The 144,179-nt window shown below is 33.5% G+C and overlaps 2 protein-coding genes across 3 annotated transcripts; one reads left to right on the top strand and one right to left on the bottom strand.

The window, feature by feature from the left end:
* Nucleotides 1-14,647: 14,647 nt before the first annotated feature.
* LOC118201697 (RNA-binding protein squid-like) lies at nt 14,648-31,497 on the bottom strand. The gene is made up of 7 exons (XM_035373840.2): nt 31,154-31,497; nt 25,737-25,777; nt 21,905-22,032; nt 21,652-21,804; nt 18,581-18,848; nt 14,955-15,179; nt 14,648-14,830 (listed from the first exon to the last, which is right to left on the bottom strand). Exons 1-7 carry the CDS (start codon nt 31,336-31,338, stop codon nt 14,742-14,744), a joined length of 1,089 nt encoding a protein of 362 aa, XP_035229731.1. The 5' UTR covers nt 31,339-31,497; the 3' UTR covers nt 14,648-14,741.
* Nucleotides 31,498-46,285: 14,788 nt separating this feature from the next.
* Nucleotides 46,286-126,256, top strand: mts (protein phosphatase 2 catalytic subunit mts). Of its 2 annotated transcripts, XM_035361164.2 has the most exons (8): nt 46,493-46,560; nt 48,012-48,098; nt 77,194-77,403; nt 84,314-84,487; nt 92,250-92,339; nt 95,268-95,429; nt 98,829-98,947; nt 125,542-126,256. In XM_035361164.2, the coding sequence occupies exons 2-8, from the start codon at nt 48,072-48,074 to the stop codon at nt 125,612-125,614; spliced, it is 855 nt and encodes a 284-aa protein (XP_035217055.1). In that variant the 5' UTR covers nt 46,493-46,560; nt 48,012-48,071; the 3' UTR covers nt 125,615-126,256. The 2 variants fall into 2 exon arrangements, with proteins under 2 accessions (XP_035217054.1, XP_035217055.1); XM_035361163.2 differs by lacking the exon at nt 48,012-48,098 and having other exon boundaries at nt 46,286-46,560.
* Nucleotides 126,257-144,179: the final 17,923 nt, after the last annotated feature.

The raw sequence follows: 144,179 nt of genomic DNA, 5'->3' as shown, positions 1-144,179 counted from the left end.
CAAAGTTTCTTATACAACATATTAAACCCGTGTAACAAAAGGTTAAGTTAGAATCCAACACATATTTTGTTTAACAATATTGCATACAGCGCCATTTCCTCCCTGGTGGTAAGGTTTCGAACTTTCTTTTTTTCGCGGAAAATAAATTCCCATGACCTCGTTTACTCGGTTACCAAGTTTGATAACATTCGATCCAGTAGTTTTCCTTTTATGACGATTTCAATGTGGAACTTTAATTACAACTACACTGTATATTATTAAATTTTAATTTGAAGCTATGCGTTATATGTATACCATGCGTAAGATTTTCGTTTTTATGGAAAAAATAAAGAATCGAAGCAAATATAACAAAACTGAAAAAATTTCCCCTCCCTCCAAAAATAAAATATTGAAACTTCGACCTTGAATTTATTGGATTATCGAAATAATCAATTTGACTTATCTTCGAAGTCCTAGTTCCGACAAAAATTCCGAATCACTGAAGTAAAAGGTTTAGTATATATTCATTGTATGTTAATAAAGTAATCAGAGTGTAATAAATATAGATTATAGAATTTACGCTGATGCAACTTTTTGTCTGAATGCACAACATGTAATGGAAGAGAAGGCTTGTAGAGATCTCTTTTTGACATGCCTCTAAAAGTAGATGGCCTACCAGCGGCCAAGCGGTAAAGACGCTGGACACTGGTACTTCAGTCCGAGGTTCAAATCCCGCAAACGAGCCAGTTTTCCTTAGAAAGTCCTCCACGAAAGCATTCCTCCCTTTAGGCAGATAGCCCTCGTGTGCTGTATTTTAATAATCCAATCCTAAAAGTACTCCTCGTCTCTTCTTTGTCAAAAAACTTCCTTTGAGAGGCAACTTTAGTTTTTGGGAAAGAAAAAAAAATCCTAAGACAAATTTGTAGAATATGCAGGATGATTGAGTACACATAATTATTTTCGGAACACAAGCGGTTCTCCGATTGGTTATTGAATAATGAAAAGATGCATTGTCATGCAATACAAAACATTTGGAATGTGTTTTTTGACTGAATAACGTAAGATTAAAAGTCATCTGCTTAATTCACAGCCATTTACAAGCCAACTACTCGGGAAATTGCAGAATCGTTTTGATCATGAACTTGTAAGACAAACCTAATATAACTGGATTTAAACACTTCTTTAATATTCCGAGAACATTCCTTCTTTAGCTCACATTCCAAGAATATTAAGTGAATACAATTGTTGCAAAAGAAATTGAATATTCATTTGCACTACGGCTTGGTAGTTTACTAAAAAGAGTTAATACAACAATATTTTATTTTAAATTTTTACAAATAAAATATTTAATTGGAGCCTCACCAGTTGCCTAGCATTTGAAGATTGTTAATTACAAGTTATTTGTTGCAAAGTCTAACTCAGGCTGCATGGTTGGTTTTCGTAGTTTTCTAGGTTCTTTTTACAAAGAACATTAACTTTGTAAAAAGAAGTTGGTTTCTATGAAAGCATTTTAACTAAATAGCTCCCATGTTCTTTCTACGTTCCAATAACCAAACTAACCTAGTTTAAGCGCGATTTCCAAGTGAAGTTACTTGCAAAACCCGAATACTACATTAAAAATCATATAGCTTGCCAATCGGGAGTAACGTGAAAGATACGGCGCCAATAATTGAATTACTGTTACGATACGCTGTTTCTAATCTTAGATGGTCATTCCTTAATTAAATACAATTGATTTGTAACTTCTACTAGAGCTGACGGTAAGAATTGAAGTGCAAATAAATAACATCATGTGCAATCTTGATTAATATAAAATTAGAAATATTTGCATTCAGAGAGAAAGTTTTTTTGAAATATTTGCAATTACTTTATAAGAAGGATTTATTAATAACTGTAATAATTACTTATTATATTACTGATAATTAGAATTCAGTTCTTGACAATTACATTCTAAATTAGAATTTTAAGGATATAATGAAAATACGCTACGCATAAAAATACATTTTAGAATAAAAAATGAGTTGATTTTTTATCTTTAAAAACTTCTTAAATTAATTTAATAAACATCGTACCCTCGTTAATTGAATCCAGAATGTTGCGTGTCGTTTATATATAATTATTCTTACTTGTCCACAGAACCTGCTGACTTTTCCAGCCATTAAGTAGCTGCAGATCATTTCTACATAACCATTGAACTTCCATTAATTCAGTCTCTAGAAGGTTATATGTTTATATCATAATTTCACTTTTATAAAAATGATTATTCTAAATCTTATGATTCTATAAAAACATACTGTGTTTTAAAAATATGGAAGATAGTATCAGCCGCTCTTTCAGCCACTTCATAAGCAACAGCTTTTTAACTGATCAACTATAAGGGCGAGTCAAATGAAAGTGAGCCAACCCCTCCTCAGCAAGAATGGTTCGGTCCATCATCCGTCATCTGCGGCGCATGCGCGTAGCACAGAGACAGCCTTCATTTACGAAAGTGGCGCGAAAATGTGAGGTTAAAGTTCTTTAAGGCGCTCTTACACTGGGTTGAAGACGGTAGCGTGACATAATGGACGCTCTAAAAGAGGAACAGCGTGGTGTGGTCAGGTTTTTGACAGCTGAAGGTGTTTCCCAACATGAAATTAGTCGCCGTATGACTGCTGTGTACGGTGAACATTGCATCGCATTGGCCACTGTGAAGCGTTGGAGCAAACGGTTCAGAGAAGGACGTGAAAGTTGCAAAGACGATCCAAGACCGGGCCAAAGCCACCTTGCAATCACCCCCGACACAATTGCACAGGTTGATGAGCTGATTAGACAAGAACGGAGGATAAGCATCGATGAACTGGCAGAGCGTGTGAACATCAGTCACGGTTCGGTTCACACCATAATTCATGATCATCTCGGTTATCGGCTTTTATGTGCTCAATGGATGCCCAAGATTTTGAACGACCGCCAAAAGACGGAGAGGTTCGGCGCTGCTTTGACTCATCTCATCCGGTATCACAATGAGGGTGACGACTTCTTGTCTGCAATTGTGACCGGAGACGAATCATGATGCCACCACTACGAACCTGAAACACGCCGGCAAAGCTTACAGTGGAAACATTTGAATTCACCACCCCCGAAGAAAGCAAAGGCTGTCATTTCCTCGGGAAAGGTGCTATTGACCTTTTTTTTTTTTTTTTTTTTCGATCGTCAGGGGCCATTACTGATTGAATTCGCTAAACGTGGACAGACTATCAATAGTTCGCGATATTGTGCAACGCTGGATCGGCTGCGTGCCACAATCAAGAACAAAGGACCTGGAAGATTGACGAATGTTGTGATCTTGCTACACGACAATGCTCGTCCCCACGTCGCTGATGTTGTTAAGACACAACTGGCAAAGTTCAAGTGGGACACGCTGCAACATCCTCCATACAGCCCAGATTTGTCGCCATGCGACTTTCACATTTTCGGGAAACTGAAAAAACATCTTATGGGTACCAGATTCGTGTCGGACGACACCGTGAAGGAGTCGGTTACACTTTTTGAATCGACAGCCCAAGGAGTTTTATGAGACGGGGATCACGCGGCTCATTTGTCAATGGGATAAATGTCTCAATGTTCATGGAGACTACCTTTAAATAAAGTACTCTGTTTGTCATATATTCGCATTGGCTCACTTTCATTTGACCCGCCCTTATATTTATGGTAGGGAGTTAAGTAGCTGAGCCAATCAAGAGATGTAAGTTTGCTTTGCAAATATCATAAAAAGAGTACTAATTGAAGTAAAGTAGAGTTAAGTGGTTATTGTGAATTAATAAATATAAACTGTTTGTAATGTGAAATGTGTGTTCTGTTGCAAAATAGTGTAAATAAATAAATCTAATATATACCCTAAGTCGCGCTTTCGAGATATGAAAAACGCAGTTTGAATTTTGTCAACTGGCCCAGTAGAACGGGAGATATCGCACTGTCCCCCTTTTTTTAGCAGTGTACATGCGCAAAACATGCAATGTTGGGTAGTGCTTTTTTAAAGGTGGTGTCACTTTGAAAAGTACCACAATAGAAAAATACACGAAAGTGTAAATATGAAATCTAAGTATCATATACCCAAGTCACATTTTTTCCCCCATTTATATGCATGTAATCATCATATAACCAAGAAGAGCTTTTTTGAGGGGGTACAGTGTAGCAGGCCTGCCCGTGGCATACTCTGGGTAATGCTAAATCTGCTACGGTATTCAGAATCTAGTGTTTTTTAATCATAGGCAAAAGCTTGCTTTCACATAGTGAATCTGATACGGATCCTGGTAAGTGTGCAAAACATGCAATATTGGGTTGTGCTTAGGTGGTGTACCACCATGTAAAAATAAACGAAAGTGTAAATATCATATACTTAAATTACATTTTTTCATTCATAAGCATATAATCATATAACCAAGAAGAGCATTTTTAGAAAGTGTATTGTAACAGGCCTCCCCATGGCACACCCTGGGTAATGCTAAATCTGCTATGGTATTCAGAATTTAGTGTTTTTTAATCATAGGCAAAATCTTTTTACAATTTTACACGCTTCCCAGCAATGCTCGTTTCAGCGCTCTTTTCAAATCTCTGTTCATTCGCACATCCACAGGATTAAAACGATAAGTGCTTCATAAAAGTTTACCAGTGTACTCTTCCAGGCTTGATTAGACTACCTTTTTTTTTATCGAAATTCCAACTTTAAAAGATAGCGTGCCGGAAAGGGTTAACAGGACCCCCCCCCCCCCGAAAAAAAAATGAAAGGTTTCAGATTTTACAATATGCCCAAAGGGGTTTTTTTCAACACTTTGTGCATTACCTTTATTTATTAAATATCCTGTTCTTTGCACGTAAACCATAAAATTCAATTCAACAGCAATGTCGTAAAGTTGTTTTAAAACGAGCACATCTTCAGATTTTCCAATATAAAGTCTCGCGCATTGGAGATAAAAATGTTTTTCTCCAGTACAGTGTTGCCATTGCTCACTTTGAAATCATTGACTTTGTTAATCAAAAATTCGTTAAAGTGTTGCAAAATATGAAATCTAATAAACAAATTCCTAATTCGGGCTTAGAAATATCAATATTTGGTGGAGGATTATGTTATTCAAAACTGAATGTGTCTAGGTACCCTTTATCACTATGCAAAAACTACATCAAAGTTGTTTTTGTTGTATGAAGTTTTCTTTTTTGCCATTTTAGAAAGCTTTCGGTAGTACAGATGGGCCTGACTACACACTTCACCATATAAAATCCTGTTGTATTCCTAATAGTTCCAGGACTTTGTATACCATCATTACAACATATTAACACATCTAACACACCTAATCTTGCGATGACAACCATGAAAACAGTTTAAAACATTCAGATTTCAAGTTCTTCCATGAATGGACCTTCACAGTTTTTTTGTGAGAGACCTCTAAATACACTTTTAACAGGTTCTGTTTATGGATTTTATCAGGTTCTGTAAAGACTGTTTATGAACTTTATTTTTTACCTGATGGATTGTCGCCCTATTGTAGCCACACCAGACTAGAGATGAACGATCCACTTTGGAACCGACTCATTACTGAACGAATGATCAGCGTTCCGGCAAACATGGAAGTTCTTTCAGTTCACAGAGTGCTGTTGGGAAGAAAACTCCAAATCCGATTCCTTTTAATGTAAACACTAGCAGTCTTTCCTTTATTATGTACCAGAAACATCTCTGACCTATTTTTTATGTGCGTCATGTATGTACACTGCGAAAAAAAAATAAAAATAAAAAATAAAAAAAGGGGGGGCACTTCTATATTACCCGTTCTACTGGGCAATTGACGAAATTCAAATTGTGTTTTTCATGTCTCAAAAGCGTGATTTAAGATATTTATTAGATTTATATACAGCTTTTTTTTAACATAGGTATTTGGACATAAAATTGGACTTTTTCTGTTACGAATCAATGTTCAACATACGAAGTTTTTTCCATATTTCGATTCAAATTATTACTAGATATAAAATTTTTGGTAGGAAAGCTATGGAGAAATTAAAAAATATATCTTCTCGAAATTTTTCGGTTTGCGCCAAGAATATTTCACTTGTCGAACTTCTTAATTTATAGCATTCCCTTTCCTTCTTCATTGTCCACGAGTGGAAGAAAAGTCATAGTTTATACTTTCAAATAATTTTAACAGCCAAGATGGGGGAAAAGCAAAAAGAATTAAACAAGAAGTAGGAGTGCTGGAATCAACTCAAGCAAACTACTCACTGCCTGGATCGATTTCTTAAAAAACTTTACTAACTGAACAACAGTAAAAAATTCTGGAGCAAACGAAAGACAATGAAAACAAAGCTCATTTGATTAAGGTTTTTTTTTTTTTTTTTTTTACTATAAATGGTACTTTGTTGCTGCTACAAAGCACACTGTACAAGTAAATTTTTAGACGAGACATCTCAAAGATTACAAGATGTTAAAACAAATGAAATTTAACTTAACATTTTACATTAATACAGCAATATTGTATTAAAGTAATACTTTATATATATAGTTATGCCACGAGATTAAAGTACAGAATTTTACTGTTGTTCAATTAGTAAAGTTTTTTAAGAAATCGATCCAGGCAGTGAGTAGTTTGGTTGAGTTGATTCCAGCACTCCTACTTCTTGTTTAATTCTTTTTGCTTTTCCCCCATCTTAGCACTCTTAATCCATGCAGATACGACCCCTTATCCCTTTGTTGCATATGTCCACTCTAGTAGACAAAATTACATTTTTTTTTTTACTCTTCTTTAAATGCCTTAACAGATTCCATTCCTGTGTTTATTCATTCTATATAATTAGAAGGGTGACCAGACAAAAGCCCACAAAAAAGACCCCACTGGGATAATTGCCCATGCGACTAATACCCACACCGATGAAGGCGCACAATAATAAAAGCCCACATAGATATAAGCGCATGCTGATAAAAGCCCACTCTGACAGAAACCCACACCGATATATATGCTACGTTAAATTAATATATTTTCCCTTTTTTCTTCAGCTTCACAAAGCAGATTCATGAATAAAGATAAAATAAAAAAAAAAAAAATTACATTAATAACAAGTAATTGAAGAATAAATTTAAGTAGCGGAACATATTTCATTTTGGGCTCCGGCTGAATTAAAATACTATATGTATATAGAACAGAGAGTCAATCAAAATAAAAAACATATACATGTATGTGTAACTGTTTTTATATTTACGCGACAAATGGAAGTGCCTTCGTATAAGTCCGACAAAGGGAGGTCAAAGGGAATACTGGCCACACTGCTTCTTTTAATTCTACGAAATTATAAGGAGTATGAAATGTATGTAAATTTTCATCATATACGGAGAATAATTTATGAATAATTTAACACTGCAGAAAATTTTGCATATTGTTGCGTGCGTACGGGTTCATTTGAATTGAATGCACAAGTCCGATGAAAAATGAGCAAAATTTATTATTATCACAACAAAAATGCTTAAATTTCCTCAGATATTCTTTCAGTATTACAAATAGCTCACAGTAGTTTTCTTTTAACTACTCAAACATTCAACAAAAGTTAATTCAAAACAGTTAAAGAAAGCTAATCCGGGAATTCGTTACAATCAACAAGAGCAGTTTTCTAAACAAACTCTTAAAACAACAACAAACTAACAACTAACTGACTACAATTGACAGGTTTTCCTCCTTTTTATAAGATTTTAAATCGCGCGCGAGAACTTTCTCGAAATCAAAAAAAGATATTTATTTATTAAATGCAGGTGCTCTTGCGTTTTTAATTTTACGGCTTAGCTTTCCTTTAATATTCATCAAGCGCTGCATTGCACGGGGAATAAAACAATTTAATTTAAACTAATATTATCTATTTAAATACCAAATCCGTAACAATATAATGAATTTAATATGGAGAATTAAAGCCGAACTTTCATTTCAACGATAAAAGTAAAAGTATCGTATTTTGTTATGATTAAAAAAACATTTGTGTACGCTATCACAAACACTGTTTTAATGGTGAATTAAAAACATGGTTTCAAATAATCTAGTTAAATTTTGACAAGTTGGATTTTACATAAATTAATTTCATTCCCACTTAAAATTTCATTTTTAATCATAATAATTATTACTCGTAAAAATTTTCATGAAGTCATAGCTATTTTAGATTTTCTGAAAATGTGTGCTGTTTTGAAGTGGGTACTCGTCTTGCGGGCTTTTGTCATGCAGTTTTCTAACTGGCAGGGAAACCATTGCGTTCCTTTTCTTTTGCCCCCAGCTGTGTGAAAAGCAGTTAAAGAGAGGATAGCCTTGCTTAATTGTTTTATCCTCTATCGAACCTGGGGCGCCAAAGAACGGCCTCAGAAGGGAGGGGGTGGCAGGAGAGCAATTAAAGAGGATTTTAAATGCTTTTTGCTAGTTACTAGAAAATAACAATATCTGAAATTCCACTTGTACCTGAAGAAGTTAACCCCTTTCTTGCATTTCTTTAGTCTAACTCTTGAATAACACTTTAAGGATTTAGTTAGAATTTCAGTTATTTTAAAAATTTCAATACCTGGAAAACAAAAGGAATTAAATATTTCTTAACTATTTTAAAGGGATAATTCTCTGTTTTTGCAGTAAAACTGCAGAGTGGAAAAATATGCTAGTTCCTGATTCGATAGTGTCTCTAACAACTTTTTGATGAACTAATTGAACATGTCTGTTATATTGAAACAAAGCCATTGTTTAAAAGTAAAACTATTGAACTATTTCTAAAAAAATTAAATTATTACATATATTAAAATTCACGTAAAAGTAATATTTTTCATTTTAACATTCATATGGTTGAAAACGCAACCATATGAAAGTTAAAATGAAAAATATGAAACCATATAAAAGTTAAAACTATTCGGATAATTTTAATAACGAAGGTTTCTGAACTCAAGAACAAGAGGATTTAAGAACCGTAAGCCCAGCGTTGTAAGAAAAGTCTTGCACATTAAAAATAATTTTTATTTCAATAAAGAATATTATGTTACTTGATTAACTGTAAACGCTTAAAAAACAGTTTATTTTAATTTACCATAATTATTTATATACAAAAACTTTCAATGAAGCAAATTTAAACAGCATTTAGAAACTGAATTTCACTGGAACACTTCTTTTGTGGGTTTTATGCTGTTATTTACATGTTGAATATTATTTCGCACAGATTAAGAAAAAGAAACACATAATAATTGAACCTCTCGAATACGCGCCAAGTGTGCTAGCGTTACCACACAAAAGCATGCTGGAAGGAGGGAGAAAATACTGTCCTGTTATGTACTATTTCAACCTGTACTGTCAATTCTACTTTCCACTTCCTCACCCGAATGTAAATAAGTTAGTAAGTAATCATGTTAGGATGCAAATGAGTTAAGAGTCTTTAAGGCGAAGCTTTTGCGATTGAAAGGGAATGCGAAAATTGGCTACGTCGACTTCTGCTGTCAGGGTTTAGCCATTTGCAGCCATTGCATTAAGTGCCCAGTAAGTTAATTTTCTGAGAAAGCTTGTTAGACTAATCTTGAATTCCTCTTTTTAATTTATTACCTTCAAATGTTAAGTTTATTAGTTGTGCTGATACTTTAGCAACTCAATATTTTGTCGATTGAGTTGTTAAAATACTAGCACAGCAATTTAAGTATTGTAGTACTTCTACTTTAGCAACTCATTCGTCAATACTGAGTAGCTGAAGTATCAGCACATCTATACAATATAGTAGGCATAAATATGCAGAATGAAGTAAGCTTTATAAACAATTTTATAGTGCTAACTGAATTTTGATAGTAAACAGATCATATTTGCAAACATGCCTTAAAAGAACATCATCTACATCACACCTTTAATGTCCTGAAACATGATGCCTGTACCCATTACAATAAATAATGCCATAAAACATGTACCTGTACAACTATGTAGCACTATATATATTATGTAGTGTATTTTACTTGATCTAATTTAACGCACGGTGGTGGCAGAACTTGCAAGGCTGGAGTCGCAATTTCATCATAACACGAAGACGCCGGAAGGTTCTTGTTTTTCTATTCAGTGTGTAGAGTTAATATCTACTTACTTCAGGTGAATATTAGGTGACTCCTTCATTTCTACATAATACCAGAAGCAATGGTCTATATGTTAAACACAAAGTGTACTCTTGTAAATAGTTCTCTTGGATTAAAGGTTTCAACCTTTATCCTTATTGTGTTGCTACTAAACATCAAGTTTATTAGTGAGCTTGGTTTGGTGTATATGAGCACGGCAAAGCCTCGAGGACTATCTGCCTGAGGAGAGGGATGCCTTCATGGAAGACTTTCCTGGCTCACATACAAATTACACATGGGGAAAACTACGAAAACGCTCATGCAGCCAGCCAGCAGGATTCAAAACTCTGACTGAAATACCAGTGTTCCGTGACTTTACAGCTAGGCGGACTCCGCTAACTCGTGAGAAGTCACCAGCAATCTTACAGAAGGTCATTGACAATTTACATACTCCCGTGAACGATTAGACCTTATAACTTGTTTGTTAGCTCCATTTTTGAAGCTAACATTCAAGCATAAAATTAAATAAAATTCTATGTTTTACTGGGGTTAGTTTCATAAAAAATTTCTATTGATTTCAAGAGAAAAAAATTTCAGCATTTGTTGAGATTAACAGTATGCATAACAACTTACGTATATATTACACTCTAAATGTGAAAACATTTTTTGATTGGTAGAAGGTATCTCATCTAACATTTAATCATTTATTTTTGATTCGCAAAACTTTCTAGACATTGTTCCTTTGAAAATAAATCGGAGAAAAAGTTCAAATATCAGAAAAATAAATCCAATTCTTAAGCTTTTCATGTAAGCACGAGGCTCAACAGCGGCCAAGCTGTAAAAACACTGAACACTGGTAGCTCAGTCCGGGGTTCAAATCGCAATAGAAAGGCTGACTGCATGGGCACTTTTGTGGTTTTCCCCTTGCGTAACATGTATACGAGTGAGGTTCCTCTAAAACATCCTCCACGAAGGCATGCGTTCCCTTGGCTTAGTGCCATTTCTTCCGTTCTCTTTTCATGCTGAGTTCGAAAGTGTCGTTTGTCTGCTGCTGTTTGCACTTATTCTGTCTTTCCCATTTCATTCGCTATTCAAAAAGTCACTTTATGATTAAGAAAAGATATATTCAGACGAAATGACCCTTATTACTTTGACCTGACTTGGCCTTCGAGTTCTAATATTTATTAAACATTTTCTTCAGATAAATTTATTCCGAGCAGAATAATGAATTTCAGACATGTTCAAGGTGTGTTTCTGAATCTAATTCCATTTTTTTTAATTAGTTGCTTTCTGTGTATTTTTCATACTATATAACTGATATCCATACATCTTGAACAAATATACAGCAAATGCAAGACAAATTATTAAAAAATTACAATTTGAAACATTAATACTAATTTTCTTTTACTATACATAATACTATTGATGAATGATGAATTTATATAGGATGTGTACTTAGAATCTAAAAACAATGAACTTTGAATCTGATGACTCTATAAATATATATTTATGTAGTTACAAAATTTTATTAGATGTCATTATATGCATAGTGCTTTAGAATCTTCACGACCTCTAATAAAATGCTACATATTTATTACTCTAGTTTGAGGTGACTGTACTTAAATTTGACTTCTAAGAGTTGTTCCATCCCCCCAAAAAAATAAATAAAATGAAAATTAAAAACACTATTCCAAATTGCTGTAGTTGAAAGATTAAGAGGTTACATTTGGAATTTATTTTCTGACAGGGTGTCAGCTGACAGTTTTAATTTATTCAGAAATCTAAAAGAAAATATCTCTAGAAAATCGCCAAATTATAATTGTTACATTCAAAAAAGCTTTCAATGAGAAATACGTTTAATAAGCTGTCTAAAGTAAAGAATAAAATCTCTCTTAGCCAAGTTTTCATTGTGCTTAACAGTTTTAATATTTCTAAACTAAAGGGAAAACTAAAAAGAAATAAAATTAGTTTTTTTAATTAAAAAGTTAATAGTTTTAATAATGAAACATAATTACATTTAATCTCAGCCATATTACCTAAAAAACAGCAAGTGAGACACTCCACAATATTTTTCATTTTCACATACACATACCAAAGTTAAATAAGTAAATAAATAAAATGCTATTGCAGATTTATCATCGAAACGTAATAGCTAATCACTTAATCAGAGAGCAGGTTTGCTTTCAAGTAGTGATAAAATAAATAATAAAATGCAATTGCAGATTCATAGATGGCAGTATGGCATCACTAAGTAAAGCACTGTTATTTGGAAAATGGTTGCTACTCATGTTTCCAGACTAGTAAGATTTCTCATAGTAAACATTATATAATATTACTTAAAGTTTTTATACTGCCATTTTTTATTCATAATTCGTAATTTTAGACATATTATTTTAAAAGCGAGTTTGAAAAATTGTTGAGAAGCTAATTTTATTGAAAAAACGGCATTTTTCTTTTGTCCACTACAGTAGACATCATGCATATAGAATTAGTTTACTTTGCCTACTGTAATAGACATCATGAACAAAATCCAACGCTTTACTTTGCCTACTGTAATGGACATCATGAATGCTTTTTTATGACAGGAGGAATTTTGAAAAATGTAATGGACATCATGAACAAATTCTAACGCTTTTTTATGACAGGAGGAATTTTGAAAAAATTGTAAGATTCAAAACAGGGGGGTGGGGGGGGGTCTTGGCTGCAACAATCTATTTTAAATACATTTATATATGCTGCTAATTAATTAGATAATAAAACAAAGTTATATCTAATTTCAGTTCACATTTTATTAGAAATCTAAAACAGAAAATGTTTTTGATGCAAGATGAAATTGAGATCATAAGTGAGGATTTTCCTTATAGCAGTAATGATGACAATTTGGAAGAGAAATGCACACAGACATTCCTCCATGATGAGCCAGAGAATGAAGAAACAGAAAATTCACTTACAAAATCACCCACGCAAAATAAGAAATCTTGTTTGCAGGAAAAAAGGAAAGTTCCTTGACAATGGGTAGATAAAGATTTTCCTCAAATCAGCAACTAAAAAGATCTCGGCACCAGAAAAAGAGGGAGTGCTAAACCAAAGAAAGTCTACGTAAAGAAGGAAAGGCTCCATAGACGTAATGTAAACCAATTTGTCTTCTACACCGCTAGAAAGAAAAGGGACAATTTGCCAAGGGATTTGGCGACGGAACCTGTTCGTGAGAATTTCCACCACCAGCACAGGAAATTGAGGAACGTGTTAAGATGAATCATTCGACTTTTCGCGATAATTTAAATTCTAATTCTCGTGCTTTTTTGCTTTACTAGTTGAACTTGTACTACCCATATCGCAGTTTGATTTCTGATTTTATATCTGTCAATATGTAGGGGGGAAATGGAATCACACAGCTTTAAACTCTTGATAAACGTGACCGTCGAACCTGTTCGAACTTCGACATCAGCTTCGAGCTTTGGCGCATTTTGGCAACAGATATTTCAGGCATGCACAGTTGTGTCCCTTTTCAATTCGGAGGGAGCCACTCCTGCTGCTGCAAAGCTTTCCTTCTTAACAATATATATTCTTTGCCTAAACTTAGGTGTATCGACTGTTTGGAAACAGACTTAAGAATTTTAAAAATAACCAATTGGATGTCCATGACCAGGGATAAAAGAGCTTGGAATTCGATTCTGAGGAAGGCAAGGGCCCATCCTGGGCCGTCTGGCCATTGAAGAAGAAAGATCTTCCTCAAAACTCTACCGAAAAGAGTGAATTGAATCCAAAGGTACTGCTTGTCAAGCCAAAAAACACAACTGCAAATGTTTAAAATTGTGTTTGGCAAGGAATTCGTAGAACATTTGAATCTAACTTCAGATCTGTATGTATATGTCATTTGTATATTTACTTTTAGAAGATATTGGTCATTGCAAACAAGGCAGGAATGATTTTAAATGCAATGACCATAAATTGTTGGGAAGAGATTGTATGTATATTAATGCTGTCCACTGTAGTGGATAAGCTGTATTTAAGATGAAATTTGTATAAATTAAATCTTTATTATTACTAAGGTTATTTTAAGTGTAAAAAATACAGTTTCATTTAACTTCTCTAGATTATTTGTATGCAACAAAGGGTTATAAGGAATAGTTTTGCCCATCTCTATGCCAGATATCTAACCCTTTTAAATTGGCAGATGCTAGTGCTAGTTTACAGTTTTAATGTACGATTTTGGTCTTGCAATTTTTAGAATCATTAGTCTACTTAATTTTTTCAGTTTAAAACAAAATTTGTCAATCAGTTCATTAAAAGCAATTTAAAACATATTCATAAATATTTAATTCAAATACACAAGGCTTTTACTTGAATCAAATACAGTATATTGTAGTTTCTCAGCTGGTTTGTAAAACAAATCCTCCATTAAATAAACCAATTTTATCTGATACTTCTACATAACTAATACATTATAAAAATAAGACCAGCTTTAAGCAGAAATGCATCTCAAAGAATTTAAATTTTTCCTAAAATTACATTTTAACCTGTAAAAATTTTTAAAAAAGGAAGGAACACAAATTTTGATGCATTTAATGGTAATTAATCTGAAATACAAAGTAATTATACACAGTCTCCTAGTAATAAAAGTTTATTCAATGAAGAAAGCCAAATCTATGTACAAAACATGAAGAGACATGATGAAAGATGATTAAATAAAAAATGCTCCTTAACGACTATAAGGATGGTAAGCACTAGTAGCAGTTCCAGTAGCAGCACCACGTCTTGGAGTTTTGCCGTAACTACTTGGCTGCTGACCTAAAATAATTTTAAATAGATTAAAGCATAAATCTTGCATTAAAGATTTATAAATTTTCACATTCTGTACCTTTTGCATTTATGTATTACATTAATTTAAAACACAAACTTGAACTGTACCTACCATAACCAGCTCCACCATATCCACCACTCTGGTTATAGTTCCAGCCACTATAATCATAGTTGCCATATCCACTACCATAACCACCACTGTATCCATAATCGTAGTTTCCGTAATTTCCATAACCACTGCCATAGCCTTGTCCACCATAACCATAACCTTGTCCACCATATCCTCCTGCATAACCACCAGGAGCACTCCATCCTTGAGGTTGAGAAAATCCAGGCCCTAAAAGTATATTTTGAATTAGCCAACAATATTTAGTCTCTGAAGATGTATCAACATGGCTTGGATAGAAACAAATATAAACCTTTACATGATACAAGTATATAAATAATGCATTAAAATCCCAATGGTACCACTGTACTAAATACAAAAACCATAACACATTTAAAAAAGAGTAGCCATCAGTTTTTACCTTTAAAATTAATGTTACCATATCATAGAAAATTAAAATACTTCAGTTAGTGCATAATGATATTACTTATGCATTGTGTTGGTTTAGAATTTAGAACTGCAAAAGATCAGTTAACTGATAGCATTACTGGGTGAGAACACTAAAGGAACTTAAAAATTACTGCTTGTTTATCATTTAAAACTCTAAACATTAAAATCATTTAAAACTTAAACATTATCATTTAAAACTTTAAAGAGAATTTTAAAATCATCTTTACCAGTAATTTGAGAATGTAATAATCTTAAATCATTATAAAAATTTGACAGTTGGTTTACCCAACTTTTTCATCTATTTATTACAGCTGAGAACTTAAAAACTAGAACTGAAAGTTTTATATTTTATCAATAATGTACCAAGCAGTCCAACTTATCAGCGGGTTTTCAGAAGCAGTTTTCTTGCTGTCAAACATAACTTCATTAATTCAACCAGCAGATCAAGGCAATAATTTCAAATTTTACAGTTTATTATCTACAGCAGAGATTTACACAACTGACATATAAACAAATGGAGAAAAGGAAAAAAAAAAAAAAAAAAAACAATCATAACAAATATTTTTTTAATTCAATATCATAGGACACTTTGAATGATATCATTTATGCTTGGAATGAGGTGACTGAAAAATGCTTGAAAGAAGTATGGAATATATGGCCAGAGCTAAGGAAACATGCTGACACAATTAGAATTCATTGATGTCAACGAAGTTATCAAGCTGGCTTATGACAGAAGACTACATAATATAAATGTGCAGGATATTGAATTATTGAAGGCTACAACTTGTGAAAATATTTCCAATGATGACCTTACATTAGTTGAACAAGCACAAAGATAATGAAATTTGTGTCTGAAAATGAGGAGCAAAAGTAAAGTTTGTCCTAACTAAAAATGTTTAGCCACTATAACAAAAATTACGGATCAGTTTATACTAAATGATTTACCATATTTGACGGCCACACACTAGCGTGGTTTCTTTACATTCTCACGTTTCGTAAAAGCCAAATAAACAATTATTGAAGACCAAATTTAGGAAAAAAGTGCATCTTATATGCAGTCAAATATGGTAACTTTTGATACAAGCTCAAAGGTAAAATGAAGTGTCATTGATGCAATATTTTGCTATTGATAACCACCTACTGAACAACACAGGAAAAGGTAAACTAGACCAAAATACCTTCATACACACACGATCCAAATGAAATTTTCTCATCAAAAACATAACTTCTTAATGGAAACTTTTTAAAATTTTCATAAATGTTTTATAAATGAAATCTATATTAGAAATACACTCTATAATAAAAATAATCAGACTATTTAATAATAAATGTTAGGAAGACAAAAAAAGAACGAGAGAAATTTTTCTTATACTTTATTTCATTTATCCATATTATTCATATGTAAAATTACCTGTTTAAGCACTGGTATGTATCCAGTTTTAAAAGCAGTCTTACTGTATTTGCTCGGGAAATCTCTCTGCAGCAATGCAGTATTTTGCTAAAAATCACTAATGGGTACAATAACATAAGTCTGGTAGAAAGGTGGTGATTGTGCAATTTTTGGTTTTTTAAAGAGAAAATTTATTCCTGTGTACATAGAAAGTGCAATGCTAAAAATCACACAAAATTTGTTTTATATTTGCATCACATAATGGTTACTTAATAATGAAAATTTGAGTTAATTTTTTATTTCACTATGTTGAATATGTTTGTTGATTTATGGTAAATATCGATAATATGACAACTAAAAAAGTGAAAATCACCAATCTGTACCTGATAAGTAATTTTTATCTTTTCACTTGTAGAAGACTATGGCAATTTGCAATAATACAAAGTACCAACATCACCATCAAATGATTTACACCCATTAAATTAAAATGTAGGTAAAGCATAATAAACACCCAATAAAACTGGAAACAGGATGGAACAGACTATCAGGGCATTCCAGCTAAGACATAACTAGCAAACAGTGTTCATAATAATGGCCTTTTATATTTGGAATCCGATTTCTAATATTTTCTAAGCATTATATGCCACCTTTAGGCAAATAACATTTTTGACGTAGTAACAAATTTTATATTTCTCAAGTCTAACAAGGTTGAAAAAGGATGGCAAGTTTTTCTTAACAGCTGAAAAAATTGGAAGTAATGGAAAACTTCTTAAACTCATTAGACTGACCTTTATTACAATGTGTATATTATAGTCAAATGTTGTCTCACTAATAAATTCAAATACCACTAAATCTAAATATGTTTTTTCTACATAATTCACAATTATTCTATTTAAATATTAGCAATAAACTTTTCTGAGAATATACTGTTTTAACTTGCTTTGGTATCTATTTTAGGTAGATTCTGAAACAGAATTTTAGTTTCAGATAAACAGAAATAAAGAAAATTGAATTAAAAACGAAATTAAGTTATGAAACTGATTTATACAGTAAAAACAGTATATGAAAACTGTGCAGCATAAGCTAGTATTTATATAGTGTCCGTTTAACTTTGTAATTTTGAAGAGGAAAATTCAAAAGGACAAACTGTATGCTGTTCAGGAGAATCTCAAAAACAACAATTTCACAATATCACGCGGAATTTAATGTTGGGTAGTGTTTAATAGCACCAGGGTAATTTAAGATTTCAAAAATTGTGCATCCTTAGGAGGGTTGTGGCACTTTTTCTACTAAATATTTCTTCCAATACTACGTATTTCTACTACATATATTTTATACTTTAGCAGCTTCAAATAACTGTTCACTTCCCCCCCCCACAGGAAGAAATCAAAATTTGCTTTTTACTAGGAATGCAGCAGATACCAAATTATATCTAACATTTTACCGAATTTTGCAATGGTTGTTCACCTATCTGCTTACACAATACAAAACTGCAATATATTTATACAATATGATTGGTTATGTATACCTAAACTAACTCTTCAGTTATCAGAACTGGATTCTGAAAAAGCACAAGTTTATGTATGCATGTGTGCACATATATAAAGAATATACACATGCAATATATATATATTTGTGAATCTGGTGCCCCCTTAACAGAAGAGTACTCAAAACTTTATTACTGAATAAGGCAGATCTATGATAAATTATTTTAAGTAAATCTTAAAAAAATTTTAATTACATAACAGCAATATTTTATCAGAAAAATCATGAGATATTTAAATAGTTTTACCTCCTCTGCCTCTTGCACCTCTACCACGAGCAGCAGCACCACGTGCTGGGAAGGCAGCACCCCATGCAGCAGCAGGACCTCCCCGTCCACCACCCATTCTTGGGTCAGGTTTGTTAGTAGCCTTCTTGACATCGCATTCTTTATTACCAATTTTCTGCTTAGCTTGCTTGCATGAATTTTCACAAGCTTCTTCCGTTTCAAAGGTGACAAAACAGAACTGCCTTCTCTGGTTTTTCACCTTGTCAAATGGCAATTCAACAGTTTCAACCTATCAAACACCAGATTTAAAAATTGACCACGCTGTTAATAAATGCATACCATTTAATTATTTAAAGTTAATATTTAAAACAAGAATAGAGTGTAGCCCTCCTTATCCATGACAATATTTTTTTACTTTTTAAAAAATTAACAAATGCAAACGCTTTTTTAAGTCTATATGGTTAAAATTCAGGTGTTCTCCAAAAATGTTCCGCAAACGATTTATTTTTGATTTTATAGTTAAACATTATTGCTAGTTTACCTTGCAGTGCTCCTTGCTAATGCAGTAATCTCTTCTGTACTATAATAGATCTATTGAGCAAAATATTAGTGGGAATTATCATGACTCTTATCACAGAACTGCTCTGCCTTTATAATAATAATAAGACTAGGTCTTACTATTCACGCATAATTAAGTACATATATATTTTACTTGGCTACTTTATATATATTTTACTTTAAAATACACTGGTGGACAACTGCTAAGGATGGATCACAAGCAGCTATACAGCATATTAAAAAGTGTGTTTGGGATACCAAGTTAAATAATGTGAAAATACTACAACATAACAATAAAAATTTATTGTACTCTGAAATCTAGAAAGATCTGAGAAGTACTCAAGAACAAAATGGTCATATTTTGCTAAATATGTAATAGTGGAAATAATGCAATTACTTCTGCAAGCATTCTGGTTTAAGATGGCAATTCAGATTATGGTTACATGCAAGACTGTATAAGATCCCACATGTCGTATCATACTTTGCACTACACTACCAAACAGCTATTGGAGAAATTTATACCATTCCTCTGGCAATGCACTGATAAGTATCCTATTGTATTGGAGGGCATTTTAGACCAGCACAACTTCTCCCCAAAGCATCAAACAGCATACAACTAAAATATTACTTCCTTAAATTAATAATCACAATAAAAATTATACTATGTAATTTAAATAATTGTTTTAGTTTAAAATCGCCGAAACTGGTAGTTCGGTCCAACTTTCGAATATAGGCACAATTGAACATGAGAACACACGAACAATTAAAAGTGGGCTTCCGCCCGCTAGTGATATACATATTTATTGACACAATTTACGACGTTTTAATTGTTTGGGCCAATCATAATACTTGTCACATGGCAAAGAATACACCAAAGTTGAAGCAGCTAAAATGCTTGCTAAACGAATTCAAATTTATTGCAGACTGCCAGCGAGTTCTAATTTAATATCTTAAACGGAATGTACTTCAATCTTATATAATCTTGAAAATTTGGAATTTCAAGAAATCTCTACGGGGGAAAAGAAAATGCTCTGATCTGTGTAACAGATCACAGAGGACAGCACAATTGATAATGAAATCCTAAAAGCATGGAATTCTCTTCCAAATAAGTTCAAATAAATTAAAACACTTGGGAGTGCTACTTTGTTTCGAACATCTTATGCATCTGAGCAGTTGTTTTCAGCTTTGAATTATATCAAATGTCACACAAGAAACAGACTGACAGATAGCCTGAGTGGTGCATGTGTTGTCTCAAATTAACAAAGTATGAGCCAAGGTTTGATGAATTATCAATATGTATACAACTAAAATCCCATTCAATTATGCAAAACCAATACAACTAAAATCCCATTCAATTATGCAAAACCAATCTATTTTCTGTACTAAAAAGTTTTTTTGTATCGTTGAAAACTCTTTTCTTGTTTTTTAAATCATGTGCATGTTGTTTTGCTAAACCAAACCCCCATTTTCAGGTTTAATTGGTGATGGCACTTTGCTATAAATAAGTTGGTTTTGGTTGAATTTTCGGCATACAGCCCCAATATGTTCGCCATCACTGTTCTAGACGCTCTTTGACAGCGACTGTTTGATGACATGTAATGTTGTCATCTATGAAATTTATCACTGACAGCACCACAGAATATACAAACATGAGGCAGCAGAACATCATTAATGCATCGTTGGCCAAGCACAGTCCTTAGCTGGAAACACACAGAACAGCAGCATACAGCTACTGATCACAGTGCCAGCTCAAACCGTGAAATTGCACCTCAGATACCGGTCCTTTCCCAGATATTTTCTGGACGATAAGCAGTACTACTCTCATGCCAGATCAGTTATCTATAATTTAGTAACAGACTGAAACCTTAAGAATAGTACACAAGACCAGTTCTATCTAGTCCAATTAGACGTTTGCTAGTTATTTGAAATGATCTCCACAGCCCTGAAACAACACTGGCTGACGTCGAACTCCCTAGCAGCATTGTTCTTCTTGGCCTTCTTCAATGCTATCAATAATATGGTCACATGTAAAATCATCCAAGTGATACCGATCCAAGTGATCCAAAATATACCGAAAATTTGTCATCGATTCTTTTCCATTAAATTTTGCTTCTCAACAAAGGTTAACAAGAGTCATATCCTTAAAATTTTATTAACGCATCACATGATGTAATCCAAAATTTACCTATGCATGACAAGTCTTATTGTTATTCAGAAACTAATGCATTATTTCAAACTGAATGTACAATGTAAATAATCAAAAAATGACATTTTAAAACATGTTATTTATGAAAGTATAAATATGAAGCTCTGATTTGGAAAAAACTACATACTGTATTTGAGCTCATTAAAACACCATTTCTTGATGGGATTTTGCCAGCATAAATTTCACACTTGTTCTTGGAAAAAGTAGACCTTGATCAACTCTTAATTAACGAACCACAGTTCAACAGATCACCAGACTATAAAACTCTGTTTACATATACAGAATTATTTATAATGTAAATTTTAACAATAAATTTTTATATAAATACCTTTCCATATTTTTCAAAATATGCTTTTATATCAGCTTCTGGGTAGTCAATATCTAACCCACCAACAAAGATCTTTTTAATTCCTGGCCTGGCCTTAGCCCTTTTAGGATCAATCTGTTTTCCTTTTATTGTATGTGGCACATTTCTCAATACCTAAAACATTTGAAAAAAAATTAATGAAAATACAAAAAAAGTATATGAATTCCTATGAAGGCCTTTTGATTTCAAAATTAACACTGTGTACAAGACCTACATTGTCTACTGTCTCTTCAACTGCGAATGTAATGAATCCAAAGCCTCTAGATTTTCCAGTTGTAGGGTCAGTTTTAATAGTGACATCAGTAACTTCACCAAATTTTGAAAAATACTCTTTCAGATCCTCTGTAGAAAATAAAAAAGCATAACATTTTAAGAAATTAAATTTAAAATATGAATTATGTAGCATTCACGTACTTGTTTACAATTACTATATGTTTTAAAAACTTCTCAAACTATTAAGAATTAAAGGATCAAGCTTAACATGGATACAGCCAAATCCCATTACAGTTTTAGAAGCCTTCTAATTTATTTTCAATTCGAAAAACACAAATAATACCAATCGCAGAATTTTGTCAATCAGAATATTTCAAAAGGGATAGTCAAAGCTTGCTACAGTGAATATAGTTTTATAAGCTTTCTGACCAATTTTTCAGCTTGAAAGAATACAAACAGAAATAAACATCAGTGTTCTGCAAATACAAAATTTCATAAAACAAAGTGCTAAAAATGTGAAAATCCTTCCTGTTTCCTATAAAACTAATCTTATGACCTAAATCAATTGGAATTGTCTCAAGCACTATACAATTGCAGTGAAAGACTTTTTGGCAAAAAAAGCAAGGTTCTCTCTTGACTAACACCTGTACTGGACAGAGAATATCACAACTTGATCAAAGAATTGAGAAATGCAATGATAATCTGCGTCTAATGGCATTCAAACCAAACATTGCAAAAATCTGTAGCGAGTTTGAAAGGTGGATAAAAATGCTAAAAATCTGACCTGATGGTATACAGTAAAGTTCCAGAAATCCGCAAAGCTTGGGACCACAGGTTGTGCAGATTTTAGGATTTTGCGGATTTCAGGACAGAAAAGATAAAGACTAAAAATGCAAAATGAATAAGGCGTATTAGATACATTAAATTATTATTACATACATGAATTGATTATATTATCCATTGTATTATATGTACACAGCATTGAGGTTTGCCGATTTCGCCTCATGCAAAGATTTCTGGTTTCGGATTCCAGTGTTAGAATCACTGTTGCTTTTTTTATTTTTCCGTACATCATACACAATAGTGTCGCAATTCCATACCATTCTGCTATAAATCGAGGAGTAGCACCTGCTTCATCTTTTACAGAATTTGCACTTTTTGCGTTACCGTCAATGCAACGTGTTTACGTTTTGCAAAGTTGCAGCAGTAAAATCACGAATGCATTTCTTATCTGCCATTGTATTAAAAAGGGCTGAAATTAAAAATATTCTTAATTTATCCACAAATTATTCAGATAAAAAAAGGCAGCACTAAACAATCTGGTGAAATGAAATAAAGCTCAGTGAATCCTGAACTTAACAAAGAGTTGAGTTAATAGTCTGCTTTTTTACCTCGATGCAGATTAGAGGGAAAAAAAATTAATCTTATTTTTTAAACTTTTTTATATCAATAATTTGGTATTTCCGTTTTGACTCATTATTATTCGGTAAGTATTTTTTTCTTCGATATTCCGTACTCAATGTTGCGCTTTCCAGAACCTATAAACTGAATGTTTATATTCTGAGAAGCAGCGCGGATTTCAGGTCGGCGGATTTTCGGTATTTGGCTGTATAATGAAGGGTCAACATTCTGACTGGGGTTCCAAAATTATTTTTATGGGACTGCACTGCTATAAAGTTTGAATAACACTGATCCAGCCTACAGACAAAAGCATGAACAGGAGCTTAAATCATTACAGAAAGCAACTAACTTTAAGCATTTTATAATTTAAAGTGCCTGCCATCTTTTTCTAACATTTCTCTTCAAGATGCAATGCTAGTTTAGATAATTTGTTACGGAATTAAGCATTCAAATTGTTTTCATCTTGTCAGTATACGTAAGGTTTCGAAGAGGAAGGCGATTACCGCCAAGAAAATGAGGACTATATGCCTAGAAAAGGGATGCTTTTGTAAAATAACCATTTGTTGTAAATCATCAGGAACATTAAAGAAAATGTGGATTTTAATGCACATATCATAATCAGAAATTAAAAGCCAAATTACAAGAATACTGAATGTAGGATTAGTAGTACTTCCTTGTTAAAGTATCCACCATGCTTGGTTGCCAAAACTGCGGAAATTCTTATCATAAATTTCATGTTTCAAGACTTTAACAGGGAACTGTAATGACTTACCTAAAACACAGTACAGTCAAGTCATTAATTCGGACACCCATAATCCGAAATGATCTATAATCCGGACCTCCAAGCTACAAACCTTTTGCGCAGACGTCGCGTTGACGCACGCGCAAGACCTTTACGGCTGCGAATGAGTGTGCGCATGCACATAATACGTTTACACAAGCTCATTTAATATATAACGGACAGTATAAGCTAAGCTAAAATTATGTAATTCAGTTCATGTTGCAGATCGCGTTGTTGATTAATCTTCGAACTGGATCCGGCTTATTATTTTTTGCAGACTGTTAGAGCAATTTTATAAAAGTAAGCTTGAACTTTCGATTATGTCAAATAGAATTTCTGATATATATTTACTAATATGTAAAGTATCTACAAAGCGAAAGTATGTTTCAAAGTCCATTAAACAGAAAGCGGAATTGCTGCAAAAAAATGGATAAAGGCTTGATTACCTAATCATTCTGAAATCTGTTTATCAATTTCACGCTGCTCTGCGGGGGGAGGGAAACGACAGGGCGCACAATGAATTGGAATACCACCACTAATAGTGAAGAAAGTTACACAGAGATTATCGAAAACGAAAATTTCGATTAAAAAATTAGTATTCTCGACACAGCAATTATAGGACTTGAACAGCGGAACTGAACAAGAAATTATGTTTGTTTATAGAATTAAAGAGAAAGTATTATCGAAAAAACAAAGCAACTTAAACAACTTACATTGAAAGAAATGTTTAACAAAGTAAACAAGTAATTATTAAGCTTTTTTTATAAATTTTGATACCCTTTAGATCATAATTGTTCTTTATTTCATAAATTACGGTTTCATATTTTTAATTTCATAATTTCTGCATGCCATCTTACCAAATTTAAACTGATGATCTATAATCCGGAATCGCCAAAGTCCCGATGAGTCCGGATTAACGACTTTTGACTGTATTAAAATATGGCATAATTTGAATTTCTAATAGATCTTAATGTCTAGATAAGCAAGATTCTTATTATACTGGCACATGATTCAAATAAATTTAGAATTCAATAATTTTCAATTGATAGTCTCAAAGGAGTACCACATGAAATGGTTAGCATGAGTTTTTTACAATGTAAAATCGCTATATTGACACAATACAGTTATTCATTTCTCATACATGTGCAAACCAGTAATTATTTGTTTTTCACCAATGCAAAAAACTCACTTTATCGCCTAAGTCGTAAGACAAGTACCCAGCTTTCCCCCTTCAGTTACCATTCTGAACTACTAAAAACTGAGATACCTCCACAGCACTTAAGATTTGACAAAATCTTACACTTAAAGAAAAGCATCATGCTTAAAAATATGCATATGTCCATTAGAAACTGAATTATATTCTGATGTGTCACTACATATACTCAGGAGATCAATGTCATTGAAATCTGAGTAATCAAAAACAATATGCAAACCCTTGGGCTTCAGAAGTTAACATCAACATTAAATAAACAAATAAAGTTTAGTTTTCATTATGAATTGACTAGTTAGCATCAATATTAACACTTCCAAAAAATTACTCGGAACACGGACAGGACACATGTACGTTGACAGTCATTTAAATTTAAAGCATTATTCAATTCATTAGGGAACCGAGGATATGTAATGGATGTAAAGTAAAAAAAATACATACTCTGATCAGTATCCCAACTTATACCACCAATAAAAAGCTTCCTGAAATTTAAAAAAGAAAAATATTATTATTTAAAATATTACTTCATATACATCACCTCGAATTACAAAATCAGTTACCTTTAAAGTGTTTTTAAACTGAAAAAAAGACCAAATCTGCATTGACTGAAAACGTTTATGATAAGGCCTCTGAAAAATTTTTATCATCCAAATTAAAATTAAATCTTGAGTGCAAATATTCATACTATTAATATATATTTATGCAATGAGGCTTTTATTATATATTTTTTTAACTTTACAATATGAAAATATAATGTACTGCAAAAGTGTAGTACACTATCATCACAAAAAACCTAACATGTACCATTGAGGTCTGGTGTAGACATCTTGCTCATGTCACAAGGGGAAAACCTATTGAAGACAAAGGCAGTTGTTAACAATGAGAATGCTCTTTCACAAATACTAGAACAGTGTTTCACAACCCTTTCTTTCATAAACTTGTGTCGATCAATTTATTTACTCTCAGGTTATATCCATTCCAGTAATTAATGCACAAAATCAGCATGGGTTGCCAGCCTTATTTTGCAATAATGATTACTGAACATGCATTCATACTACATAACAAAAATTACATTAATACTAGTACAGAAGTGAAATGGCACGCTTTTACAATTTTCAATATAGATTTTACATGCCTTAAAACACATTACAGTTTTTAAGTGCATTAAAATAAGTCACAGAAATTAATTACACTAAAGGGTTCACAAAAATTTCGTTATAAAAGCATACACCAAGGATGTGTAACCGTTAATTAACCCTTCAGAAATTGAGATCAAGCAATCTATCTTTCAAAAGGCTCTGTCAATCAAATTCATAATGAGAGTTATGTTCATTTTTACTCAGTGCAGCAGAGCTGGTACAAAAGCCGAGCTCGTTGTTGATCAAAGGTAATTCTCTACAAGTACTATTTTTTTTGTTATGTCTACAGTATACATAACTGCATTTTGAAACATGACCAAGAAATTACAGTATATTATTAAAAGAGAATCTAGAAAATTATCAGAGGTATTTTGTTATAATCAAAAATATACCTTTCTTCGTGGAAATTTTGGATTTTGGAACCAAACATTTGGTCTCTTAGGAGAAAAGCTTTAAAAACAGATTAAAAAAAATATTTCATACATGGAACTTCATTTAAACCCAATATTTAGTCTAATTTCCTCCCCTTTTTTAACACCATAGCAAAAACACAACTTTACAATGCCAGATACAGAAAGAATTTTATATAACAATTAGAAGATGCTTAAACAATCAAAATTATCCAAAACTTTGTTTTTTTAAGATAAATACAATACATAAAAATGCAACAGACTGGTAGTAATAAGTCCTTAATAAGAAATAAAAGCATAAACCAATTACTCTTTATTCCTAATACACAGGTCTGCATTAAATTAAGAGACTTAGATGCAACACATCTGTGTGAATGGCAGTGCTGTGTTTCTGGTGCTTCCAAAAACAAGGTCAAAAGAAATGTATATAAAAGGCTCTTCATTTTCTAACTAATGTTTACTTGCAAGTTTGACCCTTCAACTAACATATTTACAAGATCAGAAATAAGTTCAATAAGATTAAGCAAGACGCGATTAATTACACTGTAGTAGCTTGGAAGATGTTCTACCTTAATATATATGTGGAGATGTGCTTGAAGGACTGGGAAAAATCAATGAAAATATAGAAAAGCACATAAATGATTCATGGGTTGCATTGAAAGATTATCAAGCAAATGTCTTTTTCATATAAAAAGGGAAAAAAAACCCAAAGAATGTGTATTAAAAAATTATAAAAGAAACTACTTTACCATGATCTGCTGTTATTTTAGACTGTTGAAAATAATACAAATATCTCAACAATAGTGAATTTGTATGCTTTTGCATAAATGAGTCTTCTTTCCAGGATCCCAGGACGGTTATCACACAAATTCATATAGACTTATTAAATAAGTCTGAAGAGTACTTAGCAGGATGAAAGATGAGTTTGACTGTAATTTACATATATACAACATAGATATGCAATATCAACCATGAACTCAAATTTATTAAGATGTACTTACACACATGTTGAAATGCTTGCTATTTTTAAATTCCTTTTCACTTACTTTATTAATGTTTTGGCTGTGCAGAAAATAGTTTTCTATTACTTATTCTCCATTTTGAGCTCTTAATCTTATAAATGCAAACAGATAAACTTGCTTTAAAAGTCTTTTTGTTTTTCTTTAAATAGTTTTTTAGATCAGTATTGCTTAAATGTTTACATGCTTTATTTAAAATCACAATCATCAAAATAAAACTGACAATTCTTTTAAGTTGCCAAACTGGCCCATAACCTGCAAACTTACCACATTATTAAATACTTCATTAAACTCAAGACACTTTAAACAAATAACTGTATTACAACTTTCACTAGAATCATTAATTAAGACATATTGGGTCATCCCTGATGTATACCCAAAAACAAATTCGAAAAATAATTAGTTTTCAAACACAAACATTATTTTACAGTTATACACCCCATATGAGAAACTTAAACACCAATGTCATACAATACAATGAATTTTTCTTTTACATAAAATTTTTGGTATTTTAAAATTAAGCAACTGGCAACCCTGCCTGAAATGCAGGCACAAAATTAAGAATATTTTCTAAAAAATAAATCAGTATTGCAACAAATGTATGCTTTTAGATCCAATTAGCTATATTATATTTAAAACAGAAAACACTATGATATAATTTAACTCCCAACTGGCTACCATTAATAATTCCTTTTTAAATTACTAAAATTTAATATAGTTAGTTTATCCCCTTTTTTCTTGAAAGCCAGAAATTACTAAGTGACCACAGTAAGAGATTAACTGCTTTCACATGTATTAAAATTTTAGTAAGACCAAAAATTAACCTACATGTTTTAATTACTATATTTAAGAAATCTTTACACATTTGATGCAATACTTTTATTTTAGAGATTAACAATATTTATAGAGACAAATGTATTTATTAATTGTAATACTAATTTGTACTGCTGTACAATAAAAATACCTGTGTTTCATGATGGTTAAGAAACACTGTACTAGAAAATATGACCCAAAACAGATTACACATATAACACTGATGATGCATATTAAATATCTGAAGCACTCTATTCAGACAGTTTCTTAAAAGCTTTAATTTCATTTAACTTAATTTACAAGCAATCTGATAACTACATTTTAAAAGTTACAAATTAATATCTTTACAAAAGTAAAATACAAAAATATTTTAACATTATGTTTTTCCTGGAGATATTATCAAAGCAGGAATAATCACAAATTAAAATTCGTTGAATTTAATCTTTTTCCAAATTTACAAAATTGCAGTTTATTAAATTACTTTTAATGAATATCCACATTGCTTCTCAGATGAATTATCACATTTCAAAATCACTTTATCACTTGAAGTATTACTTTCTTGAAACTTATCTTCATTAAAACACTTAATAATTATTTTATGCCACACATTAAATTTATTCTTCTTCTCTTAAAGCCATTATCAGTTAAATTAAGTCTCACTTTTCCAGTATGTTCAAATTAGTCACCATTGTTCCATTTTTTTTTTTTTTTTTTTTTTTAGCTTAAGACAGAAGCTAAAGACATACCTTCTCACAAGCTTGCTCCAAGCGATGAATCGATCACTTTATAAAATTCATCTCATCACCTTGATTTTGCAGGCCATACAATTGCAGATTCTGAAAAAAGGGTGAAGTAGCCAAATATCTTTTTTTTTTGGCTTCATACTGCACTAAACATGGAACGGAAAACACGAACTTCCTTTTTAAGTCTTAACATTTATTGCTATGAGTAACATTTAGTGAATTTATCCAAGAAATTAAGATTTCAACAGTGAGAATAAGGCATTTCTCTTAAAATTGCAATGAATGTTGATGTCTCTTAAAATCTGCAGTGAAAGTTCTCTTAAATTTGCAGCCAAAAACATTAGCAGTGAAAACAACTTTCTTTAAATTGCAGTAAAAACTCTAACATTTTTTCTTAAAAAATTATCTTCGTAGAGATGAATGAATTTGGCAAAGTAAGAAATATATAATGTAGCTGATGATTGAGGAATCCAAATTTTTAATCAAAGCTTAGTGGGAATCACTGGTACTGGGCACAAACATTACATTTACATGTAGATGATCTACATACTATGTGTAGAAAAAGGAAGTTTTATATTTAAGTTTACATGACAATGTTAATATCTAATATAATTTATATATGAAAAGGCAAAAGAAATGCAAGATGCTTGTAGGCTCTGAAAAATACATAAAATATAGAAAAAGTTATAATACAGTTTGCTAAAGGCAATTCAACATCATTTTTTTTTTTCTGATAACAATCACGACTTGATGCAAAACTCAAGGAATGCTTTTTCTAAACACAGATTTTATACTTTTATAGTAATTTCTATTTTAATCTGCGAAAAGTTTTTAAAATTCTTAAACTTTTAATTTTCAAACTACTTAAAGCGCACATTCGCTGGACTTTTGCACCAAATCGCATTCACATATTTTTCACGAGACTCGACATTTTATGTAACATTACAGAACTACTTTAAGCAAACTTAACCAAGCATTTAACTTTTATCCCTTTAGCTGTTAAAAACAGCTCGTTAAATTTAATGAAAAAAATTATAAATACATATTGGTTTCATTTAACTGTGCATGGAAGAAATATAGAAGTTACTTTTATAAAAAAATATAATCTTCAGTCAAAATTGTTAAATTTACATATTAAACGAAAATTATGAAATTTATACAAAACAATATTATAAATACGATCTTAATACAAATATATTTTTCAGAAATTAACACAAAAATCATTCGTATTACACAAATATTACTACGGAAATGGCACATTTAACTTTTAAACAAAAAATCGATCATAGTTAGGTATTAAGAAAACGGTTGAGATCAAATTCATAAAGATAAGAAAAAAAATTACCGAAAAACACCTTACGATTAGTAACAATTTGAGAGCTTTGATTATTTCATAAATGCATTCTGAAATATTTATATACCATTCTTTAATTCATGCATTTTTCTTACAGCTCACTTATAACGACACGTCAATATGTTTAGGATAGCTAACAAAACCCGCATAAATAAAGAATATTCTTAATTTTAATATACGCTTGTAAAGGAGTAACAATTTTTTTTAAAACAAATTACGTTAAATTATATTTTCTTATGGATGTAAACGGATAACGTTGCTCAGAAAAAATGGCGCCGTTAAGACAATGGCCAATATTAACAGCAAAATGGCCACTGTGCCTTTTCAAAAGATTTATTTCATATTTTTGGTTTGCAAGTAAAAATTATAGTAACTTATACCTGTCTTCATCAGATGGTGATTTGGGCGGCACTGGATCATTAGCTGTACCATTAACTTCTTGATTTTGTTCACCGGATTCACCTCCTTGCTCCATTTGCTCGCTGTAATTCTGCTCATTGTACTCTGAATACTGCTGGTCTTCGGCAAAATTTTGTTCGTTATACTGTTGCCCGTCACTTGCCATTTCAAAATTATGATATTACGAGAAATACCGAGTCAAATTCTACCAAAAAAAATTGTCTTCAAATACAGCACTCTATTACCGCTTTTCAATGCAGGACTTTGGCGTTATTACCAGTCGTTGCCAGAGGTACTCTATCAAGAACTAACAATGTCGTGTCACGTATCCGGCTCAAATGTTGAAGTCCTGCGCATGACGTTTATAGAGAAAGAGTAATGGGAAAATGAGACAGACTGACAAACACACAGGCGGATAACACAAGCGCCTGGCCCCAGCCGCCATCCTAAGCTCTTATTCGACACGACTTCTGATGTCATACAGTGACGAAAAGAATTCTCTGCAGCATTTTTGTGCGCCAAAAGCTTGAGCTCGAGATCATTTTAGCGCTGAAACAGGCGAAGCAATGGAATAATTTGACATATTTGCGAAAAAATAACCGTTTAGCAGTAGATAACCGTTTAGCAGTATTTTGGTCGTTAGACGAATATCGAAGTCATTTGACAATAAACACTTTTTATAAGATATAAAAGTTAAGAAACAAAACAATAATACATAAAAAAACAGAATGATAACTCCAATTGATAAAGTCAAATAAACGATATTATAAGTATTTTTCGATTTAAAAGTATCTTATCACTTTATCTTATTTTTAACCATAAATGAGGAGAAATTAATGCCTAGGATTAGAAAGTAAAAAATTAATCTGACTAACGAACAATTTTGATACCAAACAATCTCCATATAACAAGCAATAAATGAAAGGAAGGTTATTTAATTATCAAGCAGTTCATTTTTATAAAGAAAGAACTAAATTTTACAGTTATATCACTTTTAAAAGCACTTTTCTGTAAAATAAACCGCTAATTCATGAAAACTGCGGCAGACATTATTTACACAGTAAGAGTTAAGTGCTATTTCTTGACATTGCTGACGAAGCAAATCTTGTTAATGGTCTCCTTTTCTATGAAATTATAAAATACATTTCTTAAATATCAGTATAGCGCTATGAATTGCATTGAATACAGATTGCTTAGCCAAACACTATTTACGCATTATAAAGTTTTATCTTGTGGTGATGGCGATAAGGAGCGCGCCTTGCGCCCTCCGATAAGTGTGGCAACCCTAGAGGAGAAGTTTCTTACGAGTAGCGAGCAGAGCGAAACAGGCAGGCTGTCGGGCAGTGTGCGCGAAGTTCCGAAATAAAGCTTAATTTTTATTGTGCACTATGTCTTGTTAATATTTATATTAATGCAGTAAGAACATATTCTGTGATATGGAATTCGAGGATTGGTGGTAAAACATAACCGGAAATCACCATAATGGTAACCCTGACTGTGTTAAATCGTATGAACAGTTCTCAAGCACTTTCGGTTTTGACTACAAGCCATCACTCAAGATCTCCAAACCAGAAGTAATGGATTACATCGGTTTTCGTCCTCCGGATCACGGATGAGTAGTAATTATAGATCATTTTATAATTCTGTTTTCTACTTATCATTTAATTTAATTTTCTATAGTTAAATTTTTGCTTTTATTTTGGCTTAAAAACCTTGCACAATGTCTGATGTTTATGCCGTCCAAATTCCGGTTTATAACCGATCAGACCCATCTTTATGGTTTATTATGTGTGAAAGTACCTTTGCTCTTGCCACCCCCAAACCTATCACAGAATCCATTACTAAATATAATTATGTAGTTTCTCAACTTCCTCCAGATATCGCATCACTAGTACGGGATTTACTTATGAAACCAGACCCTATTGATCCATATGCAAAGCTTAAAACTGAGTTAATAAATCGTTCAGGAGAATCTTCTCAGCAAGAAATTCGCCAATTATTATCTGGAGAAGAATTAGGTTCTCGAAAACCTTCCGATTTGCTTAGAAATATGAAACGTCGAGCAGAATCTTTAAATGTTCCTGATAACTTAATGTTAGAATTATTCCTTCAATGTTTGCCTTCGACTGTTCAGTCTATTTTGGCAGCGGTTTCCAATTTAACTGTAGATAAAGCTGCAGAAATTGCCGACAGAATTTTAGAAGTAAATCCAACCCCAGGGACTGGTGCCGTTTCTCGCACAGTCGATCAGTCTCTTGAGGATAAATTATTTAAACAAATAGAAAAATTAAACAAACGTATTGATCGCATTTCTCTTTCTCGTGGTCGCTCGCCAAATCGCGGAGATCGCAATAAGGAAAGAAGCAATTCCAAAAGGAGAGATTATTCTGTTTGCTGGTATCATAGACGTTTTGGGAAAAAGTGTAGAGATGACAAATGTACAAAACCTTGTTCATGGCAGGGAAACGAAACCAGCAAAGAATAGAGGCGACTTATTCTTTGCCTCAAGTTTCACGTCGCCTGTTCGTTCGTGACCGTAGAACAAACCTTTCATTCTTGGTCGATACCGGCTCTGACGTGTCCTTACTTCCAGCAAATAATTCTCAAAAACGGAATTCGTCCCAACAAACACTTTTCGCTGCTAATTCTTCTACTATTCATGTTTATGGTCAAAAAACACTTTCTTTGGATTTCAAATTAAGACGACAGTTTACATGGACTTTTCTTATAGCAAATGTTAGTACACCCATTCTTGGAGCAGATTTTCTCCATTTCTTTGAATTGGTGCCTGATCTCAGAAACAAATGTCTCAAAGATTTAAAAACGCATTTTAAAACCGTCGGTTGCGTGAAAAATGCAAGCATTTATTCAGTAAAAACTGTATTTAGTGATACACCATATCACAAAATTTTAAAAGAATTTCCTTCAGTTACTAGATTACCAGATCCTAACCAACCTGTTAAACACAACACCGTTCATTATATCATAACTAAAGGTCCACCTGTGGTTGCAAAACCTCGTCGGTTAGCTCCAGATCGCTTAAAAATAGCAAAACAAGAATTTCAAACTATGATGCAATTGGGGCATTTGAGACCTTCGAGCAGCAATTATGCATCCCCACTTCACATGGTTCCAAAAAAGGGAAGTCTGGAATGGAGACCTGTAGGAGATTATCGAGCATTGAACGCTCAAACAATAAAAGACAAATACCCTATTCCATGTTTAGCCGATTTTACTGCTGCATTGCACGGTACTAAAATTTTTAGTCATGTCGACCTGATTAAGGCATACCATCAAATACCAATTAACCCAGCCGACATCTACAAAACCGCCATATGCACACCATTCGATTTATTCGAAAGTATCCGTATGCAATTCGGCTTATGCAATGCATCTGCGACTTTTCAACGTTTTATAGATGAAGTTACGCGGGATTTAGAAGGCGTTTACGCTTTTGTCGATGACTTGCTCATAGCCTCTAAAGATTCTGAGGAACATTACAGGCATTTGAAAGCTTTATTTTTCAAACTTCAGGAATATGGACTTTGCATAAATGTTTCAAAATGCACCTTTGGTCAAACATCTATTGATTTCTTAGGTTTTCACTTTAGTGAAAGCGGAATTGAACCTCTTCCTGACAAAGTCAAATGTATTTTAGATTTTCCTCAACCTACCACTCTCACTCAGCTTCGCCGATTTTGAGGCATGTTTAACTTTTATAGATGTTTCATACCTAAAGCAGCACATATTCTTTCTCCTTTAATAAAATTGTTAGAAGGCTATATTAATAAAAAGAAATCTCGTTCTCGTGTTCAGGATTCATCCCCACAATTAAATTGGAACGAGAATGCTGAACAAGCCTTTATTGCTGCCAAAAATGCCATTGCTCAGGCTACCCTTTTGAGACACCCTATTCCCGGAACCCAGCTAAGCATCTGGGTAGATGCCTCAGACGTCGCAATCGGCGGCACACTTATGCAGTTGTCTCAACAAACATGAGAACCTATAGCATTTTTCTCTATGAAACTCAATAAAAGTCAACAGAAATGGTCCGCGTACGATAGGGAATTATTTTCTATTTATTCTGCAATTAAGAAATTCCGACACATGTTAGAGGGCAGAAATTTTATAATTTATACGGATCAAAAACCGTTAATATACGCTTTTAAACAGAACCCTCATAAATGTTCACCTCGACAATTGCGACATTTAGATTTTATTTCTCAGTACTCTACTGATATTAGGCATGTGCAAGGTTCAAAAAACGTCGTTGCTGACGCTCTTTCAAGAATCGAAATTGATTCCATAACAAAATCTCCATTTTTGGATTTTAAAAAATTTTCGGAAGCTCAAAGGCATGATCCGGAGGTACAAAACCTTCTCAAAAACAACACATCATCTTTGAAACTGGAATTTAAACCGTGCCAATATTCTGATGGTAATATTCTGTGTGACATATCAACAGACATTCCTCGTCCATTTGTTCCGAATTCCTTTCGCAGACTCATCTTTAATCATCTGCATAATCTGTCACATCCAGGAATTGCAGCTACTACGAAGCTTATTTGTTCTCGTTATGTATGGCCCGATATGAAACGTCATATCAAAAATTGGGTGAAATCCTGTGAATCTTGCCAAAAATCGAAAATTACTAGGCATACTAAAGCACCACTGGGCACATTCTCTCTTCCTGATGCACGTTTTTCAGAAATCCATATGGATATCGTAGGACCGTTACCTCCATCAGAAGGCAATGTGTACCTTTTGACTCTCATAGATAGATTTTCCAGATGGCCTGAAGCCATTCCCATCCCGGATATGAAAACGGAAACCATTTGCAGAGCCATCTTCAACTGTTGGATATCTCGTTTTGGCTGCCCATCGATCATAACAACAGACCAAGGTTCTCAAATGAGATCCGCACTTTTTGCAGAATTTACGCGCATTTTAGGTACGAACAGAATCACAACAACAGCCTATCATCCAATGTCCAACGGCATTGTTGAACGATTTCATCGACATTTAAAATCTTCTCTCAAGGCTCACGAGACCAATAACTGGACTGAAACACTACCAGTTGTTATGCTTGGTATTCGGACAGCCGTAAAGGAGGATCTACAGTCATCTTGTGCTGAACTGGTGTATGGCACAACTCTCAAGCTGCCTAGTGATATGATAACGTCATCTAAGATATCTCCGTATGACACACAATTTATCACGAATCTTCGGCATAGAATGCAACAATTGAATCCAATAGCAACATCTGCACATTGCCAAGAAAAGTGTTACGTAAGTGCTACCTTAAAGTCGTGTACGCATGTATACTTACGTGTCGATCGAGTAAAGCCACCTCTGTGCCAACCATATACAGGTCCGCATAAAGTCCTTTCTAGAACGGACAAAACTTTCACAATTGATATTAACGGTCTGAAATCTACTGTGTCTATAGACCGTGTGAAACCAGCCTATTTGCTTTCGGACTCTAATTTGCCTGAACTGAAAACAAATAAAGACTTAAAGACAGTTCAGCAGAATAAATCTGCAAACGAACTCTCTAATACACAAACTGTCACCAGATCGGGAAGACATGTTCACTTCCCTAAGAAACTTGCTTCTTACATAACAATTTAAAACACTTTTTAAAAATTCATATCTTAACATATTTCTTGTTATTTCATGTTTATTATATGTGTCAATACCTTGTTATATATTGAATTGCATTCTGATCTTTTCTAATTTTATATTCTAATTTTGTAATCATAAAAAAATACCCGACAGCACGGATACTCTGAGATAATTTCATAACCTATGTCGTTCCTTTGAATAGCCATTAAAGGAACTGGGGGGAAACTCTGTGGTGATGACGATAAGGAGCGCGCCTTGCGCCCTCCGATAAGTGTGGCAACCCTAGAGGAGAAGTTTCTTACGAGTAGCGAGCAGAGCGAAACAGGCAGGCTGTCGGGCAGTGTGCGTGAAGTTCCGAAATAAAGCTTAATTTTTATTGTGCACTATGTCTTGTTAATATTTATATTAATGCAGTAAGAACATAATCTGTGATATGGAATTCGAGGATTGGTGGTAAAACATAACCGGAAATCACCATAATCTATTCCATTAACATGATTAAACAATTTATATAAAAAGTGCCGATATATTTTCTTATACTGTTAGGTTCGTTTTAATTGAAAATATTCTGTTACATTGCACAAATTCACATTAACACAGGAAAGAACCAAATCCAAAGTAGTTATAAGTTCCCCTTGACATAACTCAAACGAAACAGATAATGGAATCTTTTCAGCCTTATCAGGTTCAATGTTTCTTCTAACCTTCTTCGGAAACATACAATGACCTGACTAGAACAGAGAGCTTACTAAAGCTATGTTCACTAATTGTAGTAAGTAGACAGGATACAGACGAAGGGTATACAAAACCCTTTATTTTTTTTCTTTATATACAATGACTTCCGTACTTCGGAATACAATGACCCTCCACTCGGGGTCTAACTTAAAAGATATCAAAATAAAACTAAACTCTAATTTAACTTTAGAATAAGATTGGCCTTATAATAACAGAAAGCGTATGTAGCACAGAGACTGTGAACACTACAATACGTTTAATTTATCAAGAGGATTAAAACCTCTGGCCTGGAAGGCAAAGTAGCAACTGCGTAACTTCTAAGGTAAGCGGCCTGCTTCGAACTCACGGCTTCCTCTCCTCTGCTTGGCAAAAAGGCCACACTTAAATACTTGGCGTTCGCCAGACAACTTTGCATAAACTCCTTCACGCTTATAATTCTGGCCGGAAGTAGAAAATAAGAAGTGATAGTAAAGATTTAAAATAAAATAAACGTTAGTAAAACTTAAGATCCTTACATACTTCCCGCCAGAGTTAATTAGTTTGAAACTGAGGTCTAAAACGACCTTGTTGAAAACTTTTAGCTCTAGAAACTAACGCGAGGCCAAACTTTTACAAACATAACTTAGCTAGAAACTAGAAAATTTTAAAAGAAAGAAATTTGTTACAATAGCAGCTCCCGGAATATACAACAATCTTTTTTCTTTTTCATCTGTACTGCATCAAAACAGGAGCTTTATTCAATTCTGGTTCCTTCCAGAGATCTGGAAGGAAAACTAGTTTAATGAAATGTTACAGAATGACATTGCAAATAACATATAGAATATACTTTTCTTAACATTCTTATTTCATTCATGACTATTTTAATTATCTCTCCCCGTGCTCTCTGACATGTGTTGTAAAAACACCAAACACGAATGTGTTTCTGTCTATGTGTTCAACACTTCCTCCTACAATCAAAACACTAATGTGTTAAAATTCAACATACGAGACCTCTTAACACACCCTAATTTCAACTCTAGACCCTGAGGTACTATTCTGAAAGTGGCTAACTCTAAAGTGTAGCGTCAGAGAGCCTAACTACATCATTCAACCTTTAACACATATTCACCATGATTTAATCTTTACAGTCACACGAATAACAAATTTTTTAACATTACTTTCACTTTTACCATATCACGGTATTTCTAAACATTCAAAATAACAGTTCACATGTATACAAGAACATATCAAGATGCCGTTAATTTTACACATTTGAAAACATACATTAGTAGTACATTGTTAACTTCTATTCTTTTCAAAGCAAGTGCCAATTCTTTCTACATTGAAATAATACTACATTTCAAAAAGTCTTTCAAACTAAAACTTCTTTCTTGTTAGAATGTTTTAAATAAAATTTATACAATAACTTTTTACAATATTTAAGTCTTTATACAACGCTATTATACATCAACTTTAGTTTTACGCGCGAGTAATTGAAAAACATAATAAGAAAATCGGTCACAACTCATTTCTCGCCCTTTTGGCGATAAAGGTAGACCTCGCATGAGGTAAAACTTCTTGATATCTGCCACTTGCAGTAAGAATGAAAGATTAACTTAAGTTTGTAAAGTAACATAAAATTTTACTTATCTTTGTAATATTCAGACATCCTTTTCTGGGCCCAGTCTTTAAAGGTGCTGCAGACCGTAGCTTGATTGATCCTCCTTCTTGTACGGGCTCGCCCTTCAGTGCTTTCCTCTGGAAGCTTCCGTTTTTCACCACTACGGCCACCCTTGAACATCTTCCTTCTGTCCTCTGCTTGTGGTCTTGGCCGTTTGAAGGCAGCTGGTCTTGGTGGAACCGAGAAACTTCTGTCGTGATCCTGCTTGGACCTCGTTGTTGGCCGTTCAAATTTTTCTTGTACTTTTTCCTCCGCCGCTGATGGCCCTTCCGCAGTTCGGCGACTTTTGCTGCGGAGAGTTCTGTCGGATGAGTCAATCTTCCGTTTCACAGCCGGGTTATAGTTGCCGTCCTTTCTCCCGGTCTTTTCCACATACGTCGCCCTTCTCCCTTCTTCATTCTGGGGGTGTTCGTGAACTCTGTTTTTTGGACGGTGGAACGGCTTCTTTTTCTTTGTACCTTCAATTTTTCCGCGGGGCAATTTTCTTTTCACTTGCTTCTGTCTCTCATTGGCTTGCCCTTGTACTTGTCGTTTTCCCACCTCTGGAACTTGTACCTGCGGTGTCTGCCGTCCCGGATCCTGCAAAAGATCTGAAAAGATTTGCATTTTATTACGGTCATAGAATGGTTTTATCTGGTCAATGTTTGCGGAACAGGTTTCACCATTTCTTGCCTTTAATACTACAACAGCGTGAGTTATTTTTTCTATAACATATGGTCCTTCAAAGCGTGGGAAAAATTTGGCAGTTTTATCTTCTGGTGCTGAAGAAAGTGAATGCTTAATTTTTAGTACTTCATCCCCTACTTTATAAGTTACTCCCCGTCGTTTCAAGTCATAATACAATTTTTGTTTTCTTTGTGCTACTTCTGTATTCTTTTTTGCTTCTTTTATTAGTTTTTCTATATCACCCATTTTAAATTCTGGGGCTCTTTGTTGCACATAAAATAGTTTATCTAACGGTGTTATAATCTTTCTGCCTAGAAATAACTCAGCAGGAGTTTTTCCCGTTGTATCATGTTTTGCGGTCCTAAGGGCGAAAGCAAATTCATTGACATAGTTATCCCAGCTTTTATGAAAATTTTTAACATAACTACGGATAATTTTCACTATATTTCTGTTGACCCGTTCCGCTATATTTGATTGCGGCCGATACGGGACCATTTTTAAATGACGTATGCCCAGTTTTTGGCACATGTCTTCAAATATATTACTTACAAATTGAGGACCATTATCCGATATAACTTTTAGGGGCGCCCCGTATTTTAAAATATATTTATTTAAAATAGAATCGGTAACTAATTTCGAGGAGGCTCGTTTTAAGGGAACAATTTCGGTCCATTTACTAAAATGATCAACTATAACAAGGAGATAGCGACTTTTGTTTAACTGACTTTTTGGGAAAGGGCCCAATAAATCGATGCCGATTATTTCATTTGGAAATTCGGATTTAATACTATTTAGAAACCCGGCCGGGCGGAAATTAATATAATTAACGGCTTGACATGTTGGGCAGGACTGGACATACGCCCTTGTTAACTTTTGCAGTTCAGGAAAGTAGACTGCCTCGCGTACGCGTTGAGTAGTTTTTCGAATACCAGCATGAGAAGCTAAAGGGCTGTCATGGAGCTCTTGCAGGATATTTAATCTAAGACTAGCTGGGATAACAGGTCGAAATTCGTTGTTGGAATTCGTAGTTTTTGTATAAAATAATAGACCATCTATTAGTTCGTAATGGGCCGCCCTATTTCTTATCGCCACAATATCTTGGTGGCTAAAATTTTCAGGATCCTTCAAATACTCATAAATACTTCCAAACTCAGGATCCTTACCCAGTTCGGTTATTACAGTTTCTCGGGAATTTATTGTACACGCTGTCAGCATTGCAACTTTTACGGTATTACCCTGTTCGTCTAATTTAATTCGTGACAGGGCATCTGCTACGATATTTTCCTTTCCGGGGGTATGCTTGATTACCAGATTATATTCTTGCAGCTTGAGTGCCCATCTTATTAACCTTGGGGATAAATTTTTTCCAGAGTACAATCTAGTTACCGCCGCATGATCAGAATATACTGTTATCGGCGCCTTTCCAAAATAGACTCGGAACTTTTGCACTGCTAACAGAACTGCAAGTGCCTCTCTCTCGGTCGCGGAATAGTTTCTTTGTGTTTGATTTAAAGTTCGGCTAAAAAATGCTACTGGTTGCTGATTTTGCGAAAGTACCGCTCCTACCGCATAATCCGAAGCATCCGCTGAAATTTCTAAATTTTCATCCTTTTCAGGAAATTTCAACACAGGGGCTTGCGTTAATGCTTGTTTTAATTTTTCGAAAGCACTATTGGCTTCGGCCGTCCACGAGAATCTTGCCTTTTTCCTTTTTAATTTTAACAATGGCTCAGCGATAGCCGCAAAATCTTTTATAAAGGACCTATAATATGAACAAAGTCCTAGAAAAGAAGAGAGCTTCTTTGCCGTGTTTGGAGTCGGATACTTTTGTACAGCGATTATTTTTGATTCATCTGTCTCGATCCCTTTTTGCGATATTTTGTAACCTAAATATTTTAATTCAGGGGCTGCAAATTTGCATTTTTCGACATTAACTTTTAGACCGGCCTCATTTAATAAAGAAAACACCTGTCTTAAATCCTGTACATGTTGGTCTAGATTATCACTAGTAATAATGATATCGTCTAAATAGATAAATGTGGACTTTCCGAGAACAGGTCTTAACACAATGTCCATGCATCGCTGAAATGTTGCTGGGGCGCCTGAAAGGCCAAACGGCATTCGCAAAAATGCATAAGTGCCAGACTTGGTTATAAAAGCAGTCTTAGGCACGTCCTCAGGCCTGATCCCTATTTGAAAATAACCATTCGTTAAGTCTAAAGTTGTCATAAATTTGGTTGATTTTATGTTCCTTAAAATTTCTTCTATAATCGGTAACGGATATACCGGATATTTCGTTATGGAATTTAATTTACGGTAATCAATAGCGAATCTCCACCTTTTTGGATGCTCCAAAGGATAATCATTATTTTTCTTACATAAAACCACCGGACTAGCATAACTACTTGAGATAGGCGTTACGATCTTTTTACGTAGCATATCGGTAATATGCCATTCTATAATTTTTTCCTTATTCTTATCATACCGGTATGGTTTTTGACGAACCGGCAATGCATCTCCGGTGTCAATACTATGGTTAGTAACCTGGGTAAATCCTGGAATATCACTAAATAAGGAAGCAAATTCACTTACCACTTGTCGGATTCTATCTTGCTCGTCATTAGGCAGGTGGTCGAGATTTACCCTTGGCGGTTCAACCTTTTCTACACGCACTGGTTTCATCGTCAGCTTAAGAGACGCTTCATTAAAATCCAGTGTAGCTTGTGCGTCTGAAAGAAAGTCTATTCCTAGTATTAAGTGTGCTTGCAAATTCTTTACTATAAAAAACATCACCTTTACTTGTTCGTCCTTGATACGGATGTACAAAGGTTCTTTACCTACGCACTTACATTGTTCTCCTTGCGCCGCTAATACTGTTGTATTATCCGCATTATATATGCGGTATTTGCGAAAATACTTTCTAAAAAAGACTTCTGCCACACAGGAACACTGCGCGCCGGTATCCAGGAGTGCGGTGGCCGGGATATTGTTTACCAAGACTTCAATCTTCGGAAGAGTTAAATTTTTCACCATTACTGTATTTAACTTGTAGGAAGAGGGGTTTTCGTGGCCTTCGGATTTCCGCACCCTCTCGTCAGCAGAAATCCGTTTTAGTTTAAATTATTTTTTCTTTCGGTGCTTTCCTTCTTTCTCCACTGGCCTTGAGACTTTTTTCCTGGGTTGCTATTGAACTGTCGACGTTCGCCGGCTGTTTTTGAATGCTCGGGTTTCCTTGCCCACTGATTCGCTTTTTCTCCGTAGCCATGTGCTTGAGTTTGCTGTAGTCTTGGCGTACCAAATTGGTTTCGCTGTTGATATTGGCGTCTTCTTTCGACGTCCGCCGTTCTTCTACTTTCAAACTGGATTGCTAGCTCAAATAATTTTTCCAGTGTAGTCGGATTTCTCAATTCAATAAAGTCTTGCACTTGGGGTAGTAACCTCGGCAAAATCACTTGAATTATTTCAGGATCCGGACGGTTTCCATACAAGAGCTTGAAAACGTGAATTTTTCTTAAAATAAACCTGGAGAGGTTTTCCATTCTTTGTTGATATATACTGAAAAGTTCTGTTTCTAATTTCGCACGATCCCTTACAACAGGGAAGGCTTTTAGTAGGGCAGTCTTGAAATTTTCGTAGGTATAGGTGGGACTTCCTGCTTGACCCAAGAGACTTCTGCCGATACATTTGAACCAGTTAAGCGCTTGGCCCCTCAAAGCGCTGGTAGCTAAGGTAACTTTTTGAAACTCATGCACGGGGTAGAGCATGAAGTGGTCATCCAATTTTTCCAAAAAACTGGTTACCTGTGAGTTTCCATTAAACGTTGCTTCTGGTTTCATCGAAGCGCGCATGGTCTGGACAATATACCCAAATCCTTCCAGGGCGGCAGCTGGCATTTCTGGATTCTGAGCTGTTTCTGCAGGCAGCACAGGTTCTTCTTGAAACTCGGCCATGGTTATTCTTCGTCGGGCGCCACTATCAGGTTCAATGTTTCTTCTAACCTTCTTCGGAAACATACAATGACCTGACTAGAACAGAGAGCTTACTAAAGCTATGTTCACTAATTGTAGTAAGTAGACAGGATACAGACGAAGGGTATACAAAACCCTTTATTTTTTTTCTTTATATACAATGACTTCCGTACTTCGGAATACAATGACCCTCCACTCGGGGTCTAACTTAAAAGATATCAAAATAAAACTAAACTCTAATTTAACTTTAGAATAAGATTGGCCTTATAATAACAGAAAGCGTATGTAGCACAGAGACTGTGAACACTACAATACGTTTAATTTATCAAGAGGATTAAAACCTCTGGCCTGGAAGGCAAAGTAGCAACTGCGTAACTTCTAAGGTAAGCGGCCTGCTTCGAACTCACGGCTTCCTCTCCTCTGCTTGGCAAAAAGGCCACACTTAAATACTTGGCGTTCGCCAGACAACTTTGCATAAACTCCTTCACGCTTATAATTCTGGCCGGAAGTAGAAAATAAGAAGTGATAGTAAAGATTTAAAATAAAATAAACGTTAGTAAAACTTAAGATCCTTACAGCCTGACGTCATAAACGGCAACCAATAAGAACAGGGGTGGTGGCTGGGGCCAGGCGCTTGTGCGGATAACTAGACCGCGTATTTCCAAACCCTACCCCACTTTTCGAATTTTTGACGTCATGAACAAATCGACTAGTTTCGCCTGGATGGTAATTCTTGAGCATGTGCTGAAGGGCGAGAAGTAACATAAACAGAACTTTGGCTTGCATTTGTAAACAGTATTAAGTATATTGTCTGAAAGTGCATTCGTTTATGTAATTGCATAATTTTATTGTTTCTGGAATAAGAAAACTTGGGTTTTCATCCGCAGAGAACCCGCTGGCGCCGTTCCATTTTTACTCGCCAAGCTCGTGTTTCATCGACGCTGAGGCGAGCCGTAAACGTGATTTTTAGTGCATGTAAATTCTTGTTAGCAGACTAAACAATATATTAAGCATATGGTAGTAAAAATTCACAGATAATAAGCATGTAGATGTAAAACTAACAGGTTAAACGTGATATACGGAAGTAAACTGGTATTAAATTTAAACAGAAATTAATTATTATGAATTATGCTGATTATGGTACTTCTCATTTTAACCTATGCCATTTGACATAAAATCAACCTGCTTCTTACTAAACCGCTAGCCTGACCAAGTATGTGACATTATGAGACATAAAAAAAAAAAAGTTACATAAAGTTAGTAAAATGTAAATGTCACTTATTTCAAATATGCCCAACTATTATAAGTGTAAAATATTTAATGCTACTTGATCAATTTCTTAAAGTTTATTTCATTTTCAAACTTATTAATAATTATGTCAATTCATGTTTAGTAATAATACATACTACTTATGGATCTATTTTATTTTTAGGATGGTATTACAAATGTGAAATGCAGGCATCGCTAATATTTTTAATTGAATTTATTCAGTTCGCGTTTACTCATAGGTCCTGAATTTTTTTTCATTAATGGTCCTTAATTTCTGTGTGCAGAAATGTGTATGAACTCTGATTAACAGTTTTCAGGTAATTGCGCACTCCTCAACATTTGTTTCTCATCAGAGGAAGAAGGGGAAGGGATTAAAAAAAAAAAAAAAAAAAAAAAAAAGCTTCTGATCAGAAGTGTTTTGCTTTGAAAACTATGAGTGCTCTTAAGCTAGCTGAGAGCGTCTGCAAAACAAATGAATAGAAAAAAGAAAAAGATGGGGGGCTCAGTTACATGGAGAGAAATGTTTGGTGTAGCGCTCAAGGAGGTTAGAATTCTACGCTAGGGTGCCTGGTTCCAAGACCCTACACCCTACCCAAGGTACTAGATACCTACACCAACTAGATATCTAGTTGGCCTTGCCCTACCCCACATCCAAGAATAGTGTTCTTTAGGAATAAAAATTTAAAGTCTAGTTAAGAAGCTAACTTACACTAAGACAGAAAAGTAAAAAAAATAAATAAATAAATAAATAAATAAAATTTTATGAAACATGCTTTTTCCTTGAACTATGACTTAATCTAATTGTTCATGTCTATTGCACTATCTAAGATTCAATGGACAAATACCTATTTATGTAATATATTGATGCATGCAGATAGCCCTCCTGGGCTTATCATACTCCAGATAAAGCCAAATAATCTATAGTGTTAAATAAATACCTTTCATTACTTAATAAAAAATTTAATCACTTAATCTTCGTTAATTTATTTAAATGAATTGAATGATTGAAGATATTGATTAGTTATAATATTGTATTCCTACACGCATTTTGTAATCATATGGCTTTCAGTTTACTGCAAAATAAATTTTGGTTAGGTGTTATATTTTTTAAACAATCTTTCCCCCTCCTCTCTTTTCTTTTTTGTTTTACCATTTGATCAATTTAAATAATCGTAATCGTGTATGATGTCATTCTCTTCCATGATGAATGGCGGCCATATTAGCGGTTGAGTTATTTGAGCATATATAAAGTAGTAATCAATGAATTTATTTTGGAAGTTTTATTGTTAATTAAACATAAAAAATCATTGCATGCACAATCTCCGTAACTCATAGGTCTTTAGAGATTAATAAATTTTCTAATATGGAAGAAAAAAGTGCGTTGAAGGAATTAGACTCTTGGATAGAGCAACTGAACGAATGCAAGCAGTTGACAGAAAACCAAGTGAAAACTTTATGTGAAAAGGTATTTATGCTGCTGTTCAAGAGTAAAATTTGCGGCACAACTATAGTATTAGTCCTTTTTGTACTCTTTATCGGCTATTGGATTATTACTATTATTAATATCTAATCAATTGCTTTTTTAATTTTAGATATATTTAGGAAAAAGTATGTTTTCCTTTATAGCCTTCCTAAAATAGCGTTGCCTGACCAAAGCTTAGAAAGAATGAATAAAAAATATCAATGCAAGAAAATCGTACTTTTTATGTATTGTGAATAGAAACACTCAGGTATCACATGTTGGTGAATGTATTATAGCTATTTAAACGGTTTTTTGTAAGTTTATTTTTTTAATGGCTGTTGAGTGTGTAAATGAATTATAGGACGTATAGTTTTGGTTTTGTTGTGTATTTAGGTAAACAATTTGGATTCATCTGACAGGTTTGATAATCTGAAATTAGTATTTTTATTCTACATTGCATTTGCGCGAAATATGCTTGTTAATCCTTAAGGTTTCTGCAGTTCTCGCTTTTTCTTATTGAGTTCCGTGGAGTTTTTTTAAATAAAATTTCCATTGGAAATGGTTTTATTCTCCAACGTTTTAAAAATATTCTTTGTGTTCAGTTGAAATTGGTTTCACCAGTATAAGCAAAATAATTGCTTAAGTATTAATTTGTAAAGTTTTACTTCTTGAGAGACAAAATAAGTTGTTTCCATCTAAGCTAAAGAACAGTGTAACAAATGAAGAAGCTTAAAAACAGTGTTTTAAACTAGAAATTCTTTGTAACTCGTCTGTTCGTCTGGAGTTTCTTTAAGCACTGGTTCTAGAATGTTATTCATTGTAGTATAATTATTATAAGTACTTGCAATGCAATTAGTGATACCGGTTAAACTGAAGCAGCAGGGGGCATGAGCAAGTTTGTTGTAGTGAAGCAAGAAAAACAGTGTGACATGTCCAAGAGGAAAGTTTGACAAAAACTGAATTTTATTTTGTTTTGATTGGTTGCTTGAGTTATAACTTGTAAAATTTAAAATTATAGTTGGCTGAAGTGTTATTTAAGAATTGTACAACATTCGTTAATTTTGAAGTTGCGCAGTTTTGAGAGAATCACTGTAAATAGTTGCTACTTTTAGGTCAGAAAAGACTAGCAGTCTAATTAAAATGCAGATTCAAGCGACTGTTGCAAATTTAAATTAATGTTGGTTTATATATTTTTTATCTTGGATTTCTAGGAGAAAAAGATTTAGTGAAAAGCCTTTTGTAGTTAGAAAAGTAGTTTTGTAGTTTGTAGAGATTAGTTAGAAAAGCCTTTTGTAGAAAATAAACTTTAATCATTTTCAAGAGACACTTGTAAGCATGGCTATTACAATAAATCTTTTATGTCTTGATAAAACATTTTGTTAACATTCTTGATGCATCGCTGATAAATTGGGACAGGAAATGAGTTTGTTTTTGAATAACTTTTACATTTTTAGATGTGTAAAAGATTCAACAGCTGCAGTCTAGCTAACCAGAAAAGAGAGTGAGTAAGGAAGATGAAAGGCCCAATTCAGAGTGATTTGGTTTGATTTAGCTTTATTTTGATTTGAAGTTTTTAAAATTACTATTGTCTGAAATGTTATGTATCTTACTCATTAGTATTATGAAAGAATCATATGATGGATTGATTTTAAAATCATGCAATTCCAAGAAATTATTATAAGCACTCATTTTTAGGACAGAAAAGAGAATTTTCCACAAAGGATCCATTGGCGGCGGTGCGTATTTATTCGCCAATGGCTAATCGGCTATGATTTTAGCGGTGTATAGTTAAGTTGCAAGTTATTTAGACCATGGAAGCCATTATTTTAGTAGTGTCCAGTCAGCTTATAAGATATTTAGCATATAGAAGTGAAATAAATAGGTTAAGCATGACATTTTAGCGGTGTATAGGTAAGTTGCAAGATATTTAGCATATGGAAGCAGGAAAAGTTATAAAATCAACTGGTTACACATGATAAAGCAAGTGCATATAGTAATACTTAGGCTTATCATACTTCACATCTCTTTTAGTATGATCCTGTAACTTTTTTTTCCCAAAAAACTATGCTGGTAAAGAAATTGCTGGAGACCTGTTATACTACAGGAAAACAATTCTTGTGTTTTATGTGCAGAAAATTCAGTTTGATGCTAACACAATGAAAAATGTTGGCTCACATCAATAATAATTTACAATAAGGACTTACAACAATGGAAGTAAAGTCTTTTCTTAAGTCTGTATTGATCATATTATTATTCCCTTATATTTGGTCTTCCGGAAAGTTCTGTCCTTTTCTATGACAAAAATTTTGGATACGTAAGCGCATGTTTATTTGGTGCAAGTTCAGCACTCTATTTTTATCGCTTCATGTATATATACTGACGTAGCAAATTAACTTTAAAAAAATGATTCAAGTCAGTCTTCGTAAGTGTGAAGCGATAGTGTACCCATGGTTACTGATAAAGTTCATTTATGTCACTGTATTTTATATGAATTTCAACAAGAAAGAAATACAGTCAAAAGTCGTTAATTCGGACACCCATAATTCGGAATGATCTATAATCCGGACATCAAAACTAAAAACTTTCTGCGCATGCGCCACGTTGACACATGCGCAGAGGCGTTCACGCGTGCGCGTAAGACCTTTTACGACTGCGTATATGAGTGTGCGTAAGTGCAGAATACGTTTTCGCGTGCGCATTTTATGTATAATGGACGTATAAGCTAAAATTATCTAATTATCTATTTCAGTTAATGTTGATGATTGCGTTGTTCCTTAATTTTCGAATTGCATCCGGCTTATTATTTTTTGCAGACTGTAAGAGCAATTTTATAAAAGTAAGCTTAAACTTTCGATTATATCAAATAGAATTTCCGATATATATTTGTTAATATGTAAAGGATCTAAAGCGAAAGTATGTTTTGAAATCCGAAATCTGTTTATCAATTTCACGCTGCTCGGCGGCAGGCGCCTAATGAATTGGAAGTTGATTTGTCAGCACTATCCTTATCTTCAGCGCAGATGTTTTTATTTTATTTGGCTTATAATTCCTTACCAAATGTAGTATTTCATCTCGATATGCTCCGTCTTTGATATGATTTAAAACAAGTTCCTCATCATTATAATTCGCTTCCGATAGCGAAGAAAAGTGACAGAGGTTATTGAAAACAAAAAAAATTTCAATTGACAAATTAGTCGGTGTTCTTGACACAGCAATTATAGGACTTAAACGGCGGAACTTTGTAACTGAACAAGAAATTATGTCTGTTTAATAGAATTAAAGAGAAAGTATTATCACATGAAACGAAGCAAAAGTTAAACAACTTACATTGAAAGAAATGTTTAATAAAGTAAACAAATAAATATTAAGCTTTTTCTTTTTGCAAATTTTGATACCCTTTAGATCATAATTGTTCTTTATTTCATAAATTACGGTTTCATATTTTTAATTTTAGAATTTCTGCATGCCATCTTACGAGATTTAAACTGATGGTCTATAATCCGGAAAAATCGATAAGCCGGAATCGCCGAAGTCCCGACGAGTCCGGATTAACGACTTTTGACTGTACTACAGAAGCAGGTAGAAATTTATTGAAAGTGTTTGGTGAAGGTGCAGTTTCTGATAGGATGTGCAGAAGATGGTTTGAAAAATTTGAAAGAGGTGATTTCGACCTCTGATAAGCCATGTTCTGGGTGAGCATCTTTGATTGACGATGATGTTGTTGAGACCATATTGGAGCAAGATCCTTTTCTGACAACATCGGAGATGGCAGAAAGGCTTTATTTAGCTCAGCAAACCATTTCAGGCGATATTCAGAAGATAGGACTAGTGTGGAAATATTCAAGATGGGTGCCAGATGAATCAAGTCGGAAGAATTTGGATGATCGAGTAGTCATATGCACATCTCTGCTCAATCGGAACAAAATTGAGCCCTTCTTGAACTGGATAACTGGGGATGAAAAGTGGATTACCTACGAAAACATCGTAAGGAAAAAGGCATATTGAGAGCCCGGAAAACCTAGCCCTTCCACTTCTAAACCAAATTTGACTCTGAATAAAAGAAGGCTGTGTATATGATGGGACATTCGAGGACCAATACATTATGAGCTTTAAAACCGAATGAAAAGCTCATTTCATTGAAGTATTGTCAGTAACTGGATAATTTAAAGACAGCAGTCCAAGAAAAGAAACTACCAGTGTTCAATAGGAAGGATACCGTACTGCATCATTATAATGCCAGGCCACATGCTGCTTTGGGGACTTGTCAAAAAACTGCAGAACTAGGTTAGGAAGTTCTATCGTATCCACCATTTTTCCCGGACTTAGCACCTCCGACAATCACTTTTTGTCCTTATAAAATTTTTTGAAAGACAAAACATTCAAAAATGAAGGATATCAAAAAAAGCACTGGTTTGGTTTTTCGCATCAAAAGATACAACATTTTTCAAAAATGAACTATACAAATTGCCCTCATGCTGGCAAGAAGTCATTAATAATAATGGCAATTAAATTATTTAATAAAGTCTATTGACAGTAAGAAAAATTTGTTTTTGTGTTATTCCAAAAACGGACAGAACTTTCCGGTAGACCAAATATAAACAAAGTTGAGAAAAGGAAACATAGTTGCTGCTTCACTTTAGTATTTATGTTAAATTCAAAGTTTTGTAAATGTATATATAACAAATATTTTCAATAACACGTTAAAAACACTTAAAAAATAAATATCAAAATAATGAAACAAGCATGAATGCCAAAGTGATAACTGGATGTCGTGCCATAATCAGTTCAAATTATTTGTATTGACATGGATTTCACTTTGGAAAGAAGAAAGGCCCATCTCTGAGAAGATGTTTTGAAACTTACAAGAAATGATGTTCTGCAAATTTACCATAACCCTGTAAGGACAGGCATTTTAGGTTTCTAACCTTGAGTTTGATGTATTCTGCCTGACTGTTATTTTACTCATCAACTGTTAGGAAGGGAAGAGGGAAAGCATAAACAGAGATGGGCTCTTTAAATCCCTGCATGCGAATTTGTGCTCATATAAAACATTTGTGTGCTAATATAAACATTCGCATGTCTTATTTATATCCAATTCCCCTTTTTTTCTATTTTTTCCCTCTACTATATACTGTCTTATAGGGTTACTATGTGGAGTTCTATACGTTTTGCATTACCTTCAGGTATATTTCCATTTCTTCTCTTTTTATTTTGGAAAGCGTCCCCTCCAGTCTATTATGGTGGGAAGGTGTTATTTATCAGAGGAAGAATACTCTTGTATGGTTAATGAACCATTTACTAATGCAGATGAGAGTGATGATTCATTTTCTAAAGAGTTGGTAAGTGATACTTAGTGCTTCAAGAGTTACCACACTCAGTCTTCATTTTAAATTTTGTTACTTCTTACTTCAAATAGTCTTCATTGTGTTGTTTTATTAATTTTAAACTTTAATGATAGATTTTATCAATTAAAACTTTGGAATAATTTGAATAGCGCTTCCAAAAATTATTTTACAAGATAAGCAATTTTCTAAGTATATTTTCATGTAAAATAAAGAAAAAAAATATTAAGTGCTAATTTCATAGACTCCAACTACTACGGATTCTCCGTAGTTTCTACGGAAATTCATGAAAAACTACGAGCTACGAAAAGTATGGAAAAAACTACGGATTTTACAGAAACAAGAGCAGGAGAACCAGTACGCAAAATGGAACCAACTAATTCATCTGATGATTGGCTGAATACTCGTGTTATCATATATCACGTGTTGAGTGCGTTCCTAGTTTTGAAGAATTAGCCAATCGTAGATCAGTAACTCCAACCGTTAACGACTTTGTCTCCCAGGTTCCTCGCTGATGCGTGTTTAGGCTGCATTCGGCTGCATTGTGTAGTTTACGGCGAGAGCTTAACGTGTGTCTTGTGAACTGTGAATCAGGTGAAAGATTTTTAATCATAATGCTGCCTCGAACGAAGAAGCCAAAACTATCAAAGCAGAAGTTTAAAGATTCATATTCTTCAGAATTTCCATGCATTAAAGTGTCCGAAATTTCTGTGAATCACGCACACTGCAGTGTATGCAACAAAGACCTCTCAGTTGCTCATGGCGGAAAAGATGACTGTAAACGGCATGTGTTTTCTCAAAAGCATATAGAACTTGGCACCGTAAAATCTAAAGAAATAACAAATTTCTTAATAAAAGATGATGAAACAGATCCTATAAAAGCCGAATGCTATTTTGTTCGTTTTTTAATTGAACATAATCTACCGCTTTCTGTTTCAGATCATTCCAAAGAGCTTTTCAAAGCAATGTTTCCGGATTCTGCCATAGCAAAAAAATTTAGCTGCGGTCATACCAAAACTGCTGCTGTTGTGAAAACGCTTGCAGAAAATACTGTTGCTGATATTATAAAATCAGTGTGCAGTACATAATTTTCTCTAAGTACTGATGGAAGTAATGATAACAATGATAACAAACTGTACCCATTGGTTATAACATACTACAGTAAAGAAAAGGGAGTGATAATTACTTCATTGATTTCTATTTTAGAATGCACGAATAATACAGGAGAAGGTATTTTTAATTGTATAAATGAAAACTTTAAAAACAAAGGTTTAGAATGGAAAAATTGCTTATCATTTTCTTCAGATAATGCTAGTAATATGATTGGAAAGTTTAAAGGTGTAGCATCATTTATCAAAATGCATCAACCAAGTATAATCACCCGAGGTTGTCCGTGCCACCTCTTGCATATAGCTGCAAAAAAAGCTACTGAAAAATTAATTGGCTCAGAAATTGAAATGTTGATAATAGATATATATTTTTACTTGGAGAAAAGTTCGAAACGGAAGCATAGCTTCAAAGTTGCTCAACAAATTGGGACAGAATGCAAAATCTCATAAAATTTTGAAATATTGCAGTACGAGATGGTTGTCTCTTTTAGAATCTATAACAAGGATTTTGGAACAGTGGGATGCTGTGATAAATTTTTTTGGAGATAAACCAGATAACAGTGAGAATGAAGGAAAGAGATTGCAAAACATTAAAAAAATTTTACAGTCACCGACCACCAAATTGTACTTGTTATTTTTGAAAAATACTTTGCCTTTGTTTATAACAGTAAATATTAATTTGCAACAACAAGCTCCTTATATACATAAATTGAGAAGAGAACTTTTTGAACTTTTAATGAATTTATTTGTTAGATTCGTAAAACCATCAGTAATTTCTAAAGAAAATGAAGATGTTACTCTAACGTCTATTCCATTTCAGAAGTATAGTAAACAAAAAGAAAATGAAAATTTAGTGATTGGTGCGGAAACAGGACTATATTTAAAAAATGCCAAGTTGAATGAAAGTGAAGTGAAATCATTTTTCAATTCTGTGCGAGCTTTTTTTGTAACTGCATGTTCATATATAATTGATAAATTTCCACTGAGTGATCCATTTCTAAAACATGCTGAAGTTGCTGACATCAACTTGAGAACTGAAGTCTCATTTTCATCTGTTCTTTACTTGATGAATACTTTTCCATCCATTATTGATGAAAAATGTCTTAATCAAGTAGAAATTGAATTTTCCATGTATCAAGTAGATGATTTGAAAGAAATTGTAGATTTGCGTATTGATATAGCATGGGGAGAAATTGCTAAATTAAAAAATATGAATGGGTGTATTAAATACAATATTGCCTTCTGTAATGCTTGCTGTCTTAATAATACCTCATTCAAATGCAGCTTGCGAAAGAATTTTTTCTATTGTTAAAAAAATCAGACGGAATTTCGATCAAATTTAGGTCTTAAAACTCTTGAAGCAGTTTTGATTGAAAAAATAAATATACAGGCAAATGAAGAACTGTGTTATAAAAAAACATTCTCAAAATCAGAACTTAAGCTTGCTAAGCATGCTACATATAAATCTTTGCATTCATAAATTATGCGTATTTTGTTTAATACTTATATGTATCATTCTTGGTTATTTAAATTTTATTTCCCTGTAGAAATCATATCCAGAATAAAGATATGATTTATAGCTTATGATTTTTTCTATGATTAGTAGTGATTTGAAGTACTTTTTATTAGTGAATGCTTGAGGAGTTAAAAGAAAATTTCTAATTAAATGTGCATATAATTTACAAGGTATATTTTTAATTATTCAGTTTTATATGTATATGGATTTTAAATGTAATAAAATTGATTACAATTAATTATTAATTTAAAATTAATGAATGGTTAATTACAACATACGCTACGCACACATTTTCAAAGTTGTAAAAATGTCGTTCGCGCGTTGACTACTGACAAGGTTTGCTGAAGGTTGGAGTCTATGGAACATGTATAAGCTCAAGTAATAATCTAAAATGATACCAAAAATTACAATGCTAGATGTTAAACTTTTTTTCTGATTTTTTTATAAAATTGGGCTTAGCGATGCAAAACCTCCATCCTGTGCGGCAACTGCCTTTGATTCTGTTCTGATCCGCATGAGTGTCTTGCACAAAGGTGCGCCGTCTTGAAAGGGTTAAGATGGACATACAATGCTGTATACATTAGGGATACAATGCTGTATACATTAGTGCAATTTAAAATATCTCTAAGAATGGAAAAAGCAATAAAATACAAAGTCCATAATCGAGACTTGTCGGGACTTGGGCGATTCCGGATTATAGATCATCAATTTAAATCTGGTAAGATGGCATGCAGAAATTATACAATTAAAAATATGAAACCGTAATTTATGAAATAAAGAGCAGTTATGATCTAAAGGGTATCAAAATTTACAAAAAAAAAAAAAAAAAAAAAAAAAAGCTTAATAATTATTTGTTTACTTTAGTAAACATTTCTATCAATGTATGTTGTTTAAGTTGCTTCGTTTTTTGTGCTAATACTTTCTCATTAATTCTATAAACTGACATAATTTCTTGTTCAGTTACAAAGTTTGGTTAATCTTTGGATTATGGTAACTTGATGATTTTTTGGCGAAAATTTGGCGACCAACTCTGCTACAGCAACCCTCTATTTTTTTTTTGGGGGGCTGCCATTTTGTCTTTGCGAAGTAAAGATATGTTTCTTTTCTTTTTATTTACTCAACACTTTTTCCAACAATCTGCTAGCCGAATTACACTTATGCTAGAAATTTCATGGAACAAAACTGCTTAATCGTGACAAATATTAACTGCAAAATTGGGAAAAGTGCAAAATCGCAAACTCCTTTGCCGCGTTTTTCAGATTAGCACATACACAGTAACCATGTACACGTTGACTTATTTTTACTTAAAAAAACATCCCAGAATTGCACAAAAATGGCATTGCGCACACTCTTCACTATATCCATGTACACTGCTTTTTTCTCATAAATTGGAAAAATTTCACGAAAATGCATAAAAATTTTGTGAATCTTTAAATTCAGTAAAAAGGACATATATGAAATTACCTGATTGCGAAAAAGTATATACCTTTTCCAAGGAATAACATTTCCACGTATAAAATAAATAAAATATCCAAAAACTTTTACCTTTAAATTATCTATTATAAACGTCACCAATGAATTTATAACGCAAACATTAAAAATGGTTGCAAATACTTAGTGTCAAATATTTAAATTATTTATGATAACAAACTGTTCCCATTGGTTATAACATACTACAGTAAAGAAAAGGGAGTGATAATTGCTTCATTGATTTCTATTTTAGAATGCACGAATAATACAGGAGAAGGTATTTTTAATTGTATAAATGAAAACTTTAAAAACAAAGGTTTAGAATGGAAAAATTGCTTATCATTTTCTTCAGATAATGCTAGTAATATGATTGGAAAGTTTAAAGGTGTAGCATCATTTATCAAAATGCATCAACCAAGTATAATCACCCGAGGTTGTCCGTGCCACCTCTTGCATATAGCTGCAAAAAAAGCTACTGAAAAATTAATTGGGTTCCAAGGATGAACATTCCCTTTCCAAGGATGAACATTTCCACGTATAAAATAAATAAAATATCCAAAAACTTTTACCTTTAAATTATCTATTATAAACGTCACCAATGAATTTATAACGCAAACATTAAAAATGGTTGCAAATACTTAGTGTCAAATATTTAAATTATTTATGATAACAAACTGTACCCATTGGTTATAACATACTACAGTAAAGAAAAGGGAGTGATAATTACTTCATTGATTTCTACTTTAGAATGCACGAATAATACAGGAGAATTTAGAAGGATGAACATTTCCATGTATAAAATAAATAAAATATCCAAAAACTTTTACCTTTAAATTATCTATTATAAACGTCACCAATGAATTTATAACGCAAACATTAAAAATGGTTGCAAATACTTAGTGTCAAATATTTAAATTATTTCCATGCACCTTTACTTCCACTGAAACGTATACCAAATTGCTACAAACATATAATTCACAAAATAACTATCATTTAATTAAAATATAATTCAACCATGTACACGTCGACTTATTTTTACTTAAAAAAACATCCCAGAATTGCACAAAAATGGCATTGCGCACACTCTTCACTATATCCGTGTGCACTGCTTTTTTTCTCATAAATTAGAAAAATTTCACGAAAATGCATGAAAATTTTGTGAATCTTTAAATTCGGTAAAAAGGACATATATGAAATTACCTGATCACGAAAAAGTATATACCCTTTCCAAGGATGAGTATTTGCACGTATAAAATAAATAAAATATCCAAAAACTTTTCCCTCTAAATTATCTATTATAAACCTAACTTGCCAATTTATAACGCAAACATTAAAAATGGTTCCAAATACTCAGTGTCAAATATTTAAATTTTTTCCATGCACATTTACTTCTACTCAAACGTATTCCAAAATACTACAAACATATAACTCACAAAATCACAATCATTAAATTAAAATATAATTAAATTAAACACTAATTCAAATATAAATAAGCACATACATTAAATTAATAAAAATTAGCTTATAATCCTAATTACTTTAAACTAAATCATTGCTAAAACAATTTTCCAATAATACCATATTAATTTATTTACTCCTTACATTTAGAACAATGCATAAAAATAATATCCTCAAATGATTAAAAAATACTAATCTTCTACAAAATCTTAAGCACATACATTAAATTAATAAAAATTAGCTTATAATCCTAATTACTTTAAACTAAATCATTGCTAATAACAATTTTCCAATAATACCATATTAATTTATTTACTCCTTACATTTAGAACAATGCATAAAAATAATATCCTCAAATGATTAAAAAATACTAATCTTCTACAAAATCTTGAGTGCATGGCGGATCACAAAATGTCCATTTTCACCAGATCTCTTGCACTGCCATTCAAACTTATCTGTAATATCCTTTCTTTCACACAATCTCATTTCATTCCCACATGTTGGACATTCATACTTATCCGCAATTAATCCTACACTCATACACCATTCAACCAATTCTTTTGAATTATCTGATAAACACATTAAAGATTTAGAATTCACTTTAGATAGTGCCATGCGATCTAAAAATTAATCAACACTCTTTCACACAACACACAATGAAGCTTAATACAAAATACTATAGTACTGCAGATATTTTTCCAAATTTACCCCCTTTTCCGATTAAAAAACTGTAATTCGTCCATTAATGTCACATGACATATCTCGTGATCTCTCATTTTCCTCACACAAAATAATGCATAATCGGAACTGAGTACTTCTCACATTATTCCCAAAGTCCTAGGTAGTAACCTTTCTCGCCTCTAAAATGTCGCCAAACTACCTGTTACCATATTCCAAAGATTAGCCCAAAGTTTCACTGTTCCAGTCCTCTAATTGCTGTGTCGAGAATACCGACTAACTTGTCAATCGAAATTTTTTCGTTTTCAATAACATTCTTTGTTACTTTCTTCACTATCGGAAGCGCGCATGGGTAAACGCTTTACTGGCTTTATGCGCATGCGTAAACGCATTATGGGCATGTGCAAGTTTGTGGCTTTGAGGTCTGGATTGCAGATCATTCCGGATAATGGACGTCCGGATTAAAGACTTTGTACTGTAGTTTCATTTCCATTTATGAAATAACCAATGCTGTAGACAAATTAATATGTACCCTAGGATAATTCTAGTTCCAGGATATCATTGAAATTATTTCTCCTTATAACAGATGTGGGAAAAACCAGCAATTCCAGTATTTTAGACTTTTCATCAGGCCTGATGAAATTAAATATGACATTATTCTTTTAAATAATGCAGCCATACGTATGAAAAAGGCAGATGAAACACTTTTCAAAATGTTGTATCTGAAATGAGTCATAAATGCTTTGCATGAAAAGTTCATGAATTGTTGCCAGACATTGACAAACCTATTTGTATTCTAAGAAAGATCTTTTTAAATCTCTGTTATAGTGAGAGTGTTTAAAGAGACTGCAGCTGATATGTTAGTTTTGACAAAGTGGGTAACATGGTCAAGTAAGATTGTTATTATGCCAAGCAGTAATAACTTTAGGGGGCATGACAGTGTCATAGCCCAAGATACTGAATACTGAAGATTTAAACTTCGGTCAAACTACCAGTATTCTGCAATTGTATTGCTGAACTGCTTGTAAACTTGAACAAAAGTATGAATATCTTGTTAGTGAAACCCATGATGTAAGAAAATCGGGAAAATTTACAAAGTTTTCAAGATTAAAACATGGTCAATTTTGTTATGAATTCCATAGTTCTGACATGTTTTAAATATACTCCTGCCACAAGGATAGAATCTAAATGATCATTGCTTGCAAAAGATATAACATGTCAGTGTAGAATCTGAAGGAAAGTTTAGGTTATTCGATGTGACAAAGCATCCTGGCTATCAACTTGAAGAAGGATGCCTTTATGAACAACTTTCTAAGGGAAACTGGCATGTATTTGCATTACATATGAGGAAAACCAGAAGAATCAACCATGCAGCCATCCCTAAGTGTGCTATGAACCCAGATCAAACTACTGGTATTCAATGATCTTAACCACTTGTAGGAAAAATCTGAGGAAAATGCTTGCAATATCATGTAATCAGAAATTAACTGTGTGTTGCATAGGATTACTTTTTCAAGTGTCCAGGTAGAGAATACTTTTTGTTTCTTTTTCCTTATATAGGTATTTGGCCATGGTATTATTCATATATTTTCTGTCATTCATACAGAATACTAATATTTTTAGTACATGTAAAAGTGTCTTTTAAGTGCTTTGCTTGTCGATATTCTCAAATTTATGTTTAATAATTAATGTTACTGTACATATAATAGATTAATGGATTCATTAATAAATAATACATTTAAAACATTCATTTTACTCAAGCAATTTTTCAAAGTTGTGTTTTGAATTTACTTGCTGATAGCTTAAACCATTTTATTTTGAAACAACTGCCTTTTTCATAATAAATTTGACAGTGCCAAAAATCTTCATTAATATTCAAATCCTTTAAAGTAGCATTGTATAAAAACTAGAAAAACATTGTACAGTCAAAAGTCGTTAATTCGGACGCCCATAATCCGGACCTCAAAGGACGCATGCGCATAGGCGTTTACACGTGCACGTAAGACCTTTACGACTGCGCATATGCGTGTGCACAAGTGCAGAATACGTTTTCGAGTGCGCGTTTTATGTATAACGGACGGTATAAGCTAAAATTATCTAATTATCTATTTCAGTTAATGTTGATGATTGCGTTGTTCCTTAATCTTCGAAATGGATCCGGTTTATTACTTTTTGCAGACTGTAAGAGCAATTTTGTAAAAGTAAACTTGAACTTTCGATTATGTCAAATAGAATTTCCGATGCTGGAGCTCCCAAAGGATTATTCAAAATGAAAGTATGTTTCGATGTCTATCAAACAAAAAGTGGAATTGCTGCAAAAAATGGATAAAGACATGAAGAAGGTGACAGAGAGGTTAGTGAAAACGAAAAAATTTCGATTGACAAGTTAGTCGGTATACTCGGCACAGCAATTACGGGACTTGAAAAGCAGAACTTTGTAACTGAACAAGAAATTATGTCTGTTTATAGAATTAAAGAGAAAGTATTATCATATAAAACGAAGCAACTTAAACAACTTACATTGAAAGAAATGTTTAATAAAGTAAACAAATAAATATTAAGCTTTTTTTTTTTCTAAATTTTGATACCCTTTAGATCATAATTGTTCTTTATTTCATAAATTAAGATTTCATATTTTTAATTTTATAATTTCTGCATGCCATCTTACGAGATTTAAACTGATGATCTATAATCCGGAAAAATCGTTAATTCGGAATCACCAAAGTCCCGACGAGTCCGGATTAACGACTTTTGACTGTACGTCTTATCTTTCAAGATTCATTCAAACTTTAATTACTCAAAGCAGTGGTTTACTAACTTGGGTGACCCTGGCAATACATAAAATTATTTTGTCATCTCGGAGAACCAATAATAAATTTTATTTCATTCTAGTTATGTATTGTATATAAACACCTAGCATCCTCTGAAAAGTAATTGTTAAAATGCATTAAAAATGTATCAAATTTTTAAGTATGAAAACTGATTTAATTCTTATTATTTTAGGTAAAAATAACTAATAAAATTAAAAACTAATTATTTAAAATGTATATTATTGCGGCCGACGTTTATCATAATATTTTAGGAGTCGAGCACCCTGTGGTTCTATGTCTGTAAAGTCTTTTAAGAATTACATAAGAACGCAGCCATGCTATCAATTATCATTCACCCCTGCCATATTTTCACCACCTCATCCGGTAGTGACGCACCACTAGCCAGCGACAAAATGGAGCCCCGAACAGACGAGAACACAATCTCTAAGCGCTTGTAGAACCAGGTTGCTACCTCTGGCAAACAAATTTCGCCGGGTTACCAGCTTTGAACCTTTATTGCCATTTTTGGCAATGTTTACATTTAATGGGTCCTTTGCAGAAGTGCTTCTGCAGCTAAATTAAAATGGAAAAGTTAATAGTGCAGATTAAAGTTAGAATTTTGATTTACATATTTATCTTATACATATGTGTGTTTATGTAGTAGCAAATTTAAATTTTAACTACATTCATTTTATTACCAATACATGAAAAAATGTGTAGAAAATTGAATGTATTATAATCAAACAGTTAGGTACAAATTATCCACATATCAGCTTATAGAGAAGTAATTTCTTCCTTAAATCTCTGCTCTTTGAATGCTGTGTAATATAAATGGGTGAAAATCTTTATTGCATATCTATGCACCCTATTTGGTAATTAAATCTATCAGAATTGCATATGCCTATGTGTTCGCTTTGTGACTTTGTTAATTATGTTATAATATATGTGTGCATGGGAGCATATGGAATATACATGAACCATAATTTGAAAACTGTACCTGAACAGAATCCGATGGCTTTAAAATTTAAATATTAACTTATTAGATTTTTTCCCCTGGTAAAATTTCTTAATTCTTACAAAATGCTTCTTTATTATTGTTTATGACGAGGATAGTACCATGTGAGCCATAAAGATAGATAAGTGTTTGCGGCACTTCAAAATGTAACATGAGAAAATGTGAGAATTTTCACACATCCTTTAGCACCAATTAAAGATTTTTCATGAGGGTGTGGATAATAAATTTTTTGTACTAAAATACTGAAATGACTTGCCCAAACGCTTGAAAAAAAAAAGGAATTTAACATTAGTTTGGGATGAATTCTTGTATGGATTGGATGGACTAAATGACAATGCATTAAATATATACAATTGCTGGCCACCCAAATTGCAACACCAAGAAAGACAAGCGATATCACAACAAAATTTATTTAGTAGATAACATGTTGACCAAGTATCAAATGATTAAATTTATAGACTTCTGTGAAGTGTGGTTCCTTCCAGAATCAGTAGCCAGATTCACCTAAAAGAGTAGATGCCATTGTTGGAGATCACCGCTGCCACACGTCTCGGCATTGATTTAAAGAGACTTTGGATGTTTTTTTGGGGTATAGCAGACCAAGCAGCTTCCACATGTTGCCAAAGTCGATCTGATGTGGCAGCCCTGGATGTAATCTGGGTCAATCGTTCATCAACCATGTACCATCTTAGTACGTTTCTATCTGCGAAAGATCCGGAGAGCGAGCCGGGCAGGAAAGCAGTTCAATCTGGCGATTGACGAAGAACCCTTGGACAATGCGTGCCACGTTTGGTCGCGCATTATCCTGTTGAAATGTGGCTGTGGGCAAGCCCTGAAGGTAAAGAAGGACAGCTGGCTCCAACACCTCGTAAATGCAGCGCTGTCTGTTTAAAGTACCGACAATGTGTACTAGAGTGATATCCAATACCGCCCGTACCATAATACCTGGCGCAGGACTAGTGTGGAGGTGCATAACGCAGCTGTTCAGCATCCTCTCTTCACGGTGTCTCCAGACTTGAATCCGACCATCGTGGTGTTGCAGGCAGAAGCGTGACTCGTCGGTAAAGACAATTTCATTCCATTCTACTGTCCACATCCTTCTTTCATCTCGCCATTGGCGGTAGAGACATCTGTGGTTCTGCGTCAAGGGTAGACAAAACAATGGACGTCTTGCAGACAGACCACTCTACTGTAAACGGCGTTCTATGGTACGTGCAGACTATCTTTCCTCTTGGATACTTGATCAAACGATGATCGCTGTTTACTCCGAAGCATGATTTATCGTTTTTTTGAAAGGTAGGGAAAAAAAAAAAAAAAAAAACAAGAAAAGCACAGTTGTCAAAAACTCCCAGCCTTAAATAATGCTTTGAAGTGGCGCACGTGATGTGCGTCTATGCTGAAATTCTAATCATTTGCATATCTCACCTCTGCTAATGCATGTTGTAAATTTCATGTTATTTGCATGCTTTCTTCGGGGTGTTGCATTTACGGTTGCCGGCAGTGTATATAGAAAGCAGCGTCGCTCTTTTTTGTAAAACATGCAGTGAAAGCATAATTATTTGACAGTCAGCTAACTGGAAATCTTAAGTATTGGGATTACAAGTGGAATCTCATATTATGAACACCTCACTTACAAATAAATCATGTGAATTCATGAATAAATTATCTTAGTGCATGAACAGATTATGAAGAAAAAAAAAAAAAACATGAATGTCTGTATGAATCATTGAAATAGCATTTTTGAAAAGCTTGATTTGCTTTATAGGAAAGAAAGCAGTGCTGCCTTTCTGTTATGTGGAAACATGAATAATGATATCTTTACAAATTAAATTACTTTATTTTGAAAATGGATGTACATTTTTCTCTTGTTGCGAAATTAAGCGTACCTTTTATTGGAGAAATTCTATATGGCTGGACAAGACATTAGCTTTCAATGCTAGACATATTTGACATTTTATTTTAAATATTATAAGGGTATTTTAGTAGTATCCAGATGAATAAAATCATTGAAAATTTGATTAATTACATGTTTTCAAAGTATATCATTGTTTAAAATAGTTCTTCCTTTGTTATGCATTTTCCCTTGCATTTTGAAAACTGTTTTTTTTCCCCCTCTTTAATGAAGATGTCTGATTGGGTGTACATCTATTTTTGACTTATCATATATTGGAACTGCTCAGTCATAACTCAGCTTTGTAGTTAGTGAAGACTAAATCTGGTTTATTATAAAGAGATGGAAGTATGCCTTACCTGATTATAAACATTGCTGTTTAGGTCTTTACAAGGCCTTGTCAAAATTTAGGACATTTAGATCTTTTTTTTTCCTTCCTGAAAGCTTAAGTGTTTTCCTTTGACTCAGGTGCTTTATATTTATTCATCACTTTCTATATACAACTGAAAAGATGGTCTCATTGCATTGTAATTAATGACAGTATCCAAGGTCATTTGTACTGCTTTAGAAACCTCTGTGAAAAATACAAGTACAACAATCTAGCTCATATAACATGCCATTCTAGCATAGACAAAATTCCCAAATTAGAATTTTAATCTTTATAATGCATTAAAAGAAACAGCTATCGGGTTGTTCGGAAAGTCATGTCGTATTTTTACTATGATTTTCAAAGGCGATTTATTCCTATAAAAATAAGAATTCAATCAATAATGTATTGGCCTTTTTTTTTTTTTCCTATGACCCTTTTCCATCGTTCAACAAGGTTCATAATTTCATGCTGGTAGAATGATCTTTTAGAAGCGAAAAACTGTACCAGGTGCCGATTTATAGCATCGTCGGAAACGAATGTTTTATGATTCAAGAAATGCTGCAAAGAGCAAAACAAATGGTAATCTGAGCAAGGTCTGGCGAGTACGATGGGTGGGGCAACACATCGCAACCAGGCTCTAACAGCCTTTTGGCTGGTAACCAAGCTCATGTGTGATGTGTTTGTTGTCTTGGTGAAGCACAACGCCTTTATGATTCACGAGTTCTGGCCGCTCTTGATTGATTGCATTGTTCAATTTGTCCAATTGCTGACAATACATGGCTGAATTAATCATTTGATTCCTTGGTAAGAGCTCGAAATGCACAAATCCCTTCACCTTCGAAATCCCTTCACACTGGCAGCATGACCTTTTTCTGGTGAATATTTGCTTTGGATGTTGATTGAGGTGGCTCATCGCACTGTTTCCAAGACCACTTGCGTGTGACGTTATGTACACAATAAATTTTTCGTCACCAGTGACTGTACGCTTTAGAAAAGGGTCGTTTTCTTCATGTTTAAGAAGGGAATTGCAGATGCACAAATGCGTCTCCAGATAGATTCCTTCAACTCATGAGGAACCCAAACTTTGAGCTTCTTTAAATGGTCATGAACATGGACCTTATAAGAGGTAGACTAACCCAGTGGGTGGGCCGCGCGTCACCAACATGTCGGCAAGAAAGAGTAGGGACGAAGTCGTACAACGTTTAAAACTGGGAAATTATAATAAAAAAATTTTCTCTCAATTAATTTGTTAATACAATTAATTACAATGATCGATATTTTTTCATTTTCCTTTTAACTCCAGCACATAAGTCGTGTACCCATCCTTTGCATTTTAGGCCTTGAATCATATTTTCTTCACGGCCTTCATTGCAATTATTACGGGTAGACCAACACGCTGTGAAACAATATGGTTGGCTAAGGGGTAACTCCATTTTGCTGGAAAAAAGAACAGTTGGCTCCATATACGCTTAATATTTAAAAGGTATGACTTAAGCTGTGGTATGACTTACGCAACCTTACGGTAACTAAGAGAAACTTAAAATAATTTTTACAACTTAACAGCTTTTTGAATCTCTTGGGTCTTCAGTTATCTTCAGGTGTTCGTATTTTGTAATAACCACAAAGCATTACTCGATAATGCCAAAAGCGTACTTTGCCTTTTATTCCTTAAAAGTTAAGTAAAATTGAATAATACTTGGCAGCATTTGAGTGTAGAGATTATTAGGGATTTTGGACTATAAAACATGAAAAATCAACTGTACTCTCGCTGCGAAGTTCTCCTGCACTTGAATGGAACCTGGGAAGAAGCACTTCAGCTTGGTTGTTATAGTATAGATCATTTTGGATCAGAAAACATAAAAAAATTCAGTTATGCCGTTTGCAGGATTTGAACCAAGTTATGTTACCACTTGCTCTTGGATAGCATGCATGAGGTTTATTGTAAGAATACAACATTTATTCACAGAATTTTATTCTGAATTTGCGAATCAGCAATTAATCTAGCGACACCTGTTTTTCTCGTCTTCTTATTCGTAATCGGGAGACTGTCAAAACTTATTAAAAACTATACTCTTCTATTTTTCTGATTAATCACGGATAAATAAAAGAAACTGATGTCAATATCAAAGGATATGAGCTTCTTTTACACTGAAACCTATGGCGTTTGTATCACATAACTCTTTTTAATTATTAAATGTGATACGTTGAATAGTGATGAGATTATAAAAACCACAGTTTATTCCAAATAGGATTTAATATATTTCAAAGCACTTTTTACTGCATTTCACGCATTTTTTTCATGCATAATTCTTGTACAAACATCTTTACTTTGGTAGAACGGTAAAAACTCTAAGCACAAGATTTATGAATTTAATTTTGCTTAAAAATAAAGTAAAATTAAATAAGATTGATAGTACGTGATGCTTTGAAATAAATAAGGTAAAATTAAACAAGATCTGATAATTTTTTAAAAAAATTTAATGAACATTTTCAGGCAGTGATTTTCTAAACTATAATAACATTACGAAACGATCATATTTATTTGATTACCGTAATTTCCAGAAGAAACGCCGCAGCGTTTACGTGTTTAAAACTTAAATTTTCAGCGGGTGCGGCGTTTCTACCCATGCCGCGTTTAGGTGCACTAAAAATAAAATATTTCCTATGATAGTCATTGAACAGAGTTTGGATGGCCTTGTCATTGTGCATAGACTTGTGCTGTTCCCATACAAAAGACCACTCAGTTGCTTTTTGCGAACGTTATTTTGTTTACATTCTTTCCCTTGAACGGTCCTACATGCCTTATTCACCCTAAATGAGATCTCAGAACAATAACATTCGGTACTTTTCCGTTTTGCCGGCGCAAGCGATAAAGTCACCAATAATGGCATACAACCGATGCGAAACGGAATATTCTCGCTGGTAGCCTTTGACGCCTCATTTTCAAAACAAGTTGCAGCTTTTTCTTATCAGATTGATTGTTTCTTTCAATACTGGCATATAATTTCATAGAATTTTTATCAGATAGTTCAGTTTTATGTCTAAGGCCATTTTCGGTAATTAAGTCAATTAGGATGCAATCACAGTGCTTACCCGAAGCCGAAAATATAGAAAAGGTAAAGTCAAGGGTTAAATTCATCCATTCTAATGAGAATGCATTAGTGAAGTAAAGCACTGCTGTTTTACATAATTTCTGAGTAAGCTATTCGTACGAATTGAAATATTTCTTGCATTTAAACTTGTGTTCCAAATTAAGATTTAACTTGAAATTAATGCAGATAATTACTAAGAGCATTAGATTTTTGTAGAGTAGTTTACGTGAGATGAGATCGGTTGGGGTCACGTGATATGAACCGGCGAATCAGGATGTTGAACCATGAAAGCATAGTAAATTCTTAAATTAATGTCTTTTTACAAATTTATTGTCTTTATTTATTGGCTTTTTATAAAATTTTAAGCGATATTAAAATGTTTATGCCTTCAAAAAAAGAATTCTTAGAACTAACATTTTTTTTAATATTTTTTATGTGTATGTTGTCGCCAATAAAGTCTGCTTGGCGAGATTTGCGTGGGCGAAACGGAAAAGTAACATTCTTGCCCCTTTCAAATCAACATTCTCATCAGTTTGAATAGTCTCTCTCCTTTGCCATTCGAAGAATCTTCCAGGACCCATCCTCTTCCCACCCCTGCCTTTCTGTAATTTTTTTAAAGGCGTTCACCTTTGAAAACTCCACCTGCCTCGCAATAACGAACTCTGTGGACAATAACGACTCCACCTGCCTCGCATTAACGAACTCTGACGTATTTCCCCTTCAGCATGAATGGATTTTTCTTGGCATTCTGCCAGATACAGATCCCATCAGTTTGGGTACAAAGTTTGTTGAACAGTTTTTAAGTAAGAAGGGAGCGGAAAATTTTTGAAAATGTCCCTAAACGGCACAGAAGCTATACTGCTAATTTTAAGCTTAATGTATAATTTCACGTGCTGAACAAATTGGAAATTGAGCAGCAGATCGAGAGTTTGAAGTGGACGAAAGATGTATTCGACGTTGGAGAACTGAAAAAGATCTTCTTAAAAATATGCCACAACAGAAACGAGCCAAAAGAAGTGGTACTGTAAGGTGGACAAATCTAGAGGATAACCTTGCAAACTGGATAAAGGAGCAACGAGGAAAGGGAATGGCAATTTCGACTGTAAAAATTCACTTACAAGCGAAATTTATAGCGAAACGAATGAACATAAATGATTTCAAAGGAGGTGTAGCAGATTTATGAAAAGAAAAAATATTTCTGTGCGTACTAGAACAACAGTCGGGCAACAATTACCGATGGACTGGCAGGATAAAAAGTCATCTTTTCTAAAATATGTGACAGCTATTATTAACAAAAAAAAAAAAAAAAAAAAAAAAAACTTCTTCGGTCACAGATAATAAATATGGATGAAACGCCGTAAGCTTTCGACTCTCCTGCAAACAGAACTGTTGATGAAACTGGTGCAAAAACTGTATCTGTGTTTATGACGGCATGAAAGAACGTTATTTACATGTGTAAATAACGTTTGTTGTTAGCTTGTGCTGCCGTTTGCAGCACAAGCTATGCTGCAAACAGTGATAAGCTAAAGCCAAAGATAATTTTTAAACGAAAGACTATTCCGAAGGGAGCATTTCCTAATGACGTAATTATTTGTGCAAACAAGAATGGCTAGATGTTTGAAACAATCATGCATGAGTGGCTACAAAAAGTTTGGCAGTGTCATATGGGATCTTTTTTCCAACCAAAGGGGTTATTGATAATGGATTCCATTCATGCTCATTTCTTTGAGTCAGTGAAAACCATATGTCAAAAATTGTCTACAACCGAAGCAATAATTCCTGGTGGTTGGATAAAAATCTTACAACCGTTAGATTTGTCAGGTAATAAATCCTTCAAAGCTGAAGTCCGAAATCGGTGGGAGTGTTGGATGAGTGAAGAATTGCATACGTAAACAAAAAGCGGTAAAATGCGTAGAGCATCTTATGAAGAAATTGCAAAGTGGGCAGGAAGTGCGTGGAAATCGTCAATAATAGCAGGGTTCAAAGAAGCTGAAATTATATCCTTAGATAAAGAGACTGTAAACCAAGAGGATGAATGCGACGATCTGGAAGACTTAGATCAGGATTTACTAAATCTTTTTAATTCAGATAGTGAAGAATCAGATTTTGATGGCTTCAATTGATGTATAGTTTGCTGTAATTCGTAAGTAAAATTTAAAATTTCCTTTTTGTCATCCAAATTTAATATTTCGTTGTTGCGACATTTTTTATAATATAGTCTGACTATTACAAATAGACTTCTTTTAGTGGATAAATATAAGTATATATACGGGAAGGTAAATATATTTTAAACATTTCTTACCTTTAACTTATTTTTGAGTTATGGTTTCATTTCATCCATTTTTCTGCCCACCTGCGGCCGAGCGGTAAAGTCGCTGAACACTGGTAGTTCGGTCCAAGGTTCGAAACCCCGCGAACAGGCTGGCTGCATGGGCGTTTTCGTGGTTTTCCCCATGTGTAACGTGTATACGAGCCAGTTTCCCTTAGAAAGTCCTCCACGAAAGGCATTATAGGCAGATAGCCCTAGTGAGCTTTGCCATAATTAAATACACCACACCACTATGCATTTTTCTTAACTGGTATGTCTTATATCAGGACTTAAATTGAGTTTTTGCATCTATACGGCTCACGACGATGTCACGCGCAATTTAATAATCTATTGCGGCGTTTCTGTATAATTTTAATTTTTTTCCCGCCATTTTTCCTGAGTGCGGCGTTTACGCTGATGCGGCCTTTCTTCCGGAAATTACGGTATTGTGATCACTAAATTATTAACATTAAAGTGGATTAGTCATTTTAATAATTCATGAATTTCGGAGCATAAAATTTTCTGAGCGTAATGAAGGGAAAGAAAAAAGATAAGGTGCTACTTTGTTAGACGGCTGCACAGATTTTGGCGAGTAATACGACGTACGGTAAACCCATTGATGGATAAATTATTTATGGTAACCAATACTTTGTTGTAATTTTATTTTAAAAATAATGCACTTTATTATGCATAAATTCCATGTTTTAAATATTATTTATGGCTTCTAAATATTAAAAATCAATTTAATTTTTGCATTTTTATTTGAAATAAAAATTTTATTGTTTATGATATTTTATGTTGTGGATGATGTAATCAATGATATCACCTAACTTTAAAAGTAATTAGTTTTAATATCTATAAATTTAATCTTATGTTTAAACATTATTTATGGCTGTTAAATATTAAAATACAATTTAATTTTGCATTTTTTTAAAATTGATTTTATTATGTATGATTATTTAAATAATTTTAATTCTAGGCGTGATGTAATCAGCTCTGATTGGTTATAGAATATTTGTGCATTAACGAGCTGTAATCAGCTCCCTGATTGGTTACTGAAAATTTGTGCATTACCGTGCCATTTTAAAATTTAATTCATATCTTCAAATTCCTTCAAAGAGGAATGTTGTTATTGGTAAGTACCAAGAATTATTGGTATCGGAATCAAAAAATTGTCCTTTGTACTTCAGGGAGGGGCGGTTAAAGGATCTTCAAAATCTTAAAAACAATATTATTCTAGTTTTTTTTTTTTTTTTTTTTAATTTTCATGATCCATTAATTTGGCTCTAAATTGCTTTATCTATTTATAATTTTTTTAAATTTTTTTTTATTCTTGCCCTTGATATTACATTTTTCAAATTTGTTTCATTGATATCTAAATTATGATTTCGATTTTTTTTGTGGTACTTATCAATAAACGACAAGTTAAATGACTCAAAAAAATTTAAGTACATATTTTTCTGTTATTTTATAATTGTATACTTCAATTTTTGTTAAAAAAATTAATGCACTATTTTCAAAAATTGCTGAGATAATTATTGTCACATATGTTTTAATGTTAGTTATATTCTATATAGTGTATTTTAAAGTATTTGAATTTAATAATATTCTAATTCTTTTAAATGTTGGTATGATGGTTTTTAATTTGATATTGAATTTCAGTAATATTTTAATCTAATTAAACTTTGGCACAATATTTTTATAGTGGTGTTTTTAATCTCTTTGCTATATGAAAGTAATAATAACTTTAGTATTTTATATTTATAGTAAATGTATTTATTTACACTTGCCTGCCATCTTAAAAAACGACATTTTCAACAAAAAATTAATCCATTACTTTAAACGATATTTATTTTTTTAAGTTTCGAATACAATTTCTATGTGTAAAAACAATGTTTTTCAAGATGGCTGACGATTGTAAAAATCGCACCAACGTAAATCGCCAAAAATCCTTGCAACCGTCTACCAAAGTACTACCAAAGATAAAATAAAATCTAGAAGCACTCAGATTTTATATTACGCCAAAAAGGAACCTTTTTTTAAAGTTTTGTGTATTACATGTATTTATTGAATGCCATGTTCTTCACCCATAAACCACAGACATTTGAAAACAGCATATCTTTTGAATTTCCGCACTGGAGATGAAACTGTTATTTTCCGTACAGCGCTTGCTCTGAACTCGTTGAGTTTGTTAATCAAAAATCCGTTAAAGTTTTACAAAATATGAAATAGATTAAAACAAATTCGAAATTCGGCCGTCCAGATGCCTATGTTCGAGTGGAAGATTACATTATTAAAAATTGATGGCTTTAGATACTGACGTTTTTGTCACAGTTTGAGAAACATACATGTATTCATACAGATTCTTCATTATTTAATTTCTTTACATATAATACAGGGCGATAATATTTGGTAACAGCAATTTGCAAGGAGACTGACATTTATAGTAAAATAGCGCAAAATGCCGCTTCGAAACTAACAGCCTTTTTAGGCTACCGCCGCTTTGGCTAATAAATTAATAGTAAAGTAGCACAAAATGCTGCTTCGAAACTAACAGCCTTTTTAGGCTACCGCCGCTTTGGGTAATAAATTAAATTAACAGTAAATTAAAATAATCTTAGAACTAAAAATAAATTTAAAAAATAATCACTATAAAATACAAGCAAAATTAATTATTACGGTTAAATACAATTTTAATATTAGAATTAAATGTATGAAAATTTTTTAAGGAGTCATAAGTTTTTATCACTATGATGTATTATGAAATATAATTGAAATAAAATTCCTTTATAGAAATTATGCTATAAAACTCATCTATAATTTTAAAAAAGCAGCACAATTTAGAATTTTAAACAAAACTTTCGAAAATTCGTTTTTAAATATTTTAGTATTTTTATTTATTTACACCAATAAAAAGCATAAAAATTGCAAAAGAAAATTGCTTGTTTGAATTTTCTATTAGTTCAGATTTAAAATATTATTTTCTAAAAGTAGTTACAAATTTCCTTACAGCATAGGAAAAGCTAAAAAATATCCAGCCCTGAAAGCATGCTATAGCTTTATAGTTATTCGGAATGTTAATTATGCTTGATAAATATGTTAAATTTTTAAAAATCAATCTCAATTTCAAAAATAAAAATATGTAGAAATTCTAATTTGTGAAATGTGGTGCTACAACCAGCATTTTCTTGACAATTATACACGTTGCAATAGGCAACCACTGTTAAATTTCTGCAAGTCGTCCCTACTCCTCCGGATGTGATCAAGGTGACAGCCGGTAACGCCTCAGATGAGGGAGAAAACCCGTTTGGGTTAGTCTATTTCTTATAAGGTCCATGGTCAAGAACGGTTGATTGAGCAATGTGTAGTGCCTCTGCAATCTCTCGTGCCGTGTACCGCAGATTAGACTTAACCATTGCCTTTATTTCGTCATTGTCAGCCACCAATGAGCTTCCTGATTAAGCCGCAGCATTCGCATCAAAATCGGCAGAACGGAATTTTGCAAACCAGTGGTGCTGTGTCTTTAGAGCAGTGTTTCCCAGCCTTTTTTGTGCTATGTTCCACCTAATCATCTCTAAAATTTTTAAGCTTCCTCTAGCATATACATAATTTTTAATATTTAAAAATTGAAATACTCACGAAAGGAACTTGAATGATAGCTTTTAGGAAGAAATGACTACGAAATTTTATGAGCAAACACAATAAGTGAACTTTCAAAACATGGAGAACTGAAATTCAAGAAAAAACTCATTTTAGTGTAAGTTTTTTATTTTAAGTATTAGTGATTTTTATTATTTAAATTTAGTGAGTTCCTTGTGCTTGATACTTGCTGCAAAGAAATTTTATGTCAGGTTCCAATTTAGATAACTTGAGTCTCAAGTCTCCCGGTTTCATTATATCCAACCGTTTTTTTTTTTTTTTTTTTTTTTTTTTTTTTTTTTTAAAGCAGCAAATCATTTATGGCACTAAATTTGCATTCAGCAAAATATGAAGATGGAAACAATAAGTAGTTCTCTTGCAAATTTTGTTGCATTTTGATATCTGATTCTGGTTTCCTCACAAAGCTATGTCATCGCTCCTTTTCTATTAAATAAAGTTTTAATTGACTCATCATTTTGCATTTCTGCGAGTTCTTCTTTTTACTGCATATTTGAAATATCAGCCAAATCTACGAGCATTGGCTTCATCATCCAAGTTGGAAAATCAATTTGTTTTAAGTTATAAAATCTTTTAAATCAGCCGATAAAATTTTCAGATGATCGATAATAACAAGTATAGCGGTAGTCACGTCACATTTTAGGAGCCAATGAGACTTTTCAAAATTTTTGTGGTAAATAGTATATGCGTAACATAATTCAACAAAGATAATGAAACCAAATATCTTCCTTTTGCATCATAAGTTTTATTTGCTCCTCGAAGTTGTTTATTTAATATATTTAATTTTTGAAAGATAATGGCTGAATAACTCACAATTGCCTTGTTATCATCCATTAACGGATTCTTCATTTCAGGCTTGTCGCTTAAAAAATAACTAAGAGTATCAAATAGTTCCATAAATCTTTCCAAGCAGTTCCCTTTCGACAGCCTTCTTATTTCAGTGTGAAGTACAAGTCTCATATAGTCTTCATTTTGTCTTCATAAAGTAAAATAACTTGAAAAGACGTTCACATTTGGCCCTAGTTTTAATAGCATTGATACACTTTATAACTGAATTTAGTACTTCATTTAGAACAGGCAAATTGTTTTTAGCTACCAGGTTTTGTCTGTGAATAACACAATGCACAAGAAGCATTTCTGGATTCTCATCTTTTATCAATTTTAAGCAATCCTTTTTCTTATTCTGTGCTTTATTTTATTTTTCAACTATCGTATTAAGAGCACCATCTGCAGTACAAGATGTATTATATTTTTTATATCCAAGTAATTTTTTAGCTTAGTATAAATATCTTTGGAGATAGTGGTGCTTTCTAGTGATTTACAGAACATTTCTTCGGCAAAATCCCCTTTATGAATATATCTTACATAAGTTACAAATACGACTTCACTGTCTCTCAAAGTTGGTTCATCCATTTGCACCAAAAATTTTCTTGTTTTCAGGTTTTCAACAAGTTGTTTTTAAGTATCCTCACTTATTTAATCTTTCTTTCTGCAAATAGTATTGTTATTTAGTGGCATAGCTTTAACGTCTTTGTCATCTTTTTCTAGAACAGTTTTAAAAGCTGATATTGATGGTTTCATTAAATTCTGCCCTATAGTATGGCTTTTCCCAGATGAAGTGATGAGTAATGAAATTTGATAAATAGCCTCAAGAGCATGATTAACAGTTGCATTATGAGCAGTAAATAGACATTTTAATATTACTTTATTTTCAAAAATTTTCCATAACCCTTTGCGGCGTGCTATACGTTAACGTCAGAATTTCAACAAAAAAAGTTGTATGCAGTCTATTTAGTCCTAAAGAAGTATACAGGTAAAATTTTGTAAAAATTGCACTTACCGTTTTAATTCTGTGGGTGTTTCATGAGGTGGAACACTGCGCCGCCAGAGCTTTTAAAAATGCGACTAAGTGAGCATTGCAGTGAAGCACGAAAATAAGTAGAAGCGTTTGTATAAGAATGAAAAAACTCTGTATTATGGCTGTATACATGGTTTCCTGGATATACACAATATTCTTAAATATATAGGGATAAATGAGATAAATATCTATATACACAAGTCCTATATACAAAAATATTTACAAATTTTCCTCTTTCTTAGCTTCATGAAATTGTTCAAAGCAAGTCACTTCTTTTTGATGGAAGCACAAACCAACTATGATTAATATTAACAATAAAGAAAAATAAGCCTATAATATATACATACAAGAAAATTATCTACAAATTATTGAAAATAAACGGGAATGAGACTAAAAAGCGACAGCAAAAATTCGTGCAGGTCTGAGTAAAGATGAGTCAAGCTACTAATAAAATTCCCGCCTAAAAACTACTCCCAAAAAATTTGAGATGACAATATTAATTAGGGCTTTCATAACACAAAACACACCTCGCTCCTCAATACTGCTTTGTTTGAATTCATTCCCCCCCCAAAAAAAAAACGGAAACAGAAAACATAAACAATGGATGTTCTCTCCTAAGCACAGATGTTCTGATTCGTAACAGTACGAGATCGCTAAAGGCGCAGTTTTCCTGCTAATGGAACAGCCAGTTTTATTCAATGATTCTGCATATGGTTTTTGTATGAAAGATTAAAAAAAAAAATATAGAACAAATAATTTGGAGTACAGCCAGCAAAAGTATGCCTAATTTTTTTTCCAAAAAAAAATTATGTATATCATTAAAAAAAAGATTTTAATAACACATAATAAATGAAAATTCTGTGTCTCCTTGTCATATGCTGCTATCTACTGTTTAAAAAGAAAAGTTTAAAGTATATTATAAAGGCATTTTTATCTATTTACAGTTGAATTTAAAGGTTTCAGAAGCAATTCAATTTGTGGGTTCCATGTAGTGAAACATTGAGCCACAAAGGGTTAAAGTGCGAAAATAATTTGAATCTGAATTAATATCAGCATTATGTTTCGCCTTCAAATGTGCCTCAAGATGACCTAGTTTCATTGATTTGTTCGTCAGGCATTATTGGCATAAAAGGACAAAAGTTGACTGGGTATGAAACCAAATTTTAAATATGCCTCCGAATGCCGATGAACATTTTTTCTTCCTTGCACCCCTCATTTCACTAAGGGCTGAAAGAAATAAATATAAGATCATTATAAACAAAGCTGAAAGCAGCTGCTGTTGCTGTTCAAGGAAAGAATAATATACCAGTTATCATTCCTACAGTAAAAAATAAAATAAATTCGTTGGCTGAAATGTGCGAGAAACATCTGGAAAGCACAATGTGTCAGTTATTTAAATGCCTTTAAAAGCATTTAAATGTCTATGTCTGCAGCGAGAATTCTTAATATAATATTTAAAATGCAACGCAATTTAAAAACTTTTTTACATATACATCACTTACATTTTTCTTTTTTTTTTTTAGGGAATAAAAAATGAAATTTTGAAAAATTTTGACTTTATGAAACATATCTAGAACATCCTTTGTCCCCTTAAACGAGTTCATTTTCGAATTGTCCCCTTAACAGTCGCATTGACCCCTTGTGGGATGTGGGCCCTATGTTGGGAAACACAGCTTTAGAGCATCATCCCCATAAACTTTATGCAACTTTTCACAAGCTTGCATCACATTCTTGCCTTTGCGGAAATAAAAAAGCAAAATATAGCGAAAAACAACATTTCCCTCTCCATTTTCAACTCTGTATAAAATCCATCCAACTCATTCAAATCGAACAATTTTCTGCTTATTAAATTTGTTAGAAGTGTGACCTTATATAGTATTTCAGTGAGGTGTATGCACATGGTGCTTCTACTCCAAAAAATGCATTAACGACATCTGTTAGCAAAATACGACATTACTTTCCGATCAACACAATAGTAATTTGTTATTTGATATTATTGACTAAGTGTAAATATATTTAAATTGAATTTTTAATTATCATGGAATCTGACATCTCTTTTCAGGCTAAAGAAATTCTTGCCAAGGAGTCCAATGTTCAAGAAGTAAAATGTCCTGTTACTGTATGCGGCGATGTCCATGGCCAGTTCCATGATTTGATGGAATTATTTCGTATAGGAGGAAAGTCACCTGATACAAACTATCTCTTCATGGGTGATTATGTAGATAGAGGCTATTATTCTGTTGAAACTGTTACATTACTTGTGGCACTTAAGGTAAGATACCTTGGCTTTTAATTTTGAGTGGATGGTGTGCATCAGTACTAAAATCTTTAATTGTAACTGTAATAAGTAAAAGACTATATAGTCTGTAGGTTAACCATTTACCCTTAAGTATTTGTATTTTATTAGACACTAATTGAAAAACTATGCAACTCTTGACTCACTTAATTTGATTGTTAATTGCAGCTTTATGCAACCACCTTGGCTCAATTTGGCATTTTTTTACAGATGGAAAGGTAAAAGCTACTTATCAGGTCCCAATTGGTGGGTTTTGCAGTCTCTTTTTTTTGGGGGGGGGATTTCCAAACTGTTGATATTCATCATAGATCAGCAAACATTATCAATATAAAATACTTAAGCAATTTAAAAACCAAATTTGGATTATTAAGTAAGGATTATATAATTCGTTTAAAAAAATTCTTCTTCAACAAATCCTGTAATTTTTTTTTTTTTTTGCTTTCATCTTCTCCCAAAGTGCACAGTGATCTGTTTTCACTTAAAAAACATCAGAGAATTGTGGAGAAGCGACTTCATGGTACTGGATGGTTATTGTTTGACAAATAAGAGAGAAGTTACTAATCAGGTGCAAGTTGATAGTTTTCACATTTTTTTTTTAAAGAAAACTTCCCAAACTATTGATGTATATAGTAACTTGGTAGATGATATTAACATATGGAAATAAAACATGCTTTAGTAGTAATATAAAATACTAATTTGAATTATTAAATAAGAATACGGTGATACTTAAAAAAAATAACACTTGCATTCTAATTTAAATCTTCCTGTATCCCCCCCCCCCCGGTGTTCTTCTCCTGAAGTACACAACACAGGGTTTGTAGAGGTCCTTATAAGTGCTTATAAGTCCTTATATTTGAAAATAAAATATAAAGGCCCTTATAGGTGCTTACTTTTTCTTTAAAGCCCTTATTTTTTCTTTTTAGTGCTTATTTTTTTGCTTTTAGTGTTGCTTTTTTTTTTTTTTTTAATGAACACGCTTTTTTTTCCCGTACCAAAGCCGAAACTAAATAAACAACTTTTTTCCCTAATATGGAATGTCAGATGGTGAGTCATACTCCCAGAAATAGCTTTTTCCCCTTTCCATACCTGCCAACTTTTACGAATTTTTCGTAATTTTTACGAAAATGCGTTTGTCTTTACGATTTTACGATCGTAATCCATTTTTTACGATTTTTTTCCTTTTTCAAGTGTTTTTAGTGAATTTTGTCGAAATTTTAGAATTTTTCGCCAATTCAGTGATTTTTGCCAATTGCATCGTGTTTTACCGCCAACTACCGACTACTTCGAATCCAGTAACCTGCGGTTTCTCCCAACTCGCCGCTTAACCAGCCAATCCAATGCGCTGAACTTGTTTCTCCCACTCCTTTCTTTGTGGGCGCCAGATTATTTTTTTAGCGTGGATTGTCGCATTCTTTTTTTTTCTTTTGTTTGCACGTGCTACAAATTTTCTTAATACGTCGTTGTTACGAAATGAGTTAAAAAAAACCGTATTTTCGGCCTGCCTACAAAGCCGAATTTCCAACAATTAAAGAATCCTTCAAAGGAAATAACTATGCATTTTGCAACGTGTGCATGTGTGACTTCATAATAAGTCACGGTAGAAGAAGAAGCGACATTGTGAAGCTTGTTAAGTCTAAAAAGCATGAAGTTAATGCTTCGGCTTCGACATCATCAAAGAAAGTGGATTTTTTTTTTCAAGTTCAGCTACAAATTCGAATGCCGATGTCATTTTGGCAGAATGTTTGTTTACACAATTTGAAGACTTTGCCAGTTCTGGAGAAGATAGATTTGATGTCCTCGTTGGTACCTTAAAAAGAATAAAAAGAGCTAATGGAACACCAAAATATGATAGACTAGCAAGAGTTTTATGTGCTATTCTCGTAATTCCACACAGTAATGCTGAGTGCGAGAGAGTCTTCAGGGTTGTGAAGAAAAACAAAACTATGTTTCGTTCTTCAATTTCACCAAAAACTCTAGAAAACATTTTAATTGCTAAATGTTATGAGGAAACTAATTGTTATGACAGGAAATTTTCCAAAGAATTTTTGGCTAAAGCCAAAAAATGCACTCTAAATTCATTGCAATAATTTTTTTGTGTAACATTAAGTTCTTGTTTTATGTTTCCTAATAAAATTTTTAGTTACTACTTAATTGAGATTTACTAATGTAAGTATGATTTTCTTTTTTCTATTTGTATAAATTGTTATTTTTTTAATATCAAAGCATGATATTAATTCTTCGTGTTCTTCTGAATTTTTATCTTTAGAGGTTGGCAGGTATGCCTTTCTCTGCATTAACATAACCTTTGGTGTGCACGAAGAGTACAGTCGTTCTACTAGGTCAAAGAATTGCGAAAGTAGTAGAAAATTTCGCTACATTCGGCATTCTTTTCCTCCCACCCAAATACTCATGGAGGAAGGAAGTAAGATGGAGTAGCCCTAAACAGGTTTCTTCCGTACCCTGCTCTGAAGCACCGGCGATCCCTACGTGGTGACCAAAACATTGGGTCATATTATTAAATCAATGCTGTAAATATACATATAAACGTATATATTTTCTTTTTCTACAGCACTTCAGAGTCCTAAGTATATGAAAACAAAATATTTTTTAAACATTTCATTCTGAACGGAGTTAAACGCTATACTTTTCGCAGAACAGTTTTCTCAGAATGTTTTAATTTGATTGAAATATTTTCACAAGTTTTCGTTAATTACATTAGAAAAAAAATTTAAGGTAATTCGATTTGATTCGTTAAAGGTAAAAAAAAATTAAGATCAAAGTTTATTGTATTATTAATATTAAAATTATGCATTATTTCTTTTCTATTTATAAAGCTTCTTCCTAAAATACTTTCTTAAATATGACATGATTTTTTGGCTTCTGAGGCATCTTTTAAATCGAAAAATATAAGTCAATTTATGATTAATGCTCTATTTGGTTCATTTTAAATTAGAGAATTATTAGAAATTAGCGAAATACTTTAAATAGTACTCAATTTTCTCTGAACATTTCTGAAAGGGAATAAAATGAGGATATTTTTTAAGTATTATTTAAAACTTGTAACTGAGTTTTTATAAAATGTAAGGGGAATAATTCTTTTAATTATCAGATTTTCTTTTACCCTTCATTTCAACAATACATATTCTAAAACTCTTTATTACGTTCTTAAGTGCGCATCTCATAGCATTTGCTTTACAATACCTTTTAACAGATTGCTTTCCAATACGAACAATTCTTGCTTAAAAAGTTTTATAACGTATTTGTCAACGGGATTTCAATTTATGCTTACAATTCAATATTAAGGTTATCATATATTTGAGATAACATTTAGAATCCTTATAAATCAGATACATTTAATAATTAGATTTCTTAACAGTTTATAAATGAATAAATTCCTTATTTCAAATACATTTATAAATAATTTAATGAATATTTATGTATTTTGTTAAAGGCAGATGCATGCGTTTTGAAAGCAAATGCATAAATACCCATACATATTTCATATTTTTCATTTCCAACATGTGCAAATCGTTAATTTCTGTGCATTCACTATATTTTATTTTTAATTAACCCAAATAAGTAAAACGTGTAAGCCCAAAGGGATTATTTTTCAGATATATAAAATTAAAATGATGAGTTTAAAATGAGCAACAGTAAAGCCTCTCCTCTAAAAAATTTTAAAAGGTACATGTTACAATAATATATGGATGTGAAAAAAATCTATTTTATTTAAAACATTTTGGCATTGGAACATAAAATAAAAGTAGCGAATACTCTATCAAGGGTATCGAAAGACGTATACAATTTTAAAGGTACCGTAAGGTATTTTTCATTCTTTAAGCATAAAATTTTTGTTAAAATTTATATTTTTATAGTTCAACAACTTATAATTTTATAAAACAAATTCATAATCAAAATCGCTGTTAGTTATCGAAAAATAACCAAGATGTGATTTTTGCGTAAATGTCACTAAACTATACAAATTGCTATTATTTAATGACAGTATGAATTTCTTTCATGTGAAAGTGTCCCTTTTTCGATTTGTATGGAACTGTCGTGTGTCGAAATACTATCAGAATACTGTCAAGCGAGCTTCTGAATGTAAACAAAGAACACCCCATCTGGTGATCGAATACGACATTTAGTAAGGAATTCTAAGCCAAATAAAAACATCTACCCTGAAGATAAGGATAGTGCTGACAGATCAACTTCCAATTCAGTGTGCCCCCCCCTCCCCTGCGCAGAGCAGCGTAAAATTGATAAACAGATTTTGGAATGATTAGAGAATCAAAGGATATGCCTTTATCCATTTTTTGCAGTAATTCCACTTTTTGTGTAATGGACTTCGAAACATACTTTCACTTTGTAGATCCCTTACATATTAGTAAATATATATCAGAAATTCTCTTTCACATAATCGAAAGTTCAAGCTTACTTTTATAAAATTGCTCTAACAGTCTGCAAAAAATAATAAGCCGGATCCAATTCGAAGATTAAGGAACAACGCAATCTGCAACATTAACTGAATTGGATAATTTTAGCTTAGCTTATACCGTCCGTTATACATTAAATGCGCATGCGAAAATGTATTATGCGCATGCACACACGCATATTCGCAGCCGTAAAGGTCTTACACGCATGCATAAACATGATGCATGCGCAGAAAGTTTGTAGCTTTGAGGTCCGAATTATAGATCATTCCGGATTATGGATGTCCAAATTAACGACTTGACTGTACAATGAAAATTTAGAAAATATTCAGAATTTAGATTTAAATTATTTAAATATCAATATTAGTAGAAAAATAAATTGTATTTATTATTAGGTTCCAAGCGAATACAATAAATATGCCTTATTATTATTTATTTATCTCTATTTTGAACTGAAATTTCATCATTAAATCTTGTAATATAGTTTAGTTTTTCATAGTTTTTTTTTTCTCTCAATGTAAACTAGTTCTGTAAATTGAACTATTATTTAAAATTTAAAAAAAAGTAATTATTTTCCATGGTTGAGGTAATGCTTATTCTCTCTTAATAAGTACTTTATTTCTCATATTTTAAATTACAAGTCTAATTTTTAAGATTATGCAGTTGTGTATGATGTAATTAGACAGGTGCTTATGTTTTTTTCTTAAAATGTGCTTGAAAAGTGCTTATAGGTGCTTATTTTTTTAACTAAAATGTTGCTATAAACCCTGCAACAATCTGTTTTTACTTAAGAAAAAAAAAATTGTAGACGCAGCTTCGTGTAAACCTCAGCAACAGTGGCTATCTAGGAAACTCATTTGTTCCCTTTAGATTATTTTCAGCAAAATTCTGTATCTCTGCAGAAATTTTATCGCAGTTTCCTCCATTGTTAGCAAATTCCACAAGCATTTTCACTGGAAAAAGGAATTTCGGTGTTTTTACACCGAAATAGTTCAGGATAGGGTGGGAGAGACAGAAAAAGCAAAACATTTAAAATTGTATGTTTTATTGAAGTTGCGTTTCAAGTGCTTCTTTTTACTGAATGAGAAAGTAAGTACCTAATTATTTTTGGAATACTGCCAGTTGCCTCATCTACTCCACACACTTTTTTCTTTTCACATCTCTGAATCATATTAATCAAGATGCTAATGTTAGGAATAATAATTAAAGTAGGTAACTGATGCCTTAAAACTCATTCATCTCATAATATCTTTAAACTAACATGCAAGCATCTTGCAGAATGGAAATCATAAAATTAGATCATAATAATAAAGCTTATAACATCCTATCGATACTATTGGAATCTTAATATTCACAATTTTAAATACAGAAAAATAGTATCTTACAAATTTTCCAAAATAAAAGTTTTAAAACTTAGGATTCCATACCCCTGTGAAATAGCAAAATATTTATAGGATACTAGATGAATATGCATTTAGACTAACATGGCAACGTGATATATCTTCTGTATATTTGAAAAGTGAAAAATACATAATGTAATTCTATAGGTATACATGAATTAAACACATTTTTATTTTAATCAGTCAGATTAAAAAGTGAGAAAAGTATTTTAAAGAACTTCATCTGTTGCTTTTAAATAGCTTACTTTACTAATCAATAACAGATAGATTAAATTTGAAATATAAATATCTTACATTTTGTCGAATGACAGCAAACTCAAATAAAGAGTGAAACAATGCATTTATGATGAATGATATTTAAAGTGAATTAACACAAGTCCTGACAGTCCTTTAAAAAAATAATAATTTTTTTAACCTAAATTTCACATCCCGAGTATTTATCAAGATACATAAAAACATTTATAACAACAAAGAAACAAATTCAAATTTATGATTATTTTGTATCCGTAATGTGTAAAAGTTTATATTTGCAAGAAATCTCTATTGATTATACTTCGTAATCAAGCATACTTATAACTAAATATTTAATTTTCAGACTGACGTATTCCAGTATGTTGAATTAACCACTAAATAATTTATTTTTAGCATTAGAACTCCTGCAAAATATTAGAATAAAAACTGGAAATTCAGTTAAAGAACGGTCACTTGCCTTCTTATTTAGCAGAGTTCATATGGAGACAGAGAATAACTAATATTTGTTTCATTTGACTTCCAAGTAATAGCCACTAAGAATCAAAAATCCTGATCTGTTGGCATTGAAAGTATATTTTATTGCTGAAAAGTCTAAGTAGATTGTTAGCAATGTATCAGTAGTTAATAACTCGTTAATAACCAAGTATCACAGAATAAAGAAGAATTAAAAGAAGTTCAAATCATGTATATAACTAATAAATCTGATTCGCATGTATATAAAAATTCGTATTTATTTATTTTTCTTTTGGTTCTACCTTCATAAATTGTTACTAATTGAGTATTAATATGATATTTTTATTCCAGGTTCGTTATAGGGAAAGAATAACTATTCTCAGAGGGAATCATGAGAGTAGACAGATCACTCAAGTATATGGTTTTTATGATGAATGTCTTCGTAAATATGGAAATGCTAATGTTTGGAAATATTTTACAGATCTGTTTGACTACTTGCCATTGACTGCATTAGTTGATGGTCAGGTGAGTTAGAAAATATTTTAAATTAAAGAAATTATTTATGGTCATAGCTAAGTATTTTTACTAATTCATTTGAGTTACACTGGGGAAAAAATATTTTGTAGTTTTTATTTCTTATGAATAAGCTTGATTAAATAATAAAAATAAAATTTTTCATTTAAATACAATAATAAATAATTTACTATTTTAATTTTGTTATCAGAATTTTTCATTAATAATTTATCTAATCTGCCTTTTTAGTCCAAAAGGGGCCTTTGTTCCTGAGGGATTATTGTTTTCGTTTTGCGATGTTATGTCAGTTTCACTTTTCAAACTGTTGCCACCAAATATTATTACCACGTATTTGAAGAAATTAAATAATGAAGAATCTGCATAAATGTATATATTTTTCTCGCATTGTGATAAAACACCAGTACCTAGAGCCATCGAATTTTGAATGACGTAGTCATACTGCTGATATAGGCATCTGGAAGCCCAAATTTGTGTTTTATTATTGATCTCATATTTTGTAAAACTTTAACGTATTTTTGATTAACAAACTCAAGGATTTCGAAGCGAGCAATGGCAGTGCTGTTCGGAAAAAGATATTTTTATCTCCAGTGCTGCTAATAAGGCATCAAACACATTATAGAAGAATCGTGCAAACTTGATTTAATGTGGAATAAGGAGGTGAAGAGTTAAAAAATTTGAGATTTTTATGAAATAAGTAGTGGTTTATATTCAGAAAGTGTAATATTTTGCTAAATATTACTCGAATAAAAGGTTTAGTATAATACAAGACTTAAAAAATAAAGTATGCCCTTAAATTATTTTTTTCTTAGTTTGAAAAAATAGTACATGCAACACTGAAGAAACGACTAAGACAATATGTGGACGGAGATTACATCTGTATTTCTTCTTCAGGGCTTTCAAAATACCCTCTGTGTTTAACATTCCATTAGTAACTTCAGGAGGGAGCAGTAGGGCTCTTATGTCTCATGATTGTTCCAATCAGAGTGGTATGAGACATTTTCAAAAGTGAAAAATCCTTTCTTGACGCATCTTATTTATTTTTACTTATTATTGTAGAAACTTTTCTACTCAATGAGCAAATGGCTGATAAAAAACAGTCCTTAAAAATGACTCCATCTTTGCATTTGACTGATTAATGGTCCAAATAGAGTTCATAGAAAGTGTCTGTTTCATTTATGCCTTTTTTTTTTTTTTTTTTTTTTTTTTTTTTTGCATGTTTTTAAATGTTCAGGAAGTTTTCTATTAGCATATGAATACTAGTTAAAGTTTTTAAGATGCCTGTTGCATTGCTGTATGCTAAGATTGTAACTCCCCCCTTATTTCTTTTATATATTCTATATATAATTTTTTCTTCCCTGCATATGGTTATTTTTAAAAGCAGCATTTGAAAATTCAGACTAGATTCATCACAACTGTAAATTTGATCTCCATACAGACCCTCCTTTTCAATTTGTATGTGGAAATTTTCCTTGAATTTATTGACTTTTTCCAAGTCAGCAGATGTTTCCCCATAAACATTTACCTGTCCTGTGCCATAGCACTTCTTCCACCTGCCAGGTCAACACCAGCAGAAACTACAATCTTTCCTTATTGAAATTCCTCCTAGAATTTGATAACTTGGTTCTGAAATGAGTGTTACCTCCTTTATTTTCTGCTTAAACAATTTTTTTAAAAAATCACTCGCTCACTTTCTTGTATTCACCACTTTTCGTACTTTTCTTTCCCTTTAAACTATCGGTACATTTTCTTTTCATATATCAAGATTTGACTTTAGACCTCTTCTTTTCTCTTGTATTATAGTACAGGGTGTAGATATTTATAATGTACTGTTTTAATTTTGTTATCGGGATTCTTCATTAATAATTTATCTAATCAGCCTTTTTAGTCCAAAGGGACTTGGTCCCTGAGCGAATATTATTTTCATTTTGCAATGTTGTGTCGGATCACTTTGAATGTGTGTTTCACTTTTAAAACTGTTGCCACTAAATATTTTTGCCCTGTATTATATTTGAAGAAATTAAATACTGAAGAATCTGCATAAATGTATGTATCAGCAATTGTTTTATTGCAATGTTTCTTGCATTGTGATAAACAATTGCCGATACACACGAGTAATTCCTTTAATGTCAACAGTACACAATTTATTTAATATACACATATCGAAGTAATTTAATGTAAATTTGCATTTATCACTTGAGTAGAATTTTGTAAGTAATTTATTATAAACAATATACAGAAACAGTACCCAGATAAAGGTAAATTTTAAGTAATACAGAGTAAGAGATAGGAAAAAAAGATTGATTGAATTGTATTCAGCACTTTGGAGACTTTTTATAGTAATATACTTCAACATGAGCAGCAGTAGTTTCTTAGAGAATATCAAGTCTCTTCTTGATTTTTCTCCCTATATTGTGTATTTATGGAGTCACAGTATTTGTTTTTGTGGTGATTTGATTTTTTTAATTTTTTGATGCTGCGAATCTCTGCAGCATAATCTCAGTTCTTTAGTTATCCCCAGAAAAAAAAAAAGCCAAATGATGTAACATCCAGAAAACAAAGTGGCTATGAAATTTGTCCACCTGTACCAGTCTAATGATCTGGGAATGAAAAATCGTGCACATGTATAGCCCAATGAGAGGGGTCCCATCTAGTTGGGGAAAAAAAAAAAAAAAAAAAAAAAACCTTTGGCTGAATTTCGTCTAATTGTGGTGCAGCTTACAGTTTCAGCATATCAAAGTAAACTTCTGAATAAATTGATAACTGTGAGGAAAAGAAGGGACCAATTTGTTATGAATTAGTGCGTACGAAATATGAATTTTAGGGCTATATTGCATAATATCCCATACACAATGCAGGTTTTCTGATTTTGAAATTGGGCTCACCAGCAGTCAAGCTGTGAAGTCACTGAACACTGGAAATTCGACCTGGGATTGAATCCCAGTGAACAGGTTGACTGCATTATTGGTTTTCTTGGTTTTTTTCTACGTGTAATGAGCCAGTCCTCCACGAAGGTATCTGTCCCCTTAGGCAGATAGGCTTCGAGTTGCTTTGCCTAATCAATTAACCTAATGTAACTTAACCTGATCACAAAATTCTAAAATCTCCGGAAATATGAAAGGTTGCTTCGTCACTAAATATGATTTTCTGAAGAAATTGATCATCATTACTGATATGGTCAATGTTTGTCGGAAATTCCTTTCGAACAGTTTGATTTGTTGGCAAATCTACTATTTATACACAGTCAATTTCAACCATTCAAGAACAATTTTATGAATAATTGACCGTTTCCGACCACAGGTTCGGACACTTCTTACATGTGTCTGGACAAGTGACCAGTGGTGAGGAGCTACTATCCATGGGATTGTGGCTGTATGTCTCTAAGTTAGAATCCCATCTAATCACTTCAATGATATATTTTGTGCCTTGCACGTCGGTGGGCTATTTTAGCCAGAGCGTATATTTGTCCTGGATGGGTCAGGTTACTCTGCCGACAAGACTTATTCGATCTGGAGTAATCAAGGGGCCACTGAGACTATGTTGTCCCTGCTTGGAAATCCACACCGTGCAGGCACCAAATCATCTGTAGACGACTTGGGTACTGCTCTGTGTGTTGTTAAGTAGTAGAGCTGTCACCATACTTGCAATCTATTTTAGACTCAGCCTTTGCCTGGATATAAACTGAGAAACTGTACCCAGAATAAACTGAAAGTTTATCTTACAGTAGATAGCCATAAACCTAAGATAAGCCTGCTAAAGTTTCGCAACTGGAATGAATGTAAATGGTGATTGGTAGCACCTTGTTATTGAAAGGGGGAATGGAATTGATTGGTTCCCCCCACCAAATGTAGCCATATTTATTAAAGGGATAGTTCCACAAAGGGTTCCAAGTATAAAATATTGTAGCAAATCTTTGAAGAGGGAATGTAACTAAGAATTCTGCCAAATCATGGCATGATGGCCAAACAGTAAATTCTGCTGGAGATGTTGGAATGCCAGTAATTAGTTTGATAGTATTGAAATTATATTCTCTTCTTTTATCATAGATTTCTAGTTTTTGTATTTTAAAATATGTAAATCTAAGAAATTGACATTTTCTGTTTTCTTATTTAGTCAAGGAGGATAGATAAGTTTTTTGATTTCTTCAAAATTATTAGTTGCTAAGAGTCATCAACATATCTGTTAATATACGAAAAATAAAACAATTGTTCTTTATTTACTGCTTTTTGAAATAGAAATTCTTTAATAGAGCAGTATAAGTTACAAATTGCCATAGATGAATTACAACCCGTAGGAATACCGTTAACCTGTTTATAAATAGTATTAAATTGTATTTAGCTGTGAAACAGCACAGTTTTAAGGTAAGCAGACTAATTTTCTTGAGACACCACCATAAAAATCTGTAGAAAAAGTGTAGGTAGTGTACAGAGGCTGTTATAAATTTCATTTAATGGGAGTGTAGTACAGTCAAAAGTCGTTAATTCGGACTCGTCGGGACTTCGGCGATTCCAGATTATAGATCATCAGTTTAAATCTGGTAAGATGGCATGCAGAAATTACAAAATTAAAAATGTGAAACCGTAATTTATGAAATAAAGAACAATTATGATCTAAAGGGTATCAAAATTTACCAAAAAAAAAAAAAAAAAAAAAAAAAACTTTACGTTTATTTGTTTACTTTATTAAACATTTCTTTCAACACACACATGCGTAAAGCATACATTACGCATAGTTGAAATTAGAAAATTGCAACCAGAAAACTATTTAATGTGTACTCATGATATTTATAATGACGAGGAATTTGATTTAAATCATATCAAAGACTGAATACATCGAGATGAAATACTACATTTAGTAAGGAATTATAAGCTAAATAAAATAAAAACATCTGCTCTGAAGATAAGGATAGTGCTGACAGATCAACTTTCAGTTCATTGAGCTGCGATGCCCCCCCCCCCCCCTGAGCAGAGCAGCGTGAAATTGATAAACAGATTTCGGACTGGTTAAGAAACAAAGGATATGCCTTTATCCATTTTTTGCAGCAATTCCACTTTTTGTTTAATGGACTTCGAAACATACTTTCGCTTTGTAGATCCTTTACGTATTAGTAAATATATATCGGAAATTCTTTTTGACATAATCGAAAGTTCAGGCTTACTTTTATAAAATTGCTCTAACAGTCTGCAAAAAATAATAAGACGGATCCAATTCGAAGATTAAGGTGTTGGAAAATATAGCTTATTTTTAAACCTTTTACTGCATCATCTCTCTTCCTTGAAATGTTTATTTAGATTAATCCTTATTTTAATGTAATATAGTAGTTACTTCTACTTCTTTTTCTTGCTGCCACTGTTTGCATTGAGAACGGACTGTTTTAACCTAATTGAGATGCAAAAACGAAACATGATGTTACGTCATCTGAAAAGCCGATTCGTGCCGATAGCTGATTGGTTGCCGTGAGATGACGTCATTCCTACTTCTGCTATAAGTATCTCGCGTCGCTCTGGCTCAACCCTTCTAGTTCCTGCTTTCCCGGTATTTTGAGTGAGCGGTTTCCAGCCCCTTCAGAAGAATGGATGCAGTCCGGTGATTAAAGTGCATTGGTTCTGGTTTGCGAGATGATGGTTCCAGAATAAAGTTCTTCGGCTACCATGTGAGTGACTGCCGAGGGCGGCATCCATGTTTCTTCAATGAAGACAGAATTAAAAATACGTGAGTGGCGACGACTCCTTGTGCAAACGGAGTTAGGCCGGTTTTAAGTGTTTTCAAGAACTTCATTTAAATTTTTCAGGTGTTTTTCTTGACCATTGATTATGGACTTATTGAATGGGTAGCCAGCTTTATTTTTAGGCCGCATAGTCACTGTTTAGGACATTTTTTGTTTGTATAGAATGCCAGTGTTTTGAAGACCAGGTGAAAATATTATTTGATGAATGATGATTATATTATATTTTTCCTTAAGACTATGATATTATTGACATTTATTTTCTGTGTTTTTATTTTTTTATTATATTGTTAATAAATTGGATAAGTTCAAAATCTTTTATTGTCTTCAATGTCTGCACAACATATCTCGGGGAGCTTTCATTGCTACTACTGCTAAATGTTTAATTTCTTTAAATTTTAAACTTTGCTTTAGCATCATAAGGAACAAAGCAATCTGCAACATTAACTGAATTAGATAATTTTAGCTGAGCTTATACCGTCCGTTATACATTAAACGCGCGTAAACGTATTATGCGCATGCGCACACGCAAATTCACAGCGGGAAAGGTCTTACGCGCATGCGTAAACGCGACGCATGTGCAGAAAGTTTGTAGCTTTGAGGTCCGGATTATGGGTGTCTGAATTAACGACTTTTGACTGTATGCAGTCGTAGCAATTCATGTTTTTAATTTCAACATCTTTAATGGCAGTCAAAACTAGTATGTAATTATTGATAATCCAGTTGTATTTGTGTTCCTGATAAGCAGAATTTATTATGAGGTTGATGATCTTGTTAAGCTTTTCAGCAAACTTGAAGTATGTTTCTCTTATGTGATTCTTAGTGTCATAAGTGATGAATCTGAACTTGATTGGGTCTTATGAAACTTAAGACGTGCATATAGGTTTGGAAAGCTGTAATTTTTTGTTGAAACTGAAATTTTAAATCTGCAGTGTAATGCTGTTATTTCGCTTTTGTGGACAGTTACACTTGAATTCATTTTTTTTGATAAGTAATAGTATTCTGAAGTTCTTTTTCAATAATGTAATAAGACTTTTCAAATAATACTGAAGTTATTTTTTTACACACACACACACTATATATATAATAAAAAGGAAGGGAAAATGTAACAAATGTTGATGGCATAGCACAAAGAATTCACAGAACATAATAGATCCATATTGAAGAGGAAAATGCTGATTATGTAGAATGTTAAATCCTTAATGACTAGGAAACTGGGCAGTAGAGGCAGGTTAAATTCCATTTTTATTTAAATTGACATTTATGGCCACAATTTACTTGGTACTCTAATCGTGTCTGTTTTCAGAACATTTGCATTTTTTTATGCTGTTGTGATAGGAAGAGAGCAGAGCAAAATTGCATCCAGGCAGCACACAGAGAGAAGCTAAAAGTATACATTTATCCAGTATGAAAGATTGCCAAGAGGAAGGTTTTTGGTTTAGGTCAGAAAGGTTTTTAGTTCTTAAAATTTTGAGTTTAGGTTCAAATTAGTTATGTCATCAGCGTTATACAAGCCATGCAAGATGGATTGATCTAGAAATGATGCAGTCTAGAAAGGTTATGATTTTTAGAATACAGAGGGAGAATTACGGGTTACCACTAGTCTAAATTATCATTTTTATTCGTATATTTTTTCCTTACTATGGACATTACTATTGTCTGTAATTGATAACTTTTCAAAGTTATCTATCATAACTTTATCTGTTGCAAAGCAGTGTTATAAGGGAGAATTCACATGTAAAAATGAAATGTTGCAGACTAGAGAAAATTAGCAGCATATGAATCTGTTGAACATAAAGCAAAAGATTACAAAAATATTTTAGACCATGAATTGATCACTTACTTTAGTATTGATGAAGAGTTGGAGAATAATTTCTTGTTGTTTGAAAAGTAGGATTTATTATTATTATTACTACTGTAGCATAAATAATATGAACATTTAAAAATTAAACATTGAAATGCATATTTCTTTTTAATGTATATAATAATTCCATTTCAGCTATATTTTTACCAACAATTTTCTCCTTTCAGATATTCTGCTTACATGGAGGATTATCTCCATCTATTGACACATTAGACCACATCAGAGCACTCGACCGTCTTCAAGAAGTTCCTCATGAGGTAATGGGCTAATTATTTTGCTCTAATTACTGGCATAGAAAAGGGTTTGCTTTTTTTTTTTTGTTTGTCTGTTTAGTACAGTACACATTAGACATTTGGAAATCATGTATACAATCTACTGCTTTTAGTTGGTTGTTTCTTAACTAATGCTATTTTTAAATTCAGACGTGCAATAAAATGGCAAGAGGGGATAAAAACAGCAACCAATTCTAGTGCCACCATCTGAAAAATAAATAACTAACAAAAAGTGGTAGGTCATATACTATACGATTACCAAAACTGTTTACCGAGATCGCAGTAGAATCTCTCTTAACTGTCATCAACAAAACCTCAGTGTATCTGGATAAAAGATTTTTGGGGAAAATTGAATGTTTATTTCTAAAACATACCTGTTTATATTTTGTGATGCCATATGTAGAAAATTTAGGGTGCAAAGTGCATTGGTCATATTTTTAGATCTATCAGTATTAAATAAATAATATTGAAAACCGCATATACTATTTAACCACTTGCGCTATGACTAAACTTCACGGTTGCGGTGCCATGCGCTACAATATAACAAGTGGTAAAGTGTCTCATTTGCGCCGCTCCCCGTCTGCGAGTGCAATCCAGAGCTGTAACTCGAGAAATAAAGAATCTCATTGTTTAGCCGACGTGTGCACCATGTTATTTTCATTTTTGCGCGCAGTTTGAGACAAAAGCATCTCACCGTGTGTGGCACGTCTTTTTAGCGCAAGTGGTTAAAATTAAAACACATACACATGATTTTATATTTAAAAAAATAAACAAACATTTTAAAATTATATATATCTGGTTGTAACGAAAGTTTCCACTAAAAATAGTTCTTAATGAAGTTAGGGAAATCGGTACCTTTAGTGCAGGTAGTAATCACTACCCAAATCTGATTTTCTGCAAGCATTTCCATAGTTTTTTAAAGCTTTTGGCTGCAAATCCAAAAACAGATCAACTTCATTTTGGGGAATGCAAACACATGTGGTCTTGGCATTATCTTGATGGAATATTACCTTCTTGTCCCAGAACTCAGTTCGACGCTTTACTGGACAGCAGCATCAACATGCACTACCATCTCACTGTATGCAAGGGTTTTACCTTTTTCCAGATACTCTTTGTGGATAATACCCGAGCAATCCCACCAGATACAAAGCATGATCTTTTTGTTAGTCAAATTGCGCTTTGTGACGCTGCCAAGGAGCTCATGTGGCACAGACCAACTCCCTTTTCAGCCTCTGTTGTTGAAGTAAACCCATTTTTCGCAGAATTTTGTCCTTGTGTTGATATTCGAGAAGACTAGTGCTGGCCCAAACACACCTGTCCTTATTTGCTTGAATGGGTCAGCTCATGTAGCACCCAAAGATTGAACTTCTACGTCAAGTTTATGGGATGTATAGCACGACTAATGGACATGCCACTAACGTCTACTCCTTTAGCAAGCTCTGGAATGGCTGCATACCGATCTTCTTCCACAAGTTCTCGCAGGCGGCCCTCATCAACATCAGTAGGCCAGCCACAATGCTTTTCTTTTTGAATGTCACAGTCCTTGTCTTTGAACTTTCAGTACCAAAACTTCGCAGTGTCATATGGTACAATGTTAGTACCTAAAGCTATACCCATGATTTTGTGACATTCTGTCGCTGACTTTTTGTAACAGAACTGAAAGTAAATGGTATTTCTAATCTGGTAGCATGATAGCTCCATTTCAGACGCCTTGTACTTAATGATAATGGTATTTTTTTCCTTACAATACACTATTCTAAAGCAAGTCTTTTTCATTCAAATGCCAAAAATCATTTGACAAAGTACGATTAAATGTGCCAACTATATTTTGCAGACTATATTTTCGGTAGTAGGAAGCTTTCATTAAAACCCGATATTATCAGAGAAATTTAAGAATTTCATATTGTGATGACCTATAATTTTGAATATCTGCCTGCTTGTGAGATTGTTGCTAGAGTTTTAAAAACTCAGTGTGTATAGAATGAATCTTCATAACATCATATACTTCAACAAATCATATGCTGACGAAGTCTGCAGTTCTTCATGAGCTTCCTTTCACTTTCTTGCTCTGCATTTCATTTTCATCCTGCCTCTCTTCCTCATCATCTTCTGTCTTAGTGTTCGTCTGATTTCTTCATTGTCATTTTGAGCTAGTGCAATTAAGAGCGGCTTCATAATTACATTCATCCAAGGCTGCTCTTTCTCTTCACCAATACCGATCTTTTCCAAACATGTAACTAAATTTAAGATATCGTAAAGGGAGCCAGACATATTTTAAAACCAAGAGAATCTTCGTCACTTGATTCATCATATATGAGCATGATCATAGACCACAGTTTATACCAACAACCATAAAATAATGTTCTTTACTTCTTTCCAGGTAAGAGCCAAAGTAAATACAGTATTTGTTAATGTGAATTGCTTTTAGAGATCATTAGTGCTACTTTCAGTTGGATTATTTATCATACATGTGATTTCTTTTAACCTGTCTCAAATCAATGTGATTTCTAAGTTAACCATGTGACACATGAAAAAGAATCTGTGATTCTTTTTTGTATTTTAGATAATGCATTGGATGGATAAGGCTTGCTTAGTAAACCTAATACAAATGTTTTCAACATTAAGTCTTCAGATTAAGACCTATTACCTATTTTTTTTTTATCTTACAGACCTTAATTTCAGATTTAAGTTTAGACCTTTAAAATACTGTTATTTTGATATTGCCGTGAATTGGGTGCCAAGTGCGAGTGATTTTACTATACTTTCTTTGAAAACAAGAACACAGGTGTATTGTGTAAGAGCAACACATTTAATGATGGCTGTTAAGCTGTGTTGATGCATTTGTCTTTCTATCAAATATTGTGTAATATGTAGTGTCCAATAACAAATTTTGCAAATTACTTAAATATCTAGGGTCCAATGTGTGATTTACTATGGTCAGATCCTGACGATAGAGGAGGCTGGGGGATTTCTCCCCGTGGAGCAGGATATACATTTGGACAAGATATTTCAGAAACTTTCAACCACAGCAATGGCCTGACATTAGTGGCTAGAGCTCATCAGCTTGTAATGGAGGTATGTTTCAAAATTAATGTGTTTCATAATATTCCCTTCCAAGAGTTTGGTGCTGAAACCTAAATTTTCCTTAAAGGCCATGGATAAGTGGTATTTTTTTGTGACTTTCCCACTTAGTACCTTAACACTGACTTCTCAATTTTTGCTTCAGTTCTTAAAAATTGTTCTCACTAGTGCTCAATATTTTTATTGCATTCTGTAAAACTTTGTAAGGTTATATGTAATTAAATCATGTTATGAACTAAAATTATAACCTTTCAAAGTTTTACAAAATGCAATAAAAAATGTTGACTACTAGTAGGAACAATTTTCAGAATTTGAAGCAAAAATGGAGAAATCAATGCCGAACGGCTTATTCATTTGTACAGTACAATTTAATCGTATTTGCTGATACCATGGGGATGAACAAAAATAATTCAGTTTCAGCTAAATGGTAGCCAAATCAATGTTTCTGATACTATGCAGTTTTTAAACCATGAAAGCAAGTTTCAAACAATTCCATAGAATCATCCCATGCTCAATATGAACAACAAATAAATAAATAAATAAATAAAGCACTTTCTTCAAAATATGGAGGACACGTAAACTCCCAAAAAGATACAAAATTTACAAAAATTATAAATGCTCGAATCAAATAAATACGTCGAAATGGATAACCAAAAAAGGCTTAAGCAGTTATTCCGTCAGAGTTTGTTGATACTCTACATTACAGCTATTTAAGCCCTTTTTCGGTTATTCAATGCGATGTAATTATTTAAGTACTTACATTTTTTTGCCAGTTTTGCATTTTTTTAAAGTTTAATTATACTCCACATTATGAAGAAAGTGCTTTTAATTTTTTTGGTTCTTCAGATCAGATATGGAATGGTTTTATGCAAATGCTTATGATTTACTTTCACGGATTAAAATCTGCATAGTATCAGAATTGTTAATCCATCTACCGTGTAGTTAAAATGGGAAATTGAATTATTTTTGTCCATTCTCTAGATGAGAGCAAAAATGATTCAGTCTGACTGTTATAATAATTTGGCTAGCCTTGGAATTTCTATTTTTGTTCGAGTTATAAAATTGTTCTTGCCGGCTTTCAACTTTTTGTATTGCATTTTGTAAAACTTTGGAAGGTTATATATTAGTATTTAATATAATTAAAATATAATTTGCTATTTAAGTATAGTTTATTCTGTGGTTGAGATAGCATTTATATTTTTTCTTAATTCCTTTTACTATGTACTGTATATTCTGTCATATAATGTGCACTTTCAATATAAAAAATAAGGTCAAAAATTACGGGTGCTCATTATACACTGGGTATAGAAATGATAGATTTATAAATAAGCCAAAAAAAAAAAAAAAAAAAGTTAAATTTTGATATGTATACTGTGCAAAAAAGGGGGGACATTTCTATCTCCTGTTCTACTGGGCCAGCTGATGAAGTTCAACTTGTGTTTTTCAAGTCTCGAAAGAGCGTTTTTGGATATGTATTAGATTTATATATAGCATTTTCTAATATAGGTTTTTTGACATAAAATCGGACTTTTTCTGAAATAACATACCAATTTTTTTACAAGCGGAGTTAGTGCCTCGTTTAACCAGTGCTCAGTCATTGAGTGAGTGTATCGAAGTCTAGCACCGAGTTAGTTATCGAGTGCATAGAAAAAGTCTTTTCGTTTATCACGAGTTAGTGCATTGTCGAGTTTTGTCTTAGAGTATGCTAAGCTCTGGGAACTACTGAACCGAGTCGAGAGCTGTACTCTTGTGTATCGTTGAGTGCATCACGAGTTGTAGCATAGAGAGTCTCGAGAGTACATAGAGTTCCGAGAACAACCGAGCAGAGTCAGGAGCTGTATTCTGGTGCTTTGTCATGAAGCTGTCTTCATCGTTATAGTCTGATTGCCTGAAGGTTGTGGCACTGATTGTTACAGCGTGTCTATAGTAGTTCTTTGACGACTGTAAAAACATTATTTTGGAGCTGTCCTGAGAACACTGGCCAATAAAGTGTGTTTTGATACTTCATCAAGTGCTGTTGTCATTATTCACTTCAAATCCACGAACCCGTACCGTATGAACATAAAGGAAGAAAAATAAGGCAACAATACCTAAAAATTAAAAAATTTGGCTTGGAATTACAGATGCGCGTTATGCACCAGGAAATACGATGTATGTAATTTAGGCTGTAGAAAAGAAGAAACGTTTCCTATGGAAAAAGGAGGGCATTATCTATTGTGCATGTAACCAGGTGGTGATGGATGATTGCTTATTACATTTTTGCTGCGCTGTAGATGACTGCACTTTTGAAAAATCTCAAAACAATTTTTTCCATGGCATAAATTTATTTTCTGAAGAATGATCTTTTAGAAATGCATATGTGGGACAACATTATAAATACAATAAGCTCTTTACATTGCTATACAACGTATCACATTTTGAAACCATGGACTAGGCAACAAGTGACTAGTGTATATTAATGAAGCAGGAGCTAGAAGCAAAGAAAAGAGATGAATAAGAGCCAGGCTGTTTATAAGAATGCAGAATCTTTGTTTAGAATCTAAGCAGGCGTTGATAAAAAAATTTCGGCATTGCAAACATATTATGGTTGTTAAATGCGTATTTAAATTTAAAGGGGTATTGCTAATTACATAGGAAATTTACTAGTGATTTATTTTCTTTTTTATATTATATATATTGATTACCTTAATTCTCTGGATATATTTCAAGATACTTAAAAGGAAGTGTGTGAACTTAAAGGTAGTCTGAGAGATATTTTTGAACATACGTGCATGGTGTGATTGCTTGGAGTTAAGGAAACGAATCAATAAGTGGTCCCCCCCCCTCGATTTAATTTTAAATTTTTGTTACATTTTAAGGATGTGATATTATTATTATATTGTTATAATGATATAATTATGATAAAAAAAATTAAATTATTAATTTTTAAGTTGAAAAAGAAACAAAGCTAAGCTTAATGTAACTAGGTGTTTTATAGTACTGCGCACTTGCTGAGTATCTTTTTTTGTGTGTGCCATTGGTAGGCACTTAGCCTACTTGGTCTTGGCCACTTTCTAATCAAAGCACCTAATGGGTGAGTCAATGTTACATCCTATAAATGTACGGACAATAAAAAAATCTCTTAGAAACGGGCCTTGTACGGGATTTGAACCCAGGCCCTTTGGTACCGCAGTAGGGTCTCCTAACCACTATACTATCTGGGTGGTTTTTTTGTTTTATTTTTTAAAGTAACTTTTTAAATTAAAGCATTTATTGCACATCAGTAGTTCTTATAAATTGTACCATGCTATTTTCTTTAAAAGGTGATCTCATGAAGTTGTCAAGTTTTGTATGTGGACTTTTTATTTGCATTAACATGTGTAGTATGGTATTAAATGTTTATTTTTATGATAGGGATATAACTGGTGCCATGACAGAAACGTTGTGACCATATTCAGTGCTCCTAACTACTGCTATCGATGTGGTAATCAAGCTGCAATTATGGAATTAGATGATGCTTTAAAGTATTCATTGTAAGTAAAAACACTTTTTATACTTAATATATGTACTTATAATTTTATGTGAAAAATATGAAAAATTTCTTGCATTTGTTTCATATATACATATATTTAATAATTTTAGAAACATCTTCAGCTTGTTATCCTACTTTCATTTTTTTTCTGCTTGAAGTGTTTCTTCTGGTATTATACAGCTTGATCGTTTAGTCATTTGAGCAATGTATCCTGCAATTGTGCAAGTGTATCCTGCAAGTATTTCTCAATGTAAGAAAATTACAAAATGAAATTAGCCAAAGAACTTAATTTAGAATATGTAATCAGTATATTTGATGTTAAAATCACAACATAAATAGTTGGATAAACTGAATCATATGTTATAAAAGGAATTTTAATCAGTTTCAAGTTCTTTTAAAAAGGTGCTGCAACACAGCACGTAAACCTACAGAAAACTCCTAGTTTTTTTATGTTTCAAGATTTGCAACTATGGCATTCTTGGTATTAATTGCTCATTGTAATATCCACAATCTTAATCAAAATTGTACTTTTTTACATCTTTTCAATGAATTAAAGAGCAATATATTCAAACCTTGATTTTACTAAAAAAATTTTTACATGTTTAGTAATTTGCAATATCTATTTTCACAAACAGTAGCAGTTCACAATTTTTATTTTCTTACACATTTTAACAATGCCTCAAAGTTAGCAACATTTTTGCACACAAAACAACCATTTTACTTTTTACATTATTAAAGTTTACAGCATAGTTTTTTACAATAGCTCTCACAGGTAGAAGCTTAACACTCAACTTTACATTGTATTACCGCCCTCTATTTATACAATAGCAGTAACAAACTACTAAACTTCACCTAGTTTAGCAAATGCTAGTCCACACTCAGGAGTTCAAATGTAGTTCTAGGTAAGTTAAATTAAAACTTGCTATATACTAGCCTTTTTATTATTATTTTTATATTTTGATAGATTGTATGTATTTTTTTTTTTTTTTTTTTTTTTTAAAGGTTTACTTGCGTAGTTTGTGTAGGGGAAGCTTTCAATAGGCAAGAGTTTCTACTCTTAATTGACATTTAATTAATATTTTAATTCCTAGTCATTTTATTTGCTAAGTTTCTCAAAATTCATACTAGTTTAAATTTCTTTTTTAGTATTTAACAACGTTTGTTTTTACTTTTGGTTTTGAATTTTACTTTTACCCTTGTATATATAGGGGACGAAACACGAATAGAGTTAGGTTTTGAGGCAACTTTCCCTTGATAAGTCTGTCTCCTGCCTGCTCAACAATTATTCACTTATGCAATTTTATTTGGTCTTAAAAATTTCTTAAAAAAATTTTTGAGATTAATTTTTTGAAATATTATATATTTCATGATGTGCACTTAATTTACATATGCTCTTAGAATTTAAATATTTTAAATTAGTTCGCAGCAATAATTTTATTTTTTATTTTTCCAATCAAATTTCTTAATTAAATTTTAACTTTATACGAATGGAGAATATTTAATAAATTCATATATATATATATACTAGAAAGCCCAAAGGTCATACGAAATGACCATTGTTCTAGATATTATAAATTGTAATTAAAATGATTTGTGCAAAGGTGTCTGCTAATTCAAACTGAATTACCCAGAGCAGGCAGCAAGGATGCCCCTTTGCTTACTGCTCCAAGGGGTTTCCCCCTTCTACTTCCTTAAAGTAAATGCAATGAAGGAAACTACTGGTGGTACATTTCTTAAGAGCCACTGCTAACTCAACAAATAAAGGTGATTTAAATAATAAAATGTTAATTCACATGTCAAAGATCTCTTTGTACACAACATTTCCATCATTTTTTAAGCTCGCCTTGCAGAGGACCATCAATTATTTTTAATTTTATGTCCGTTCTTTCATGAACTCTTGAACAGGCAACATAAAGTTGACAGTGTCCAAATGCAGGCTGTTAAGCGTTTGGCCCTGAGACTTATATTGATGGTCTTAGCATAGGCAAGTTTTACGAGAAATTGTCTACGTCTCAATCAAAATAGCAACCCTGTGCCATGGCACCTTCACCCCATTGGCTAGTACAGTAACACAAGCAACCAATAAACTATCGGTGACAAACAGACACTTAAGCCGCATATATATATATATGGGGTGAAGTAACATCATCTCCTCCGAAACGGCTGGCTCCTGGGCTTAGCAAAGCACACTATTAGATTCCGCAAGCCCATGGCACGCCATTTTGACCATTCGCGTCTTCGTGAGACTTTAATTAGCCGAGATATTAATTAAAAACTAATTTTCCACTTTCTTTGGTTTTCCCATACCTGCCAACTTGTATGAATTTTTCGTAATTTTTACGAAAATGCGTTTGTCTTTATGATTTTACGATCGTAATCCATTTTTTACGATTTTTTTCCTTTTTCAAGTGTTTTTAGTGATTTTTGTCGAAATTTTAGAATTTTTCGCCAATTCAGCGATTTTCGCCAATTGTATAGTGTTTCACCGCCAACTACCGACTACTTCGAATCCAGTAACCTACGGTTTCTCCCAACTCGCCGCTAAACCAGCCAATCCAATGCGCTGAACTTGTGGAATTACTCAGCTCGGATTCAGCAAGCGTGGATTGTCACATTCTGTTCTTTTTTTTTGCACGTGCTACAAATTTTCTTAATATATTGTTTCAAAAAAACCGTATTCTCAATATTTTCGGCTGCCTACAAAGCCGGATTTCCAACAATTAAAGAATCCTTCAAAGGAAATGACTGCATTTTGCAACGTGTGCGTGTGTGACTTCATAATAAGTCACGGTGGAAGAAGCGACATTGTGAAGCATGTTAAGTCTAAAAAGCATGAAGTTAATGCTTCGGCTTCGACAACGTCAAAGAAAGTGGATGATTTTTTTTTTTTTTTTTCCAAATTCGGCTACGAATTCGGATGCCGATGTCATTTTGGCAGAGTGTTTGTTTACTGCATTCCTCATCGAACACAACGTGCCGCTAAGCACTGCGCCGGTCAACTTTTCAGACGGATGTTTCCCGACTCCAAGATTGCTCAGAAATATCAAACCAGGGAACTTGTAAATTCTTTGAAAGATCATGAGAAAAAATAATTTTTTCAATGTGTCAGAAAGTACTTTTCCTCAGCCTGTGATTACATTGTAAGGAAGTTTCCTTTGCAAAATGAAGTTCTTTTAAATGCTGAAGTGGCAAATTTGAAACAAATCGAAAATTCATCTTTTGAAAAGATTCGTTTTTTTATTGATAAATTTCCATTTTTGTTAACAATTAAGGAAAATGAATGTCATAATGATGCTTTAGATGAACTACAGAACCAATTTTCTGCTGCACAGTTTGAAGACTTTGCCAGTTCTGGAGAAGAGTGTCCTCGTTGGTACCTTAAAAAGAATAAAAAGAGCTGATGGAACACCAAAAATTTGATAGACTAGCAAGAGTTTTATGTGCTATTCTCGTAATTCCACACAGTAATGCTGAGTGCGAGAGAGTCTTCAGTGTTGTGAAGAAAAACAAAACTATGTCTCGTTATTCAATTTCACCAAAAAACTCTAGAAAACATTTTAATTGCTAAATGTTATGAGGAAACTAATTGTTTCCAAAGAAATTTTGGCTAAAGCCAAAAATGCTCTCTAAATTCATTGCAATTTTTTTTTTTTTTTTTTTTTTTTTTTGTAGTAACATTAAGTTCTTGTTTTATGTTTCCTAATAAATTTTTTAGTTACTACTTAATTGAGATTTACTAATGTAAGTACAATTTTCTTTTTTCTATTAGTATAATTTTTTTTTTAAATATCAAAGCATGATATTAATTCTTCGTGTTCTTTTGAATTTTGGAGAAATCTTCTGAATTTTGGGGAGAAATCTTCTGAATTTTTATCTTTAGAGGTTGGCAGGTATGGTTTTCCCTATTAGAGCAGTTTGGCTACATGCCAAATTCTTTTTTCTTGATTATCTACAGAATGGTGACGAGTTGAAATTTGAGACACATATCCTCGGATTCCAAAAAATCTCCGAATCCATCGATACCGTTCTCATCTTTGTACGACTTTAATCGGCTGAGATATTAATTAAAAACTGCAGAAACATTAATTTCCGCACTCATTTTCCAAGTGGCAACAAACTATCAGCGACAAACACTTAAGTCACTTATATATATATGTGTGTGTGAGTTAAAATTCTGATTTGCGTGCATTTATCTTATATGTATATATATGTGGCGTTCCGACAGATACTTCAACTTCTATTCATGAGATGGCGCCATGTGTAAAATCCAGTTCTTAATCGGAGCAGCAAAGCGACGTCATTACTCACTCGGACTTCTCGCAAGACAACTGTACGCAGCGGTAGCATGAACTGTGTTCTGAGCTCTGCGTTGATCTCTGCAATGTAATTTAGTACTTAATATATTCTTTTGTTATAGGAGATTGTCTACTCTTATTTCCTTTAATTATATCATGCATTAAGCACACACGACCACCAAAAGTGGTGACCTTTTGACTGAGCACGCTACTGAGAATGGATTTTCAACGACCCTAAGCCACGTGCATCCAAGGCATTCTGAAGAACTGAATAAAAATAACAACGAATATGGACATTAAACGTATGCTACAACGTACCCCTTCAATTATTTCTAGAAGTATTGACATATATTGCTTGTGTTTTTTTTTTTTCCCAAAGTCGTGCATATCATCGTAAGGAGCTTCAGCAAATCATCAATGTGATCTGTTCCGTTCCGCTGACTTCGCCAGTCGTGCAATAATTCTTCGATCATTCAACTTTCGTGACAAATGTGATACAATAGTGATTTTCGCTAAATGTGCTACATCAGTAATTTTTCTGCAACGTGCTACGGCAAAATTCTTCCCTCAGTGTTCGAAAGTAGTGAATTTTTTTCCCATGTGTTACAGGAGTGATTTCCTTTTTCCTTCGAAAGTGCCTTAGCAGTGTGAAGTGGTGATTTTGTGTGTGCGCAATACAAAATGAACGCATCATTTTTTTTTCTCAAATAGGGGTTTCTTTTCAAGTGCATTTCGGTAAAATATTATTTGTGTGTGTAATTGCTGACCCTGTCTTATTTGTGTGTGTGTATCGTTACGTAAATTTTTTCTGCATGGTTAAAATATTTATTGTTTTCATGGTAAAATATCAATAGTGTATCCTCATGCTACGATATTTGTGCTGTTAAGTGTTTATTAATTAAAGTGAAAATTATCTATCAGTATGCCCGACGATATTCCACCAGAGCCACAAATAACACGCGTTGCGGTGAAACCACCGCCTTTCTGGAAAAATAATCCTTCATTGTGGTTCGCTCAGATCGAAGCACAATTTTCTATCGTTCGCATTAGTGAGGATTCTACAAAATTCAACCATGTAGTTGCAGCAATTGAGTCTGATATTCTGAATTCAAAACCACCTGATTGTGATAAATACTCCAAACTGAAACAGCGGCTCATCGAAATCTATTCAGAAAGTGAATCTTCAAAAATACGTACTTTACTACAAGGACTTGAACTTGGAGATCAGCGACCTTCATACTTGCTGTCACGAATGCGTGATCTGGCAGGAAGCCATTTTAGTGACGACTTGTTGAAGTCACCATGGCTTTCGCGTCTCCCTAATAACATACAAATCATTCTCACTGCTTCCAATGAAGATCTAACCCGTTTAGCAGCAATGGCTGACAAAATTAATGAACTTGTTACTCCAGCTTATGTCAGTGCTGCTAATGCTGCACCTTCCAGTTCATCCCTCGAACAACAAGTGGCTGAATTGACCAAAAAAGTATCTGAACTCTCTACAAGTCTTCATGCTTCATGGAGATACAATCGATCAAATCAGGGCCTACGTAATAAATTCCGTGCCCGAAGCAGGAGTCAATCTCGTCACAATACTCGAACGCAGTACAAAGAACCCACAAGTGGCATATGTTTTTATCATATGAATTTTGGCTCTCAAGCTTGCAAGTGTGCCCCTCCATGCACTTTTGTACAAGCGGGAAACTAAATGGGCGGTCTTCTGCTGGCCAACAGAATGTCTGCCACATTGACAGAATAGTACTGGCTGATCGTTCAACTCAGTTATGTTTTCTAGTAGATACTGGAGCTGACATATCAGTGCTCCCGAGAACTAAAACAAATGCTCACCAACTTAATAAACTTGTACTGTATGCAGCCAATGGTACCCAAATTGCAACCTACGGCACCAAACTATTGACACTTGATTTAAACTTGCGCCTGACTTTCAACTGGCCTTTTATTATTGCGGATGTAACTCAAGCAATTATTGGTGTCGACTTCTTGACACATTTTCACCTTCTAGTGGATGTCAAGAATAATTGCTTAATTGATGCTACAACTCAGCTGACATCACAGGGCCAAGCTTCTCACATATCGAACGTACCGACCAACATAAGTGTTGTATCGGGCAGCACACGGTTTCATCGGTTATTAGCAGAATTCCCTGACATTTTAAACCCATCCAAATCAGGGCAGCATACTCATCAGCCAGAAGTGTATCATCACATTGAAACACATGGCCCACCTGTATTTTCTAAGCCTCGTCGTCTTTCTCCAGAGATGCTAAAAGCTGCTCGCAAAGAATTTGAATTCATGCTAGCACAGGGAACCATTCGCCCATCTAAAAGTCCATGGGACAGTCCACTTCACATGGTTAAAAAGTCTAATGGTGACTGGCGGCCCTGTGGAGATTATCGTCGACTTAATGCCGTCACAGTCCCTGACAGATATCTAGTCCCACATATCCAAGACTGTACCCATCTTTTTCATGGAACAAACATATTTTCTACCCTCGAACTTGCCAGAGCCAAGATCATGGATTAAAACTAAATCCATCCAAATGTGTACTTGGTCAACCCTCAGTTTCCTTTCTTGGATGTCTTATCACCCAGAATGGAGTCAAACCTTTACCGGAAAGAGTCAAAGCAATTAACGACCTACCTCAGCCCAAAACCATCTCTGAACTGAAGCGTTTTCTAGCAATGTTAAATTTCTACCGACGCTTTCTGCCAAATGCCGCAAAAACACAAGCCTGCCTACATGAGTTTCTGAAGAATAGCAAAAAAAAAAAAAAAAAAGATCAACGAGCTGTCCCTTGGACTGAATCTGCATCTGCAGCATTCGTGCAATGCAAACACGATCTCGCAAATGCAACCACACTTTCTTATCACTCACCTAGTGATCAGCTTTCTATAATGGTAGATGCATCTGACACGGCCATAGGAGCAGTGCTTCAAGCCCATACCACTAAAGGACTTTCCCCAATGGCATTCTTTTCCAGAAAACTTACTACTACAGAAAGGAAATACAGCACATATGACAGAGAGCTACTTGCTGTGTACTGTGCTGTTAAATACTTCCGGCACAACTTGGAAGGACACGACTTCATCATTTTCACCGATCGTCGACCATTAACCTTCGCTTTTAGGAAAAACTGACTCATGTTCTCCTCGTCAGCTTCGACATCTGGATTTCATCGCCCAGTTTAGTACAGATATCAGATATGTCTGGTACTGATAATTGTGTCGCTGATGCCTTGTCTCGGGTAAACAATATCAACCTTACTACCCCAGATTTCTCTGAAATTGCAAAAGCTCAATTGCATAATGAGGAACTCAAGAACCTAATCTCAAATCCACAAACCTCCCTTCAGTTACAACCGCTGCACATTGATCCAACGCTTAAAATTTACTGTGACATAGAGAACAATATAATACGTCCCTATATTCCTGTCAATTTTAGATGTGAAGTGTTTAATGCCTTGCACAATTTGGCACATCCTGGAATCCGTGCCACCAAACAGCTGATCGCAGACAGATTTGTCTGGCCAGCAATGAATCAAGACATCACAGAATGGACTCGTTCATGTATTAGATGTCAACGGTGTAAAGTATCCCGTCACACTCACAGCCCCATTCAACAATTTAACCTTCCAGCAAGACGCTTTGATCATGTGCACTTAGACTTGGTTGGCCCATTGCCTCCTTCAAATGGTTACACTTACCTCCTCACTTGTATTGATCGGTACACAATATGGCCTGAAGCCATTCCTATTGAAAATATATCCGCTGGAACTATAGCTCAAGCATTCATCTCCCAGTGGCTTTCAAGATTTGGCATGCCTACCACCATCACTACTGACCAAGGCCGACAATTTCAATGTCACTTGTTCCCATCCCTCACCTCTCTTCTTGGCATTCGCCATATTCGCACAACACCATACCATCCATCTGGAAATGGGATGGTGGAACGCTTTCACCGATCTCTCAAACAAGGTCTGAAGTGCCACAGTAGCACACACTGGACAGAAGCCTTACCCCTAGTCTTGCTTGGTCTTCGCACAGCATTCAAAGAAGACATTGGTAGCACTTGTGCTGAAATGTTATATGGTGCAACCCTCCGCCTGCCAGGCGAATTCTTTCACCCAGAATCTACTCCAGTTATCAACCCTCCAACATTCCTTCAACGTTTACGTGAGACCATGAGCAATATCTCGCCAACCCCAGCATCTTCGCATAACCAGCCAAGCTATTTTGTACATCCTGCGCTTGAGACATCTTCGCACGTATTCGTGCGCAACGATGCAATTAAGCCAACTTTAACACCTTCATATGATGGTCCATTCAAAGTTGTCAAACGAATACCGAAACATTTCACCATCATCTGCAATGGCAAACAATCAGTGATTGGAATCGATCGTCTCAAACCAGCATTTCTAATGCAAGATCCAACAACTTCCTCATCAACATCACTCCCTGAAGAAAGCTTACATCCCGATAAAGAGCAACCTAAAACTACCAGATCTGGAAGAAAGGTTAAATTTAACCCAAAGTACTTATAACGTACCGATGGTACTTGGGGGGGGGGAGTACTGTGGCGTTCCGACAGATACTTCAACTTCTATTCATGAGATGGCGCCACGTGTAAAATCCAGTTCTTAATCGGAGCAGCAAAGCGACGTCATTACTCACTCAAACTTCTCGCAAGACAACTGTACGCGACGGTAGCATGAACTGTGTTCCGAGCTCTGCGTTGATCTCTGCAATGTAATTTAGTACTTAATATATTCTTTTGTTATAGGAGATTGTCTACTCTTATTTTCTTTAATTATATCATGCATTAAGCACACATGACCACCAAATATACAAGGTCTGTGTTGGCTTTAGTTTTCCACATGCAAATTTTGATCGGAGGTCGATCGGCGGTAAGCTAACGTGGTTGCCGCCGATTGGCCGATGTTGTCAAGATCGGCGGGTTGGCCGAGTATAACATATATGTATGCTGGTATCAACGAAGCTTCTTGTTCTTGTTCTCTTGTGTGATTATAAATTAGCATTATGCTAGTTTGCTTTCAATCAAATGATTTTAAATGTAAAGGCTGCAGTGTTAGCTCTTTTATTTTATTTACTGAATAAAGTATGAATTTTATTTAGTTTAGTCTTAGCTTTATTTAAGGAAAGCAAAATATGCTTTGCCTTTGTCCCCACTACCAACAGGGTTATGGGCTCAGCGCCAACAGATAATCAGTCATCCAGTTCAACTCAGCATTGAAGGAATATAGGTGAAGAGGGCCGTTATTGACGAAAAGAAGCTGACCTGTCTTAGAAGTTAGTTCAAGTCGTAGTGATCACACTTAATTGAAGATGTCATTATTACCTGAAGGTTTTGAGTTGTTAAACCATGACAACTGGGATCGATGGAAAGTCGACATGAAAATGCTGTTACTGGATAGAAATTGTTGGAGCTTCATAGAAGACAAAGAAGAAGAATTAGATAAAAGTGCAACAAGGCGTGAGAAACAGGAGTTCACACTGAGAAAACAGAGCCTTCACTACATTATATTACGGAATTAAAGCTGAGTTCAGGCCGCTGATACAAAAATGTTCAAGTGGTAAAGAAGCATGGGAAGTTCTACAGAAGCAATTTGAACCCAAAACAAGAGCAAGGATAATTCAGTTACTGGATGAATTTTTTAGTATTAGATATACGCCAAATGAAGAAATAGGATTATTTATCGCGAGGATAAGAATGACTGCAAAGAAGTTGGCTGAAGCTGGTCACAACTTGGCAGATCTTTTTAAAGGATTCCAGGCAGTAAGGAGATTACCCCAAGAATACTCCGGCATTGTACAGTTGATATATAGGTGGAAGGACGAAGATTTTACGCTGGAAAGAATTGGTAAGAGAAGAAAGCCGACTTCGCCAGGTAATTGCCAATTTAGAAGACAGCAAGGTAAGCGTGTTTAATACTATTAGTTTAAACGCAAGGAAAGATAAAGTTGAAAATAAAACTAAATCTAACAAAAAAATGGGGAATATGAGAATAGGACCTTGTTTCAGATGTCATAAATTTGGGCACTTAATTGCTCAATGTAAAGAAAATGTAAGTAAAAATCAGAAGTTTAAAATAGACTATAAAAATATAAAAATGTCCATAAAAATGGACAGTTTAAAGATAAAGAATTAATGTTAGTAGAAAATTATGTAACAACTACAGATAAAGGAGGTAATGCAGATAAATTTAATTGGGTTGTAGATACTGCAGCTACAACTCATTTCTGTAATAATAGAAATTTAATGACAAATTTGGAAGAAATAAACGATATACGTATGTCTTTAGCTGTAGGAAATTGTGAAAGTAAAGTACTAGGAAAGGGTACTGTCAAATTTGCAGTAAAAGTAGGCAATCGAATAAATTGGATTGAGTTAGAAAATGTGTTATATAATCCAAATCTAAGAAGAAATTTATTATCGGGAGCAAGGTTAGAAAAGGCTGGTGCTCATTTTGTGATTTCAAAAGGGAAGATGTGGATATACTTTAATAATTGGGATAGATTATGCTACACTAAACAATATGACGGACTTTATCACGTAAAACCATTTAGATATGCAAGAGGTAAAAGGGAAGCTGGTTACAGTACAGAAATTGGAAAGTTAAATAAAGTAGACGATGCAATGCTATGGCACGTAAATTTTGATTATATTAAGAAAACTAGTAAGAATCAAAGCGTGAAAGGGTTACCAGAAATTGAAAAATCAATAGAGAGGTGTAAATCGTGTATTATTGCTAAATCTAGTAGAATAACTTTTAAATCTGTTCCGAAGAGATCGGATAAACCATTGCAGATGGTTTATTTAGACGTTTGTGGCCCACTACCAGTTCCATCTAAGGGTGGGAGTAAATATTTTCTTGCTATTGTAGATGACTATAGTAGATTAGTAACAGTGTATTGTATGAAAAATAAAAACGAATCGTTCTACAACTTTAAGAATTATCATAGGCAAATGGAAAGACTGACGAATAGAAAATTAATAAGTATACGCATCGATAATGGTGGGGAATTCTGTAACAGGCAATTCGAAGGGTACTTAGCCGAAAATGGAATTAGTGTTGAACGCGTACACCCCAGAAGAGAACGGTGTGTGTGAACGTTTTAACCGAACGGCATTAGACGCAGTTAAAGTTATGCTTAATGACGGTAAAATGGGAAAAGAATGGTGGGCAGAAGCTCTTGGCTGTTTCGTACATACGTGGAATAGAGTATGCCATAAAAGCAACCGAACCCCTTATGAAATGTTCCTAAATAGAAAACCCAGTGTTGTTTATTTTTAAAGTACTTGGTTGTAAAGCCTATGTTGGCATGCCAAAACAGATTAGGAATAAATTAGAAATGAGGTGCAAAGAAGGAATCATGGTAGGATATGCGAAGGAAGCTAAGGGTTATAGGATATGGCTGCCAGAAGAGCGCAAATTAATAGAAACCTGTAATGTGAAGTTCGATGAAAAACTGTGTGCAGCAAATGGCATCCTGGAACAGAAAACAAAACCTAAATTTAAAAGACTAGAGGAATCTGAGCTATTAGCAGAATCAGATGAAGAACAGGAAATTTCTAGAGAAGAAATAAAGTTGTCAGATGACAAATCTACTCCGAAAGAAGTATCAGACTTAAACTGGCAAAGAAAAGCAGTTAAAAAGCCAGATGGAACACGTACAGACATATATTATTATGTAGAGGGAACAGACACCCGTTTTAGATCCTATAATGATATTGAAAAGTATTGTGAGGCAAGAAATATTAAATATGAAAAAGATAAGTTTGATTTTAGTGGAAAAAACGAATACTCGTGGAAAGTTAATTTCGTAGAACAGGAGACTAGCTCTGTGTCTGAAGAGGCAAATTCTGTAGAAATAGTTATCCCACAAAATTTTAAAGAAGCACGAAAATCAGTAAATGCCGAAGAATGGGATAAGGCAATGAAAGAAGAAATCGACACAATAAAGAAAAGAAAGGTTTGGGAATTAGTCGAAAAACCAGAAAATAAAACTATAATAGGAAACAAATGGGTCTATACACTAAAAAGAAATGAAAAGAATCAAGTGGTTAGATACAAAGCACGCTTAGTAGCACAGGGATTCAGGCAGAAAAGAGGTGAAGATTTTGATGATGTTTACAGTACAGTAGTAAATTTTTCAATCATAAGAATATTTTTCACTATCCTGGTATATTTATATGGATGGACTAATTGTCAGTTAGATGTAAAGAACGCATATTTATATGCAAACCTAAATGAGAAAATATATATGACCCAACCAGAGGGATTTATCGAAGAGAAAAATAAAGTGTGTTTATTACACAAGGCCATTTACGGTCTACATCAAAGCGGCCGTGAATGGTTTTGTGAATTTGAAAGTACTTTAGAAAATCTACATTTTAAGAAAATACAATGGTGTAATTGTGTTTATAAGGGTTCAAATGTAATTCTTTTGTTATATGTAGATGATATTGTGATTTTTAGTAAAGAACAATATAGTATAGATAAAGTAATTTCACAGCTGAGTAAGTTTTTGATCTTAAAGTATTAGGCAAAACTAAAACGTTACTTGGAATTGAATTCTTAGAGAATGAGAATGGGGTTTTTATACACCAGCAAAAATATATCGAAGAAATTTTTGAAAAATTTAAACATTTCCAGATACCAATAACTTCGCTTCCCATAGCTAAGGGCACTATTCTTACAAAATTAGATTGCCCATCTACAAGTGCAGAAATTACGGAAATGCATACATTACTCTTTAGAAATCTGTTAGGATGTTTAGTTTTTGTAGCTAACAGGACAAGGCCTGATATTACATATGCAGTGAATATCTTATCACAATTTCAGGAGAATCCTGGAATTAGGCATTGGGAAGCATTGTTGAAATTACTTGGTTATCTGAATAGTACTAAATTATATAAGTTAAACTTATCGAAGATTAAACATCTAAATTTATATTGTTATTCAGATGCTGATTATGCAAGTAATAGAGATGACCGTGTGTCCATGGGAGGATTTATATTATATTTAGATGAAGTACCGATAATCTGGAAAACTGTTAAACAAAAATGTGTAAGTTTATCAACCATGGAAGCAGAGTATATCGCCTTATCTGAAGCAGCGAAAGAATTAATGTGGACGAAAAATGTCTTACAAGATGAAATTTTAAAGTTTAATTTAAGAGAGTGTAAACTATTTTGTGATAACGAGTCTGCCATTGATTTTTCTAGATCGCCGAACCAAGCACATAGACGTAAAATATCACTTTGTTAGAAGACTAGTAAATGATGGAGTGTTTAACCTTGAATTTATCACCAATAAATTAAATACTGCCGACTTATTTACAAAAGCAGCGACTGCTGTTAATTTAAGAAAATTTGTTTAGATGTTTTCAGTGTTTAAAGACAATAAGTGTTTTCGTATAATAGAATTGAACTATGAACTTCTGTGAAAGTTTTGTTTTTGTCTTTGCATGGGGAAAAGAGGGCCGTTTGTTGGCTTTAGTTATCCACATGCAAATTTTGATCGTAGGTCGATCGGCGGTAAGCTAACGTGGTTTTGGCCGATGACGTCAAAATCGGCGGGTCGGCCGAGTACAGTCAAAAGTCGTTAATTCGGACACCCATAATCCGGAATGATCTATAATCCGGACCTCAAAGCTACAAACTTTCTGCGCATGCGTCACGTTCACGCATGCGCACAGGCGTTTACGAGAGTGCATAAGACCCTTACAGCTGCGAATATGTTTGTGTGCATGCGTGTTTAATGTGTAACGGAGTTATACGCTAAGCTAAAGTTATCTAATTCAGTTAATGTTGCAGATTGCGTTGTTTTTTAATCTTCGAATTGGATCCGGCTTATTATTTTTTGCAGACTGTTAGAGCAATTTTATAAAAGTAAGCTTGAACTTTCGATTATGTCAAATAGAATTTCCGATATATACTTACTACAAAGCGAAAGTATGTTTTGAAATCCGAAATCTGTTTATCAATTTCACGCTGCTCTGCGGCAGAGGGGGGGGGCAGAAACGTCATTATTAGATTATGATAGATTAGAAAGATTATGTCAAATAGAATTTCCGATATATATTTACTAATATGTAATTTGTATCTACAAAGCGAAAGTATGTTTTGAAATCCGAAATCTGTTTATCAATTTCACGCTGCGGATTGGAAGTTGATCTGTCAGCACTATCCTTATCTTCAGAGCAGATGTTTTTATTTTATTTGGTTTATAATTCCGATATGATTTAAATCAAGTTCCTCGTCATTATAATTCGCTTCCGATAGTGAAGAAAGTGACCCAGAGGTTATTGAAAACGAAAACATTTCGATTGACAAATTAGTCGGTATTCTCAACACAGCAATTATAGGATTTGAACAGCGGAACTTTGTAACTAAACAAGAAATTATGTCTGTTTAATAGAATTAAAGAGAAAGTATTATCACATGAAACGAAGCAACTTACATTGAAGGAAATGTTTAATAAAGTAAACAAATAAATATTAAGCTTTTTCTTTTTGTAAATTTTGATACACTTTAGATCATAATTGTTCTTTATTTCATAAATTACGGTTTCATATTTTTAATTTTGTAATTTCTGCATGCCATCTTACCAGATTTAAACTGATGATCTATAATCCGGAATCGCCGAAGTCCCGACGAGTCCAGATTAACGACTTTTGACTGTATAATATACGAGGGCAATCCCCAAAAAAAGGTCTCCTATTTTGGGGGGACGTGGAGAAAGTTTTAATATGGTTGTTGGCAACACTGTTGTGAGTGGTGCCTTCTCCACTACCACATAAGCACGCAGGCGCTTCGCTCGGATGCTCAGTCTTGGCTTTGCAGCCAATCGAAATGGAGTTTCCGATAAACGTTACCGCCAAGTGCAAAGTGCGCGCAGTTATTCGATTTTTGAACGCAAAAGGCGTTAAACCAGTTGAAATTCACTCAGAAGGGCAATTCAGAACCGGAGAAGAGGGATGTTGAGCAAGGGTGTAAGCATTCTACACGACAACACCCGTCCTTACGTCGCAAGTCAAACCGTCGATCTCCTGCAAAATTTTGGTTGGAACGTCATCACACACCCACTCTACAGTCTGGACTTGGCACCCAGCGATTTCTACAAGTTGAAGGAACGTTTGTCTGGACGGCGGTTCTGCTCTGATGATGAGGTGAAAGATGAGATTCAACGCTTCTTGAAGGGCATGGCGGCAAGCTGGTATGACATGGGCATTGTAAAACTGTCACAGCGTCTGCAAAAATGCATCGACCGAAATGGCGATTATGTTGAAAAATAAAGCATTCTTCAATCTTTAAAGTGATGTAGCAATTATAGAAAATAAACGGTTCTTTGTATATCTAAAAATATAGGAGACCTTTTTTTTGGGGGGATTGCCCTCGTATATGTATGCCGGTATCGGTGAAGCTTCTTGTTCTTGTTCTCTTGTGTGATTATCAGTTAGCATTATGCTAGTTTGCTTTCAATCAAATGATTTTAAGTGTAAAGGCTACAGTGTTAGCTCTTTTATTTTATTTATGGAATAAAGCATGAATTTTATTTAGTTTAGTCTTGCTTTGCCTTTATCACCACTACCAACAGTCTGGATATTAATTTCCAGGACTGACGTAACTGTAGGAGGACAAAAAGTCTGAAGATGGCGCTAATGATTGCATATTGAAAAGCGTTTTCTTGTGCATGTGACGTGCAATGCCGCCATTCTGAAGTAAGTGGTTCTCATGGAAAGGTGCATTAAAACGTAGCTCTTAAATTCTTATTGTTGAAGTGAAAATGGAGTAAAGAATTAACATTAAATTTTGCTTCAAATTGGGCAAGACAGCTGCAGAAACCTACAAAATGTTAAAAGAAGTTACGGCAAGGAAGCATTATCCCGCTCAAGAACTTTTGAATGGTTTAAACGCTTTCGGGATGGGTGCAAAAGCGTTGAAGATGATCCACGCACAGGTCGGCCGCAGTCCGTCCGCACGCCGGAAGCAATTGAAAAAGTTCATGATGTAGTGAAATGCGATCGTCGATCGACTATTCGAGTACTCGCCAATAAATTTAACATGGACAAAGAGACGGTTCGGCGAATTTTGACGCAAGACCTAGGCAAATGCAAGATTTGTTCCAGATTCGTTCCTCACCATTTAAGGGACGAACAAAAGCAGTTGAGACTGGACGCATGCGGCGAACTTATCGACAACGCTGATGCTGACCCTGTGTTCCTGGATAGGATAGTCATGGGAGACGAGTCTTAGTGTTATCAATATGACCCTGAAACCAAGTGTCAAAGCTCCAAATGGCCATCTCCAAGTTCACCAAGGTAGAAAAAATTTCGATTTGGAAAATCCTAAATCAAGGTCATGTTAATCGCTTTCTTCGATTGCGATGGACTCATTCATCATGAATTTCTTCCTCCTAACATGACTATCAATGGACAGTTCTACACAGAAGTTCTTGACCGACTTGAAAAACGAATTTGTAAAGTAAGGCCTCATTTTTAACAAAATGGGAGTTGGCTGCTGCTACATGACAATGCCTGCCCACACAATGAGGCAATTCTTAGCCCAGCATGATGTCGTTGAAATGCAGCATCCACTATACTTTCCAGACCTAGCACCCGCAGACTTTTTTCTGTTTCCTAAGCTGAAAAATTCGCTAAAGGGAACAAGATTTCAGGATGTCGAAGCCATCAAGAGAACTTTCCAAAATTTGTACAGCCGAGCACAGACGTGCATTACAACTGATGGGGATTACTTTGAATCATATTTAAATGGCTATGGGTTTAACCTTTTTTTCTTCTGAGTTATTCCATGAGTCCTGGAAATTAATAGCCGGACCTTGTATTTATGTACTTGCTCTGGGATCTATTTTCATATTTGCAAGTTTATATAGAATCTGAAACTGAATTTCAGCTTATAGCAACAACAAAAATAGGAAAATAGCATAATTAATTGGAAGAAATAGAAGATAAATTTTTAGTTATAAAAAATTGCAGTTGTCTTCATCATAGTAAAAACTGAACATTTTTTACTGTTGCATGCAGAACCTTTTGTAATTTTGAATGGAAAATTGAAAAAGAAAATTTTCTTAAATCCTGCTAAAGTTTAATCTAAAATACATTACATACACCATGTCAAATTTCAGAAATAATGCATTCTTTTCTACAACACAAGATTTAATATATTGCAAATGGCTTCAAGGTAAAATAAGATTTGGGGAATAATGTATTGTCAGCAGGGTTGAGAAGCCTCTTTCACATTGGCTAAAATCAGTCGGAAAAGATAAGTTTTTGTGTATTTCTATTGTTCATACATTTTATTTATATACGCCATTATTTTATTATTAATAAATTAAAATACATTCATCATCGGTGCATTTAGCCTAATTTATTCTCAAAGACATTCTGTAATAATACAGTAGAGTCTTACTTATCTGTCGCAAAAGAAAGAAAAGAAGATGTCGCAAGGAAAGAAAGATGTTGTGGTAAAAAAAAAAAGAGAGGGGCATCTATCAGCATCAAGATCAGCAAGTGTTGTACATAGTTCCCCTTTTCCCCCCTCCCTGTTATCTGACATTCTGCCCACCTGTTTATGTCGGATAAATGAGACGCTCTATATTATATATGTATATATGTATTTATTCTTGGTACAAACTACAAAATGTAAATTCACGTCTATGAGTTTGGATGAATTTAAAACTGAATTTTAGCTCCTAATAGTGATTAAAAAAAGAAAACACATATTCAGGAAGAAACCTAATCCTGGTTGCAGACTGATTGAAAAAATAAAACTTAAGATTTGCAAATTATAGGGTGTATTTGTCATCATGTAAATTTAGTAAAGTGTTAAAAGTGCAGCCTTTTTACAAATACATTTAGCTGATTTCATCAATATAACTGTCTTGAAAAGAGTTCTAAAAAAATGAAATAAATCTAAAGTGTTAAAAATGCAACCTTTTTACAAATACATTTAGCTGATTATATCAATATAACTGTCTTGAAAAGAGTTCTAAAAAAATGAAATAAATGTAACTGAATAATACTGAAATAGTAAAACTTTTAAAATGTATATGTACTGTATTTGCCGATGTAAAAGGCAAAACCCCATTTTATACACATTTTTGAAAGATAAAACTTTATTACTGATCATTATAATGAATTTTTTAAATATACAATACAAATAATACAAATACAAAGTAATACTTTCTGCAAATACCCAATCTGTCTGAGAAAGAATACCTTTTAATCTTCATCAAAACCAACACACTCATTTCCAGAGCTAAATGAAACTTCTTCTAAATCAGCATCTGTGTCCTCATACATCAAACTGTCCTCTGTACCATCCAGTGTTTCCAAGTTCTTTAGCCTTACACAATCACGTGTAGCTTGTATGCTATGTTACACTCACTTCCAAAAGTTAAGCACGGAGAGGAAAATGCTAATTTCCGGAAGCCAATCAGAATTGAAGAGGATGCAATTCGCTGCAGAGGTAGATGGAAGTATGCAAATATGTTAGGTAACAGCCAATCGCGCTTTCATGTCAATAAATGTGCAGAAAAAGCAGTCTTATAAGAAGCCAGCTTTATGAAGGGTTACAGAAGTTGATTGTAAGCGCTGATAGAAGGTGTTTAAAACTTTTGTATGATTTGTTTTCAAGACATGCGTGTTTTTATGACCTCCAGAAGACAAATGGAAGATTCTGAGCTGTGGTGCGCATTGAAGCAGGACAGTCGATCACAGATGTTGCTCTTTTCTTCGGCGTTCATCATTCTGTAATTTCACATTTATGGAAACAATTCCAAACCACACAGACAGTTGTCCGAAGACCCGTAGCCTGTCACCCAAGGGTTACAACTGCCGCAGAAAATCGATGTATTGCTATTGTAGCCAAGCGGAATTGCAGAGCGACCTCCACACATGGGACATCTATGGTTACAGCTTCCATTGGTAAGGCGATATCTGCAGCTACTGTATGCCGAGGATTACAGATGAGTAGTCTGTTTGTACTTCGAGTTTGTGTTCCTCTGTTTGTCCAATCAAGAAGAGGGACATGATTATAGTGGTGCCAGGAACATGTCAATTGGAATGTGTCTGACTGGGGCAATGTCATGTTTACTGATGAGTCAAGATTTGCTCTGGAGCCAGATGTCAAGAGTATAAGGATATGGCGTGAACAACAAACACGCAATCAGTCTCAAAACATCACCGAACATCACGCATTTCGAGGCGGAAGCATTATGGTGTGGGCAGGGATTTCATTAGGATACTGCACCAACCTGCACATCTTTAAACGGGGCCGCAGTTGGCCCTACTTTTGTTTCAATGGATGATAACGCATGTCCCCATAGAGCTGACATTGTTGATGACTACCTGGAGAGTGAAGGGATTGCGCGTATGGCGTGGCCAACACATTCGTCCGACCTTAATCCCATTGAAAATCTTTGGGATGCTCTCGGCCGTGCTTTATCTTCACGTGTCCCACCTCCAGCCACTCGTATTGAGGTGGAAACTGCTCTACAAGAAGAATGGTGATTGCTTAATTCTGCGGTGGTTGACCACCTAATTGAAAGCATGGTCACAAAGTGTAAACTTTGTATACAGATGGGGGGAGGGGGCTCACATACCCTATTAACGTCCTTTTTTTTTCATTTTATGCTGTTTATTTTCACTTTATACATAATTCTGTTTAAGTCTTCAGTATGTCATTATCTGATAACTTACAAAAATTTAATATTGTTTTCATTTCTGTATATAATTATTTATTTTGTTTTATGCATAAATATATATGCTACTTTCTTGCCGAATTTTGTGTCAGTCAGAGCAGTATTTGTTGATTTTTCTGCATTTTACATCTTTGTGCTTAACTTTTGGAAGTGAGTGTATAGCAATGCCAACGTTGTTTTTAAGCCATAACTTGCCAGAAAATTTAAGAAAATTGAACTGTAGAAATTTCACACACTTAAAAGTCGTTCACAAAAATTGGAAGGTTTAATTGGGGTTGCCATTTCAATCGAGATGTAGACAATTTCCTGTAAAACTTGCCGTTACTATGACTATCCATAAGTCTCAGGGTCAAACGCTTAAGCGTGTTGGCATTTTTTTACCTGAGCCTGCATTTGGACACGGTCAACTTTATGTTGCCTGTTCAAGAGTTCGTGAAAGAACGGACGTAAAATTAAAAATAATGGATGGTCCTCTGCAAGGCAAGCTTAAAAATGATGGAAAGATCTACACAAGAAATGTTGTGTACAAAGAGATCTTTGATATGTGAATTAATATTTCATTATTTAAATCACCTTTATTTATTGAGCTAGCGGTGGCTCTTAAGAAATGTACCGCCAGTGGTTTCCTTCATTACACTCTAAGCAATTAAGCAAGTAGAAGGGGGAAACCCCGTGGGGCAGTAAGCAAAGGGGTGTCCTCACCGCCTGCCCGCGGTAATTCAGTTTAAATTAGCAGACACCTTTGCATAAATTATTTTAATTACAATTTATGGTATCTAGAACAGCGGTCATTTCGTATGACCGCCTGGCTTTCTAGTATATATATAAAGCAAGAAAACATTTGCCAGTTATGTAAGTTAATCTTGTGACGGATGCATATCTTTGAACACTTAGAAAAGCTTTTTTCTTTTTCCTGTGCTTTTTGCCATCGTTTGTATTCGTAACAGAGCTCTGACAGGTTCTAAGTTGAGAATGGTAGATATGGCAAATAGTGTATGGGTCCACCATAGAATATAATTCTACATTTTGAGATGTTATACTCTAAAAATTACATGAAATATAAATATTGAGGATAAAGAATAAAATGAAAAAAGTGTTAAACATTAGATTACATTGTATCCATTTTTTTTTATTTAAAAATTTACTAAAATCATGTCAATCATTCGATGACCAATAGAACACCCCATTTTTGGCAAAACTGCAAATTCCAGCAACCTCGATCTCACTCCCACTCTTAATGAAAAAAGCAATTAAAGCATTCATTGATTTACTGACTGGGAGAAGAGAGCAATTGTTATGACATCAAACTTCATCTTTGACATAAAATTTCAAAACCTCATAAGGCTGGAAAATGACTACACAGTTCTGCTATGATTATCTTTTAGAATGATTTTGTCAAATTACTGGAGCATTTTCCTAATGGATCCAGTGAATTCATATGAAATCGAACCTGAGAGAAAAAGGTGGATTTTCAATTCTGGGGGGGGGAATTACCTTTTGAAATTCGGTACCTGCAAAGCTGAATTAAATGTGATATTATGAGCTAACTTAAGCAACAATACAAAGAAAAGTTCGCGATTTCTATTTAAGGAATGAGCTGCGAAAATGTCATTCTTGTTGCCGTTGGAGTTGTAGCAAAAAGCATACTTTAGCCTTGCTTAAATAAAAAACCTGGACAAATCTAAAATAAAACGAAAATTTATTTCATAAACTAGGCTGCAACAGTGACTTTTAAATTAAAACCAATGAGAAAAGAAAAAAGAGCAAATCTCCTGATGTTCACCAATTCTGGCATGTAAATGCACAACATTGCCCAATCCGCCAATACTATGTCATCGGCCAAACATTGGCAACAGCATTAATTTATCAATGAATGTACTCTGATCTAACCATTAAATACCATTGTACAAAACCATTAAATCAACAGTTCTAGCCTTATACGTGTTCTCAGGTTAAATTTTTGTGAGATACAGCACAATCATATGGCATCATCGAAAAGGCGCAGCCTTATTGGCTTGCATTAGCAAAGAATATTCTTCATCGGCAACTATACTTTTATACAGAGTCAAGTTAAAGCAAACTACATTAAAAATGTGTAGTTTACATAACTACTATTATTTATTTATTTATTTATTTATTTATTTGTAATCTACACAAAAAGATGTTTTCCAACTTCTCACTTTGTTTTTTGTTTAGTTTGACCAAATGGTTAAATTAATTATAAAGCTTTTACAACATTTCACTGTGCACTTGTGAAGATGCCGTAGTTCCCCAGTGAGCTGTTTGGAATCACTGCATGAGAAACTTTCAGAATTGTAAAAGAAATTTTAATAACATCTTGTACTAGTTCATTTTTAATAATGTCCAGTGCTGATAGGTATTTCGAAATTATTAATTGACAAATAGGTTTTTGGTTTTCCTGGATTCAAAATAGAAACCCACCTTGTTTTGTTGAATTCTTCAAAATGCCTTCAAATATTTAACTCAATTATTTCTAGGCCGAGTTGTTCATTAACAAAATTATGTAAATTTTTAATTGCATGCTGCTGCTGCTGATTTAAATTTTAATTGCATCAGTTACATTGAAGATTTCAAGTTAGAGATTAATTTTAAATATTTACTTTTCTTTTCTGTATTAATATATGACAATTATGTTTTTCTAAGATCTTACCTGAATGTGGAGACATGCTTGCCAAGCTCCTAAGTTTCAAATTGCAATGAAATATATTGGTACCAGTTGTCTTTTCTATTCTTAGGATAATAGAAATAAGATTTTTTGTTTGTTTTCATTATTATAAAAGTGAAGCAACACAACAACATAAGCAAATCATTTAAAAATTCATTTTATTTGAATTTTGTAATAGTTTGCACCATGTATTATTTTACATAGAAAGTGTCATAAATAGATTTCTAACAACCTAAACCTGAGGTTAATTGCAAAATTTCTAATTTATGTCTACAGTCAAAAGTCTTTAATCCGGACTCGTCGGGTCAGTTTTTCCGGATTATAGATCATCAGTTTAAATCTGGTAAGATGACATGCAGAAATTATCAAATTAAAAATATGAAACCGTAATTTATCAAATAAAGAGCAATTATGATCTAAAGGATATCAAAATTTACAAAAAAAAAAAAAGCTTAATATTTATTTGTTTACTTTATTAAACATTTCTTTCTACGCACGCATGCATAAAGCACACATTGCGCATAGTCGAAATTAGAAAATTGCAGCCAGAAAACTATTTGATGTGTATTCGTGATATTTATAATGACGAGGAATTTGATTTAAATCATATCAGAGTACATTGAGATGAAATACTACATTTAGTAAGGAATTATAAGCCGAATAAAATAAAAACATCTGCCCTGAAGATAAGGATAGTGCTTACAGATCAACTTTCAGTTCATTGTGTGCCGCATCGTCCCACCCCTCCGCAGACGCAGCGTGAAATTGATAAACAGATTTCGGAATGATTAGAGAATCGAAGGATATGCCTTTATCCATTTTTTTCCAGCAATTCCACTTCTTGTTTGATGGACATCGGAACATGCTTTTGCTTCGTAGATCGTTTGGTAGCTCCAGAATCAAAAATTCTTTTTGACATAATCGAAAGTTCAAGCTTACTTTTATAAAACTGCTCTAACAGTCTGCAAAAAATAATAAGCCGGATCCAATTAGAAGATTAAGGAACAATGCAATCTGCAGCATTAACTAAAATAGATAGATAATTTTAGCTTAGCTTATACTGTCTGTTATACATTAAATGCGCATGCGTAGACGCATATGCGAATTCGTAAAGGTATTATGCGTTGACGCATGCGCAGAAAGTTTGTAGCTTTGAGGTCCGGATTATGGACATCTGGATTAAAGAATTATGACTGTATTATCTTCAGCATCCCTAATCTAATAATTGTTGTGAAGTTTGTAATTATATATAGATTGCGTATGTAACTGTAGAATGTCACTGTAAACATGTAACTATGTTCAAAAGACAGAAAAGAGTATGTAGGATGAAATGTAAAAAACTACAGCAAAGAAACATAAATCAGAACATGCATCTTTGCTCTAGTGCTCATAACTCCCTGGAAGCATTTAGAGAATGCTTTGCGGTATCTTTCATAATCTAGCTATCCTGTCATTTTGGATTGCTTGAGTTATCTAAAAACATTAATTGAATAGAATTATCTTTATGCACTGGTCATAAAAATTAAAGAATAATAACAAATATAAAACTTAATGATACTTAATAAAAATTTGTACAAAAGCATTAGTTAGCATGAGTTACAATGTTTGGCAGTTGTTTATTTTCAGAATATTTGAATTAAAACCAAATTTAGGGAATTCGAAAATGATGGGAACATTTTTCATTTAATATGGTATGTGGTCTTTTCTCAGGCAGATTTCATAGGTCTTATCAAAGTGTTGATTAAGTCTTGTAGAATTGCTCACCACTCTTTCAAAAGTACACCTTTCAGCTCTTAAGGGTCTTGGGAAGAATTTGGTGTGCTAAAATTCGGCACCTTAAGGCATCCCACACATGTTCAATTGGGTTCAAGTCAGGTGAGTAAGGGGTCCATTCGAGTGATATCTTCCATTTTCAAGTATTCTGACGCCACATATGCTCAATAAGGCCGAGCATTGTCATCCATTAGCGAAAACTATGGGCCAACAGCACCCCTAAACAATTTGACTTGGGGTTCCAATACCTTGTCCACTTATCTTCAAACAGTAATGATGCCAGAATGTTGTTAGTTTTCTAGTTAGTGTGTGGGGCTAATACCTGCTTACTTAGGGTAAATATTAGGTGGCCCCCTCACTTCTACATAACATAGCATATCTCCGAATGGTTACAGAACCTCCTTCAAAGATATGTAGTTCGGTGCACTTATTTATTGTGATTTCTCCCTAAATAATTAAAATGCGGTTGCAGAAATTGGATACTTCATGGACAAGGAAAGGCAAGTTGTGTGTTCCTTCCTCTCTCCATATCAAACCATGTTTAAAATCACTGTTTAGACTATATTTAGACTTGTGTATAAACAATACTTGGGGCCATTTGTCTTGGGCCCATTGAACATGACGACAGCACCAGTTTAAATGAGCCCTTATGGGAACTAGAGCGAGTGGGACACAAATCAATCAATGGTTTTGCTTGCATACCATCCAATCTCGTTAAGCCTTCGTCCAGCAGTAGAACAGCAAATTCTAGTTCTGTGGCAGCCTGAAGGTCTAAAACCAAATCTTTTGCAGTCAATTTACAGTTTCACAGAAAGTCTTTAGATAATAATAAATAAATAAAGCACTTTCTTCAAAATGTGGAGTACAAAGTAAACTCCAAAAAAAAGATACAAAATTGACAAAAATTGTAAATACTTGAATCAAATATTTCAAAATGGATTATCCAAAAAAAAAAAAAAAGGCTTAAAGCAGTTATTCTGTCAGTGTTATTGATACTCTACATTGGTTGCACGTTATGTCAAGAAAGCTATGTGAATTCTTGTGTAGTTCTACACAGGATGTGATTTTAACCCGGGTGCCTGATATAACACGTGCATAGCATCTGAGTCTTCACAGTTTCTTCAATTCTTCAGCGAGAACAGCTGCTGATGCCATTGTTTCTCTTGGTCACTCTTGACCAGGTTGTCTATCAATTGATCCAGTGCTTAAAAAGTGGCTTGAAACTCTTGATATGACACTTTGAGAGATGTTCAGATCTTGAGCAACCTCCATTTGTGCTTGACCTCCCTCAATTCTATCAATTATTTTCTACTTTTGACCACTTAAACGATGCCTTTGAACCATAAGTACTGAATACTGATCACTCTCGGAAACCACATTCACTTTAAAAACAATATTACAGACTGGAATTCCAACTCATGTCCATTGCACACTACATTGTCAATCACTGAATTTGCATATTTCTGGTGCTAACATGTGTGGAAATGCCATTTTATGTTCAGTTGTATTTAATTAATATAAATAATTATAAATAATTACAGCATTGAATGCAGCATTATTTTAGTGAGCATATATTTCCTCTTTATTCTTTAATTTTGGTAACCAGCGTAAAAAGGAGCAGCATAATCAGAGGCTGTGAAATCTAACATATAAAGTGATTGTGTCATGGTGTATATATGTTTCTGAACCAAAAAATACCTGAAAACGTGACAGCATGCTGTGAGAGATCAAAAGATGTCAAAGTGTTTTAACTACTTTTACATTGCAAGTACAAATTCTGCTATCCTAGATTAGTCATTTCATACTCTTCTTCAACAGAGAGTACTTTGATGCTCACTGATAGCCAGATAGTATTGTGAAGCTACACACACGACTTTTCCGCAAACTTTTTTTAACAGAAGAGTAGATTGCAAGCCTTCTCTTGCTTTCTTTGTGTATTTTATTCTAATAGCAATATATATTTTCCTTAATACAATTTTAACATTCTGAAAGAATTTCAGCTAAGGTTTTGAAAGGTAAATTTTTCTTACATATTCATTTGTAATCTGAATAATTTTGTTTCTTTTCTTCCTTAGCCTACAGTTTGATCCAGCACCAAGGAGAGGAGAACCACATGTCACAAGACGTACTCCGGACTATTTTCTTTAAATGTATTTCACTGGACATTTCCATAATTATATTAACTAGGTTCTGTATATGTTTTACCAGTTGCTGAAATGCAGAATTGTTATACATCTTGAAATGTATACATCTTTGGCTGTGAATGTATAATCTTTCTTTTTTCCTTGAATGATTTTAAATTTCCAGGATATCCAGATTAGTGAAAAAATACCTGTAGAGGATAAAAATGTTGTGTATGGAAAAAGATCCATGATTCTGATCATTTTTATAATTATTTATGTATACATTATTCAGTTTATTTTAACTTGTGCAAATATTTGTATACTTAACATTACTCTGTTTAAGCAGGAGTATATTTTCTTTTTGTCAAAGCATTCATCATTGTTTGGAAGTAGTTTTTTTTGTGTATTCATGAGGAAATAGTGTTGTGTATGCTTCTTTAAATTAACTTCCTGTAGTCTAAAGTCATTGCTTAATCTGGTTTGAAGCCACCGTAATTTTTATTCAGAATTTTTAAATCATTAAAATGTGTCTTTTCTTTTGTTTGTTTATTACCCCTTTCTACAAGCAAATGTTTCATGTCAGCCCCCTTTTTGAATTAGGTTATTTTGGATAAAAATTGTGTACAGTCTGTTTTTCCAAAGATTAATAAAAAGTTCGTCATGTAAATGTTTGCGTTTCTCTTATTTACGTCATATATTTATACTGTCATAAAAAACTGTAATATTTGTGTGTAGATTGCAGTGATCCATAAAAGAAATTACAACCACCAAGTTTTTTTTGTCATTATAAATATGAATTTCTGTTGTCAGTATGAGCATCATGAACCTAAATTATTCTTAATTTTAAAAACAGTCACTGTTTTAAAACAATGAGTGTTGCATTTTCTGCTGTGTATATATTGCATAGTTACTGTAATAAAATGAAAAATACAAAAGTGAAAGCAAAGTTTATTGCTGCTGCATGTAATTCATAAATTGTTAAAATTCATCTTGAAATTATCAGTAGTTCTGAAAGAGAAGAAATTTAAAATCACTGCTTCTGATGCCAATAATTCATTGTTATATGTATTTACCAGCAAACTATTATAAACAAAACTCTCATATAAAGAATTTTAATAAGTTTATGCTTAGTGGTTTTAACTTCAAAATTATTTATAGTAATTTACAGTTTGCATAGTTTTTAAAATCATGCTGTAGAGCGAATAGAGCCAATCAGCACTCACAAATTTGAAAGCTTTTTTGTGCTAAAGTAGAGAATTGAGCTCTCATGAAAAATACCTGAGTTTTATATTCAAAGCTACTGAGGTTTGTCATACCATGCTTCCAATTTCGACTGGTAGATGTTGCCGAAAGCAAAAGCCATCACTAGGAGCATTGAACGACTGTAACCCGTAATTCAACAACTACTCACAGACTGCTGCAGTGGTGCCCTTTGACGTGACAGGAACACGCGCCTTCTTCACCCACCCACTTGGGAAAAAACTGATGAACTACACACTTGTGCCACCCATGGTGCCTCAATCCACAAGGGCTCAGTGGGCCCAATGAACTGAGCTGATGACAGTCCGTCAATGCAGGTCTCAAAACATGGCAAGTCGTCCTTCCTCATTAACATACAGATCCTGGAAAAGGGTATGTGCCATCCATGGAGTATAGTAGGAGATTAATAACAAACAAGGTAATAATGCTTTCTTTAGAAGTGTAATTGCCCATCAGAAATAGTGAAGGAGTCAGAGTTGTCCTATATGCCTAAAATTTTTTTTAAATATCCTAAATTTTTTAATGTTTCATTAGTCTCTTATTTTCTTAAAATAGCACAGTTAATGCTTGAAGTGCTCAAATCTAATTGTTTACAATTTCACTGAGCAAGTTTAGGATTTAAATTTATCATCTTTTGTCTTAATAATCTACAAGGAAAGAAACAGTAGATTTTCAGCAGATGCAAATATGTATTTCTTGAGCTTGCTTAGCTTTTTATTAAATTTGGTTTCATCTACTTTGATAATCAGATTTGGACATTTCTGTGAATTTTTCTAATGATACTGTACATAGTTCATGCTTATAATTATATTAATGTGATATCAGGCTTGCTTTTCTTCATGCTGTCAGATTACTATTGTGGCAACTTTTAATATCCCATCAGTATCGGTAGATGCAACACCCTGCTAGTGAGACAAATTCAGAAAAATTTTATATCCCAATAAAAGTAAATAATATGTAATTCTAGGGGTTAGAATTGTCATAAATATTTTGAATACAACAGTAATATTTGTGTAAATTATAGCTTATGCTTTTTTGTAAATTGTAGCTTATGCTTTTGATTTTCTTTCATTCAGCAACAGTTTTTATTGAGGCTGCACTGAATAAATGTAGATATTTAAAAGTACATTTGGACATTTGCCTGGTACATAAGCATTTTGTTATGCTTATGAATGCAAGGAAGGTGATTGTCATCAAATATAACATCCTAGTTAAATAAACTGATGTGTTTATTTACTAATTTCTGGATCATCAAAACCATATTTTGATTCACATTGAAGAGCAATAGTACATTTGAGAAACATTCAGAGAAAAGGGAAGAGATGCTGACAGGAGTAAATTATTAAAAAAGGGGGGATTCTTCATAGACATGCAGAGAATGAATAAGATATTCATGAATTAAATAACCGCACAGATATGTGTATATATGCTGATCATCTAAATCAGCAGTCGTCAACCCTTAGAACTTCACGGACCACTATATATATATATAATTTTATATTTGGCAGACCACTACTATAAATTTAAAAAAAAACATAAGTCAGACCTTAAAAATAACATATTAATACGCAAAACAATATTCAGCTTTCCAATATATGCAATTCTAATTTTCATTTGTTGATAGAATTTTCGAAACCTGGTGTTCAGCAGCATGCCTTTATGGAAATTCAGGCTACGTTCCTGATTATAAGTAACAATAAAAACACTATTAACACCTCACTGATACACATATTTCATTCACATTGAAAAATTATATGATATGAAAAGTACAAAAATCTTACCACCTTGTACAGAAAGCTTCACATTTCCATATCATTGAAAAAGAAGTTCACGAAAAGCAAGAACAAACCGGCAAATGCAAAGCAATATTAATAAACTGTAAGTGTTATGCTGCCAATTTTTAATTATTGTAAAAAAAAAAATCACTTAGCAATGGCACCATCATTCAACAGTTAGACAAAACGGAAACTTCCAGGGATGCAATTATAAACAGGAATGCAGATGGTTCTCAAAAATCCATCAAGTTGCCTATTGACACGGAGAAAAACTGTGTTATTAGCGACTACAATATCATATGTTTGTAATTCGAAAGAAAAGAAAATTCCAGTTTGCATTATTATTGATAACAGCAGCATATCCATGGGTGCCAGCTCTCACTTTCAAACTTGATACACCTTCTAAAGTCGCTAAATTCAGAACGAATTTTGCTAAAATTTAAAAAATGTATAATTCATATTTCATTATAGCTTTTGTTACTCATCATTTTTTAAACTGAATCTTCATAAAAATATAAATAATGACCCAATTTTTCTACAGATCACCGGTTGGCAACCGCTGGTCTAAATCAAAGGATAATGACAATGTTGAAAAATCTTTTCTTTAATATGGTCACCTCGGACAGATATGCATACCTCGCATCTGGATTTCATAGATTTTACCAAAGCATTTCTCAAGTCTTGTGGAATTGCATGCCACCATTCTAAAAGTGCACTTTTTAGCTTCTGGAAGGTCCAGGGAGGAATTCAGCATCTTAAGGCATACCATACATACTCTGTCGGGTGAGTAAGATGGCCAGTCCATTCGAGTGTTATCTTCTATTTGCAAATATTCTGACACCACATATGCTTAAAGAGAGCGAACATAATCACCCATTATCAAAAACTGTGGGTCAGCAGCACCCCTAAACAGTCTGATCTTCTTGAAAGATGTGCAGCTCGGTGTGATCATTTGTCATAATTCTCCCCAAGCCATTAAAATGCAGTCATGGAAATTGGACATTTTTTTGACAAGAGGAAAGGCAAGTTGCATGTTCCTTCCTTCATCTCTCCATATCAAAACACATCTAGAATCACTGCTTAGACTGTATCTGAACTTGTGAATAAACAATACTCGGACACAGTCCTCTTGGCTGTATTTGAGTGTGATGATGTCACCAGATGAAACGGGTCCCTCTGGAAACTAGAATGAGTGGGACTTAAAACCAGTGGTTTTGCTTGCATACAGACAAACTTCATTAAGCCTTTGTGCAGCAGTAGAACAGCTAATTCGAGTTCTGTGGCAGCCGAAAGGTTTAAAACCAAATCACTTGTAGTCACTTCGTGGTTTCTTCAAGCCATCAAAGAGAAAAAAAAAAAAAATGGTCTGATGCAGTTGCCTTTTATGGTTGCTCTTGACCAGACTGTCTTATCAACTAATCCAGTGCTTAAAAAGTGGCTTCAAACTCTTGATATGACACTTTGAGAGTTATTCAAATCTTCGGTGTCCTCCATTTTTGTTTGACCTAAGGCAACACAAATTCTACTCTTAATATGACACTTTGAGAGTTATTCAAAACTCAAATGACCTCCAATTGTGGTTGACCTAAGGCAACACAAATTCTTTCAGTTATTTTCCACTTTTGACGTTCACTTAAATGATGGCTTTGAGCTAAAATTACTTAATACTGATCGCTCTCAGATATCACATTCACATTAAACAACACTACAGACTGAAATTCCAACATTCCAAATTTGTAAAGATGTAAAGTTCTAATTCTTTTGGAGGTGTGTGTGCCTGCTACTAATTTATGCTATTTTGCATATCGTATTTCTTTTTAGAAATATCCCACAGGCTTCCCATCTAGGATCATAAGTAGTTTGCAATAACTGCCTTCGACTATGCTGAAAATTGTTCATATTTTTCCTTGACACGAAAGCACAATATCAAATTTGTATGGCCAATTATTATTATTATTATTATTATTATTGGTCAGAAGAACTTAACGGAAAATTGCAGTTTCAAGTACATTTTTAAACAAAATCAATAAGCTAGATTTTTCAGCAAAGTTTCCACTTTTTAATGTTTTCACGATATAACATTATTTGACATTCACTATATATAAACAATAACATGCAGAAATTTATGCATACTGTAAACACTGATCCTCTATAGTTACAAATCTCCGCAATATCCATATTAACCATACTCGTTAAAAAGATTGCTGTTAGTTAAAGCTTAGCTTCTTAATCAAATAAACAATAACAAAGAATAATTGGTACAACATAATGTTTCTCTAAAAAGGCATTGGCAGGGGAGGCAAAATTTAATGCTGTTCTGATGATGGTGATTCTAACTTATATATTCACCAACTATTGGAGAATAAACTATTAGAGACCAAAGTGAAAGTTTGCAAAAACGCACAGTTTGTAATTTATAGATACCTAAATAAGCAAAGTCCACTACACAGCAGACATGGAAAAAGATTCCAGTAGAAAATTTAGTGAAACTGATCTCCTCAGTCAATTAAATAAGGAAACCCTTTAGATTAGAACTTATGATGATTTGTTTCATATTCAAAGAACAAATCTGAAAGAATGTACATTAATATTAAATCACATATAGCTAGGACAGAAGAATTATCCTCGAAAACCCTCATATTTGATGAAAATCACTCGTAGAGATGGAATCCGAGTCTCATATTCCTCTACCCTTATCGTCAACCTCTTAAGGTGAAATCTGGACTGACTGGATTAAAATTTAGATGACCTCATTACACAAAAACTTCACAGTTCAATTTTTAACAAAAGTCTTATGATATCAAGACGACAAGTAGGATTAAATAAACTGGATGACAAAACTGCAAAGAAAGCCTCGCATGTAAAATTTCAAGGATTATGAAATAAAAGGAAATAAGAAGAAACATTGTTCACTTTAAGTTATTGGTTGTGTTTAAGAAAATACTGCTACCTTGAATTTGAAGGGGTATGTTATTAACTTGATTGCTGTATTTTAATGGAACAGCACAAGTATAAAAATATAACGTGGTCATAGATGCAGTAGAAACATGTACACTGCTAAAAAAAAAAAAAAAAAAAAATGGGACAGTGCTATATCTCCCGTTCTGCTGGGCGGATTGACAAAATTCAACCTGCGTTTTTCATGTCTCGAAAGCGCGACTTAGGATATATATTAGATTTATATATAGCACTATTCTAACATAGGTATTTTGACACAAAGTTGGACTTTTTCTGAAATAACATACCAATTTTTTTCCATATTTCGATTCTACGACTCAAATTATGCCAGAATACGAAGTTTTGTAAAAATCGTACGAGTAGTTTTTAAAATATTAGCTCTCAAAATTTTAGCTCCTCAATGTTAATTGAATTTGGCAAATATTTATTAATATCTCTTTTTTTATTAAACTTTTTTGATTTTTTCTCTCACATTTCGAAATTTAGGTTCATTCCAAATAAAATTTACTCATTTTTTGTGTTTTATTTTTAAAATTTCTGTTTTAAAATAATTTTTATAAATTTTTCGAAAAAAATTTTGAATTATAACCTATAAAAGTTTTACCATCATCTTAAAGTAGGTGTATTTTTAAGCATATCTGCAAAAAATTAGGCTTTTTTATTCAAAATTCTAAGATATACACGAATTTACATATTTTCGCGTTTTGAAATTTGGCATCTTTTTTTGAGCGATAATAACGCCAAATGTGGTCTATGGATTTTTGTTACACTGAATTGCCACAGCTATTTTTAACCTTAAATTTCAAGTAAAATTTTACGGAGAATTAATTATATGACATTTTTTTCCCTCAATGATGTGTAATAAATATTTATTAATTCTATATTTAAAGCTATGTTTTTAAATTATAGATGATATTATTCAAATTTTTAACTATTTTTTTAAATTTCTCTATATCTAAAAAAAAAAAAGAGTAAATTTTTGTATGAGTAAATTTTTACCTTCGGCGTTTTATCGTCTGCTGCTTTACTTCGTTTAAATCGAATTGTCTAAAACTGAGAATTTTTGTTTGATGTTTATTTGAATTTTATGACAGTAACTGCATAATTTATTTCTAAAAACAAACTGTTGCTTTTGAAGTGGCTGAAAGAGCGGCTGATACATATTTTTAAAGCGCAGTATATTTTTATAGAAACATAAGATTTAGAATAATCATTTTTATAAAAGTCAAATTATGATATAAACATACAACCCTCTAGAGACTGAATTAATGGAAGCTCGGTGGTTGTGTAGAAATGATCTGCAGCTACTTAATGGCTGGATAAGTCAGCAGATTCTGTGGACAAGTAAGAATAATTATATAAACGACACCCAACATTCTGGATTCAATTAACAACGAGGATACGATGTTTATTAAATGAATTCAAGAAGTTTTAAAACATAAAAAATCAACTCATTTTTTTATCTTAAAATGTATTTTTGTGCGTAGCGTATTTTCATTATATTCTTAAAATTCTAATTTAGAATGTAATTGTCAAGAACTGAATCCTAATCATTAGTAATATAATAAGTAATTATTACGGTTATTAATAAATCCTTCTTATAAATTGCAAATATTGCACACGATATTATTTATTTACACTTCAATTCTAACCTTCAGCTCTAGTAGAAGTTACAAATCAATTACATTTAATTAAGGATTAGATTGGATTGGATTGGATTGGATTATTTAATTATCGCAAAGCACACGAGGGTTATCTGTCTAAAGGGAGGGATTTCTTCGTGGAGGACTTTCTAAGGGAAACTGGCTCGTATACACGTTACACATGGGGAACACCACGAAACGCCCATGCAGCCAGCCCGTTCGCGGGATTCGAACCTCGGACCGAACTACCAGTGTTCAGCGTCTTCACCGCTCGGCCGCTGGTGGGCTGTTTAATTAAGGAACGACCATCTAAGTTTAAAAACAGCGTACCGTAGCAGCAATTCAATTATTGGCGCCGCATCTTTCATGTTACTCCCGATTGGCAAGCTACATGATTTTTAATGAGTATTCGGGTTTTGCTAGTAACTTGACTTAGAAATCGCACTTAAAGTAGGTTAGTTGGTTATTTGAACATAGAAAGAACATGGGAGCTATTTGATTAAGATGGTTTCATAGAGAACCTTTGTAAAGAAAACCTAGAAAACTACGAAAACCAACCATGCAGCCTGGGTTAGACTACGCAACAAACAATTAGTATTTAACAATCTTCAAATGCTAGGCAACTGGTGAGGCTCCAATTAAATCTCCAATTTAATATTTTATTTCTAAATGTTTAAAATATTGTTGTATTGTTAGACACAAAAAGAAGAATTTAAGTTTTGTTAACTCGTTAGTTAACTACCAAGCCGTAGTGCAAATGAATATTCAATTGCTTTTGCAATAATTGTATTCACTTAATATTCTTGGAATATGAGCTAAAGAAGGAATGTTCTCGGAAGATTGAAGAAGTGTTTAAATCCAGTGATATTAGGTTTGTCTTACAAGCTCAGGATCAAAACGATTCTGCAATTGCCCGAGTAGTTGACTTGTAAATGACTGTGAATTAAGCAGATGACTTTTAATCTTACGTTTTCAGTCAGAAAACCTATTCCGAATGTTTTTTATTGCATGACAATGCATCTTTTCATTATTCAATAACCAGTCGGAGAACCGCCTGTGTTCCGAAAATAAGTATGTGTACTCAATCGTCCTGCATGTTCTTCAAATTTGTCTTCTTGTGATTGTTTTTCTTTCCCCAAAACTAAAGTTGCCTCTCAAAGAAAAGTTTTTTGACATTGAAGAGACAAAAGGAGTATGACATCTACTTTTAGAGGCATGTCAAAAACAAATCTCTACAAGCCTTCTCTTCCATTACATGTTGTGCAGCAGTCAGACAAAAAGTTGCATCAGCGTAAATTTTATAACCTATTTTTATTCCACTCTGATTACTTTATTAACATACAGTGAATATATACTAAATCTTTTACTTTAGCTTAAGTAATTCGGAAGTTTTGACGGAATTGTTGTCGGAACTAGGACTTAGAAGATAAGTCAAATTAAATATTTCGATAATCTAATAAATTCAAGGTCGAAGTTTCAATATTTTATTTTCGGAGGGAGGGGAAATTTTTTCAGTTTTGGTCCATTATCCTAAGTATATTTGCTTTGATTCTTTATTTTTCCATAAAAGCGAAAAATTTACGTTTGGTATACATATAATGCATAGCTTCAAATTAAAATTTAATAATATACAGAGTGGTTATAATTAAAGTTCCACACTGAAACGGTCATAAAAGGAAAACTACTGGATCAAGTGTTATCAGACTTGGTAATCGTGTAAAAGAGGTCATGGGAATTTATTTTCCGCGAAAAAAAGGAAGTTGGAAACCTCACCACCAGGGGGAAAATGGCGCTGTATACAATATTGTTAAACGAAATATGGGTCGGAATCTAACTTAACCTTTTGTTACGCGGGTTTAACATGTTGCATACCCTTAAGAAACTTTGAAGTAGGAAAATTACCATTTAAAAGCGTTGAATTCGATAAAAGTCGAGTGCGCCATCCGTGTAAGTGAGAAATTCGTCCGTGAAAACCACGAATTAGCGATTAGAAAATGTGAGATCGCAAATCACTCGCACAAGTGCTTACAATCTGGAAATCGTTTTCTTAAAGATCGCTAATTTGTAATTTTTGAAGCCTGAATTCGGCACTAAAACATGAAGATACTGATTCAAAACGCTTTTAATCGATTTGGGCCAAAGAAATCCCTCGTGTTATTTATCTAGTTCCATTGCATTCTCCTACTGCATTCGATTGCATAGCAGTCATTTCACACCGTTTAGTGTTGAATGACAGCTAGTTTTATAACTGAACCATTTTTCTCTGAAGAGCAGGCGACAGCTGGACCACTGTGATTGCAGCTCACTTAGAGTCAATGTTAAAATGTTTCGTGATACATGAACTGCATGGAACTGCAGTAACATGGCATTTTACATACTACGATTTTTATGCAGGGCTGGGCCCCACCTCACGTGCGTCGCATAGTTACTTAGGAAACATTTCACGAATGAACGTCTTATAGGCCGACAATTCCCCTCTTCCCACCAGACCTCAATCTCTGTGACTTTTGACTATGGGGTTATCTCAAAAGCACTGTTTATGGTGATATTCTAAACAATTTGGCAGAAATGAAAAATGTCCGTAACATTCCTCCTGATATGCTAAGAACTGCTGTTAAGAATGCAGTAACAGGATTTAACTTGCTCTCGGAAAATGCTGGACGCTACATTGAACATGCTTTGTAACACGTTTCGGAAACTATTAAACACATTTTAAACAGATGTTTTCATGTCTTGTTTCATTTACCAATATTGTATACAGCGCCATTTTTCCACTGGTGGTGAGTTTTTGAACTCTTTTTTTTTTTCCCACGGAAAATAAATTCCCATAACCTCCTTTACACGATTCCCAAGTTTGAAAACATTTGGTCCAGTAGTTTTCCTTTTATGACCATTTCAAATTGGAACTTTAATTATAACCACCATGTAAATTAAACTTTAAAAGTCTGACAGTTTGGTTCAAGTCCGAGCTTTAAAAATATATATATTTAAATATAATATTTTATATTAATCCTATTAGAAAGAATGTTTTAAGAAGCTAATTTTTCTCTCGCGTTATAGATTGTATAAAAAAACATGATCTTTAATATGATTTAGATTGTTTCAGCCGATATAAGAATCGGGTCACTCGGTGGTACAAAATAAACCCTGCTGGACTGTTTTATTTCTTTGTCATTTAGCAAAAATCTTTTAATTAAAATATTTATGCTTTGGACTTTGCTCTATACTTTGTTTATAGTTAAAATGTCTAGAAAATGAAAAGCTGTCTTCAGCTGAACCGCAGTTGATGCAATTGATATTTATAAAAAATTGACAAGAATGCAAATTTTATGGAAGTCTAGGAATCGAAAAATCTTAATTTTTTTGTGTGAGCACTGAAAATAAGTGTAGAAGGAAAGAAGAAAATTAGGGAGAAAAGTAAGCAAAAATTTGCAGGGAAATTTGGCTGTCAGACATACCAAGATGTTTCAAAAAGTTGGACGCTTTTGAATATACCTTCAGGATACTTCAAAGAATTTATGTGTTCAAGGAGAAAACACTTGGACGAGTACACCAGCAAATACCATCAATTGAGCTTGTGTTAACAGAAAACACAAAAACGATATCATTACAGATTAAAGTGAAGAGCGACTGGTTGTAGACTATATGGTTGTATAAATTTAAATTACGTTATAGAACATCATATCGTATCATAAATTGAGAATCCTATGATTTTCTCAGTCGAATTATTTGAAGATTCAGGAGTTTATCCAGTGATGTATGTGGATGTCATCTAAAGACGTTTTTTTTTCTCCTGATGAAACAGCGGCTGAGCGGTAAATCGCTGAACACTGGTAGTTCGGTCCGAGGTTCGAATCCCGCGAACGGGCTGTCTGCATGGTTTTCCCCATATGTAACGTGTATGCGAGCCAGTTTCCCTTAGAAAGTCCTCCACGAAGACATCCCTTCCGTTAGGCATAATTAAATAAACCAAAACCTCTTGATGAAACCAGACTTTCCTTTCATCTCATAACTTCAAAATGTTTAGCCTCTAAAGACTGATAAAGGCTCTGACCAAATACTTCGTGATGAACTTTCTAAGAGAAACCAGCTAGCATACACGCTACACATGAGAAAATCCACGAAAACGCCCATGTAACCAGCCGTTTACCGGGATTCGAACCCGGAGTGAACTACCAGTGTTCAACGATTCTCTATCGCTCGGCCGTTTGTGGGCCTTTATGAAATGGAAGGCGATAACTTTATTTAAAATGATTGTCAGAAATACCAAGATTATTTCGAAAGGTTGGATGCTTTTTAATATTCTTGCAGAATGCCTAAAGAAAAAGAGCAAGAGTAAAGTAGAATGCCTGAAGAAAAAGAAAAGAAAAATAAATTTTTGCGTAAAATTTAATATTTCTACTTTTTTTAATTTAAAACTTTTTAATCTTATGATATTTGATTCTTGCGATTTCAAAAATAAAATATTTGACTAAAATATGAATAACATTTTAAGAAACCAAATGTAGGATAAAACTGTGTAAACAATGGGCACAATGATTAAACTGTTTAAAGCAGTGTATGCAAGTCATCCTATGTTAAAATGTCCGTTATACATCTCTCTTATTTATATATTTCTTTTCTGAACGGAACATTGAAAGGCGTGTTAACTGTGCTTTACTGTAATTTCTCTTTTAATATATTTATTATCAAATGCATCATAGTTTGGGTTACAAAATATTCTTCGGAAAGAAACGCAATTCAAATAAATAAAATCAAATTCTGGAAAATTTACATTAATAAATATATTTAAAATGCTCAGTTCAAAGGAATAAATAGAAAATTTTAAAACAATTATCTGAAGAGACAATGCAACACAAACAATTAAAATAAAAGTATAAAAATTTAAAAATTTCCTAAAATAATAACTATGACAAATAAATATATATAAAGAAAACTATTTGAAAAAAAAAAATAAATAAACGCTGCACCGTTATTGACGCAGTTTGAATAGGTAAATAGAAATTTTTAAAACAGTTATTCGAAGAAAAAAAATGCAACTTAAACAATTAAAATGAAATTCGAAAAAGAAAAAATTACTTAAAATAATAACAGTTATAATAAAAAAATATATAAAGAATATTATTTGGAAAAAAGAATGATGGTGACTTTTTTTCCTCTTACGGGAAAGGAAACAAGGTTGCCATATATTAAGACGTTCGCCAAGTGAACTATTCTTGGCGCAAACTGAACAAAAAGTGCCAACATAAATTTGTGAATTTCTCCGTAAATTTCGCTCCAAATTTTACAAAATTTCATATTTAGGCGTAATTTGAGTCGTAGAATCGAAATATGTAAAAAAATTGGTATGTTATTTCAGAAAAAGTCCGATTTTGTGTCAAAATACCTATGTTAGAATAGTGCTATATATAAATCTAATATATATCCAAAGTCGCGCTTTCGAGACATGAAGAACGCAGTTTGAATTTTGTAAATCGGCCCAGTAGAACGGGAGATATAGCACTGTCCCCCTCCTTTTTTTTTTTTTTTTTGAGCAGTGTACATAATACAAAATGTTAAATATAGTATAAGTTTGTACACTAGAAATTCCAGTATGAGTAAATACTTGGGAAATCGTACCTTACGCCCACTCTTGGTGGTAGACGTGTGATTAAAACATTGTGGGGAGAGAGCTGAAGTCGAAAGTGGTAAAGATAGGAAGTGAGTAATATCATCTTTCACATCGTAAACAGGTTTTATGCGATCAATTAAAACTGCAGTATGTTTTATGTTTACATCAATAATAAAATTCTTATCATTTTTGTCAATGACTGAATAGGTCCAGTATAAGGTGGTGTCAGTGGAGGATTAATTTTGTCAGATCTTAAAAATATACGAGAACAAGTAGTCCCTTAAGGACCAGCGTTGGGAGAACGAAGCGCAGTCACGGGACTGGACCCGCTGAAATGGATCGTCGCCACCAGCCCGCGCATTTTCAGCAGTTAATCTTAATTTTACAAAAAAAGAAAATCATATAAAATCAGCATTTTGATATTATGACTTCATATTACAAAGAAATTAAAAAATAATAACAAAGAATTACCTGTAGGTAATTAAATTCCAATTTAAAAATTCCGCTATGTGTGAAACAATTCAAAACAAACATCGACACACAGTCCTACATTGTATATTTCGCACTCAAAATACGTTTTTTGCTTTCGTTTTTCCTTGGTTTTAGCACACACAGCACATCTCCTGCTTTTATTACTTTTTCCGTCGACGTAAATTTTCGGAAACTGTCTTCCAATTAGACGGAAAGGTGGAGTATTCGGTGATTTTGGACAAATTTTTAAGTTTTTAAATAAGGTCTCTTAGCCATGGGTAACGGAATGAAACTAAATATAACCCCAACACATGTCCCAAAACTTCTTCAAAAGATACTCAGAAATATTTCATCCTCAAACCCTGTGTGACATCAGGTTTATATTAGAAAACTTCCTGTTTTCCTAAATCGAAAACAGCGTTCTGCAATGATCGGAAAGTGACCAAGGAAAGACCCCGACTGGCGGGATATCCTGATTACGTCAATCACGTCACGTTACTGATCACGTCAATCTATACATTATATGTAAAGTAAATACATTATATACCAAAATATGATGCCTGTTTCATTATATATAATGCTCTGAATGGTCATTATATATATGTGTGTGTCATTATATATAATGACCATTCAGGGCATTATATATAATGACCTATTAAATCGAGTAAGAAAAACAAAAACGCTGGCTCTTTCCTGAGAAATGTGAGGAAGACGCATTACCCGTCGAGAAAGCTGATAGTCTTTCTCCTTATGTTATAATGTTGTAATGTTACTTTTTAATTAACCAAGAAAGCTTATGTTGAGTTTCAAAATAAATAGAAAAAATTTTTAAAATCTAACTAAATAAACAAAAACGTCTGTGCCCCTTTAATTCACAGGCGCACCCCCTTATAAAGAGCCGTCATTTCCAGTTTGTTTATTTCAATACATCTCTCAAAACCAGAAGCACAAAACAGAAACTAATGCCAGTACATGAAGGTAAAATGCCGTATGAATCAACCTATGTGAAAACAATTACCACTTAGCTGCATTTACTGGATTTCAAAAATTCAAATAAATACTTCCGTTTTAATGTCGCGTATACGCTACTCTGGGCTCGTAGGAGCAGAATTGTTGCGTCGCGTATACGGGACGCTGGGCTGGTAGGAGTGGAATTGTTGCGTCGCGACGCGACGCTGGTCCCGAACGGATTAGTGAGCGATTGAAGAAAGTTTTAGAACATGTACAGCAGCAGAAATAGGATTTAAAGACCTCACTGTCTGAAGTAAACTGTTGACATATGCGGAATTTAAGGTCTGTTGTATAACATCACTGGTTAATAGTTCAGAAGGTAATCTTAAGGTTGGGATATAAATAAGTTGCTTTGACATCCTCCTTAATGGCTGAGTGTATACCTAAGAGAACAAGTGGAAGAGTTTCTGTCCATTGTGCTGTTTTATGTGCCTTAAGGCCTATTTTAAAATGCCAATGGAAGCGTTCGAGAATTACATTTCAGAAGTGTGATTGGGCATTTAAATCTGGATATCCAGCCATGTACGAAGGCACAAGTGGCTGTCTTCGCATTCATGTTGGTTATTGGAATACCATCTGGCTATCTTGTGAACCAGTTTATGCAAAAATGTTTACTGTCAGATGGAAGGAGAGGGTCTATGAAATCTATATGTATGTGGGCAAAACGAGCATCAGGTTCAGCAATTTTGTCAATAGGAGATTTGGCATATTTAGTGATTTTCTTTAGAAAAAAACATTTGGGGATTAAATCGAGGGACGCCTGAAATACCAAGGATAAGAGAAAAAAATGCTAAGGTTTTAAAAACTGCTAATCTCATACACTGAGGAATAGCCGCCCAAACGTTATAGTGGTTAGCGTCGCTGACTGCCGTGCCAAAGGGCCTGAGTTCGAATTCCAGAGAAGGCATGGATGTTTCTAAATGTATACTGTCGGTGTGGCATAGCGGCACTCTAAATATGCGGCGAGCCGAAAGTCCTCTCGCGTGGTTTGGTGGGAGACCCTCGGACCCGTGGCCCCCGGGGTGCTCTCCATCAAAATTGGGGGCAGAACTGTACTAAAGCGCACTGTCACCTGAATGGTGCTCAAGGCTGTTGCCAATGGCAGGCATAATCTAGCACTCCTTGCCACGAGGAATTTCATGGGCTTGGGCTGACAAGTGAGCATAAGCAACAACTACAACTGAGGAACAAAAGGTCGGGGATGTTTTCGGAACATGTCGTAATATAGATTAATAATCTTCGAAAGGGAAACAATGTTTCTCACATTTTAAAGAGGTAGTGTTGGATGCTAAAAGTTGTTGCAGTTCTTCATCGTTTGATTGAGTAGGAGTGAATTTTTGAAAGTTGAGCACAGTAGATGAAATGACATCTATCTCAGTTCTGGATAGTGCATCAGTGACGATGTTATCAAAGCCTTTAGTATATTCAATATCAGTAGTAAATTGAAAGCAAAATTCAAATGATGTAATTGGTGAAGACTGCATTTGTCAGGATGTTGCTGGAATGCAAATTTAAGGGTTTTCTGATCAGTGTAGATGACAAAATTCCTTCCTTCAAGCATATGCCTACATTTTTTACCGAAAACTACATAGCATAGAGTTCGCGGTCATAAGTGCACTAATTTCTTTGAGATTTATTTAGTTTAGCTGAATAGAAAGCTATAAGTTCTCTCTGATGTTTAGCAAGTTGCATGAGGGAACCGCCAATTGCTACATCAGATGAACATAATTGTGCATTGATCATGACATGTTGTAACAAGATTGTTCTAGCAATAGCTTCCTTAGTTGCTTTGAAAAATAGTGTTGCTTTATCATCCCACTGTAATTACTCCGTATAAGCTTTGGAACAGGGATATCTCTTTTTAGTACTATGGACTTCAAAAAATTTGACTAAGGGTGCTAGAAAGCGAGCAGCTTTAGGAATACAGCGTCTATAAAAATTAAACTCAAGAATTGGCGTAATTGAGCGAGGAATTGTGGTTGAGGAAAGTTTAGGATACAGTTTACATGATCAAGAAGAGGTTCAATTCTTTCACCCGATAACTTAATTCCTAGGATTCCTAGGATGTGTTATATTGATCAAATTGTCATTTCTTCACATTTATACACAAACCATATTCCTGAAGTTTAGGAAACAGCATGTTTAAATGCTTTAAGGGCTTATGTTCATTATTAGAAGCCACAAGTAAATCATCAACAAATGCATAAACAAATGTCAAGTCCCTAACGACCTCGTCGATAAACCACTGAAAATTTGAGGAAGCATTACGAAGACCAAACTGCATTCTCAAACTTTCACACAGATCAAAGGATGTACATATAGCTGTTATAGCTGTTTTACGTACATCATCCAGATGTATAGGAATTTGATGATATGCTTTTATCAGATCAAAGTGACTAAACATTTGTTTACCGTGCAATTCTTAGGTAAAATCAGCTATGCGGAGAATAAGGTAAGATAATTTTCTTATACAGTCTGTGCATTAAGAGAGTGGTAAGTCACTAACAGGTCTACATTCAACAGACTCTTTCTTGGGCACCATGTGAAAAAATGAAGACTAGGAGTATTTTGAAAGTTCATATGGCAGATTTGAGTCACGCGTTGACATTTCTGTGATCCTGTGCTATGATCGAGCATATAATATTACAATTATAAAAAGAGAAAGTAAAATTCTGAAACCAGTAATTGTGTAACGCCCATAAACATTAATGGACATTCCATTGGCAACAAGAAAAGTTTGGAGTCCTGATACTTTCAGTTCAGATTTATTGGCAACAATTAAATCAGCATCACTTTCTGAATCTGTTAGAAGACACACACATATATATTCACAGTTGTGCAACTTCGGTTAACATGAAATAATGCAACAGTCCCGACAAAGTATTATGTATTTTCATGCATTTTGTTTCTCTTAACACGAAAAGGTATCCTTTCTGGAAATGAACAAAATACAGAAAACACTGGCATCGCTGGCGAGATTTAAGCGGGGTGCGAAATGAAAGAGAGGTGGTTTCACATGTTTCGTAGAAAAGAGGCTAATTTGGCTTTGAAATACCCTCGGAATAGTCTGTGACACAAGCCAGTTTTGTTCATCTACGGTACTTTCGCCTTCCACGTCTACAAGCGCCACACGAACATCTCATCTCTCATTAGTTAGCTTTGGAATTCAGTGATGAGTACATGGCAGTGTGAGTAAACATTAGTGAGTTTGGCTCATACGTTGCACTGCATAGAATTCAGCGACTCCAAGGATGAATGAAAATTATTTTCACTACACACAATTCTCAAAAGTATCAGATTCTTCGGCACCGAAAGAAATGAAGAAGTAGGCTATTGAAACTGAGCTGACACTGTTTTTTCAAACACTTAATGAAATGTTTGAGAATATTTCTGCATTAATGAACTGTCCTACTATACTATCGGAAGAATTCGTTGCAGTAGTTTATGATAATGTGTGTACAGCCCCAATTATGGCAAAGTTATTTTGGAATTTGTTCAAAGCTAAAATATATTATTGATGCAGATTCTGATGACGAAAATAAAATCAATGCAGTTCCTGTTCCCACGTCATCTGAAATGAGGAATATCATAAAAAGTATGGACAGTTATTTAGAGGCACATTCCAATGGTGAAATGAATAACAAAATGTTTGACATTGAACAATTTGATGCTAAAAAAGACAATGCAAAGAAAAATATCAGATTATTTTCCCAAAACTCAATAAATGTTTTGTTTTTCAAAAACTTGAAAAATTTGTATTAAATTCTATTAAGTTCTTGTGGATGTTTTTATTTCATTGGTTTTTATTAAATACATGCATATATACATATCTATGTAAATAAAATGTACTTTAACAAGCTT

The sequence above is a fragment of the Stegodyphus dumicola genome, chromosome 2 (genome assembly GCF_044657685.1).
Source record: "Stegodyphus dumicola isolate Sdum_Otavi_A_Nest chromosome 2, ASM4465768v1".
NCBI lineage: Eukaryota > Metazoa > Arthropoda > Arachnida > Araneae > Eresidae > Stegodyphus > Stegodyphus dumicola.
Note: the sequence above shows the minus strand (reverse complement) of the source record. Positions and strands in the feature narration are given on the sequence as shown.

Excerpts from the sequence above, each read along its gene's own strand:
- LOC118201697 (XM_035373840.2), bottom strand. The coding sequence starts at position 31,338 with ATGGCAAGTGACGGGCAACAGTATAACGAACAAAATTTTGCCGAAGAC. Across the intron at positions 15,180-18,580 it reads AGGTGCAAGAGGCAGAGGAG|GGCCTGGATTTTCTCAACCT; the intron begins GTAAAACTATTT and ends ATATACTTTTAG. Across the intron at positions 14,831-14,954 it reads ATATGGTGGAGCTGGTTATG|GTCAGCAGCCAAGTAGTTAC; the intron begins GTAGGTACAGTT and ends AAATTATTTTAG.
- mts (XM_035361163.2), top strand. The coding sequence starts at position 46,459 with ATGGAAGAAAAAAGTGCGTTGAAGGAATTAGACTCTTGGATAGAGCAA. Across the intron at positions 46,561-77,193 it reads TGAAAACTTTATGTGAAAAG|GCTAAAGAAATTCTTGCCAA; the intron begins GTATTTATGCTG and ends ATCTCTTTTCAG. Across the intron at positions 92,340-95,267 it reads TTCAAGAAGTTCCTCATGAG|GGTCCAATGTGTGATTTACT; the intron begins GTAATGGGCTAA and ends TTAAATATCTAG.